The sequence below is a fragment of the Girardinichthys multiradiatus genome, chromosome 1 (genome assembly GCF_021462225.1).
Source record: "Girardinichthys multiradiatus isolate DD_20200921_A chromosome 1, DD_fGirMul_XY1, whole genome shotgun sequence".
In the NCBI taxonomy this organism is placed as follows: Eukaryota; Metazoa; Chordata; class Actinopteri; order Cyprinodontiformes; family Goodeidae; genus Girardinichthys; species Girardinichthys multiradiatus.
Window position 1 is genome coordinate 6284269 of NC_061794.1, and position 129507 is coordinate 6413775.

Below are 129507 nucleotides of genomic sequence, written 5' to 3' on the forward strand. Positions count from 1 at the left end.
TTTCTCTTGTTTTCACTTTTATGTCACACATAAATGTTTTGGATCATCAAATTCGTTTAAATACGAGACTAAGATAGCATTAGTAAATACAGAATGGAGTTTTTAACTGATGATTTCATTTATTAAGGATAAAAGCTACCCAAACCAACCTGGCCCTATGTAAAAAAGTTATTGTCCCCCTTGTTTAATCATGAAATTCCTGTGATAAACCACTTAAAGACAAACTTAAAGACAAATTAACATTTCAGAAAACAATTTAACAAGATGTGAAACATTTTTACAAGCACTGAAACAAATTTACATTTCAGAAAACAAATTAATATTTCAGAAAACAATTTAACAAGGTGCAAAACACTTTTACAAGTACTGAAACAAATTTACATTTGACAAAATCAACCGGAAAGGGAATGTACCAACGCCGAGGCTGACCCGGAAGTTAGCCTCAGGGGCTGCATCCTTCGAAGGACCCAGTCTACGTGGTCTGGGTCCTTCGTCAACTGCTAAAACCAGAAAAAGAAAGGGTCCTTCTATGGCGCTGGCTAAAACCACGGAGGCCGGAAGTGAGCAGCTGCGGATTGGGACGGTTTAGCCTTTGCCAGCTGTTCCTGGCATCACCTCAGTGTAACAGCTGTCGCCTAGCAACCATAACTGTGAGGAGAAAAAAGCAGTTAAAGCAGAATGGAGCCGAACTTCTGGTAGTTTTATTTTTAATTTTTGAGGAACTTCAGCAGTTTTATCGTCGTCGCAGACATCTCCTTTATTTTATCTCCGGCTAAGAGACAATCATGTTCAGGTAAAAAAGATGTTTGATTTAACTTAAAGCTTCTAGCCAATAAACAAAATAAACAAATAGAGAGAAACTTTATGGCTAATGTATGTCAACATATTATATATATATATATATATATATATATATATATATATATATATATATATATATATATATATATATATATATATACTGGTCCTTCTCAAAATATTAGCATATTGTGATAAAGTTCATTATTTTCCATAATGTCAGGATGAAAATTTAACATTCATATATTTTAGATTCATTGCACACTAACGGAAATATTTCAGGTCTTTTATTGTCTTAATACAGATGATTTTGGCATACAGCTCATGAAAACCCAAAATTCCTATCTCACAAAATTAGCATATTTCATCCGACCAATAAAAGAAAAGTGTTTTTAATACAAAAAACATCAACCTTCAAATAATCATGTACAGTTATGCACTCAATACTTGGTCGGGAATCCTTTGGCAGAAATGACTGCTTCAATGCAGCGTGGCATGGAGGCAATCAGCCTGTGGCACTGCTGAGGTCTTATGGAGGCCCAGGATGCTTCGATAGCGGCCTTTAGCTCATCCAGAGTGTTGGGTCTTGAGTCTCTCAACGTTCTCTTCACAATATCCCACAGATTCGCTATGGGGTTCAGGTCAGGAGAGTTGGCAGGCCAATTGAGCACAGTGATACCATGGTCAGTAAACCATTTACCAGTGGTTTTGGCACTATGAGCAGGTGCCAGGTTGTGCTGAAAAATGAAATCTTCATCTCCATAAAGCTTTTCAGCAGATGGAAGCATGAAGTGCTCCAAAATCTCCTGATAGCTAGCTGCATTGACCCTGCCCTTGATAAAACACAGTGGACCAACACCAGCAGCTGACACGGCACCCCAGACCATCACTGACTGTGGGTACTTGACACTGGACGTCTGGCATTTTGGCATTTCCTTCTCCCCAGTCTTCCTCCAGACTCTGGCACCTTGATTTCCGAATGACATGCAGAATTTGCTTTCATCCAAAAAAAGTACTTTGGACCACTGAGCAACAGTCCAGTGCTGCTTCTCTGTAGCCCAGGTCAGGCGCTTCTGCCGCTGTTTCTGGTTCAAAAGTGGCTTGACCTGGGGAATGCGGCACCTGTAGCCCATTTCCTGCACACGCTTGTGCACGGTGGCTCTGGATGTTTCTACTCCAGACTCAGTCCACTGCTTCCGCAGGTCATCAAAGGTCTGGAATCGGCCCTTCTCCACAATCTTCCTCAGGGCTCTTCTCGTTGTGCAGCGTTTTCTGCCACACTTTTTCCTTCCCACAGACTTTCCACTGAGGTGCCTTGATACAGCACTCTGGGAACAGCCTATTCGTTCAGAAATGTCTTTCTGTGTCTTACCCTCTTGCTTGAGGGTGTCAATAGTGGCCTTCTGGACAGCAGTCAGGTCGGCAGTCTTACCCATGATTGGGGTTTTGAGTGATGAACCAGGCTGGGAGTTTTAAAGGCCTCAGGAATCTTTTGCAGGTGTTTAGAGTTAACTCGTTGATTCAGATGATTAGGTTCATAGCTCGTTTAGAGATCCTTTTAATGATATGCTAATTTTGTGAGATAGGAATTTTGGGTTTTCATGAGCTGTATGCCACAATCATCCGTATTAAGACAATAAAAGACCTGAAATATTTCAGTTAGTGTGCAATGAATCTAAAATATATAAATGTTAAATTTTCATCATGACATTATGGAAAATAATGAACTTTATCACAATATGCTAATATTTTGAGAAGGACCTGTATATAGCAACTTTCAATTTTAAGATAGATGGGAATTATAAAGTATTTGATCCCCTCTGGTGTATTAGTATCTACTTGCTTTGATCACTTAAAATATCTAGCAGCATGCCTTAAAAATAATGTGTTTTTCCATCTCCATTCTTCCCTTTTCTAGACCAGACCCCTTTACTGCAGGATCAACCTGAGTGTCCCACTCCTGAAACACTTCGGACGATGCAATGGACAGTAGTAGCGAGGCATCCCAAACACTCTGCAGACCACTCTGTAGGATCTGCCACTTGCCAGCCTATTCTGGTGCAAAAGATTAAGCAGCACTGCCAGAGACTCCTTGCTCAGCCGAATTACAGAGGAGATTGTGGCTATTCGTCAACAGGTCATCTACCTTCTAAAGACCCCTGAGGACTTGAAGGCAGTGTCCCGTGAGTTTGCAGGGCTGACACGCCACAGAGCTTTTCTTAAAGCTGTGGATGCAATTGACGGCTGCCATATCCGCATCAGGTGTCCAAGCAGCCCTGATGGTCAGTGCTACAGGAACAGGAAACTCTTCCCTTCCATAATCCTGCAAGCAGTTTCTGACCATCAGAGCCATTTTAACAGCCATAATTCCAAAAACACGCTCAATTATAGAGTGTGTTTTTGGAATGATGAAGACCAGATTCAGGGTTATCTTCCTGCAAGCGCTGGAGGTGCACCACACCTTTGTACCTCACGTAGGTTTTGACCTAGATCCATTTTATATATACATTATACATAATATATACACATACATATATATGCACCCTCTTTTAAATTGTTTTCAGGTCATAACAGCATGCGCCATCCTCCACAACATCTGCCTTGGTGCTGGGGATGTCATGGCCCCAGAGGATGACCCAGAGGAGGCTGTAGAAGAGGATGAAGGTGAGGTTTGGATTGAGGCAGTCAGCGTTGCTCTCTGGCGGGACCAGCTTTCAGCTGAGGTGTCTGCCCTGGAGGAGGTACCACCAGAACATGACTACTGTGTGCAGCCAAGTATAATATTATAGATGTGATTAATTTTTGAGGGGTATAACTGTTAGGTATTATTTAGTCAACTCAGAGGCAAGAATGATACAGTCAATTTTACTTGCAAGGGTAGCTCTGCAGTGCAGACTACAAAATGTTGGCACCCTTCTCTCTTTATTTATACAAGCTGGTTCACACACAGTTCAACAAACATTCAGGGTGTGTGTGTGTGTGTGTGGGGGGGGGGGGGGGGGTCAGAAAGGTTAGGGTTCATGTGTCTTGATCTTAAACAGAGAGGGAGTGAGGACTTGGTACCAGTCCCTAGATGTTGCTGATAAAAGCATAACTCACTCTTGTCCCCATCTCCCTTCCTGTGGCATGTAAGAGGGAAAGGCACTTAGAGCAGACATGAGTGATAAACAATACAAACGTTTTCAAACCCTAACAATAACTAATTGTAATATTTTGTGAGCACCATCTTCTAATTCTGCATTTTTTCGATTACCTCTTAGTGATGTGGCAGCTGTCAATTCAGCCAGCCCTTTAAACCCACTTGATGGACGATACCGTGGACAGCGGAGAGAGGCATCACAAACATCTACAGACCACCAGTGTGATGCTTCGCTCACCATCCAGAAAGACTGGCCAAAGGTCTCAGTTGCAGCATCCCATCCAAGTCTCTGACCTTGCGAGAGATTTAGCCACACCGCCAGAGACTTTCTGTTCAGAAACACATCTGCCTCTTTGTTCTGTTGAAGAGGTTTTTCCAGGAACAATTCACTCAGGTTGATCCTGCTGTCGCCATTGTAAATACTTGTACATAGTTTTATTTTATGCCTTTTGTCTTGTAATCTTGATCTGTTTGAATGTTTTCTTTCCCCATTCTGTTTAAAGGGCTGTTTGTATTTTTCATAATAAATTCTGTTAATAACTTTAAATGAAGCTGATGTATTGTTAGATCAAATGGAAATAACATTAGTGACAAAAACTATTTTGAAATTTATTATAACACCTTAAAACTTTAAGAAACAATCTGAACAAAACTTAATATTTCTTTTGTAGCACCTTATATTAGTGCCATTCTTTGGAAAACAGTCTGTCCATTCTCTATGCCCTCTTCTCCTCTGCTTCTCTCTGTACCCTCATGTCCTCATATCTTTCCCTCTTTCTTTTCTGACCCCTTGCTGCTGGCTCACTGTCTTCCTTCTCCATCTGGTTGACCACCGCTCCGCTTAGCCCTGGAGTGTCCTCAGGGATGGAGGCAATCAGGACAGGAGGTGTTGTGGAAGTCCTCTGACCCAACACCTCATCCATAAGGACAAACCAGGGCCAAGTAGTAGCAGCAGTAGGCTTTTCACTGACTTCCTCTCCTGATCCTGGATACTTACAATCCTAAAGTTAGATGGAATAAAAAAAAAATTTTAAATTGACTACACAGAGAAACCAACAAGACTTTTAGAAATATTTTTTTTATTTGTGTGTGACATGAGAACTTCTGAACATAATCTAAATTCTTTTTTTTTTTTTCAAATTGTCCCACATTGTTTTGGCCTGCAAAGGGTGTGACCTTCCCCTGTTGGTCCATCTTCTCCAGAATTGTCCTAAACTGAAAGAAGTATGTTAATCACTGGATGGATGTTTATGAAAGTGAGAAAGATAGGAGTTATTGAAACTGGACAGAAACCGACTGCAAAGAATGTTATTGTACCTCCAAGCCATGGTGGCTGAGTTTTTAGCTTCAGTAAAAAGGTGGTGGTTCTCACCCCTGAGCTTAATAAACTGGCCCGTCTGCTCCTTTGTCCCTAAAAAAATATGAAAATACCAAACAAAAAAAAATAAAGCCTTTTTTAATTTCACATTTGTCTTAATTTGAGGAAAATATTAAAAGTATTTCTATGCAAATGCCTAAAACAAGCTCTTTCAAACTTTTAACTTCTTTACTGAGATTCACTTACATTTGGAGGTGTATTCCTCGTCGGGTTTACCTGGTTTCAGAAATTATAATGCTAGCTGAATTATAAATAAACTTTTAAAACATATGGCACATTTCTTCATCAAAAATGAATATTGGAGAGCTTATTTATTCTCAATCACACTCTCCAGCGATACACATAGATTACATAAAACTCCATTTATTCTGGTTAAATCGATTTTCAGTAACAATTAAAATAATAACATAAACTGTTAGAAATCACTTGTGTTAAACGTTCACTGTGATGACTGCCAGCGGGAGCTTAGTGCCGGGAGTCCGGTCAGATCTCTACCGGGCTAGCTCGCCTCACCGCCGGGAAAGCTGGCGAGGCGAGCCAGTTACTACGCTGGGAACGGAAAACTCCGATCACGTCGGAGCACGTTTGAAATTAAGCGATGTCTTGATAAATCAAGCAGATATTTCACGTCTACATAGTTATATTCCCACACTAAAAACATTGTAGAAGTTAATTTGTGTCACAGAAAGTGTAATTTTCCACAATTTACTCACAGCTTTTGCTGCTATGGTGCGTCATGGCTTCCCCTGCTTTACCAATCCGCTTCGACCCGCAATGAATGATGGGAAATGATGGGCCGCGAAGGATACTCATGTTGGACCACTTGTTTGCTGAATATTGGACCATCTGCACCTTGTTGGACGTCACTATGCCTTTCCAACGGCATCGGCCATTTTGTATCCAGGACGGTCCGCTCCTACATATCCCTTTGAACATTGCGACTGATATGACGGGGCGCCCCATGTCTGACGTCACAGGACACTATATATGAAGGCACCCAGTTTGAACATACGCCTTCAGCTGGAGATCGTGACACGGTCACCAACATCTGAAGCATCACCTGGAGAAGAGTCCCGAGTGGATTTCATTTATTCTCTCTCGTTGGCCAGCGAAGAATTCATAAAAGAGGTTTCTGGACTAATAAGGCCAGAAATTTCACTTTGCCGATCGAAGATGTGAGTTTAACATGTAACTAAAAAACCACGGAGTTTCAAGGAGCCACTTTGTTTTGTCCTAGTCGACTTTGATAGTCAGATCATATTTTCCCTTTCGCCAAGGATGCCAGAGGACGAAGATTGACCGCTTTTCCTGAAGTTAACTGTGGACACACATTAGCTTCCAACTTCCCCCTCCATTCGCTCTCAACTCCGCTGAGAAAGAAGGCTTCAACAAGTAAAACCATCCTTTATTTTTATTTATTTCTCAGAAAGTCTGGGCAGGGTACAGGAGGTTTTAGTGCGATGAGATTCACTATTTAATCTAATGTGTCCTGAATGATATGTGCATGTAACCTTTTTATTGAAACTTTGATGTGCCGTGTTTGACGTCTGGAGGCCGCTGCGCTCCCCAGCTTTGTGTGTGTTTTGCGGGGTTGTTGAACACCTGAGAGCAAGCGCAGGCGCGCTGTGAGACTGGACTTTTAAAATAACCTCATGGTGAAATTCCCCATTTTCTTTGTCTTCAACCTCACTGCTTGCTAGCTTGCCGCCAAAAGTTTTATAACTCTTTGTCTGCTCAAGAGTTGGGGGAGGTTTTATGACTGAGTATAACTGAGTTACAGTTGGAGCTGCGCCCCACCCTCCACTCACAACCATATCCTTTTTGTCATATTATCATTTTTGCCATAACTGCTGGTTGATCCCATATGCACCCACTGCTGTTTTGCTTTATTTTTGTTTAGTTAGATATTTTACCCCTTTTTTGTAGAACTTTGCATGTTTGAGTAGGTGAAGATTATTAAATCAGAAGAACGGATTGTATCAGGCTGTGATTTAATAAATATTCACATAGATAAAGAGAAGGCGTTTCTGGGTTTATTTTGTGCAAGAGTGATTCGTCAGTCAAGATAATGTTAAATGTTCCACACGTTTTGGCAGAAACGGTCGATTAAACAGTGACATCTCTGGTAATAGTTATCAATTATTACTCAGTATTTAACGGTTGAAATTATCAGAGGCGTTGAGCCGCAATTACAACACCAGAAGACATCTCTGGTCTTGATTTATTAATGAGGATTTTGGTTAAGAAATAAATTTTGTCAAATTATGATTTTTAATTATAATTATTGATAAGGATTAATCAATCAATAATCATACTTCCAACACTCACAACCCATCTTTCAAATCGGGCAAAAGAAAGACACATTTGTCGGCCGCATTTGAGGGAGTCTCGGAATGATTCATGAATTGGGACAGCCTTCGTTGCCACGCTGTGACGTAATCAGCCGACAAATACGGCCTACGAAGGATGCAGCCCCTGAGGCTGACTTCCAGGTCAGCCTCGGCGTCGGTACATTCCCTTTCCAGTTGATTTTGTCAAATGTAAATTTGTTTCAGTAATTGTAAAAGTGTTTCGCCTCTTGTTAAATTGTTTTCTGAAATATTAATTTGTTTTCTGAAATATTAATTTGTTTTCCGAAATGTAAATTTGTTTCGGTACTTGTAAAAGTGTTTTGCATCTTGTTAAATTGTTTTCTGGAATGTTAATTTGTCTTTAGGTTTGTAAAAGGGTTTTAGATTTTGTAATGTTGGTTTGCAACCCCCTGCCACCGTACACATCTAAACCCGATTTCTACCTAACCTATAAGCTAAAAATCTAACACAACACTGTTCAGTGCATCATCTGAAAATGGAAAGTGTGGCACGACTGCAAACTTACATGGCCTTTCACCTCAACAGTTCAACAGTTCAACTTTCAGCAACAGAATGACCATACAAAGGCTACAATGGAAGGGTTTAGGGCATATATGTGTTAGAATGGCCCAATGTCCAGATCTTAAACCAAGTGAGAATCTGTGGCAAGACCTAAAAAATGCTGCTCACAGATACTCTCCATCCAGTCTGATGGAGTCTGAGCTATTTTGCAGAGAGCAATGGGGAAATATTTTAGTGTCTAGGTGTGCAAAGCTTTTAGAGAGATACAGCTAAAGACTTGCAGCTAGAACTGCACCGAAAAGAGGTTTTACAAAGTATTCACTCAGGGGTGCTGAACACTATGCACCTTAAACATTTTTAGATTTTGTTTCATAAAACATATGGAAACCATGTATCATTTTTCCTCCCCCTCCCAAAATTATACATCTTTGTGATGTTCTATCACATAAACTCCCAATACAATACGCACAATTTGGGCTAACGTGTTAAAATAATATGTGCTACAACAACATTTAATTTACCTTCGGGATGAATAAAGTATTTTTTTATTAAATTCAACTGAACTGAAAATGTAAGTAAAGTTCAAGGGGAATGAATACTTAAGGTCATCAGATAGTTTATGGAGCCATGTGTATAAGTTTAGAGACCAGAAGGATAATGTGTAATGCCTGAGAGCAATTTATGATGTCCCTCTGACATAATCCCTCCAGCATGTCCTGGGCCGTCGCTGGGGCCTCCTCCCCGAGCCACCTCAACTAGCTCCTCTCGATGTGGAGGAGCAGCGGCTCTACTCTGAGCCCTCCCGGATGGCCAAGCTCCTCACCCTATCTCTAAGGGAGTGGCCGGCCACCCTACGGAGGAAACTCATTTCAGCCGCTTCTATCAGGGATCTTGTTCTTTTGGTCATGACCCAAAGTTCATGGCCATAGGTGAGGGTAGGAACGTAGACCGAATGGTAAATCAAGAGCTTCGCTTTTCGGCTCAGCTCTCTCTTCACCACAACGGACTGCCACAGCGCCCCCATTACTGCGGCAGCCGCACCGATTCGTCTGTCGATCTCCCGCTCCAGTCTTCCCTCACTCGTGAACAAGACCCTGAGATACTTGAACTCCTCCAATAGAAGCAGGAACTCCCTCCAACCTGAAGAGGACAAGCCACCCTTTTCCGGTCGAGAACCATGGCCTCGGACTTGGAGGAGCTTAGCTCATCCCAGCTGCTTCACACTCGGCTGCGAACCACCCCAGCGCATGCTGTAGGTCTTGGCTAGAGGGGGCCAGCGGGACCACGTCATCTACAAAAAGAAGAGACGAAATCCACTGGTCGGAGTGAGGCTGAGTGTCGGCGGAGCGCGAAACTTCGGTCTGAAAACGCTGGTCTACTTAAAACCCCACAGTGGTAGAAATTATTTACTTTTGGAAGTGGCGGTAAAAGGCATAAACTGGTATGTGAATGGTTCAGAATGGATAAACAGGAGGACAATATGGACTTTGATGAATGGACGCCAGTAAGTAGAGGGAGAGGACGCGGAAGAGGTAAAGCAGAAGAAGGGAAATTGTTAGACAGCCAAAGGAGTAAAAGAGAGCTGGAAGAAAACAGTTCTGAAGAAGAGAGAGTAGTTAGGAGGAAAATCGGAAGGGAAGAATGTAAAATAATATTAAAGATAAAAAATGAAGAAGAAAAAGAGAACCTGAGTCCTATTTCACTATCTAGAGAAATAAAAAAAAAGATAGGAGATGTTGAAATGGTGAAGGTCTTGAGAGATGGAAATATACTGGTGGTGTGTAAAACCGAAGAACAAAGAAGAAAGGCTTTACAAGTTGAAAACATTTGCAAGAAAACGGTGACAGAGAAGAAGATTATAGGAGAAGATAAAATCATTCGGGGGGTAATTTATGGCATTCCTCTGGAGGAAGATATAGACAAGTTTAAAAAAAAGCATTGTCGGTGCAAAGGTAAAAAATCTCAAAAGACTGACAAAAAATATAAATGGAGAAAGAGTAGGAAGCCTGTCAATTTTAATAGACTTTGAAGAAAAAGTGTTGCCACAAAATGTTAAAATAGGATATCTGAGTTTTTCTGTGAGGCCTTTCATTCCTCCACCACTAAGATGTTTTAAATGTCAGAGATATGGTCATATAGCAGCTGTCTGCAAAGGAAAACAAAGATGTCCAAAGTGTGGAGAAGATCACAGAATTGAAGATTGTGGGGAAGAAGTGCAGGAAAAATTTTGCAATTGTGGAGGGCAACATAGAGTTACATTCGGGGGATGTGAGGTAAGGAAGAAAGCAAAAGAAATTCAACAAATTAAGATGACTAAAAACATAAGCTATGCCGAAGCAGTCAAAAATGTACAGAAAGAAAGATCAAGGGATAAAGGTCAAATTAGGATTCCAGATTATCAACAAAGAAAAGTAGAATCAGAGGCAAATGTTACAATGTCTGTGGAAAAACTGATATTATTCATAGCTTATGTCATTAACTGCACTGAACAGGCTAAACACAAAACAGAAAAGATTAAAATAATAGTCAGAGGAGCAGAAAAGTTCTTAGGGTTTAAAGAAGACATTAATAAAAAGTTGGAAACAGATGGGAGGCAAGGAGGAACCCCAGCTGATAGAAATATATGATAATATTACAGTGGAATGCAAGAAGCTTAATAGCTAATGGACAGGAATTTAAATGGTATATAGATGGAATTGAAGAAAAACCAGAAATTATATGTATACAGGAGACGTGGTTAAAGCCAAACCTAGATTTTGTGTTTAAAGGGTATAATAGTATCAGAAGGGATAGACAAGAAGGAAGTGGAGGAGGATATGGAATATTTATAAAAGAAGGAATACAATATCAGATATTAGGAAAAGGTAAAAATTTAGAATACATAATAGTTGAAATTTACAATAAAAAAGAAAAATGTAAGATAATAAATTTTTATAATCCATGTAAAATATTATCATTTGAGTTGATGGATGAATTAATGGGATACTTAGAAGGAAAAGTAATCTGGTGTGGAGATTTTAATGCTAACAGCACATTATGGGGAAAATGTAATGATAAAAATGGACAAGTTATTGAAGAAATAATGGAAATAAAAAATTTGGTATGTATAAATGATGGAAGAGGAACAAGAATTAATGTAAAAACAGGTACAGAGTCTGTGATTGATTTAACAATAGTATCAAATTGTTTAGCCAATAACTGTGAGTGGGACATTGACAAAGATACAACAGTAGGCAGTGATCATTACCCCATTAAAATCATAACAGGAATATTAATAAATAACAGGAATACAGGATTATATAAAAGATGGAACTTTAATAAGGCTGATTGGGAAAAATTTTAATATTTAAGTCAAAAGAAATTGGAAGAAATAGATGAGTCAATTGATATAAATAGTTTAAATATAAATATCTGTAAAAAAATCTTACAGGCTGCAGAAGAATCAATAAAAAAAGGAGGAAGAAAGAACGATAAACAAATTGTGCCATGGTGGACAAAAGAATGTAGTGAAGTAATAAAATTAAGAAATAAAGCATTTAAAATGTTAAAAAGTAACCCAATTTATCAGAATCTAATTGAGTACAAAAGAAAGCAGGCAAAGATAAGAAAAATTATTAAACATGCAAAAAGAGAATATTGGAGAAACTTTTGTAATACCGTAGGGAGAGAAACAAAAATTGATCAAATTTGGAAAACGATTAAAAGAATGAAGGGTATTAGAAAAGAATATGGATATCCTATATTAAAAATAGATAATACAACTATAACGGAAGATAAAGAAAAAGCAGAAATATTAGCTAAAACATTTAGTAAAATTCATAGTTCAAATAATATTAGTGAAGAGGGGAAGAAAGGTAGGGAAATCACAAAGATGAAATATAAAGAATTAATGCAAAATAATGTAGATACAAATAAATTAATAAATGAACCATTTACACAAGGAGAATTGAACTTTGTAACCAGGAAAACAAAAAATACATCACCTGGAAAAGATCAAATGTACTATATGATGATAGAACATCTTAATGACAAAGCAAAAGACAAAATATTAGAATTATACAATAAAGTCTGGGAGGAGGGAGAGCTGCCACAGAGCTGGAAGGAAGCAATAATTATTCTAATAGCTAAACCAGGAAAAGATAACACAAAACCAGAAAATTATAGACCGATCGCATTAACATCAAATATTTGTAAAATAATGGAAAAAATGATTAATAATAGATTAACATATTATTTAAATATTAATGGATATATATCTAGAAATCAAAATGGGTTTAGAAAAGGGAGAAGCACAAATGACTCTGCATTATGTTTAGAATATGAAATTAGGAGAGCACAAATAAACAAAGAAAATGTAGTAGCTGTATTTTTCGACATAGAAAAAGCTTATGACATGATGTGGGTTGAAGGATTATTAATTAAATAAAATAAAATGGGTATTACTGGAAAAATGTATAACTGGATTAAAGATTTTTTATCAAATAGAACAATACAAGTAAGAATTGGTCAAGAATTGTCAGGTAAATATATAATAGATAATGGTACTCCTCAAGGAAGTATTATAAGTCCGTTATTGTTTTCTATAATGATAAATGATGAATTTAAAAATATTGGTAAGGAAGTCGGTTGCTCACTATTTGCAGATGATGGAGCTATATGGAAAAGGTGGTCGTAATATCAAACTTATTGAAAAGAAAATACATGATGAGATTATTAGAATAGAAAAATGGGCAAATCAATGGGGATTTAAGTTCTCAGTGGAAAAAACAAAAGTAATGGTGTTTACACAGAAAAGGAAAAGAGAAAATATAAAACTAAAATTATACAATCAAGTTTTAGAACAAGTAAAAAATATAAAATTTTTAGGTATATGGTTTGATGAAAAAATTATATGGAAAGTACATATAGAAAGAATCATAGATAAATGCAAAGAAATATTAAATATTATGAGATGTATGGCTGGTATTGATTGGGGAGCAGATCGAACATCATTAAAAAGAATTTATACAGGATTAATTAGATCAAATATTGATTATGGAAGTATAGCAAACACTCACCTTATAAAATTAGACAATATACAACATCAAGCTTTAAGAATTTGTACTGGAGCAATCAGAACCAGTCCAATAGCAGCACTTCAGGTAGATATGGGAGAGATGCCATTAGATTTAAGAAGGAAACAGTTAGCAATAAATTACTGGATAAACTTACAAAGCAATAATCCGGATCATCCCACACGTGATATTTTAAAACCATGCGGGGAAAAAGAAAAAAAACAAGTTAAGAGTTTTGGTTGGATTATCAATAATATAGCAGAAGAATTTCAAATATATGAAAAAGAAATAAGTTCAATATTGCCTTTGCCAGTAGTGCCACCGTGGCTGTTACCAGAAGCAGTGGTGGATATGGCATTGATGAAAAAGAAAAAGGATCCAAAATGTAGATTAGATTCAAGTTTAATACAAGAATATATAAACAATTACTATCATTATGTCCAGATTTACACAGACGCATCAAAAACAGATGAAAAAATAGGAGTAGCATTTGTAATACCAGAATTTAAAATAAAAGTAGGAAAAAGAATTACAGATGGATTATCAGTATATTCAGGAGAATTATTAGCAATATTGTTAGCAGTGCAGTGGGTGGAGGATATAAAACCATTAAAAACAATCATTTGTTCAGACTCAAGTTCAGCATTATTAAGTTTAAAACATAATCATTCAGAGGGTAGACCAGACATTTTGTTGGAAATAAAACATACTTTATTTAGAATACAAAGAATGGGATTAATATTAGTGTTTTTACGGGTACCAGCACATGTAGGAGTTGGAGGGAATGAGATGGCGGACAGGATAGCAAAGAAGGCAACACAAAACAACATTAGCTTTATAATAAATATTAGTAGGTCAGAGGCAAGAAATATAATTAAACAGAGAATCAGGAAAGAGTGGCAAAAAAGGTGGGATGAAGAAAAGAAAGGAAGATGGTTTTACAGAATCAACAAGATAGTAGGAGAAGTAAGAACAGGAAGAAGGAGCAGAAAAGAGGAAAGATTAATTACAAGATTAAGAATAGGACATACAGGACTTAATTCTACATTGTTCAAGATAAAGAAACATAATACAGGAAAATGTGATCATTGTGGAGAGGAGGAAACAATAGAACATGTAATATTGAAGTGTCAGAAATATGAAGAAGAAAGAACAATTTTAAGGAGAGAATTTGTAGGTATTAAAGAAAATTTTATTTTGAGAGATACTTTGCAAAGAAGTTTAGGTAGCAAACATATTCAAATTATAATTAGATTTTTCAAAAGCACTAAATTAATAAATAGAATTTGATTGTTGTAACAGTAAATAAGATTTAAAACCATGAAGAACCACACTCCATACCAGTCGGTGGCGGTAATGCACATCATAAAGTTATTTGCCAACTGCCAAAAAATAACACAGAAGAAGAAGAAGAAGAAGAAATCCACTGGTCCCCAAACCAGACCCTCTCCGGCCCTTGGCTGTGTCTAGAAATCCTGTCCATAAAAGTTATGAACAGGACCGGTGACAAAGGGCAGCCCTGCTGGAGTCCAACATGCAACAGGAACAGGTCCGAGTTAGTGTCGGCAATGCTGCCCAAACTCCTGCTCCACTTGTACAGAGACCGGATGGGCCCTAATAAAGGGCCCCCGATGCCATACTCCTGGAGCACCCCCCACAGGGCATCATGAGGGACACAGTCGAATGCCTTCTCCAGGTCCACAAAACACATGTGGACTGGTTGGGCAAACTCCCATGAACCCTTGAACCCTTGTCTCATCATACAGTGTTGTTTCTACAGGTCCTTCTCAAAATATTAGCATATTGTGATAAAGTTCATTATTTTCCATAATGTCATGATGAAAATGTAACATTCATATATTTTAGATTCATTGCACACTAACTGAAATATTTCAGGTCTTTTATTGTCTTAATACGGATGATTTTGGCATACAGCTCATGAAAACCCAAAATTCCTATCTCACAAAATTAGCATATCATTAAAAGGGTCTCTAAACGAGCTATGAACCTAATCATCTGAATCAACGAGTTAACTCTAAACACCTGCAAAAGATTCCTGGGGCCTTTAAAACTCCCAGCCTGGTTCATCACTCAAAACCCCAATCATGGGTAAGACTGCCGACCTGACTGCTGTCCAGAAGGCCACTATTGACACCCTCAAGCAAGAGGGTAAGACACAGAAAGACATTTCTGAACGAATAGGCTGTTCCCAGAGTGCTGTATCAAGGCACCTCAGTGGGAAGTCTGTGGGAAGGAAAATGTGTGGCAGAAAACGCTGCACAACGAGAAGAGGAATGAGCAGCAGAAGAAAACCAGCAAGTACAGGCCTTTAGACAACATTTGGGAGGCATTTCACTTTTATCCGTCCTTGAACAAATTAGCAGTCAGGGATCAGAACATGTAATTTCTACACCTCAAATGTGTATTCAAAGGAAGGTTTTGACCATTACCATCGGCTTGGTATGACATACAGAGTTTGAAACCAAAAAGGTGAAGGAATTAACAATATAATCATTATCTATTCACACACTTGGCCTGTATGCATGTATTAGCAAATATTATAAACAGCACCATGATTCCTTGTTGGCATACATCAATATTATTTAGACTTACAAAATAATGAAAATGCCTGGCTGCAACATTGCAAAAATTTATGACATATTCAATATCAAACATCTGTGTCTAACTACTGAAGCAGGGGCTCATAGAAGTTTTAACAGCTACTTTCTGTTGCTTTGTTTCTGCAGAAGCTGGCTTTGCTGCAGTGCTACTGTTAGCATAAACAAGTCTTTAAATTAGTTTGAACTGTTTTATTTTTATTTCTGTCCTTAATACCAGTGGTACCACTAACAACATTTGTATTGTTTATGAGAAGTTAAATGTCCTTGCTTTTGTGTTTCTATTATTTAAGTTGCTATAACCTACAGCCAAATCAAAAGGAGTGGCAGCCCCAACAGTCCCCACTTTTCATGTTTACGATGTCATATGGATCAGAGTTGCACTTTTGATTTTTCTCCAACGTTCTATGCTCACTGTGTGTTGGTGTGTGCCTTCATGTGCTTGTGTTTGCCCTTTCTCGTTCCTCCTTCGCTCACAGCTCTACATCTGCGTTTCCTCCATTGTTAGGCTTGTTTTGGGATCTTCGTATGGCACAGAAAGCCTTCTCATTAATTCTGCTGAGAAAGACTCGATTACTGAGCTCAGGACCTCTTACTGCTGAGAACAGCCTTTCACCTCAGCATGCATTGATTTCTCTAACCCTTTCAGCCCTCCCTCTCTGTCCGGACCAGCTCAGCTCAGCACACACACACACACACACACACACACACTGAATCATTTGAATATCATAACACAGTATATGATGAATGCTAACTAGACAGCAGCCCTAGCTTTGATTAATGAAGATATCGTGCTGGTTTACAACAGTGGACCATGCGCCACACAGCCCAAACCATATATAACTGTTCAGTGAGTATTAATCAGGGTTAACCAGACAGCATTTTCTTGCAGAACAAATGAAGCAGCTTAACACAGACTTGGAGATACAATGAGAACACAACACACACACAAACAATCTATATATAATTCATAATTCTCAGCACAACCTTGGTTTTTGAAAAGGGTTTGAGAACACTTTAGTTCAGGTTTATTTAAAGAAAAAGCTGATCTTTCCTTCTAAGGTGGTCTCAAATATAGTTTTTGCTTGTTTTTTTTTTCTCCTTACCTTGCAGCGTGAAGAAAAATATAATAGTAGCCTTTATTGCATCAGTATCTGTATGCTTGTGTGGTTATCTATTTTGCTAGTAAGAAGACAATACAACTTATGCATTTCTTACCAAACAGGGCCATAATTTACAAAAATCTCAAAATACCCACATGAAATAAACATAAAAATTTATTTGATTATTATATTGAAATATGCTGGTTAGTAGCAATTTTGCGATTGTGCACATGGTAAATGTTTCCAGCCTCACCACTATCTCTGAACAAGGGAAATACTTCTTTTTATCTTCCTACATCCATCCCGAGTTTAGAGAAGCCTTGTTGGACAGTGTTTTTAGTTGACTCCTCTCATGTGGAATCAAACTCAGGTGATGTAAAATGGCATCAGGTGCTCTATGCCAATGCCTTAAAATTTGCCATAGCTGACTTTTACAGAAATGTTTTGTTTTCTATTGAGTATTTTTACAGAAATGTATCCATAAACACGACTTTATATTTGTAAGCACAGCATAAAAACTGGTGCAATCACCAAAGGTTGGGATGCAGCCTTTGTAACGTTTAGTGGTTGTCTTGCTTTGTTATTTCTCTTCCTTAAAATGCCTTCAGACTGGACAAAAACAGCCAGAATATAGATGGCCATTGGGGGGGTTTGGCAAGTTCTCTGGCCTAGGTTTAGAACAAACTGAGCTCCTTTTTACAAGTGATACTTTATGAAAGCTCCCCAGCTCTTTATAAGATGCACATAACATTCATATAGAGTTGATGGTGGTTTTCAATTGTTGCTGCATGCTTAGGTTTTGGGTGGGGTGAGGGTATCAGCAGTGGTAGCTGATTCATGACATTGCGCACATCCAACTGGTGTTGCTTGGTCATTGAGACATAAAGACAGACTGGTTGACCCCATCATGGTGGTAGCATCCAGGTCTGTGATGTGATTTTTTACTTCACTGCAGCATCATGACATGGTTCTTGACAACCATATCTGGTTATAGCTCAGAGCATGGAGCAATTCTGGGTGTATATATTAAGACTGCTGTAGGAAAGCAATATTGGGATTCAATTCAATTCAAAAATACCCTAGTAATCCCAAAGGGAAATTAAATGCTGTTGTAGCTGTCATAAAGGAGGGTATTGGAGCAGGACCAGTTGGCAGAGAACGGCGAGGAGATGGCATGGTGAGTTGATCTGAGTTTTAATGGAGTTGACACAAACTTACAGGATGAACGGGATGGAGATCAGGTGTCCAAGTCCAAAGTAACGAAAGACTAGAATTGGGTAGACTCTTGGGGATTGTTGACGAGACAAACCAGTGGGGAACAATGAGAACAAACCAACTAAAATACAGAGGGACGTGAGTGTGGAACAAAGGGAAACTTGAGGCAGGTAATCAGTGGGAATGAGGAACAGGTGTGACTGGTTAGCAGGGAGGCTGAGGGAAAGGTGAAACTAATTTGCAGGGGTAACCAGGAACACAAGGAGCTGGGCAAGATACTAAACTAGATAACAAAACCAGGGGAAAAAAGATCTAAGCAAAACTTTAGGCAAAAAAAATAAATAAACATATGAAGCATAAGAATCTAGAATAATCATTAACTAAAATAAACCGAGAAACTAGAGGGAACAGAAGAAACATCTGGCTGACAAAAGTTAAACACCAAACTAAATAGCACATCATGACAGTAGCTCATATTATATCAAATGGCATGGAGACAGTGCAAAAAAGCAACAAGAGAGGGCAGAAAATAGCAGGGAAAAATGTGCTTTAGTGATTCCTGAGTGGGCTTTTATACCAGGAAAGGCTGCTGAACTTGGGTTTGATTTTTTAACACGAAATGTTATATTTACAAAAAATTAATATTGAGCTCATGAAAGAGGTCAGGCAAAAAATGTGAATAAATAAACCAACTGACTGCACAAACGCACTATAACTGACCTAACAAAGAAATAACTGACCTAACAAAGAAGACAATACACAACGTTTGCTGATCAGACCATTACAACACAATAGGGGGACCAAACAATACAATCACTAACTACAAGAAACGACACAGTACAGTTAATTCTGTTAATTAACTAAACACCCAGAAAGAAAATAAAAAATATTAAACTTAAAATGCAAATCTTTAGTTCAATAAAAAAAAGCTACTTGAAGTAAGAAAATGCAAATTCCCCCAGCAGATGGTGGTGCAGTTTAATTATCTCCTCCAGGTATTTAGTTGCTGTGAGCCCTAGTCACCATCTTTAGTCTGGGCAAACTTTCAGGGATCATGGACGGTAAGAAACTGGTAACTGAAACAAGATATAATAAAAATCACAGACCAAAATTGAGAAATGAGTTGATAAAAATACATAAGTGAACCAAATCTGCGTGCTTACAAATAGAACAAATGTATTTGAACCAATCACATTTTAATTTCATTGTTCTTGGCTGAATAAACAATAATTGAAGATTCATGAGAGTTACTGACTTTACTGCAGTGTCGCCATGGGTTTGGCCATCACAGGTGGCAATATCACAAGAAGCTGTCCAGTACAACCAGCAGGTTTGGCAGCCGAACAAGGTTTTGCAAGGATTTAAAAGTTGTCAAAAAAGATTTGTGTCTGCAAATCCTACACTTCCTCTGCTTGGTTCAGTTCTCTTTGTTTAAAATGTTCATCCCATGGTAATCAAACTGCACCAGGTTTTATCTGCAACAAACCAAGACCCAAGTTTTCAGGAGGTCCAGAGTTTGCTCGGTTGGTCCGCACCAGGGTTCAGATGAACTTTCAAACCTGCCCAAATGAAGTGGACTCTGAGGAGACAAATTCTGGTTGGAGGAAACACTGATTCTGTATAGGTGTAGGTGTTGCTACTGCCAAGACAGCAACATCAGAATTGCCTTGGTTCTGAAGCGGCTTTTCTAGATTTCTGTGATCCATCAATAAAAACATTTTGTATTTAACTGAGCAAATAGCGGGGTCTTAAGTTGTAAAGGCACCTTTATGCAGTCAACAGAATAAGGATTGCAACTATTTGACTGTTTTGAACTGAGCTATGCAAGCTTTTCTTAACCTGGATGTAAAACCAGCAATCATACTATCAAATAGTGAAGAATTGGCTCTTTTATGGTGTTTGAAAGTATTTTATCTAGCAGTTTATAAGATAAACATGTTATAGATAGTTGAATCCACAAGTTAAATAGAACAGTTCAATATTTTTCTAAATAGGCAGCACCAAGATACTATTTTCCCCTTATTTACTAGGTCAGTGTTATATGGTAATAATTTCTTTCATTGTTCCTGGCAGAGAACCATAGAGGTCACTGTAAGCATATGTGGTGACTTGCTGCCCTCTAGTGGCTATCTTTAAAATGGTGCCTAATACTATTTTATTTATTTTCTGAGGCCACTCATAGCAAGCTGGAATTTCTAACCAAATGTCATGAAGCTGTTTTGTGTTCTGAAAGAGTCTTGGGATGAGGCAAACTAGCAATTATTTGAAGCCAAGAACTCTATCAATCTCAGCCTTTTTTTCCAAGTTTCTCCCTTTAACAAAGATACAGTTTCATTATCCTATGTCCTTAACCACCTTGCTTGAAGAACATTGTTTAAAACCTTCAGTCAGGGCTTGCATACAGCACTTTTTATGCAGCTGTGTTGTCTTCATCAAAATGTTTGTTTTTCTTGAAACATAAAAGGTGAGAATAAGTGCACATAGGTTGTGAATACCCAGTATAGGAGAAGAAAGGGGCTAGAAATATTTTCCTGTTGTGACTTTACAGCCATAAGCCATACATTTATTAAATTAGTGATAATCAGTTTAACAATGCACTATCATGGTAACCAATTTATATTCAATATCTGACAAGTGATTCAAGTGTTTTGTTATTGGACTTCTGTGCTAGTCACGGATTGTCCATAATGGACACCATGTTCAAACATAAGAGTGTTCATCAGTGCACTTGGCACCAGGACACCCTAGGCAGGTCAATAATCGACTTTGTTGTTGTATCAACAGACCTTCGGCCGCATGTTTTGGACACTCGGGTGAAGAGAGGGGCGGAGCTACCGGTAAAGACTACCGGTTTGCCTCAAACCGATTCTGGCAAACCGTCTGGCGCCTCAGGTGGGGGAAGAAGTGCTTCGCCAACACTGTTTACAGTGGGGGTGGGAGGCTGCTGACCTCGACTGAGGACATTATTGGGCGGTGGAAGGAGTACTTCGAGGACCTCTTCAATCCTGCCATCACGCATTCCCTGGTGGAAACAGAGGCTCGGGACTCAGGGTTGGACGCTTTCATCACCCAGGCTGAAGTCACCGAGGTGGTTAAAAAGCTCCGCGGTGGCAATATTTCGGGGGTGGATGAGATCCGCCCTGAGTACCTTAAATCTCTGGATGTTGTGGGGCTGTCATGATTGACACGCCTCTTCAACATTGCGTGGCGGTTGGGGACAGTGCCTCTGGACTGGCAGTCTGGGCTGGTGCTCCCCCTTCATAAGAAGGGGGATCGGAGGGTGTGTTCCAACTACAGAAGGATCACACTCCTCAGCACCCCTGGTAAGGCCTACGCCAGGGTATTGGAGAGGAGAGTCCGGCCGATAGTCGAACCTCAGCTTCAGGAGGAGGAGTGTGGTTTTCGTCCTGGCCGTGGAACACTGGACCAGCTCTATACCCTCTACAGGGTACTCGAGGGTTCATGGGAGTTTGCCCAACCGGTTCACATGTGTTTTGTGTACCTGGAGAAGGCATTCGACTGTGTCCCTCATGATGCCCTGTGGGGGGTGCTCCAGGAGTATGGAATCGGGGGCCCTTTATTAGGGGCCATCCGGTCTCTGTACGAGCGGAGCAGGAGTTTGGTCCGCATTGCCGGCACTAAGTCGGACCTGTTCCCAGTGCATGTTGGACTCCGGCAGGGCTGCCCTTTGTCACCGGTCCTGTTCATAACTTTTATGGACAGGATTTCAAGACGCAGCCAAGGGCCGGAGGGGGTCGGGTTTGGGGACCAGTGGATTTCGTCTCTTCTTTTTGCAGATGACGTGGTCCTGCTGGCCCCCTCTAGCCAAGACCTACAGCATGCGCTGTGGCGGTTCGCAGCCGAGTGTGAAGCGGCTGGGATGAGGATCAGCTCCTCCAAGTCCGAGGCCATGGTACTCGACCGGAAAAGGGTGGATTGTCCTCTTCAGGTTGGAGGGGAGTTCCTGCCTCAAGTGGAGGAGTTTAAGTATCTCGGGGTCTTGTTCACGAGTGAGGGAAGAATGGAGCGGGAGATCGACAGACGGATCGGTGCGCCTGCCACAGTAATGGGGCGCTGTGCCGGTCCATTGTAGTGAAGAGAGAGCTGAGCCGAAAAGCAAAGCTCTCAATTTCCTGGTCGGTCTACGTTCCTACCCTCACTTATGGCCATGAACTTTGGGTCATGACCGAAAGAACGAGATCCCGGATACAAGCGGCTGAAATGAGCTTCCTCCGTAGGGTGGCCGGGCACTCCCTTAGAGATAGGGTGAGGAGCTCGGCCATCCGGGAGGGGCTCGGAGTAGAGCTGCTGCTCCTCCACATCGAGAGGAGCCAGTTGAGGTGGCTCGGGCATCTATACCGGATGCCTCCTGGACGCCTTCCTTGGGAGGTGTTCCAGGCACGTCCCACCGGGAGGAGGCCCAGGGGACGGCCCAGGACACGCTGGAGGGACTATGTCTCTCGGCTGGCCTGGGAACGCCTTGGGCTCCCCCTGGAGGAACTGGAGGAGGTGTCTGGAGAGAGGGACGTCTGGGCGTCTCTGTTGAGTCTGCTGCCCCCGCGACCCGGTCCCGGATAAAGCGGAAGACGACGAGTACGAGTACGAGAACTCATGAACATCAGGGCTACTACACCAGAGGAGTTATTTCCGACTTTTCTGCCTACTGCTCTGGAATTTTTGGACATTCTGGTCAAAGGTGCGCTCACTTTTGTTCACGCGGTGAAATGCCGGAAGAGAGGGAAACGGGCTGGGGTGCTGGAACGTCTTCGCCAGCGAGGACTACAAACACCATTACTTGGAATATTTCTCTCTAACGTGCGCTCACTTCCCAACAAAATTGAAGAACTACAACTGCTGTTGTGGAAAATCAGGGACTTTTATTCATCGGCAGTTTTGTGCTTCACGGAGATGTGGCTGTGTGGATTAATACCGGACTCTGCGCTGCAGCTGGCAGGATTCCAGCTCTACAGAGCGGACAGAAACACGGAACTCTCCGGCAAAGCGAAAGGTGGAGGAATCTGTTTTTACCTCAACAGTGGTTGGTGCAACGACGTGACAATGATTCAGCAGCACTGTTCTCCAGACCTGGAAGCCTTCATCATAAACTGTAAGCCTTTCTATTCCCCCCATGAGTTCGCTTCGTTTATCCTGGTCGGTGTTTACATCCCGCCGCAAGCTAACGTGCAGGTCGCACAGCGCATGCTCGCCGACCAGATACTGAGTGTGGAGCAGACCAACCCGGACTCCTTAGTTATTGTTGCTGGCGACTTTAACAAAGGTATTCTCACCCACAAACTCCCCAAATATAGACAGTTTATAAAATGTCCGACCAGAGAGGACAACATTTTGGATCACTGTTACACCACCATCAGAGACGCTTATCACGCCGTCCCACGTGTTGCTCTGGGCCAATCCGACCACATCATGGTCCACCTGATTTCTGCATACAGGCAGAAACTAAAGCTCTGCAAACCTGTTGTGAGGACGACAAGGAAGTGGAGCAGTGAGGCTGTGGAGAATCTCCAGGCGTGTTTAGGCTGTACAGACTGGGATGTGTTCAGGACTACTACCAACAGTCTGGACGAGTACACAGAGGCTGTGACTTCCTACATCAGCTTCTGTGAGGACAGCTGTGTACCATCATGCACCAGGGTGAGTTACAACAATGATAAACCCTGGTTCACAGCCAAACTCAGAAGATTAAGACTGGATAAGGAAGAGGCCTTCAGGAGTGGGGACAAAGACATATACAGAGAGGCGAAGTACAAGTTTGGCAAGGCAGTGAAAGAGGCCAAACGACTGTACTCTGAGAAGCTCCAAAACCAGTTCTCAGCCAACGACTCTGCGTCTGTCTGGAAAGGGCTCAGGCAAATCACCAACTACAAGCCGAAAGCCCCTCACTCCATCAACGACCGACGCCTTGCCAACGACCTGAACGAGTTCTACTGCCGCTTTGAAAGACAAAGGGACAGTCCTGCAATCATCCCCCACGACACCCCCACAACACCTGCAGCCACAATTCACCACCCCCACCTCCCCAACCTCAAGAGGGGCCTTGGCACCTCCAACCCCCACCCTGAAGTCCCCCCCCACCAGCCCCCTACCCACGCCGGGGACGGGAGGGACGTCAACAAACTCTTCAGGAGACCGGATTCTGTCTCACCAGCCAGCCTGAAGCACTGCGCTGATCAGCTGTCTCCAGTCTTCACAGACATTTTTAACACCTCACTCGAGACATGTCATGTGCCAGCCTGCTTCAAGTCCTCCACCATCGTCCCTGTTCCCAAGAAGCCAAGGACCACAGGGCTTAATGACTTCAGACCCGTCGCCCTGACCTCTGTGGTGATGAAGTCCTTTGAGCGCCTAGGTGCTCTCACACCTAAAAGACATCACCGATCCCCTCCTGGACCCCCTGCAGTTTGCCTACAGAGCCAACAGGTCTGTAGATGATATAGTCAACTTAGCCCTTCACTTCATCCTCCGGCACCTGGACTCCACAGGAACCTACGCCAGGATCCTGTTTGTGGATTTCAGCTCTGCCTTCAACACCATCGTCCCAGTTCTGCTACAGGAGAAGTTCTCCCAGCTGAGTGTGCCCGACTCCACCTGCAGGTGGATCACTGACTTCCTGTCTGACAGGAAGCAGCGCGTGAGGCTGGGGAAGCACGTCTCTGACTCCCTGACCATCAGCACCGGTTCCCCCCAAGGCTGTGTTCTCTCTCCTCTGCTCTTCTCCCTGTACACCAACAGCTGCACCTCCAGTCACCAGTCTGTCAAGCTTCTGAAGTTTGCGGACGACACCACTCTGATCGGACTCATCTCTGATGGTGACGAGTCCGCGTACAGATGGGAGGTGGACCATCTGTTGGACTGGTGCAGCCAGAACAACCTTGAGCTCAACGCTCTAAAGACAGTGGAGATGGTTGTGGACGTCAGGCAGAACCCAGCCCCACCTGCCCCCATCACCCTCTGTGACTCCACAATTGACACTGTGGAATCTTTCCGCTTCCTGGGAACCATCATCTCCCAGGATCTCAAGTGGGAGCCAAACATCAGCTCCCTCATCAAGAAAGCCCAGCAGAGGATGTTCTTCCTGCGGCAGCTGAAGAAATTCAACCTGCCAAAGACTATGATGGTGCACTTCTACACAGCCATCATTGAGTCCATCCTCACCTCCTCCATCACCATCTGGTACGCCGCTGCTACAGCCAAGGATAAGGGCAGGCTGCAGCGTGTCATTCGGTCTGCTGAGAAGGTGATTGTCTGCAGTCTACTGTCGCTCCAGGAACTGTACACCTCCAGGACCCTGAAGCGGGCAGGGAAGATTCTGGCTGATCCTTCCCACCCCGGTCACAGACTCTTTGAGACTCTCCCTTCTGGCAGGAGGCTGCGGTCCATCCGGACCAAAACCTCACGCCACAAGAACAGTTTTTTCCCATCTGCCACCAGCCTTGTTAACAAAGCCCGGAAACCACCTTGACATTCTCCCTTTCCCCCACACCACCCCTTTTTTGCTGACAGGACACCTATGACCTGTAACTCTATGCATTACATTAACGCTCAGCTTGGACTCTTGCTTTACTTGCACTGCCATAATTGCACAATGATCATCTGCACTGTTGTATTGCTCTGACATCCAATAATGCTCTATATTTACTCTCACTCACTTAAAACTGTGCACATATATTTATATTATATTGTAGATATGTTTATACTGTTTAATTTGTATTGTATTGCACCGACTACGCCAAAACAAATTCCTTGTATGTCCAAAAACGTACTTGGCAATAAAGCTTTTCTGATTCTGATTCGGGGTTCTTTATCCAATTTTGATAGTGTGTGCAAACTACATTTAGGTAAGTCAGGTCTTTTTTTTTTTTTTTTTTTTGTAAGGGCAACTTCCAAGGATTTCTGCTGGACTGTAGATGATCAGTACCAGCACACTGTCACAGGACTATTATCCGGCTCCCTGTATTTAATCTTAATTTGGGCAGACACTGGTTTGGACACAAAGACAGCACTAACAGAGTGAATGTGTGTCATAGTGTCTGCATCATAGAAGGAGAGATCCTTAGATGAGCAGTTAAAGTAAACCCCAATCTTTCTGGGTCTGTTTTCAAACTGTACCTCTGTGGTTACATTTGGGCCACATGTGGCATATTGTACCCCATCATATTTCAAGAAATTATGTATTATCCCCAGTTCCCAATAGTCTCTGCTCCCAACCTCAACTTCCCAGTAATAATGCCCTGCTCCAAACTCACAGATACTGCATGCAGTTTGTAAGTCCACTGTAGCTTGGTCAAAATGAAAATGTATGTTTGACCGGATGTCCAGAAGTAAAGGATCATCAGACACAACCACATCTGGACTGTTGCTTTTAAGAGTCAGCAGCTCTGCTCGGCGCTGAATCACCTGAAGCATCTCCTTCCACACAAAGAACTGTAGGTGGCTTTCATAGGGCCCAAGTGAGAGTGAAGAATTCACCACTTGAAGCTTATTCACTCTGGGCCTGAATACAGGCTCTGGTGTCCCCGTTTTTTTCCTTTTATCCAGCTTTTTAAAAAGCTCTCAGATTCTGGGATTTTCAGAACCGAGCTGACTTTTTCCTTCAGCGCTGTGCTCTCAGACAAGGCTATGTTTATAGCTTCTAAAGCATTTCTCATTTTCCCAATACCATCTTCCTCCTTAAGTTTCAGCTCACTCTTTATCTCATTTTCTCTCCTTCCCAGAAACTGATGCATCTCCTGAAACTGTTTGCTGACCTGAGTCATCAGCTGCTGAGATCTCACTCTGGTTTTTAACATTTCATCCTTTTCTATTAGCAAGACTTTCTATTAGCAAGACTTTCTATTAGCAAGACTTTCTATAGTATGAATATCATCAGTAGCATATAGTTCAAACACGTCCAACTGTTTTCTGAAGGATGCACCAGCTTCTTTGGCTGGTTTAAACCGGTGTCCTTCGTGCTCCTCACCATCTCTGCATATAATGCAAGCCAGCCGCTGGTTTGTGATGCAGAACAACTTTAGCTTTTCTTCATGTTCAGGGCACAATTCAGCCACCTGAAAAACATGCAGTACAACATTTGAGTGCTTGCTTGTTTATATTTTTGGAAGAGAAATATAAGACGAGGAGGGAAATAATAATAATGATACTAATAATAATATTAATAACAATAAAAATAATAATAAAAAGTCTATACTGGGTTGTAAAGGGTGTGGTTCCTATTTTCAGTGGCCAATTGGGAGGTTAGTAAAATAATTATTGGGCCAAAAAGTAGCTAGAAATATAAACTAGTGTGTCATTAAATGCAACAAAATAATAAAAACAAGAGATTTATTCAATTCCCTGTTAGTATGTGCCCTCTAGTTAGATTGTGTCCGTTCGTGTCAGTCCGTCATTGATTCATGCTTTTATTTTGAAAGCGGGTCCATAAATGTAAATGCCTCTAAGTACTTTGGCAAACTGAAGTATTCTCTTGGTTGGAGTGAACAGGATACAGTCAACTATCCCAACTAACAGCGCTATGTACCAACAAATCCACAACACTCCTGACTTCTTTAGCAACATGACAGAAGTTTCTACTAGGTCCTTATCAGAACCAGGCAGAGGCTCAGCAGCTACTTCTTACAGGCTTGACCTCAGCCAATAGGAGAAAAACAGTGATGCTGTTCCAAAGACCGCCCCTCTGTCTCAGTCCCGCCCCATTCGTATTTACATTTCCAAGAACATGTTGAGGAGGAAAAGACATTACAGAGACACAGTAATGTAAAAAAGAACGAGGAAAATAAACTCCGTTATCCATTGGGTACAAAAATACACCTGCCCCGCCATTGCTGGCTAAACGGACAGTAAAATAATTTGAAAAATAATATATTTTCTGCAAAAAAAAATCATTTTAAACAACTTTGAGTGGTAATAAATATGAAAGAAATAAAAGAGATAGGAAAAATAAAACAGCAAGAAATTAACTTGTATTAAATAAACAAAGGAAAAATGTACAGTTCAAGAAAAACGAAATAAAATAATAATAAAAATAGTGGATTAAAATAGAAATATATATATTTATATTTGATAAATTGATCAGTCATTGATTACATCTCTTCCTTTTATTATTTTATTGCATTTAATGGCACACCAATTTATATTTCTAGCTACTTGTTGGTTCATAATTATGTTATTGAGTCATTTATTTATTTATTCTTAATTATAGCAGGATTGGTCCTCCACATTTCGCAACCCTAACCAGGGTGTAACGTCTCACCAAATGGCCACATGATAAAGCATGGCTTATTAGCCAGCTTAAATTGCCTAGGGCAATTATTTCGGAGCTCTGCATGGAGCTGGCCTCAGTTTTACAGTGGGAAACCAGGAAGAACCATGCCGGTGCCAGCTCAGTAACCTCGATAGCATATTAAAGTCCTCTGTTTGAATGGTTGAATTCAAATTTCACAACACAAACTGCATCCCACATCCAGACGGTTCCTATAAGCCTTTTAATTAGGCTTGAATAAAGTTTTATCTATGTTTATTAAGAAGCTCTAACATCTCGCTGTCTCTCCACTGTGCTGTTCTATTCTAGCCCCTCGTCTGTTGTGCTAACTGCTACTGTTTCCTGCTGGGCGGCGCAAAGTTTTGATGAATGTGATGGAAAGTGACGTCAAAGTCACATCTGATCTGCCTTGGTCGTTCCCACTGGAGTCACATTACAAAAGATCAGATACGAGTCAGGTTCAGGTCCACACATGAATGTCACTCAAATGTGACATGAAGAAGTCAGATACAGGCCAGATCTGAGCGGGACTCACTTGCCTTAAGCAGTCTGACCTGATCACTTGACCCAAAAAAATCTGATTTGGGCCACATTTGCCTGTAGTGTGAACAGGACCTTAGATGCACCCAGGCACAAATGAAACCCACAGAGGGTTTGTTCCAAGGACACGAGTTTCCTCCTTGTTTTTCAGTCGACTGCAACGGTTCCTCATATTTTCCCCATTTTGGACAGATGAGAAGTTTACCATTTTTGAGTTGATCGCAAACGCGTGACAGTCTGGTTCCCCACTTTTTTCTTCAGACCCACGACCCATCCTTAAGCCGATGAAGAGAAGAAATCGACATCAAAGTAATGTTGTTCGTTTTATATTAAATCAAATAAGTGTATTTAGAGATCTGGGCAGTGTGAGGCATAGTTGAGGTGAATTAGAATCACCATGTTAATCCAAGTATTAGCTTGTTGCATGCAATATTGATTGAAGTGTTTCATGCTGAACTGTTTTTATTTACTGTCTGAATACTGTGGAAGCGCAATGAGCGGTTGCTATCAAGTTTGGATGCGTTCGTCCAGCTGTTTGCCAATCAGCCAGGAGTTAAAGCTGAACTTTGGAGGTTTTTCATTTGTTTAGACTGCAGTCTGGACCTCGTGGAGTGGCCACTTGTTTGCTGAGTATTGGATTATCTGCACGTTGTTGGACGTCACTGTGCCCCTCCAATGGCATCGGCCATTTTGTACCCAGCCCGCTCCTACATATCCCATCGAGCATTGCGACTGATATGACTGGGCGTCCCCAGTCTGACGTCACAGGATGCTATATAGGAGGTGCTCATGTTTGAAAACACGCCTTCCGCTGGAAACCGATCTGGTGATTGAAGCGCACTACTTTAAGAGAAGAACTCTGTGAAGAGTTTCATTCATTCTCTCTCGTTGGACAACGAACCATTCATAACTGAAGTCTTTGGAATAAGAAGGCCAGAGATTTCACTTTGCAGATCGAAGACGTGAGTTAACACGTAACTGGAGACACGGAGCTTCAGAGAGACGGACCGCTACCGTGTTTCATTTTCAAGTCGACTTTGATGGTCAGATCATATTTTTCCTTTTTGTCAAGAAGACCAAAGGACAAAGACTGACCGTTCCCCTGAAGTTAATTGTGGACGCACAATTAACTCAACCCCACGTTTCCTCGCTCAAATTCCCTCACGCGGAAGAAGACGACACAAGTAAAACCCATTTCTTTTTTTTATTTCTTTATTAGAAGGCCTGGGCAGGGTCAGAGGTTGTAGAAGCGATCAGAATCGCTGGTTAGGATCTCATGTGTTCTGAATAATATGTGCATGTAACCTTGCTTGTTGAAACTTTGATGTGTTATGTAATATCGGGATCCGCCGTGTTCCCCAGAGCTGTCTGTGTTTACTATCTGAACGCGGGTGCGTTGCAAGACTGGACTGTTAAAACGACCTCATGGTAAAATTCTCCATTTTACCTTTGTCTTCAATCTCACTGTGCTAACTTGCCGCCAAAAGTTATCAACCCTTTGTGGTCAGGAGTAAGGGGGGAAGTTTTATGATCAGAAGATCATAAAAGACACTCTAAGCTGCACTCCAACCCCCCACCAGTCATCACCACACCCCCCTTTCATATCCTCTCCCTTCATTTGTTGTGCCATAAACTGCTGGTTGACTCAATACATACCCACTACCGTTTGTTGATTTTGCTTATTTAGATGTGTTACCCCTGTGTTTGTAGAATTTTGCATGTTGAGTAGGTGAAAATTAATAAATATTCACATAGATAAAGAGAGAGCGTTTGGTGTTTCATTGTGTGCAAAAAGTGATGTGTCAGTCAAAATAAGGTTCAAGTTCCACACGTTTCGGCAGAAACGGTCAATTAAACAGTGACATCTCCGGCAATAGTTATTAACTATTCCGGAGTATTCAACGGTTGTAATTGTCAGAGGCGTTGAGCCACAATTACAACACCAGAAATATCTCTGGTCTCGATTTGTAAATGAGGATTTATGGTTAAGAAATTGATTTTGTCAGATTATGATTTGTAATTATAATTATTTATCAAGATTATTCAATCAATAATCATACTCCCAACAAAATTATCCAGCTGCTCATGCAGGACTTCTGATCAGTTCAGTCTGTATTATCCTATCTTAAATTTGATTTGCAACAAAACTAGAGCGATTCAGTTTCTTTATCTTCTCTCTACCAACAGGTAGGGTTACTGTTAGGTGCAGGTTGTGAACAAAAGAGGAAAACTAACCTATTCTGTTTCTAGACATGTTTTTGTTTTTCTAAATTTCAAGTTTTCAAAAGTTATTTTGTATAATTAAATGGAAAAATATATATATATATTTTTTTTTTACTTTATGTACTTAAGTACTTGCTAAGTATATTGCAGAACCTGTACCTTTTTACTTTTACTTAAGTGAAAGAGTTCAATCAGTACTTTTACTTTTACCAGAGTATTTTTTACACTTGTATCTGTACTTCTACTTAAGTAACGAATGTGAGTACTTTTGCCATCTCTGAAAAGTAGTATCCAGATCTAAAATCTAAATATTATTACTGAAGACAAAATAGAACAATTAAAGCCTGGACAAGCCTGGACTGTCGAACCATTTTAATAACCTTTGACTCTTTACTCTTAGTGCACTGACCCTGATCTGTTCCATTGTTCGTTTTCTTATTATCACAGACCAAGGCAGCAACATAATTTCTACCTCCTCACAAATTAATGGTCTTGTTCATAGTGTTACTACTTTACTGGGTGTTGCAATACACAACATAACCCCCTTGAAAAAGAAGGCAATCATAGGAGGCCAGATCACTTTCATTCCCTCAGTTTTCAGCCGTTATAACTTCATGCAGTTTTTTAGAAATAAAATTGATTCTATTGAAAATAGCATTATTTGCTATCTTTCTGAACATGTAACTAGATCTTCAGTAAGCGAAGAATCTTTACAAACTTGATCTATATGGCTGCTGGCAGGGCCTGTAGGCTCGTCAGTGCAGCTCCCTGGGGCTTCTGAACTATGGCTACTGTGGTTCTCCTGGGTCGCTCCTCTGCTCTTCTCTGGGGGGTTGCGGTACTTCCGAGGATACTGTGCTCTGGGGGCCTTAGGATATCTGTGGCTCAAATATCCTCCGTGTCTGTCTTGGGTCCTAGGGGCAGGTCTGTGGCTCCTCACACCCGATATTGAAAATTTTTATGGACAAACCTTCTATACACAAGGGCGCTCACACATACATCTACAGGTGTTTGGATTCAGGTGTTAACAGATTGACAGATATACTCTATATTGAGCTGTGGTTGCCACTAAATACATCTTGCATTCAGTAGCCTTGTGTACTTTTCAGGGTGTACGTTGTTGTCATATATGTGTTTCTCCAGGTGTAGAAGCAGTCTTCTAGTTTGTTATCTTGTATTATCCTTATCCTTCTTTCTCTCCTCTATTCTTTTTCCCCTTTTGTTTCCATCTCCATGTCCACTGTATTTGAAATAATCCCAAAGCAGTTTCTGATAAAGTTTTTTGTATATATCGAGCAGAGCATTGTAGCATTAGCAGTAATGCTCCACTTGTGAAAGTAAATCTGTTGGGCTTTGTCTTGGCACTCAGACAACAATTCTGAGCACTACTCTGCCAGACAGGACACGGTAAAAAAGAAAAAAACTACAAGAAGGAAGTATGCTTTAAGTTGAACCCTTGACACACTTTAAAGATTAGGCAGGTGTAGAAGATGGACGTTGTAGTATGTATGCCGGGCCGATTGGTGGCGCTGTGGCCCTGCTACAGAAACACACCGAAAACAGTTGACAAAAAGACCAGGCTTGCGCAGATAACTCAAGCCACATAAACACAGTAACATGGCAGCAAATAAGAACAATCGAGTTTCAAAAGAGAGCTTTATCTGGACTGATGATGAAGTGATGGCTGTAGAAGAGGAACAGTAGATTGTGCTGTTACTGCCATAATAAAGCCATAATTCGGCTAAGTATGAACGCAACACTGAGCGCACCATGCTTGTTGTTTTTGGGAGAGTGACGGGATGCGAGTTACAGAGAGGAGAGGAGCTATGACGTCATCATTTCAGATAAGACGCGTTTTTCATGTACACACAGAAACACAAAAGCTCAGTTTAAAAATATTTCCAATCTGGTCTCCCAAAATGCTGGATCTGCATGGTCGCAATGCCTAAATGACAAAATACCTTTGCGGATACACCTATGCTCGTCTCCATGTGGACGGTTATCTAGCTGCCTGACCCCTTTGATATTTCTAAAAGACAATTTACATTTTAAGTTCCTTATTTGCTTTTATGACTCAAATGATCCCCTTGAGCTCTTGAATACAATATTAAATTTAACGTTATTATAATTCTATAATTCTATATTATTCTTTATTCTATAAAGACATTCTATTTTTAAAATGTCTATATTTTAATGACTCAAAAGCCAGTATTTTATGACAAAACTTTTAATTCGGAAACATACTGTTAATGCTCTCTATGCATCTTGAGAATAAATGAATAATATCTGTGTAAAAATTACCATTAGGTTGGATATTGTGAAATAATTTGTTTTCTTATAGGGATCAAGTAAGAATGGCGATTCAGCGATCCTTATATAATTAATCTTTTTGACCTATATTTACGGTTAGTTTCTTAAACTGTGCTCATTCGTGGTACAACTGCATAAATATTTCCTTTTTTACCGCTGTGTAAGAATTACTATTACAAGATTCAGGGTGTTATTTTCTATTTAAATCAAATATACCAGAGTTTACCCGTTGCACTGAATTTATCATGAATGTATTATCATACCTCTGCTGTCAGATTTCTTCCCTGTTTCAGCTTCTCTTCTTTGGCCTTCTCTACAAGGCTTTTCAAAATGAGACTCGTCGAGAGACTCATTGCTTCTTGTGCAACAAGCTTCCCGGCACTCTGGACAGTAGTGCTGTGTGTTCAGCACTTCTGTAATACACTTTCTGCAGGAGTGTCCACAGGGAAGGTTCACTGGATCAGTGAAGATGGTCAGAGAGACAGAACAAGTAAGATCCTCCAAGTATGAAACAGACGCCATGGCTGCTGCTTTTCTCTTAGCCTGTTCTGCCAGGGAGAGGCTTGGCAAAATTTTTGATCTGTCAGGTTTGCTCTTGAACACCACATGCAGCACTACCTGCAACAATTCTTTTTTAGGATTAATTTAGGAAGTCAACTATTTCATACTCAAAAAATATTTCATCAAAATATTATTTTTCTTTGAACTTAGATTTGTTGCAGAGTATTTGGGTACCTCAAATGTGAAAGAATAAATGACTGAAGACATCACTTTCACAGAGGTTTTAACATTATAGGACAGAAACAGGTGATTTTTATTTTATTTATTCATTTCACTCATTGTTTACAGAGTTACAGTGAAATAATTTTAAGTCCTAATATTACATAAGCATTTTAATTTGACTAGGAATGTAAAGCTTTGCTTCAGTTTTTAACAAATATTAAAGGGCTAGTACTTTTTTTAACAGCAGCTCATAAAATAACAAAGATGAATAGAAAATGAAAGAGATAAAAACAAGTAAATTACAATAAAAGCAAATTATGTTTCTGCTTGCACAGTTTTCAACCTATGGTGCTGTGAAAAAGTATTTCTACCTTAATAATTCCTTAGGTTTTCCTTTTTGTCACACTGAAGTGTTTCAGAACATCAAACAAACGTTAATAGACAGAGATAACCTTAGTAAAAACCAAATGTATTGCAATTATGATTTCATTACAAGGAAAACTATCTATGTAAATAAATCACATTTCTTTGTCAGAAAAAAGTTTACATCAGTTTGGCCCACTCTTCTGTATGTCTTCTATTTTAGCCCCTTTCAAGTTTGTTTAGCTGGATTAACCTGTGGTGCATACATAATAGTGGAGGCCATTGTGTAAAACTGTTTCATGTTGTCTGCATCAAAGAAGCAGAGCTCCTTAAAGTTGCTGTTTAAATAAAGGCCAATCGTTTTAGGTTTGCTTGCAAACTTTAAATTTTCAGATCTCTTTCCATTAGATGTAGTGTATGTGTTATCTTTATATGCCAGGGAATGATTTTGTATCTCTACTGTCCAACAGTTCTTCCCTTCAACATCTATCTCCCAATAATGTGACCCTGGAATGATCTGATTTAAACTAAGTGCATACGTATTTTGAAGTCTGTAGTATTTCTGCCATTGGGACAATAATGTACTATATTGATTACTACAATTACATGAAACAGGTCTATACAAAGGACGAGGGAAACCAAGATCATCCGAGTATGCTACACTGCGAGCACATGTGACACCTGACCACTTTGACCAGACAGGTGGATCTTGGCTCTTAAATGAAAGCTTTTCTGCCTGAGGCTGGATCTCCTGAAGCATCTCTTTCCACACAAAGAACTGCAGGTGGCTTTCATAAGGTCCCAGTGAGAGAGATGAATCCACCACTTGGAGATTTGATCCTTTGGTGTTAGATGGGGGTTCTGGTGTCAACGTGCTCTTGTTCTCTGACCAGCTCTTTAAGAAACTCTCAGGATCTGTAATGTCTAGAGCAGATTTAATTTTATCCTCAAATTCTCTACCTTCAGATAAAGCTTTTTCAATAACATTTAAACATTCTCTCATCTTTTCAAGCTCATCATTCTCCTTCTCTTTCACCTCGTTCATTATTTCATCTTCTCTCTTTTTCAGGAACTGGTGCATCTCCTGAAACTGGCTGCCAATCTGGATCCTCAGCTGCTCAGCCTTCTCTTTGGATTTTCTTATTTCGTCATTTTGTGACTTGGCAAGATGTTCTACTGCACTAATATCACAGGAATCCTTTTCCAAAAGAGCCTCTAGCTCTTTTCTGAGTGATGCAGCAGCTTCTTTAACTGGTTTAAACCTGTGTCCTTCATGTCTTTCACAATCCCTGCATATAATGCAAGTTAACTGCTGATCGGTGACACAGAACAACTTCAGCTTTTCGTCGTGTTCAGGGCAAAACCCCACAGCAGCCTTTGAAATCAATAAAACAATAGAAAATGTCACAACCACTGGCTTTTTCCCCCTGGTTCTATATTATGTGTGCATAAAATGTATCAATAAAGTCAAAATCTTACCTCAGAATACTTCATTTTTTGAGTTTCTTTTGCCTTTTCAGCAAGACTTTTCAGAATGTGATTAGTTGTGAAATCCATCCTGTCTGTAGGAACAGTCGCCCGACACTGTGGACACTGATTTGATGATTTCAGAGAAAGTGTGATGCATTCCCTGCAGAAAGAGTGTCCACAGAAGAGGATTACTGGATCAGTGAAAATAATTAGACATACTGAACAAGTCAGATCGTCAGACAATGAGGAAGAAGACGCCATGGTTCTCTCTGCTCTGCTGTATTTCTGTGCTTTCAGGAAATAACTTGCAGTTTCGTGGAAAAGCCCCACCCGTGCTCCATGCAAACGTTTGACAGACCTTAGGTTTCGTTTCTGCTCAGTACTCCTAGCTGCTGAGGACTGTTGCCGCCCTTAGTGACGGAAAACCATAAAGGAAACTTATGGAGCTAAATTGGGGCCATAAAGTTTGTTCAAACGAAAAAAAGTTTAACCTGCAATATAAAAGTTTGTTCAAAAGAAAAAAATTGGAACCTGAAAAATTATTTTGAACCTCCCCAAAAAAATTGGGAAAACTGTAAGAAAAAGTTTTGCAATTGAAAAAAAAAAAACATGTGAAACTGGAAAAAAAGTTCCAAACTACTTTTCAGATTCAAGTTTTTTTTTTTTCAAACTTGCAGATCTTTTTTTTTCAAACTTTTGGCCCTGTTTTGGCGTGGGGCCTCAGATCACGGGGATGCGGAATCATGACTGACAGCTCAACACTGGATGAACAACATATTCCCAGCTGTTGCATTCAGGGACCGTGGGAACTGGAATTATCTGTAACACATCATCGATATTCTATATGTATGTGATTGGTTTTTGAAGATAACATGCTTCACCGATAGAATCACCTTATGTGAATACATGACGTGCATCTCAGAGGAGAAAATAAAATCCTGACAGATTTGCAGAGCATTTTAAGTTCGTGTTGGAGATTCCCATGTTCTCAAAGTAAAGCAAAAGAACCGCCAGTCTAGTCGCCATGGCCTCGTCTTCATCTGTGGGCGCTAGCAGTGATCAGGTGTCGAGGTAGGAAAACTTCCCTGGCCGTCCGTTAACTCTTACATAACTCCTCACCTCTCATCGACTGTTTTATTTGGCACCCCAAAGCCCAATCCTCAGTCAGAGATCAGTTGTAGTTTCCACAAGTTTATTAAAACCAACCTGAATTCAGAGAGGGAGACATCACACTTACACTGCTACCTGGAAACGTCTGTGTGTTGTCTCCCTGGGGCTGCTCTCCACTCCGTCATATACCCCACGTTGCTGTGCAGCACCTTTTTTTTAGTTACATACACAATCATTCTATCTGTGGATGTCTCCCCAGCAACAGTATCAAAGGAACGGAGATACATTTCATTATTTAATTAAAGAATTGTTTCCCACACGTACAACACCTGCAAGCCTTATCCTTGAATAATGAACACTCGTGTTATATAGAGGCTAATGTTAAGGTTTTTTTTCTAACTATCAACTATCAAAACTATCTAACTATCAAAAGCATAACTAAAACTCCTAATTAAAATCAATCTATAAGCAGCAGAGTCCCAAATATATCTTAGTCTTAGCTACTAATAATAAGGCATTTATATTTCCACACAGGTTATAGTAAAAAGGCATATATATATATATATATATATATATACAGACAGACACACACACTGTTGATACCTGAGCAGTTTACAGACTGTATTACTGCGGCCGCCATATTGGAAGTCTACCTTACAGATCAATGAAACCAGATGCAAAACGGGTGGATTTTCTGAAAAAAACTACGATGGACGTTTACATTTAACTTCATGTTTTAGATGGTCCCATTCCCATTGCAATATTTACAGATGCATTTGAACCAAGAAAATGCTGATTTCATGAATACCAAATGGGGTCATAGTTGTTTAATAGAATATGTGTCATGACATGACATCTCGGTGTTTGAAGCTATACCAGAGGGCTGTTACACAAAACCAGGATAGTTGATTAAACCGGTATTTTCCGAATATCCTTACATAATTGAGCCTGGACTCGGGTTTCGGTTTCTGTCTATCAATCTATGAGTAGTTTTATCTTTCACTATCTTGCAAACTTTAATAACTTTATCAAAATTAAATTTAGCCTTTTATCACAGTGTTTTTAGTGAGCTGTTGCTTTGTTTGCCTTTTTTTAATTGTCTGTGTGTTAATTTATATGCTTTTGACCTTTGCATGAATACAGTTTTTACTTTGGACTGCTGTTACATACAAATGACCTTAGAGCATTTAGCATTATGTGTTCTTCGAAGTTTATATAGCTTTTTTTTGTTTGCTATATTTTATATGGCCTTTTTTGCTGTTCCATCACATGCAAACCAGATATGGTATAAATAAGGCACTTTTTTATTTATTGTCTGTGCCACCTATTAAATAAGTTTAGTTTTTTCAAATTGTACAACACTACATTGTCATCTTAAATGCTAGAAATGAATGTCTTTTAAAAAAAATTAATACAAGGGACAAGGAAGTGAGCCGCACGTGCACTGGAGATTATATACGCAGCAACAAAAAGCATTTTATAATTACTCACATTCACAAGAACAAATTAAATTTTTTACATGCAATTATGCTGCCATTAACATTCTTTACCTCTATTGATTGTCTTTTTCCATTTTAACATAAGTTCTCTCTCATTTGAAATTATATAATTTTTGGTTTACTCAATTCAATTCAGTTTTATTAATATAGTGCGAATTCACAACACATGTTGTCTCAAGGCACTTCACAACAGTCAAGTACATACATTCCAATTAATCGTAACCATTGAACATTGCAGTCAAAGTTAGTTATTTATTCAAATTGGATAAAAAGTTTTTCACTCCTCCCGGATGAGCATGTAGAGACAGTGGATAGTCACTGGCGTTGACTTTGCAGCAATCCCTCATACTGAGCATGCATGTAGTGACAGTGGAGAGGAAAAACTCCCTTTTAACAGGAATAAACCTCCAGCAGAACCAGAACCAGGCTCAGTGTGAGTGGCCATCTGCCACGACCAACTGGGGGTTTGAGAGAACAGAGCAGAGACACAAAGAGAACAAAGAAGCACTGATCCAGGAGTATGTTCCATGGGAAGGAAAAGTAAATGTTAATGGATGTAGCTCCTTTAGTCATTTCACCTAGAAAGAAAGAACAGATAAACTCTGAACCAGTTTTCAAGGTTAGAGTGTGAAAGAGAGCACATTAAGTTAGTTACAGTTAAGCTCAGTCAATTGTCATTTCTAGGAGAGAGAAAGGGTTAAACACTAAAAGACAGGGCCATGTGGATCATTGGTAGAGGGTGAGCATTAAGTTGTTGCCAGCAGAAGCTCGGACGATTCCCCTCTCCAGAAAGGTGTCACAGGTAGGCACAGAGCCAGGCCAGGTGTAGCTTCAAGGAAGAGAAAGGAGAGAACAAAGTTAAAATCTGAAATAACAGCAAATAATGCAAAATTGGAGAGTAGTGTGAGAATGTAGCGAAGAGGGTGAAAGTGGTCATTATGTCCTCCAGCAGCCTAAGCCTATAGCAGCATAACTACACAGAAAGTTTCAAGTTAAACGGCGCTTATTTACAACAATGTCGTCTCAAGGCACCCCACAAAGGGTCCCACTGATGTTCATTGTTATACTAAAAACCACAAGGATTGGGATACCTCCTTCTGTCAGATTGATTATAACCATTGGAAAAGAGAAGGGGTCATACAGGTAGCAGAAATGGAGGATGTGTTTGCACCTCAACCATAACTGAGCCGGTTTAGGCTAAACCTGACACCCCCTTACTCCAACCAACAGGGAAGGAGGAAGGCTCCCTCCCTGATAACCTAAGCCACTCTAAATATAAGCTTTATCAAAAAGGAAAGTTTTAAGCCTAGCCTTAAAAGTAGACAGGGTGTCTGCCTCACAGACTAAAGCTGGGAGCTGGTTCCACAAGAGAGGAGCCTGATAACTTAAGGATCTGCCTCCCATTCTACTTCTACAGACTCTAGGAACCACCAGTAAACCTGCAATCTGAGAACGAAGTGCCCTGTTAGGAACATATAACAATCAGATCTCTAATGTATGATGGAGCTAGATCATTAAGGGTGTTGGACCACTTGTTTGCTGAGTATTGGACTATCTGCACGTTGTTGGACGTCACTGTGCCCCTCCTATGGCATCGGCCATTTTGTACCCAGGACAGCCCGCTCCTACATATCCCATCGAGCATTGCGACTGATATGACTGGGCGTCCCAAGTCTGACGTCACAGGACGCTATATAGGAAGGCGCTCATGTTTGAAAACTTGCCTTCCGCTAGAAACCGGTCTAGTGACTGAAGCGCACCTCTTTAAGAGAAGAGCTCTTTGCAGAGTTTCATTCATTCTCTCTCGTTGGACAACGAACAATTCATAACTGAGGTTTTTGGACTAAGAAGGCTAGAGATTTCACTTTGCCGATCGAAGATGTGAGTTAAACACGTAACTGAGAACACGGAGTTTCGGAGAGACGAACCGCTACCGTGTTTCATTTCCAAGTCGACTTTGATGGTCAGATTATATTTTTCCTTTTTGTCAAGAAGACCAAAGGACGAAGACTGACCGCTTCCCCTGAAGTTGATTGAGGACGCACAATTAACTTACCCCCCACTTTTCCTCGCTCGAATTCCCTCGCTCAGAAAGAAGACGACACCAAGTAAAACCAATTTTTTATTGTATCTTTTATTTCTTTATTAGAAGGCCTGGGCAGGGTCAGAGGTTGTAGAAGCGATCAGAATAGCTGGTTAGGATCTCATGTGTTCTGAATAATATGTGCATGTAACCTTGCTTATTGAACTTTGATGTGTTATGTTGATGTCGGGATCCGCCGCGTTCCCAGAGCTGTTTGTGTTTACTATCTGAACGCGGTTGCGTTGCAAGACTGGACTGTTAAAACGACCTCATGGTAAAATCCTCTATTTCCCTTTGTCTTCAATCTCACTGTGCTAGCTTGCCACCAAAAGTTAGAATCCTTTGTGCTCAGGAGTTAGGGGGAAGTTTTATGATCAGAAGATCATAAAGGACAATCGAAGCTGCGCTCCAACCCCCCACCAGTCGCCACCACACCCCCTTTCATATCCTCATTGTCCTTCGTCTGTATTGCCATAAACTGCTGGTTGACTCAATACATACCCACTACCGTTTGTTGATTTTTGCTTATTTAGATGTGTTACCCCTGTGTTTGTAGAATTTTGCATGTTGAGTAGGTGAAAATTAATAAATATTCGCATAGATAAAGAGAGAGCGTTTTGTGTTTTATTGTGTGCAAAAAGTGATGTGTCAGTCAAAATAAGGTTCAAGTTCCACACGTTTCGGCAGAAACGGTCGATTAAACAGTGACATCTCCGGCAATAGTTATTAATTATTACGCAGTATTCAACGGTTGTAATTGTCAGAGGCGTTGAGCCACAATTACAACACCAGAAACATCTCTGGTCTCGATTTATAAATGAGGATTTTTGGTTAAGAAATTGATTTTGTCAGATTATGATTTGTAATTATAATTATTGATCAAGATTAATCAATCAATAATCATAAACCTAACATATGGCGTCCCTGGGTGGGCCTTAAAAAGACAGACATCAAATCACTGTTGCACAGAATGAACAGTTATGATCTCCGTTAACTAGACGTTTATTGGGAGACTTGAGTTTCGCACAGAACGTTTGTGAATTAGGGGATTTTGATTAGGTTGTGCTCAGTTCTACTGCAAAGGATAACATTATCTTTCAGAGGTGTTTGTTGTGGATGCAAGGTGAAAGTTGGTTTAACTTGTGGAAAAGTTAAAGTTAGTTTCCAGTCGCCAGCCTGCTGCTGCAGCTGTAAAAACCAGCGCTGATAAGGAGCAGACCTGCCCCAGTGTCCGCTGGGTGTAATTATAGTTGTGACCAACATTCTCCCAGTCAGTTAGAGAACAACACCTACATCTGGTGGCCATTTAATAGATTACAGATTGCAGCTGGATTTCCCAAACCGCAGACCTGCACTCAGTACCATCTGGTGGTCACTAGTACGAATTGCATTTCCTACGTTGCTTTTTTTTTTTTAAATCACTCAATTCATTAACACAGGCAGATTACTCCATCACCTATGATCAAAAGGGCATAACTTAAAGTTGAAAGTTGAAGTTACAGATCAGTCATTACCACTTTTGGATAAAATGTAAGCATTTTTGCTGGGTTTTATTGTGTGAAGAATGTTTTGATCTGACTCATAAAACTAACTTAGTTGTCTAACAGTAAGGTAGGTGATTCATATTAGAGAAAACTAACACTTATTTGAAGCTAAGAACAGCATTGAATGTTAAGTTTTGTTTTCCCATTTTTAAAATTTTATTTTGAACTTGGTTTCTGGGTTATTTCAAAATTATTTCCCTTCTTCCCCTTTTTTGCGTGTTTGCTTGATTAACCCCATTAAAGCATAGACTTGGGTAAGCCACAGTTTGAACGGTCAAACCTGTGTGCCCATTTTAAGCAAACCCATACACCTGGAAGATACAGGTATGAATCAGAAAGCTAGCTGAATAGCTTAGCCTGTTGTGTGCAGCTAATTAAGTTTAGCAATCCTTAATCACTGAACAGCTTAGCCTGTTGTGTGCAGCTAATTAAGTTTAGCAATCCTTAATCACTGAACAGCTTAGCCTGTTGTGTGCAGCTAATTAAGTTTAGCAATCCTTAATCACTGAACAGCTTAGCCTGTTGTGTGCAGCTAATTAAGTTTAGCAATCCTTAATCACTGAACAGCTTAGCCTGTTGTGTGCAGCTAATTAAGTTTAGCAATCCTTAATCACTGAACAGCTTAGCCTGTTTGTGTGCAGCTAATTAAGTTTAGCAATCCTTAATCACTTGAACAGCTTAGCCTGTTTGTGTGCAGCTAATTAATTTTAGCAATCGTTAATCACTGAATAGCTTAGCCTGTTTGTGTGCAGCTAATTAATTTAGCAATCGTTAATCACTGAATAGCTTAGCCTGTTTGTGTGCAGCTAATTAATTTAGCAATCGTTAATCACTGAATAGCTTAGCCTGTTGAATTGCTGCTAATTTCTTTAGTGGTGGTTCATAAATAAACAGTTTGTGTGTGTGCATGGTGCATTTTGGGCCAAAGATGGAGGGAACATCCCAGACTGCAGCTGGAGATGTGTGTATGGTGGAGGACCCCATAGGAATGCAGGCACAAGAGGTGATTGGGTCATTAATTCTGTTGTCCCCCGAGGAGCGTAAAGGCCTCAATGATTATGGCATTGAGCAATGTGAGGCCAGGATTCAGGAGTTGCTCCAAGTCATTAAAAACCCACCGAAGGACAGACGGGTCTCAGATGTGTTAGGACAGCTCACTCTGTTGTATTAGCGAAGGTTAATGTTGGAAGTTGACCAGCGCGTTAAACTGCAGTTCGAGCTGAATGATACTTTGCAGATGGTGGATGTCCTTCGAGGTGAAATAACAGAAGTGGGAAATAGATTGGAAGCAATAGAAGGTAACCATGCCACCCCTCCCCCCCTGGAAGAATGGGGGGACGAACCAAAACCCACCTCACAGGTTGAAACCTTTGGAGGTGAGCCACACCTGCGAAACCCGGAGAGAACCTGCAGGTCAGATCTGGAGGATGTAGAAGCTGCTCTCCAGAGATTACCTTTCCAGGCTCATAGGGTTCCCCATACATCCACCGAGGCAAGAACAGGGGTAAGTAGTCAGAATAGGTTCAGTGGTGCGGTGCCCCACCCCACTGCAATCAGCAGCCATGAACGGTACCCAGCTGGGGACCCAGCAGGTGTAAATAGTTCACGGTTCAGATGCGAGCAGCCATCAAACGTGACTCACAGTACGGTCCTCTATGATCCCTCACCTCCGCCAAGGCGACAGGAGTGCCGCCCCTGGGATTCAGGTGGCTCCTACCGCCCTCAACCGCTGCCCAGGACCCAAGTCCGGGAAGCACAGGGCCCACAGTTATACCGGGAGCAGCCTCCACTACCTCCTCCGAGGATGAGGCGTGATGCACCGACACCCCCTGAGTGCAGCCGGAGTGAACTCTCCGATGATGACTCAGATGGGCCGGGACCAATCCCTGAGAGTGGATTACGCACCTGCCAGCTTGAGTCCCTTGCCAAAGACATAGAGCGTTTCGACCCTAATAATGCAGAATCAAACATTGATGATTATCTTAGGGAAGTTGAACGCTGACTTCTAGATCTGTACTGCCCATCAGCACGGGAGAAACTGAAGCTCATCTGGAAGACAACGTCCAGGAGCGTCCATGTTTTCATGGAGAGCCTGACACCAGCAGTCCGAGACTGTTATTCAACCCTTTGCGAAGCTTTAAGGGAAGAATATTCTGTGTACACGGACCGGGCCTCCGCCACACTTGGTGCTTTCACGATCCAGCAAAAGAAAAGTAAAGCACCCAGGGAGTATTACCGGCGCTTGAGAGCCGTTTACTTCCAAGGACGCAATGCGCCCGGCATTGAGGAGGAACATGCTTTTAAATCCCTGTTCCTCCACAACCTTCATGAAAGTGTGCGATATGATGTTACTATGTATTGCAGAACCAAGGCCATGAGCATGCAAGAGATCCGCAAATATGCTCAGATGGCGTGGGAAACACGTGCTCGCCCGACCAAGGGATCGGAGAGCGAGGCTAGAGTTTTACAGGTCCAGACTGAAAGAACCAGCCATGCGTTAGAAGGTCAGGAAAGGCCTTCAACCAGAACCCATGTGAAGAACAGGTTCAGGGAACAACATAGGTTTGGTCAGCTGGACTGGGGGGGTGGTACTGAATACCAACCACAGTCAAAGTTGCCGGACCACTTCCGGTCGAACAGACGACTTGACCATCACGTGAAGCCTAAAGGTAAACCTGATGGAAAAGGGTGGAACCGACACGCAGAAGGGATTATGGGGAAAGAGATGAAGGAGGCCTTGCGTAAGATGGTGACGGAAGCGGTGCGTCAGGCCACCATGCCCCCACAACCCTTGAAACAGGAAGCCGACCCTCCAGTTAAACCGGACCCAAACTTCCCGTCAGCATAACTAGGCGTGGACCCAGTCTCCACAGCCATCAGAGTCTACCTGATCGGATGGGGAGACAAACTTGGGAAACTCCAAGAACCCCTTGGGACTTCTCCAGGAGAAACACCACAAACCATTGCTCCAAGGTTCTTAGGTAAACTGAACCATAATGAACATATAGGTTACCTATACTATCTCACCAGTATAGGAGGACATGCCAAACTGAGGTTCCATTTTAAAACAGGATCAGAGATCAGCCTGATGTTCTCGGTCTCGTTTGAGGAGGTGGGTAGAGCCATGCTCTCCCTCAGTAAACCACTTCAGGCTGAAGTTCGTGATGTAAGTATCACCAGCCGCACCCAAAACCGATCATGCATCACTAATTGGGTGGAGTTGGACATTACACCCGAAGACATGGCTCTGGTGCACCCCATCTATATGTGCACATTAAACAAAGACCTTTTTCTTGGTGGCCAGGACCTGCTGGACAGGCTGGCCCCACTCATTGACTGCCACCAGGACCAACTCTGGGTCCAGGCGGAGGTGCAAAACCCACTGGGTTTAAGCAGCAAACCACTCTTTGTGGCCAACCAGATCAACAGTTTAGAGGAGCCCGAAGAACCTCTCAGGCCCTCATCAGAGCCGGTCATGTGCACCTCTGAGACACAGCTGCACCCAGCCATCCAGGAAACTCCTGCCAGATGCAGTCATGCATTGCTTGGCTCTTTAAAGAACCCAGGTGTGGACACTTACAACCCCAAAGTGGTGGAAGGTGTACACCTGGAAACCATGTTCATACCAAAAGTGCTAATAGCATTCTGGCTGGGACATCCATCAACCATTAGAGAGCTGTATGACCGTTTGTGCCAAAAAGACCCCTTTGTAACTGAGGCACAACACAGCCACACACTCCTTTTAGTAGACCGGCTCCGCCCTCTCCTCAAGACAGCCAGTGTGCAGATTGGCATCAAACAGCTCTCCCATGCTGTGGACATTGTTCCAACAGACCAAAGGGGGGTCACGTTATCCGACGCCCATTACTGTCCTGTAGGGTGCCATAGGAGCTACAAAGCCACACTCCACACCCTCCAGCAGATGGCGCACTGGCCTCCAAGGTCTCACGACACCCAGGTCTACATCAAAGGATGTTTAACCTGCCGCCAGTTTCAGCAATCCCAGCCAACCAGTCAACCTCCGCTTCAGCGAAGGGGGGTTACATTACCTTGGTTCCACCTTCAGACCAACTGGGTCGAACCAGCTCCAAAATTAACAGGAGGTAACAAATTCCTCCTAACTCTGACATGCAGCTTCATCAAGTGGGTTGGATGCTTGTCAGAAAAGGTTGACACCATCATCCCAGCTGCTGCACTTTGGCTGAACCAGATGAAGTCCTACATCAAACTCTCCTCCCCAAGAACAGAGCTTGTCTCAATGTCCGGGAAAGGAGAGACCAGTGCGTAGGACTAGTTAAATAGGTGAATGTTTCATGAACTCACACTAACATGCACTAATCACTAACAACTTTCTTCAACAGAAACAGTTAAACATATAACTACCTTCTAGGACACAGTCTTAAACCGTAAGCTGGCACGATAATTTTCCATAACACTCTGCATGCACAGCAGACCTCACAAAAGTGATTAAGAATGATGTAATGGACACACGCTGCATGACATCTCATGCAAAATCTTGTTAAAGGAGGTTGGTTCATCTGTAGACAGTCCCACGGAGGCACAGATACCCATTGACCTAGTTCTGCTGAATTTGGTAGAGAAATCCTAAGTCCACCACAGCAGACACCTTGCAACCTCCACAAACACACATGGCTTATAGCCTAAGTACGGCAATTCATTTATTCTTTTCTCCCTCTTTCCACATCTAGATAGTTTAGAGACAGAAGTCATATTAAAACCCATCATCATCCGGAAGAGCTAATGGTTTAAGCCTAAACCTGTTTTAACCATTCGTTTTTTTTTAAGATTACACACCGCATACAGGCAGTTAAGCGTTTACAGGTCAGGATTGATTCCCTCACATCCATTCCCCCACGGTTCATAGCACCGCCTTTGCCAACGACACAGCCAGGGTCCAGTGCCTAATAGAAGTTGGACGAATAAGCTATGAACCATGATTTTGTTTTGTTTTTTTATTTTTATATATACATATATATGTACGATATCTTTTATTGTTTCATTTTGTCTCAGGATTACCAAAGCTGATGACCAAGGAATGTAATGATGACATGAATGTATTGTCCTGTATTTTTCTCATTGAACAATGTAGAAAGGCATGAGTTTAGTCAGAGTTTAGTCCTGCCCAGGCTAACCTCTATCCTGCCCAGTTGTAGGTTTTGAGGAACACAGAGACAGTTTTGTTTTGTTCTGCTTCGCCACGGATCACTGATTGTTCAGCAAAGGACAGAATGGTCCCAGTAGCTTCAAAGACTGCGATTCATCTCACCCTTTGAACCTAGGGGGGAATGTTGGACCACTTGTTTGCTGAGTATTGGACTATCTGCACGTTGTTGGACGTCACTGTGCCCCTCCTATGGCATCGGCCATTTTGTACCCAGGACAGCCCCCTCCTACATATCCCATCGAGCATTGCGACTGATATGACTGGGCGTCCCAAGTCTGACGTCACAGGACGCTATATAGGAAGGCGCTCATGTTTGAAAACTTGCCTTCTGCTAGAAACCGGTCTAGTGACTGAAGGGCACCACTTTAAGAGAAGAGCTCTTTGCAGAGTTTCATTCATTCTCTCTCGTTGGACAATGAACAATTCATAACTGAGGTTTGTGGACTAAGAAGGCCAGAGATTTCACTTTGCCGATCGAAGACGTGAGTTAAACACGTAACTGAGAACACGGAGTTTCGGAGAGACGAACCGCTACCGTGTTTCATTTCCAAGTCGACTTTGATGGTCAGATTATATTTTTCCTTTTTGTCAAGAAGACCAAAGGACGAAGACTGACCGCTTCCCCTGAAGTTGATTGAGGACGCACAATTAACTTACCCCCCACTTTTCCTCGCTCGAATTCCCTCGCTCAGAAAGAAGACGACACCAAGTAAAACCAATTTTTTATTGTATCTTTTATTTCTTTATTAGAAGGCCTGGGCAGGGTCAGAGGTTGTAGAAGCGATCAGAATAGCTGGTTAGGATCTCATGTGTTCTGAATAATATGTGCATGTAACCTTGCTTATTGAACTTTGATGTGTTATGTTGATGTCGGGATCCGCCGCGTTCCCAGAGCTGTTTGTGTTTACTATCTGAACGCGGATGCGTTGCAAGACTGGACTGTTAAAACGACCTCATGGTAAAATCCTCTATTTCCCTTTGTCTTCAATCTCACTGTGCTAGCTTGCCACCAAAAGTTAGAATCCTTTGTGCTCAGGAGTTAGGGGGAAGTTTTATGATCAGAAGATCATAAAGGACAATCGAAGCTGCGCTCCAACCCCCCACCAGTCGCCACCACACCCCCTTTCATATCCTCATTGTCCTTCGTCTGTAGTGCCATAAACTGCTGGTTGACTCAATACATACCCACTACCGTTTGTTGATTTTTGCTTATTTAGATGTGTTACCCCTGTGTTTGTAGAATTTTGCATGTTGAGTAGGTGAAAAATAATAAATATTCACATAGATAAAGAGAGAGCGTTTTGTGTTTCATTGTGTGCAAAAAGTGATGTGTCAGTCAAAATAAGGTTCAAGTTCCACACGTTTCGGCAGAAACGGTCGATTAAACAGTGACATCTCCGGCAATAGTTATTAATTATTACGGAGTATTCAACGGTTGTAATTGTCAGAGGCGTTGAGCCACAATTACAACACCAGAAACATCTCTGGTCTCGATTCATAAATGAGGAATTTTGGTTAAGAAATTGATTTTGTCAGATTATGATTTGTTATTATAATTATTGATCAAGATTAATCAATCAATAATCATAAACCTAACAAGGGCTTTATATGTGAGGAAGATAATTTTAAATTCTATTCTGGATTTAACAGGGAGCCAATGAAGGGAAGCTAAAATAGGAGAAATATGATCTCTCTTTTTAATTTTCATCAGAACTCTTGCTGCAGCATTTTGAATCAGCTGAAGGCTTTTAACTGCATTTTGTGGACATCCTGATAGTAAAGAGTTACAATAGTCCAGCCTTGAAGTAACAAATGCATGGACTAGTTTTTCAGCGTCACTCCTGGATAGGATATTTCTAATTTTGGCAATGTTCCGGAGGTGAAAGAAGGAAATCCTAGAAACCTGTTTAATATGGGATTTAAATGACATGTCCTGGTCAAAAGTAACACCAAGGTTTTTTACTTTATTACTGGAGGTCAATTTAATGCCATCCAGGTTAAGTGATTGACTAAGCAGTTTCTTTTTTAAAGACTCCAGTCCAAAGATGACAACTTCTGTCCTGTCTGAATTTAGAAGCAAAAAATGTAAAGTCATCCAAGTTTTTATATCTTCAAGACATGCTTGTAGTCTATCTAACTAGTTGGGTTCATCAAGATTTATGGATAAGTAAAGCTGAGTATCATCAGCATAACAGTGCAAATGTATCCTATGCTGCCTGATAATTTGACCTATTGGAAGCATATATATAGTAAAGAGAATTGGCCCAAGTACTGAACCCTGTGTACTCCACAATTAACTCTGGAGTTTAAAGATGATTTATCATTTACATGAACAAACTGGAATCTGTCAGACAGATAAGATTTAAACCAGCCTAGTGCTGTTCTCCTGATCCCTACAGCATATTCCAGCCTTTTTAAGAGAATATTATGGTCAGCTGTATCAAATGAAGCACTGAGATCTAACAGAACCAGTACAGACACAAGTTGGAGGGCAAACCGTGCTGGTGCGCTGGTAAAGCTCCGCAAAAGAGGACTTCGCACACCACTGCCTTCAATCCACCTGGCAAATGTCCACTCTCTAAGCAACAAGATGGACGAGCTGCTTCTTCTCACCAGCAAAAATATGGACCTCCGCGGATCAGCGGTTCTCTGCTTCACCAAGACATGGCTGAGTGAAAACATCCCGCACCGCGCACTGCTGTTGCCGGACTTCCAGCTGTTCAGAGCGAATCGCAGCGCGGAGCTATCAGGGAAGAGGCGAGGAGGCGGAATCTGCTTTTATATAAATGAAGGTTGGTGCAGAGACGTAAAAGTCCTGGGGAAAACATGTAGTCCGGATCTGGAGTAATTTTCCATAATCTGTAAACCGTTTTATTCACCGAGAGAGTTTTCCTCGTTAATAATAATCGGTTCATATTTTCCACCGCATGGCTGCACTTCTGCCGTGGAAAAACATCTTGCTGAGCTGATTACAGACGTGGAGAAAAAATACACGGACTCTTTCATCATAATACCGGGAGATTTTAACAGTGCAACCCTCTCCAATGAACTCCCCAAATACAGACAGCATATTAAGTGTCCCACCAGAGACAAAAACACACTGGACCATTGTTACACAACTTTAAAGGACTCATATCATGCTGTTACCAGGGCTGCTCTGGGTTTTTCGGATCATTATCTAATCCACCTCATCAGACATCATACAGACAGAGACTAAGAGCTTTCAAACCCAAGGTTCACACTGTTGAAAAGTGGACTGAGGAATCAAAGCAGGTGCTACAGGCCTGCTTTGAATGCACAGACTGGACTGTTTTTGAAACCTCAGCCACTGACCTAAACCAACTACCTGATGTGGTGACATCATACATCAGTTTCTGTGAGGACATGTGTGCAGACCAAGACCTTCTGCACCTTTGGGAATAACAAGCCATGGTTTATTCCACACCTCAGGAGTCTGCGCAGGGAAAAGGAAGAAGCTCACAGCAGTGGTAATTGTACAGGCAGGCCAGGAACAAACTAACAAAGGAGATCAAAACAGCCAAGAGAAGCTACAGTGAGAAGCTTAAGTGGTGACACTTCAGCTGTATGGACCGGTCTGAGAAACCTGACTGCCTATAGGAGCCCCCCCACCCTTCCTGAACAGAGTAGTCTCCTGGCCAACCGTCTGAATGGCTTCTACTGCAGACATGACAAGAAGCCATTCACACCTCAAACCATCTCCTCCACATCCCATTCAGAAACAAATTCCTCCCATAAAGTAACCAACCCCCTACCTTCAGATCCTCTGCCTGCACTAAAGATCTCCGAGGAAGATGTAAATAGGCTCTTTCAGCGCATGAAAACAAAGAAAGCTGGAGGACCCAATAACGTCTCCCCATCATGCCTGAAAGCCTGTGCAAATCAACTCGCTCCGATCTTCATAAGGATCTTCAACAAATCACTGGAGAAGTGTGAGGTCCCCTCCTGCCTCAAATGATCCACCATCATCCCGGTGCCCAAGAAACCCACCATCCTAGGATTAAATGACTACAGGCCTGTAGCCCTGACGTCTGTGGTCATGAAATCTTTTGAGCGGCTGGTGTTGAAGCACCTGAAAGACATCACAGGACCCCTGCTTACCGAGCAAACAAGTCAGCAGATGATGCTGTTAACCTAGGTCTACACTTCATCCTGCAACACCTCGACCACCCAGGGACGTACGCCAGGATCCTGTTTATAGACTTCAGCTCGGCCTTCAACCCCATCATACCAGACATCCTCCACCAGAAGTTCACCCAGCTCAACGTCCCAGCCTCCACCTGTCAGTGGATCAACAGCTTCCTGACAGACCGACAGCAGCAGGTGAGACTGGGGAGCATCTTCTCCCGATCCAGATCAATAAGTACTGGTGCCCCCCAGGGATGTGTTCTATCCCCACTCCTCTTCTCTCTGTACACAAATGACTGCACCTCACCGGACTCGTCCGTGAAACTCCTTAAGTTTGCAGATGACACCACTGTCATTGGACTGATCCAGGACGGTGATGAGTCTGCATACAGACAGCAGGTGGATCGGCTGGTACCCTGGTGCGGTCAGAACCACCTTGAACTCAACCCACTCAAGACTGTGGAAATGGTGGTGCACTTTCGGAGAACACCACCCCCATACACCCCACTCACCATCCTCAACAACACTGTATCGGCCGTGGACCACTTCAGGTTCTTAGGAACCACCATCTCTGAGGACCTGAGATGGTCTTCACACATAGACACTGTTCGAAAGAATGCCCAACAGAGACTGTACTTCCTGAGGCAACTCAAGAAGTTCAACCTTCCACAGGAGCTGCTGGTCATCTTCCACGCTGCCATCATTCAATCTGTCCTGTCTTCATCCATCTCAGTGTGGTTTGGCTCATCCACAAAACAGGACAGGTGCAGACTGCAACAAATAATCAGGAATGCAGAGAGAATAATCAGGGCTGACTTTCCCTCCATCCAGGACTTATACAAGTCTAGGGTCAGGAAAAGAGCTGCTAAAATCTCTGCAGACCCCACACACCCTGCATATAAACTGTTCAGAGCTTTACCTTCAGGCCGCCGCTACAGAGCACTGTTCGCTAAAACCAGCCGCCACAGAGACAGTTTCTTCCCCCAGGCTGTTTCTCTGTTGAACATTCAATAGAGTACAAAACAACAGCATACAGATGTTGCAAATGCACCTTTTTATTTATATATGTGTATATTGTACATTGTAAATATGTATAATCTGTAATGCAAAAACAAAACCAAAGAGCAAAGTGTACCAGAGTCAAATTCCTTGTTTGTATGTACGAACTTGGCAATAAAGCTGATTCTGATTCTGATTCTGATTATCTGAGGCCATAAGAATACCATTAGTGACTTTCAGCAGAGTTGTTTCAGTGCTATGATGAGCTCTGAAGCCTGACTGAAACTCTCTTCAAACAGGTCATTACTGTGTAAATGCTCACAAATTTGATTAGCAACTATTTTCTCAAGAATTTTAGATAAGAATGGAAGATTGGATATAGGTCTGTAATTTTCCAAGTCATCTCGATCAAGCGAAGGTTTAGTAAGTAAAGGTTTAATTACAGCTAGCTTAAAAGCCTGTGGTACATATCCATTTACTAAAGATAGATTAATCATATCTAAAATGGGGCTGGTAATCAGAAGGAACACTTCCTTAAATAATTTGGTTGGGATTGGGTCTAACATACAAGTTGAAGGTTTAGATGAAGTTAATATTTCTGATAACTCAGGAAGCTTCACAGGATCAAAACAGTCCAAACACAAATCAGGTTCTGCAGTTATTTCCAATGTTGTCTCACTTGCTGAGGATGAAGTAATCATCTTCAGGAGTATGTCAAAGATTTTATTTTTAATGGAATCAATTTTATTTTGGAAGAATCCCATAAAGTCATGACTGCTGAGAGCTAAGGGAATGGATGGCTCAACAGAGCTATGACTCTGTGTAAGTTTAGCAACTGTACTAAAGAGAAACCTAGGATTATTCTTGTTTTCTTCTATTAATGATGAGAAATAAGCTGTTTTGGCTTGGCGAAGTGTCTTTTTATACAACAGTAGGCTATTTTTCCAGATTAAGTAGGAATCCTTTAGGTGTGTGTCAGGCATTTGACTATGGTCGCCGGTGTCTCTAGTGCCATGTTTCTGACTATGGAGCTGCCAATTACCAGAGTTGGCTTCTCAGCGGGTGTGTTGCTGAGCGGGGAAAATCTGTTTGAAACGCAGACGGGTTGGTGGTGACCTGTGGGCTGGGATCTAGGACTATGCTTTCTACGTACTGTCAACCAGCTAGCCTGAGGCCCCGGCTGCGCGGGCTCTGCTGAAAGACTGCTACGGGGAGCTACCCTCGGTGGCTCCGCGCTGGCTAAGGGGCCTCGGCTATCTGCTGGTTTTTCAACAGCGCGGAGCCGGGCCTCCAATTCCTACTCACTCGCCTCCAAAGCTACAAAAATGCTACATTTATTACACTTACCATTATCACTAAAGGAGGCAGAGGAGTGACTGAACATCTGACAGAGAGCAGGAGAGAGGAGGAGACTCAGAGAGAGAAACAGCAGAACAGGTAGCCATGGTGGAGCTAAAGCTAACGCTAAGCTAGCGTCCCCTTACCACTACTAGAAAACCCGTGTAAGACACGGAGAGTCCCAAACGTTAAATACAGCAACAGAAAGTATGTGTTTTAACGTGCTTATGTATTATGACAAGTAAGAGATATCACAGTAGAGAGAAATCAGTTCAAACAAGAGAGCCTTCACACACCAAACAATTCACCAAGTGAAACAGCGAAAACAGGAAGTCACATTACCCAGAGCTCCAGACGACTCTAGAGGATTCATTTTAACTGTTCCTCCATGACAGGAACAGTTAAAATGGGGCTTCCTGCTTCAACTTCTTCACAAATTGACAGAGGTCATGCAGAGACAACCTCTAGATGTGGACTATCTTCGGTTTGATGTAAACCACGAGATCCTTTTCTTTAGATCACTTCTGAATCATGTTCAGATGCCTCCTGACGTACTTCATGGACTTACTGTGCTAACAACTCTTGTTAATGAGGAAAATGCACAGGATTTCAACCCTTCCCAGCTACCACTCTCACAGGGAGAACTTGGGTGGCCAAAGTATGTGGTACCTTCTCAGCAACTTCAGACATTTACAAAAATGTCCATTTCAGTGTCAAAAATTGCAGCCATTCTGGGTATATGTCTAAGGACAGTGAAACGGCGTCTGCAGTGTTATAGCCAAAGGACTGATGAAGAGCTGGACACTTTAGTCAGGTCCATTAAAGCAAAAACTCCTAATATTGGGTACCGGATGACAAAAGGGATTCTCCAATCCATGAGCCATCGTGTACAGTGGAACAGAGTTTCTGCATCAGTGCATCGTGTTGACTCTGTTGGTGTGGTTAAAAGAATGGCATGACTTGGTTGTGTTGCCAGAAGAACTTATTCAGTTCCAGGTCCTCTTCACTTGGTTCATATAGACACTAACCACTAAGCTCATAAGGTATAGTAAACTTTTCTTGTCATCATGATGTTAATCATTTAATACATGATGTGTAAAGTAATATTCTTTATCACCTTTTTAAAATTGATTATCCTTTCTTGTGGTTTCTTGTTTTCTCTTTACAGATATGGTCTGGTGATATTTGGAGGAAGAAAAGTATGTTTTTTTCCCTTTTACTGACAGCTTTTACATATTTAGTGAGGGCATACTACACAGGTCAGACTTTTTTATCCTAGACTACATGTGTTTAGTGTTATACATTTCCTATTACAGGTTTTCTTATTAACTTTAGTGCATTTCTCAGAATAGAATACAAATTCTCAAAACTACTGGTCCAAACTTCAAATAATTGCATCACTATAATTATCCTGCACAGTTATGCAGGAAAAAGGTTTTTTTTTTATTTGCGCTCTGCAGTGTTTTCTTCCTGTTTGTATCAAAACAACATCATTTGTCAACAAATTACAGTAATAGCATAACTGTAAAACTTTCCAAGTCTCTTGCCATTGATCTTCCACAATTACGCTTTACAATACGTGTCATAGAAACTTCAGCCATGGTTTACAACACAACATCCCTCTAGAGTCACTGTTATATTGACAACATGACTTAGCAGTTTGACTGTCTTATCTATACACAATGCAACAAGGAATTCGTATTCTGAGTCTCTGACATTTTCACTGACACAGATATTTACTTTTTCAAGATGAACTACGGATTTTGAGAAAGAGACAGGATTTTGCAGTTAATCCATGGTGTTTTGCTCTTTATACGAATTGTTTTGAGAAATTAACTTACTGTTTTGCAAATGCCAAAGATGAATCAAGAAATGCACCACAATCGTAGATAAAACCTGCAAAATTATATACATGAGTAACAAACTCAGGTTGCAGATCAGAATTTCTTTAACCATTTAAAAAAAACACCTAGTGTTTCATGGGGTAAAATGTTACGGCTACAAATATTGAAAACTTACTGGACTTCATCTAACTGTCATTCATCAATCTTTTTAAAGACAGTTTTTGCTCTTTTAATGTGAGAAAAGACAAAAAGGTTGATGCCTCTTAAATGGACAGATATTCTGGTTTCATTTCTTTCAGATGTACCTAACCAGGCACATTTCTAATTTCTACTGTTTTATCGATACTCTTGTTAGTCTGTATTCATATAACATATTTCAAATCCAATTCCTGTTCTGCAGATAATGTACTTGGGTGCTGCAGCCAACAACAAAGCGTCCACTGCTCTTGGTTTCTTCCTGTAGTCTACACAAAAGTACGGCTTTCCGTTAAGGTGAGATCGCTATGCAAAAAGGAATTTTTGCATAGCGATTTCCTTTGATAATGTATTTTTTTCAGAGCTTTGTAGTAATGTTCATACAATGGTCCTCTACCAGGCAGTTGCATATTTCATCTCTGCTCATTTGAAAATAGATAACTCATTTCTATTCAAATACTGTACAAGGTTGTTTTGGCAACTCCTTACATTTGGGTGCATGCAAGTGTTAACTTTCTTCCTCTAAAATATTGCAATTGTGGCTGAGAAATGGCACGTAGGGTTAACTTTGTTCAGAATATATTTGTAAACCTTACAAATACTAAAATTCATATAGGACAACTGCTGAATCCTTTCATTGTGGAAGACAAATGTTTACTTGTCTGGAACCATTGCAATCACAAATGTTCATTATGTTGTGGTAGTTTGAAAATTGTTCACTGTAATGCTTACTGACGTAGAGATTTAAAAAAAATTATTAGTAACTTCAACATGGACTAGAAGTCTTTGCGCTTTAAATAGTTAGATTACAAAATACTTATGAAATACTCCAATATTAACACAAGAAAATCATTAGTAAATTTTCATACGCCATCAAAGAATTGTTTTTCTCAGAAATACAAAAAAACGTTGTATGTACATGCATTGTATCTATTGCAAAAGTAATATACATCAAGGCATCTGTCCCTCTATACTGATAGTTTGTTTACATTTCAGAGTCCGAGGAGACCATGGAGTCGAAAATGTTGGCATCGCAAGATGCATGTTTACTGTCAGGGGCTGTGGAAACGGACGTTTCCTATCGGGGAAACGTTTTCACAAACAAAGGTATTTTAATCTTTCACATTGTGCATTTCCTGATAAAATTTTTTTACTTTTCCTATGCATGCGTCTCTTCCACAGAGTGGCGTTTCAGGTGTTTACTATGAAACCCTTCACAGCCTAGAAGAGGAAAGACTTCTAGATCCTTGTGACACCATCCAGATGTTTGGTGCTCAACATGTTTTTCTTCCACATCTGCAAGCAGATTTGGATGTCTTCAAGTTAAGCTGGGATAACCATCCTTTTAGGACAGAACAAAATCTCTCTCCACAAAATCTTTGGACAGCGGGACTTCTCCAGAAAGTAGTTGCTGATCCCGAACAAGCAGAGGTACAAAATGGCAATGTTACCTTTAAGCAGACACATTCTTCATATCAAGATAAACGATTTGCGGAGTTATTTACCTAGTAAAGCTAAATGTTATACTTTCACAATCTACATACTGAGATCACATAAGTCACAATGAGCATTACATTTCTGATTTGATTGTAGTCACAGCTTTATCAGTTTATGTTTAAGTCCTTTCCCTTCCAGGTTTTTTTGTATTTACTCCTCCTCACTTCTGATGTGCTTACAGGAGATACAGGAACTGGATGGTGACATCACTGTCCATGAGCCAGACATGACAGGAATAGTTGTTCCATCAGTGGAATGCCCTCTGTCAGAGCAGAACATCAACAGGCTTTGGGCCACCATTGATGTCACTGGACCTTCACAATCATATGGCTGTGACATCTATTTAAACGTATTACACTTTGTGCAGCCCTGCGATGGACTGGCGACCTGTCCAGGGTGTACCCTGCCTCTCGCCCATAGACTGCTGGAGATAGACACCAGCCCCCCCGTGACCCACTATGGAATAAGCGGTAGAAAATGACTGACTGACTGACTGACACTTTGTGCATAATCACATGTCATAATTGTTGGAAATTTAAAATTCCAAACAGCTTAAGCAATGTTTTGTGACATTAATTTTACTGCATGATGTTTAAGTGTTTCTGTAGCAAAGGGCTCTTTTCTAGAGGTCTGTTTGGTCTTTGAGCAATAAAATACTTTTGAATGTCAGAATTTATGTACATAACATGTAAATGTTTGATCAAATGTGCATTTTCTGTCCTTTGCCTGACACCACAGATGGCAGGGCTATAAAAAGAATAGTGGCTGTGTATGACAAATAAAATGCCAAATTATCTGAACTCTTATTGTCTGTCAAGTTAATCCAACAAATCTGACAGGTTTGAATGGTTTACTATCTCCATGCAACTGGAGTGCACTCTACAACGAATCAAGCGCACCCATCCCTGTCATTGCTCTATCTCAGCAGGCAAATCTATAAGGTAATCCTGTTCTCCTGTGCTCAGATTGAGAACGCGGCCCCGACTTCTCAACAGTGGAGACGGTTGATTGGTGAGGTGGTCGGCGGTGTTGTTGGTTGAACCCGGAAAAGGATTGGTTGGAGGCAGGATCTTGGCGCGAAACTTCGATCTGAAAACGTTGGTCTACTAAGAACCCCACAGTGGTAGAAATTATTTACTTTTGGAAGTGGCAGTAAAAGGCATAAACTGGTATGTGAATGGTTCAGAATGGATACACAGGAGGATAATATGGACTTTGATGAATGGACGCCAGTAAGTAGAGGGAGAGGACGCGGAAGAGGTAAAGCAGAAGAAGGAAAAATGTTAGACAGCCAAAGGAATAAAAGAGAGTTGGAAGAAAACAGTTCTGAAGAAGAGAGAGTAGTTAGGAAGAAAATCGGAAGGGAAGAATGTAAAATAATATTAAAGATAAAAAATGAAGAAGAAAAAGAGAACCTGAGTCCTATTTCACTATCTAGAGAAATTAAAAAAAAGATAGGAGATGTTGAAATGGTGAAGGTCTTGAGAGATGGAAATATACTGGTGGTGTGTAAAACTGAAGAACAAAGAAGAAAGGCTTTACAAGTGGAAAACATTTGCAAGAAAACAGTGACAGAGAGGAAGATTATAGGAGAAGATAAAATCATTCGGGGGGTAATTTATGGCATTCCTATGGAGGAAGATATAGACAAGTTAAAAAAAAGCATTGTTGGTGCAAAGGTAAAAAATCTCAAAAGACTGACAAAAAATGTAAATGGTGAAAGAGTAGGAAGCCTGTCAATTTTAATAGATTTTGAAGAAAAGGTGTTGCCACAAAATGTTAAAATAGGATATCTGAGTTTTTCTGTGAGGCCTTTCATTCCTCCACCACTAAGATGTTTTAAATGTCAGAGATATGGTCATATAGCAGCTGTCTGTAAAGGAAAACAAAGATGTCCAAAGTGTGGAGAAGATCACAGAATTGAAGATTGTGGGGAAGAAGTGCAGGAAAAATGTTGCAATTGTGGAGGGCAACATAGAGTTACATTCGGGGGTTGTGAGGTAAGGAAGAAAGCAAAAGAAATCCAACAAATTAAAATGACTAAAAACATAAGCTATGCCGAAGCAGTCAAAAATGTACAGAAAGAAAGATCAAAGGATGAAGGTCAAGTTAGGATTCCAGATTATCAACAAAGGAAAGTAGAATCAGAGGAAAATGTTACAATGTCTGTGGAAAAACTGATATTATTCATAGCTTATGTCATTAACTGCACTGAACAGGCTAAACACAAAACAGAAAAGATTAAAATAATAGTCAGAGGAGCAGAAAAGTTCTTAGGGTTTAAAGAAGGATCTTGGGAAAACATTAATAAAAAGTTGGAAACAGATGGAAGGCAAGGAGGAACCCCAGCTGATAGAAATATATGATAATATTACAGTGGAATGCAAGAAGTTTAATCGCTAATGGACAGGAATTTAAATGGTATATAGATGGAATTGAAGAAAAACCAGAAATTATATGTATACAGGAGACATGGTTAAAGCCAAACCTAGATTTTGTGTTTAAAGGGTATAATAGTATCAGAAGGGATAGACAAGAAGGAAGTGGAGGAGGATGTGGAATATTTATAAAAGAAGGGATACAATATCAGATATTAGGAAAAGGCAAAGAGTTAGAATATATAGTAGTTGAAATTTACAATAAAAAGGAAAAGTGTAAAATAATAAATTTTTATAATCCATGTAAAATATTATCATTTGAGTTGATGGATGAATTAATGGGATACTTAGAAGGAAAAGTAATCTGGTGTGGAGATTTTAATGCTAACAGCACATTATGGGGAAAATGTAATGATAAAAATGGACAAGTTATTGAAGAAATAATGGAAATAAAAAATTTGGTATGTATAAATGATGGAAAAGGAACAAGAATTAATGTAAAAACAGATACAGAATCTGTGATTGATTTAACAATAGTATCAAATTGTTTAGCCAATAACTGTGAGTGGGACATTGACAAAGATACAACAGTAGGCAGTGATCATTACCCCATTAAAATCATAACAGGAATATTAATAAATAACAGGAATACAGGATTATATAAAAGATGGAACTTTAATAAGGCTGATTGGGAAACATTTAAATATTTAAGTCAAAAGAAATTGGAAGAAATAGATGAGTCAATTGATATAAATAGTTTAAATATAAATATCTGTAAAAAAAATATTACAGGCTGCAGAAGAATCAATAAAAAAAGGAGGAAGAAAGAACGATAAAAAAATTGTGCCATGGTGGACAAAAGATTGTAGTGAAGTAATAAAATTAAGAAATAAAGCATTTAAAATGTTAAAAAGTAACCCAATTTATCAGAATTTAATTGAGTACAAAAGAAAGCAGGCAAAGGTAAGAAAGATCATTAAACATACAAAAAGAGAATATTGGAGAAACTTTTGTAATACCGTAGGGAGAGAAACAAAAATTGATCAAATTTGGAAAACGATTAAAAGAATGAAGGGTATTAGAAAAGAATATGGATATCCTATATTAAAAATAGATAATATAACTATAACGGAAGATAAAGAAAAAGCAGAAATATTAGCTAAAACATTTAGTAAAATTCATAGTTCAAATAATATTAGTGAAGAGGGAAAGAAAGGTAGGGAAATCACAAAGATGAAATATAAAGAATTAATGCAAAATAATGTAGATACAAATAAATTAATAAATGAACCATTTACAAAAGGAGAATTGAACTTTGTAACCAGGAAAACAAAAAATACATCACCTGGAAAAGATCAAATTTACTATACAATGATAGAACATCTTAATGACAAAGCAAAAGAAAAAATATTAGAATTATACAATAAAGTCTGGGAGAAGGGAGAGCTGCCACAGAGCTGGAAGGAAGCAATAATTATTCTAATAGCTAAACCAGGAAAAGATAACACAAAACCAGAAAATTATAGACCGATCGCATTAACATCAAATATTTGTCAAATAATGGAAAAAATGATTAATAATAGATTAACATATTATTTAAATATTAATGGATATATATCTAGAAATCAAAATGGGTTTAGAAAAGGGAGAAGCACAAATGACTCTGCATTATGTTTAGAATATGAAATAAGGAGAGCACAAATAAACAAAGAAAATGTAGTAGCTGTATTTTTCGACATAGAAAAAGCTTATGACATGATGTGGGTTGAAGGATTATTAATTAAATAAAATAAAATGGGTATTACTGGAAAAATGTATAACTGGATTAAAGATTTTTTATCAAATAGAACAATACAAGTAAGAATTGGTCAAGAATTGTCAGGTAAATATATAATAGATAATGGTACTCCTCAAGGAAGTATTATAAGTCCGTTATTGTTTTCTATAATGATAAATGATGAATTTAAAAATATTGGTAAGGAAGTCGGTTGCTCACTATTTGCAGATGATGGAGCTATATGGAAAAGGTGGTCGTAATATCAAACTTATTGAAAAGAAAATACATGATGAGATTATTAGAATAGAAAAATGGGCAAATCAATGGGGATTTAAGTTCTCAGTGGAAAAAACAAAAGTAATGGTGTTTACACAGAAAAGGAAAAGAGAAAATATAAAACTAAAATTATACAATCAAGTTTTAGAACAAGTAAAAAATATAAAATTTTTAGGTATATGGTTTGATGAAAAAATTATATGGAAAGTACTAAATTAATAAATAAAATTTGATTGTTGTAATAGTAAATAAGATTTAAAACCATGAAGAACCACACTCCATACCAGTTGGTGGCGGTAATGCACATCATAAAGTTATTTGTCAACTGCCAAAAAACAACACAGAAGAAGAAGAAGAAGAAGTGCTCAGATTGAATTCTATTCAGAGAAAGAACTTCAGCTGAAAGCTTCTCCAAAGACACCACTGGTAGGAACTGGACAATATTATTTGAAGTACATAATACATATTTAATTTGAAAAACTAAAACTGGACTGAAATTTGCTGATTGTTTGTGATTGGATACATATTAGTATGCACGCTTTGCAACATAGTTAGTTTACCTTTTTCATTCAATGTTAAGTTAAAAGTAAATTATTAAAAGCATTAATTAAGAAACTAGTTGAATATGAAAAGTCAAAGTGAACATTGTTGTTTCTGATGTTTAATGTTTATCTCATCTGTTTGTAGGTTATCAACCTACTTATGTCCTACGAATGTTGCACTGCTGTTAAGATCCATCTAAAAAGAAAGGATGAATAAACAAACGTGACTGAGTTGAGTTGTTCCTGCGTCTCTTTGGAGGAAGCAAGCCTTTTCAAGTTTGGGAAAATGCTGAAGTGACTTCAGATGGAGAAAAAACTTGACATTGTCTGTTCTTACCGCATGGCGGTTGCAAAGTTATGTCACCAATTAAAATGTTGTACAATAACAACATAAGTTGACTGCTAAAAACAATTTATTGTTGAATTAATGCAACTGTGCTTCTAACAGTTTTAACAAACTTTTGTTTTGAATAACATAACCACAGTTTTGCAATAGTTTGTCCCTAACACTTGACACAAGTGTGTCACAAGACAAATACCCTAACACAAGACAAATACCTTTTTTTTAAAACTGCAAAACAGGAACGTTAATTTGAGACTGGCATTTATTTCATGTGTCATACGATGTCATATGTTTGACAGCGAGCATTATGATCTCTGAACATGCAGATACAACTGGATAGCAAATGCTATGAATTCCAAATTCGGCCACAACAAACTCCTTTTCAGATGGGAGTAAGGGTACATGACCTGGCCTGTCAGCTATTGCAGAAATGTTGAAGGTGTGACTGTACTTTGAAATCCGTCTTCTGGATTTTCTGTAAAGAAATGAACAAATAACAATGAAAATAAATTCCTTCTTATTCTGGCCCTTATCCTCTTTCGGGGATGCTGGTAAGCTGGAGTTTATCCCAGCTGCCATCAAGTAAAGAAAGGGTACACCCTGGATTGGTCACCAGAACATCACTGGCCACAGACACTTGTGTCCAGAGAAGTACCCGTGCACACCCACACAATCCTATGCACATTCTTTAGTAGCATTACACAAACATTGTGATGGAGGGATCCCATTGGTCTTCAACTTTGACAGCAGGGATAAATGCTCACTAACAAATTAAGGATTTTACATAACATCAAACAAAATATGGACGACCTCGACCATCCTCTTCATGACACTGTCATACATAAACAGAGTGTCTTCAATCAGAGGCTTCTTCAAATTCGTAGTTATACAGACCGCTACAGGAGATCTTTCCTGCCCACAGCTATCACCATCTACCATAACTACTTAAATTAGTTACATGTAATTTGCCTTTTGGATCAATAAAGTATTTTTGAATTTGAAATTATCTGTAAAATGAACCTGGACATGCCTGTGTTTTAATTTTAAGAAAAAACCAAAGTACCAAGAGGAATCCCACTCAAGACACAGGGAGAAAAGTGAAAATTCTTCACAAAAATGACAGAAATGAATCCCAACCTTCTTGCTGTGAGGTGGCAGTGCAAACTAACAAACCTCTGTGATGCCATGGATAACAAACTTTGCTGTAGATATATATAATTATTTTAAAAAGTTGTTAATACAGCTCATTCAGAGCATATTTTTGATGTGAATGTTGTGTCTGAAGTTGTTCAATTGTTTTTTTTCTTGAAGTTTATTTAGCACAATTTACCTTCAACTTTATACAAGAAGTCTTGAAGGAAGTTCACCACCTTCACCCCAACCTGATATTTGCTCGTTCCCTTTTCACTTAGTTCAGGGGAAATGGCAGACATAAACTCTGCATTTGCCTGTGGTGATAAAAGGTAACAGTATTTCATCCTTTTACAATTTCTGAAATGTACAATTATAAACAAAGTGCAATTAATTACTCATACTGACTTACTTCAATATCTTGCCCTGCTACAAACAGGGGCCTGCAGATCTCATGGTACTGATTCAGCAGCTCAGCAAGGCCATACAGCTGTAAGCCTTCCTTAAGCTGATCCAACATTGGAAGCAACCTAAGCCCTCCATGGAGAGTGATGGCACTAAAAGCAATGATAGTAGAGACAAAGCAGATCTTTGAAGCCTTTTTTTTACTCAGTAAAACGTGTTTTACACACCAGACAACTTCTTTGGTGGGGAAGGAAAGTTTTACAAGTATTTGAATACATACCGGAGTATCCGCTCCTTATTGGTCACAGATATTGCTCCACTGAAGCCACCGTTTAATAACATCAGAAAGGCCCAAAATTGAAACTTCAATTGAGGATTCGACCCATAAATACATCAAAAAAGGTAGTGATGTGGAAAGGTTTTTTTAAAAGAGAAAGAAAGGTTTCAGTACACTTCCATAGTGCCTTTAACAAGCTTTTTTTTAAATGTCATTGCCAGTACAATACCTGCTCAATTTAAGGACTGCAACTGCAAATCAGCCACCATATCACTCCTTAGACTTGCAGGGTGTCCATTGCAGGTATAACTGTAGGCCCACGGACTTAAAAATGAAGGTGCAGGGCCACGTTGAGCCAAGCTAAATGCGAAAATTTCACCAACAGTACTAGGGAAAAACAGAGTAACTGTTGTTTTTGGAACATTTTCTGGAAAAAAAGGTGTTTACATAAATAAAAGCAAACCTGAGGACACCACTGTCAAAGTCGGTAACAGAGTATCGAGGGCACTTCTGATTCTTGGGCCCCTCAAAGAAGCGGCCTTCTAGCTCTGCCATCATTTCTGAAATTAGAGGTATGTTATGTGAACAATGTGACTGAATGGGCCTACGAAGAAAGCAAATTTCGATTGATGTATTTATATTCATGTGCCAAAATGTCATTTGAACTTGAGTACAACAGAATAAGGAAGCAATTTTCAATTGATAATTTATTGTACAGTTAAATGTTTAAAACATAGCAGCAAGGTCACACACTTCTGATAAGTTTATAAGTTGAGTTATGAATTATGTACAAAAAGGCTATATTTTACATTTATATACTGGAAAAGGGTCTACTTGATGAATAAGTTATGGCTCAAATTGCGTAAATGCTAAAGATTTGTGCGGATCTGTTAGATATATTCTTCGATTTTACCTGTCAGAAATTCTTTACGCAGAGCTCCTGTGTCAACTCCAGCTTCTCCAAAGAATGACACATAAAGCTGCAGTTGGAGAACTTTTTATGCTGCTGCCACTGGAGAATCCCTCTCTCCAGTAGGTTCTCTAGAGACCTGTATTCTGAACTGGTTTTCTCTGTCAACCCTCTGTGAGATTATTTCCATTATGTCTTCAGTACTGCAGAAAAAGCATAAGAAAAAGTTGTGTAATCAAAATACCAACATTTAACATGATGACAATTGATGACGCAAAAGCAATTGTTTTTTCTATCCAATGCTTTTACCAGAAACAACACAACAAACAAGATGTATTTCCCAGTGTCGCTCACGGTCCGCACCTGGGACCCTGTGTACCCATTTGAGTCAGGAGGAACCACGTTCAATTTCCTTCTACCCTGATCACCTGTGAAAAGCACAAAAGAGATATTTTCTTATAATTCTTGACAATACTGTAGCAATAAATTAAGTGAATATGTTCTCTGTACCTGTAGCCTTGCAAAGGAGCCATCCTCCTGTTAGACCTCTCATTTTGGGGTATTCATTTTGAAGAAGTTCAGAGAACCGCAATGAAATTAAAAGCTTATAATGCATATACATTTAAATTAATTATGATATAGAAGACTTTCATATTACTTATATCCCACCTCTTCATGGGTCATGTCCCTAGACATTGTAAGGCTTTTACTGAGCCCTGCCTGGGTAAGCTCAAACTCCTTGGATTAGGATGGAGTTACCTCTGGATTTTTGTTGAGCACCAAAACATACAAATTGAAAGGTTTCCATTTTTTGGGTGGCGAATGGCTGAAAGTCTTTTGACACTGCCTTTTTCTTTTTCCAAGGTAACTCTTCCTCTGATAAATACCTGGGAAAGATCTAGAGGGTTTAAGAAAAACATGTTTAACTTACAGTTCAGTAACAAATGACAACAACTTGGAATTACTTTTACAAAATTGAGTTATCTGACATATCTAAACCTTGTCATCTCCTGAACTATTGAGGGAGGTCCCTGTTCCGGCCTCTCACCTTGAGTGGCCTTGTGCTGTCCCTGGGCAATGTCCTGAGTGAGCACTGTTATAAGATTCTGTGCAGCTGCTGCCACTCTTACACTGAGACTTTCATTCTGACAAACAAAAATAAAAAAGATAGTTCACAAGGAGAATAAAGCAAATTCATGGGAAAATGAAACCATAAAGTACAAATGCAACACAACGCCATTTAAATACAAACATTTATAAAGGTTTCAGATAAGCTGTAATCTATGCCAAAGTCCTCTAGCACCACATGAATGCCTTTTTCCCAAAATATTTACATATCACTTTCTAGATCAGTGGTTCTCAACAAAGGGCTGTTTCACTAAAGCAGGATTCAGAAATAAAGGATAAGACAAAAAGCTAGGCTTGACATGGTACCATCAGTTCATTCTGGCTTCATCCGTTTCACAAAGGTTAAACCAGGCTCAGGAGGTGTGGTTCTGTCAAGCCGGGCTTAATTAATCCAGGTAAATGCACGTCTACAGCTTTCTTCTACAGACCATGAGATTGATCACAGATTTACTGATGGTAAATGGATAAATTGCGTGCGCAATACCTCACACCAAACGAGCAACATCTGTTGATGGAGAATTACGAGGAATTGAAACCCATATGCTCAATAAAGAAAACCTCAAATAATAGCGGATGGATTCTAATATGTGCGGCCCTAATGAAAACTGTATTCATCCAAAGGTCAAAAGAATATTAATTAACACACAGACAATTAAAAAAAGGCAAACAAAGCAAGAGCTCACTAAAAACACTGTGATAAATGGCTAAATTTAATTTTGATAACATTATTACAGTTTGCAAGATAGTGAAAGATAAAACTACTCATAGATTGATTGACAGAAACCAAAACCCATCTTGTTTTTTTCAGAAAATCCACTCGTTTTGCATCTGGTTTCTGATCTGTAAGGCAGACTTCCAATATGGCAACCTAACCAACGTATCACGGTAATACGGTCCATGTCAGGCTGTTTCTGTAAACTGCTCAGGTATCAACAGTGAATGTGTCTGTATGTATATATGTATATATATACAGGGGTTGGACAATGAAACTAAAACACCTGGTTTTAGACCACAATAATTTATTAGAATGGTGTAGGGCCTCCTTTTGCAGCCAATACAGCGTCAATTCATCTTGGGAATGACATATACAAGTCCTGCACAGTGGTCAGAGAGATTTTAAGCCATTCTTCTTGCAGGATAGTGGCCAGGTCACTTTGTGATACTGGTGGAGGAAAACGTTTCCTGATTCGCTCCTCCAAATCACCCCAAAGTGGCTCAATAATATTTAGATCTGGTGACTGTGCAGGCCATGGAAGATGTTCAACTTCACTTTCATGTTCATCAAACCAATCTTTCACCAGTCTTGCTGTGTGTATTGGTGCATTATCATCCTGATACACGGCACCACCTGCAGGATACAATGTTTGAACCATTGGATGCACATGGTCCTCAAGAACGGTTCGGTAGTCTCTGGCAGTGACGCGCCCATCTAGCACAAGTATTGGGCCAAGGGAATGCCATGATATGGCAGCCCAAACCATCACTGATCCACCCCCATGCTTCACTCTGGGCATGCAACAGTCTGGGTGGTACGCTTCTTTGGGGCTTCTCCACACCGTAACTCTCCCGGATGTGGGGAAAACAGTAAAGGTGGACTCATCAGAGAACAATACATGTTTCACATTGTCCACAGCCCAAGATTTGCGCTCCTTGCACCATTGAAACCGACGTTTGGCATTGGCATGAGTGACCAAAGGTTTGGCTATAGCAGCCCGGCCGTGTATATTGACCCTGTGGAGCTCCCGACGGACAGTTCTGGTGGAAACAGGAGAGTTGAGATGCACATTTAATTCTGCAGTGATTTGGGCAGCCGTGGTTTTATGTTTTTTGGATACAATCCGGGTTAGCACCCGAACATCCCTTTCAGACAGCTTCCTCTTGCGTCCACAGTTAATCCTGTTGGATGTGGTTCGTCCTTCTTGGTGGTATGCTGACATTACCCTGGATACCGTGGCTCTTGATACATCACAAAGACTTGCTGTCTGGTCACAGATGCACCAGCAAGACGTGCACCAACAATTTGTCCTCTTTTGAACTTTGGTATGTCACCCATAATGTTGTGTGCATTTCAATATTTTGAGAAAAACTGTGCTCTTACCCTGCTAATTACTCTGCTCTTACTGGTGCAATGTGCAATCAATGAAGATTGGCTACCAGGCTGGTCCAATTTAGCCATGAAACCTCCCACACTAAAATGACAGGTGTTTCAGTTTCATTGTCCAACCCCTGTATATAGAGCTCCGGTCGAATACTCCCCCCGGTCAGTCTGGCGGTACTTCTGCTTTACTTTGAGAACATTGGAATCTCCAACACAAACTTAAAATGCTGTTCAAATCTGTCAGGAACATATTTTCTCCTCTGAGATGCACGTCATGTATTCACGTAAGCGGCTTCTATTGGTGAAGCATGTTATCTTTCAAAACCAATCACATACATATAGAATATCGATGAATTACAGATAATTCCAGTTCCCACGGTCCCTGAATGCAACAGCTGGGAATATGTTGTTCAGCCGCTGTGTTGAGCTGTCGGTCATGATTCCGCACCCCGTGATCTGAGGCCCCGCCCCACCATGCCAAAACAGGGCCAGATGTTTGAAGCCGAAAAAGTTTGAAAAGAAAACTTGAATCTGAAAAGTAGCTTTGAATATTTTTTTTCCAGTTTCACATCTGGGTTTTTTCAGTTGCAAAACTTTTTTTTCCAGTTTCCAGTTTTTTTGGGGAGGTTCAAAATAATTTTTCAGGTTCAAATTTTTTTCTTTTGAGCAAACCTTTATTTTGCAGGTTCAGATGTTTTTCTTTTGCATCTCGTTAGCTTGTGCGTGTGCCCATTCAGCTTCATCTAAGGCACCATCAAAAGCTTACTCCAGACACTCATCCTCTGCAAAGTCCAAAATGGCCGAAGCAGCCGACATGGCCAGAGCATCAGCAGAAGCGACACTAGCCAAAACGTTGTACATCAAAAAACAATTAGAAATCAAACAACAACAAGCAGCACTCAAAGCACATTTGGAAATATTTGAAATGGAAAAGGAAGCAGCAGCTGCTTCAGAGAGAGCCGAATTCTCGGAAGCAGCCGGAGAACAGGACGACGTGGTCAGCTCAAGGAGCCAAGTCCTACCACAACTCGTGCAGCAAAGAACCAAAGAGTATGTCCAACATCAAAATCAGCTAAGTACTCCAGCTCAACCACCACAAGATAAGACATTTTATGACAAAAATCCCCCACCAAAGTTCACACCAGTGAGACCTGTTCAAAGCCTTTCTCCCTCAGTCTACAATAAGGTACGAACAATAAATCAACCTTTAAGCAAACAAACAGATCACGTAAGCCCATACAGTCTCAGCCCTTCTGCCCCATGATCCTAATGACTATGGTAGACTTTGCTAAGTTTCTTGCATGCAGAAAGTTAATTACCACAGGGCTCTTTAAGTTTGATGACACCCCAGAGAACTTTAGAACATGGCAGTCATCCTTTGTAAATGCAACTGAAAATGTGGGGCTCACATGCAGTGAGGAGTTAGATCTCCTTGTCAAGTAGCTCGGCAAAGAGTCTTTTGACTATGTTAAAAGAATTAGAGCTGTTTACACCACTGACCCCAAAGCTGCCATAGAAATGTCATGGGACAGGCTCCAAGAGTGCTGTGCTACTCCAGAAATAGTTGAAAATCCCCTCTTCATAAGGCTAGACACCTTCCCTCGCCTTACTAACAGAGACAATGTAAAACTCAGGGAGATTTGCTTATGGAGCTGCTAATTGCTAAAAATGAGGGCTATTTTCCAGGTCTACCTTACCTTGACACCCTGCGTGGCATTAGGCCTATAGTTGAAAAACTGCCCCCAAGCTTACAAGAAAGGCGGGTCCATACAGGCTCAAAATACAAGCACAATTACGAAATGACATTCCTCCCTTCTCTTTCTTTGTAACATTTGTTCAAGAGCAGGCCAAAGCCAAGAACAACCCAAGTTTTGCACTAACATACAGCAGCCAGTCCTACAACAAAGGTGAGAGAGCCCCATTCAAACAAAACAGTTACAAAACGCCAATTTTTGTCCACAAGACTGACATTAACGCAACTGCCACAAATAGCAAAGACGAAGATCTAACATGTTACTGCCCAGTTCACAAGAAAACGCACCCCTTAGCCAAATGCAGAGCTTTTCGGATGAAACCGCTACAAGAAAGACCTAACATTCTCAAAGAACACAAACACTGCTTCAAATGTTGCTCTCCTAATCTCACTGTAAGAGACTGTCAGATAACACTGAAATGTGACAAGTGTCAAAGTTAAAAACACTGCTCTGCTATGCATCCTGACATAGCCCAACAACCTCAGTCACCATTCACACCTGAGCCAAAGACAAAACCACTTGACATCTCTCCTCCCGTGATAACATCAAGGTGCACTGAGATTTGCAGTGAAGGCAGCCCTCCACGTTCTTACTCCAAAGTATGCCTAGTCAAAGTCTTCCCCAAAGGCCAACCCAAACGCTCTGTCAAGATGTATGTGATCCTTGACGATCGGAGTTATTGCTCGTTAGCTCGCCCAGAATTCTTTGAGCCCTTTGGAATAATAGGCAGCCTATTAGCATACACTATGAAAACATGTGCCGGTCTAACAGAAATGCTTGGCAGATAGGCAGTGGGTTCCAAATCCAGCCAATCAATGGAGGCTTATGCCTGGACCTTCCTCCCCTCATTGAATGTAATGAAATAATGTTTAACAGAGACAAATACCAACTCCTGAAGTTGCCCTCGCACATGCCTACATAAAACATATCGCTCCTCACATTCCCAAACATGACCCCGAAGCCCAGATAGCAGCCCTACTGGGTAGAGACATTATTTGAGTCCACAAAGTGCGGCAACAAGTCAACGGACCCCATAATGTTCCTTTTGCGCAGAGGTTGGACTTGGTGGGTAATCGTGGGCGAAGTGTGTCTCAATGCTCATAAGCCAACCGTCAATGTGTATAAAACTCACATGCTTCCCAATGGACGTCCGTCTCTCCTCACTCCTTGCCTTAACAGTATCAACGTCAACCAGAGACCATGCTACAGTGGGGAGCACAGGTTTAACCTCTCTAAACATGTCTTAAAGCCTGCCATTAAAGTGTGCCATGTCCTTTGAGGATGAGACCTTTCTTAAAATAATGGAGAAAGAGGTCCATCAGGATGAAAACAGTAACTGGGTTGCGCCCTTGCCATTCAGGTCTCCTCGGTTGCCACTCCCAAACAATAGGGACCAAGCAATGTCCAGACTCAGCTCTCTTAGACACAACCTAACAAAAAAACCTCAAATGCAACAACAGTTCTCAGATTTTATGAAAAAGCTGTTCGAAAACAAGCATGCAGAAATCGCACCATCCATCAATGACGATACTGAATGCTGGTACCTGCCCATTTTCGGGGTATATCACCCCCAGAAACCCAGTCAGATATGGGTCGTCTTTGATTCAAGTGCTGAACAATTTGGTGTCTCCCTCAACTCAGTGCTGCTAACAGGCCCAGACCTCAGTAACACCTTGCTCGGCGTACTGATCCGGTTTGGGAAGGAAAATGTCGCAGTCATTGCCGACATCCAGCAAATATTTTATGGATTCCTCATCAAACCTGATCACATAGAATATATCAGGTTCTTATGGCACAAGGACAATGACTTACTAAAGGAGGTACAGGAGTACCACATGCGTGTACACGTTTTCGGAAACAGCCCATCGCCAGCAGTAGCTATCTATTGCCTATCGAGAGCTATCCAGAAAGGCGAGCCAAAGTTTGGAACTGACACAAGGCACTTTGTCGAGAGACCCTTCTATGTGGACGACGGGTTGATTTCGCTTCCCATATAGTCTGCAGCAACAGACCTACTCAAACGCACATGTGCATCACTAGCTGAGTCTAATGTCAAGCTGCACAAAATCGTTTCAACAGCGTTTCAGTCATGCAAGCCTTTTACACCCAGTAATCTAGCCACAGGTATCAAAAGCCTAAGCCTAGACAATGACACTCTACCAGCACAAAGAAGCCTAGGCCTATGCTGGGACATTAACGTGGACACTTTTACATTCAATCCAGCTGTTACTTACAAACTCTATACCCACCGCGGTGTGCTCTCAGTGATCAACAGTATCTTTGACCCCTTGGGGTTAGCAGCACCAGTGACAATAAAAGGCAGACTGCTGCTACGTGAACTTGTACATGGAGTCCAAGAGTGGGACTCTCCTCTCCCAGAGGACAAAATGAACACATGGGAAACATGGAAAATGTCACTCCAAGATCTATGCAGCCTTAAAAATCCCACGCTGCTATGTGCCAGCTTCCCTCTCAAAGTCCGCTTACACAGAACTCTGTATCTTTTCCGATGCATCGAGCTGGGCCATTGCAGCAGTAGCGTGCTTAAGAACTGTCAATGAATGTGGACAATGTGAGGTCAGATTTGTACTCAGAAAACAAAACTGTCGCCACAACCAGAGCACACAATACCTCACCTTGAACTGTGCGGAGCTGTTCTAGCGGTCGAGATGGCTGAGATCATCCTGGATGAACTGGATCACAAACCGAAAGCTGTCAAGTTCTATTGTGATAGCAGGGTGGTCCTTGGATACATCTGCAATGACTTAAAACGCTTTTACGTGTACGTCCATAATCGTGTCCACCGTATACGTCAGACCACAACCTCTGAACAGTGGCACAATGTCGTATCAGAGCAAAACCCTGCTGATCTAGCAACCAGATCAGTTCCTGCATAACAACTTATGGAAGGTATGTGGTTCAAAGGGCCTGACTTCCTCTACAAACCCCCAGAATCAGACATTTGAGCCCTTTGATCTAATCCATCCTGAAAGAGACATTGAAATCAGACAAGTCACTACTCTCGAAACAAACATTCAAAAAAAGGGCCTCACGTCAGAACGCTTCCACTGCTTTTTCACATGGAACTTGCTAGTATGAGCTAATGCCTTCCTGATTCATCAAGCTCATTCTCACACAACTTATATCATCACTCGTGCAAAGGCTGGCATCAGTGTAACAAGCCACGCACACCTGAGGAACTGGAAGCAGCCAAAACGTTCATTCTCCGATCTGTTCAAAGAAATGCTTATCCTGAGGAGTACCCTGCTCTCCAAACCAAGCAAGCCGTTCCTAGCTCAAGTACCATCTTACCACTTGACCCCTACATGAGTGAAGGCCTCATCAGAATCAGGGTCTGTCTTAGACACCCCTCGCTGGAGACAGAGGTAAAAAAAACCTATTATTCTCCCAAATAAGCAGCATGTAACTAAGCTACTGGTAAAACACTATCACATAAAGGTAATGCACAAAGGAAGGCAGTTCACAGAGGGAGCCATTAAGCAAGCAGGACTCTGGGCTGTAGCTGGTCAAAGGCTAGTCTCATCCAAAAACTTAGGGGAAAACTAGAGACTCAAAAAACAGCAGATCTTCCCCTCGAAAGACTTGACACATCCCCACCTTTCTCCTATGTTGGACTGAACGTATTTGGCCCATGGACAGGAGTCACATGACGTATACGAAGTAGTGCGGCTGAAAGCAAAAGGTGGGCCATACTATTTACGTGCATGCATACTAGAGGTGTACACATTGAAATCATAGTCTATGGATGCCAACAGTTGCATTAACACACTGCGTAGATTCTTGCAATCAGAGGGCCAGCTAAGAGACTCCGATCTGATAGGGGCACAAACTTCATCACAGCCAGTGTTGAACTGGGCATGGCGCAAAAAAAATGACAACCAACCAGACATCCTCAACTATCTCAATACCAATGGCTGCACGTGGGAGTTTTACCCTCCTCATGCCTCCCACATGGGAGGCGTTTGGGAAAGGATTATCGGGGTGACACGTAAAATAATGGACTCTATGCTCTTGCAGAACAAACATACCCGCCTGACACATGAATTGCTTTGTACCTTAATGGCCAAGGTATCCTCCATAATCAGTGCTGGACCCTTAATTCCCATCTCAATCCCTCATCTCAATTTCTGCTTTGCCCTGCAATGCTCTTGACCCAAAAGCAACATGTGCCTACTCCACCAGGAGATTTCACTGCCAAAGATCTGCTTAAAAACCTGTGGAAGCAGGTGCAGCCACTTGCAAATGTATTCTGGAGCCGCTGGAGGAACGAACACCTTAATACCCTTCAGTCCAGGCGCAAGTGGCACAAAACACAGCGCAACCTCCAAACAGGTGACATCTTGCTGCTGAAACAAAGTCAGGCACCCAGGAATGAATGGACAATGGCCATTATCTCATCTACCTTCCTGAGTAGTGATGAGAAGGTCAGAAAAGTTGAAGTGAGGACATCTTCTTCTCAAGGTGTTTCAAAGACTTATCTGCGTCCCATCACAGATATTATTGTTCTCTTAGAAAATGAACAAACAGAGACTGATTAAAAGTAGTGGCATCAGTAATGCCAGGCAGGGAGTGTTCTGCCCTCTGTGAATTGGGTTTAATAAATAAGGTAAAAAACTTTCATAAATAAGTAAAAGATATTTCATGATTAATTGTTTGCAATTCATAGGAAAAGTATCAGCTAAAAATGTTATGCAGCTTGTATTTGTTTACCTGTGTTTTATTATGAACCATAAATTATAGTCTCAATGCATTGTGGGTAAGAAAAGCTCAGTCTGATAAAAACGTGTAGCCAGTGCCTTGTCCACTCATGTCTAATTGCTGTGTATTAAATGTTATCCGAGCCTTAAGAAGCAATGGCTGTAAGTTTATAAGTATTTAGAAGCTAATGCTACAAGAATGAATGACTTTTGTATGTTTTGCAAGCTCAGTTGGGGATTGTTTCTTTAAGTGTTTGTTACCAGGAAATAGACTAGGCAATTGCATCTCGTTAGCTTGTGGTACGGAATTAACATCAATGCACCTATTCACGTATTTTAGCGATCTAATTAGCATAACAATGGATCGATTTAACTATTGATACCTCCTGTACCTTTGGGATTGCACTTTTAGTTAACTTTAATGCATTATTCTGGCAATGCTGTTTCCTGACGTATTTATTTTACTAATTGCAAACTGATTTATATTTTTTCTATTTCTGTTTGTATATTTCAGTTTCACTTGACCTTTTAGAGCCACGATATCACATTGTAAGCTGTCTTAAGAAGACTGTTAATAAAGGGAGCAAGACGGTCTGATCCTGGCTCATTAAAACGAGTCTGGCTTGCTGTTCATCTGCGTTCACATACAGAGTATTAACACGTAGTGGTAACAGTACAATTTTTCCATGTTTTATATGATGGCAGTCCATATAGAGAAGTATGTGTATATAAAATACACAAAAAAATGTTCTGGTGGAAAACTGTGTAAAACTTGATTGTCACTGTTTAACCAGAACTACTGGCATACAGCTTGTTTAACTGATACAAGCACTGTTTGATTTCTGTGTTGTTTGATTCAGCTTATTAATTTTCGCTAATGTTTTTTTCAGCTAAGTTTCCAAGTGTCCATTTGGATGTTCGTCCTTTGTTATATTAGGTGTGAATTGTTGTGCACCTGGTTGTTTGTCCTGTGTGTCTCTGCGTTGCCCTGTGATGGGCTGGCCAGCTGTCCAGGGTGTATTCTGCCTCTGTCCTGTAGACCGCTAGAGGCACCAGATCCCCCCCGTGTACTGTTTACAGTGTAAATAAACAGACTCTTACATAAATAACCTTCCACTCCTGAAAGTGGCATGTCGGGGGAATATGAATTGCTTATAACTTCCTAAAAAAGATGACACTTTGAACTTATACTGCTGAATTTATGTCCAGCTGGTGAATAATTTAACTTTAGGACATGTTTTATGTGGAAATTTTAATATTTAGCAATAAAGATACTGCAAGATTGTTTTGTGATTCAGTATCTTATCAGCTGGTGTTAACAAGCATTGTGTGGGCTTCAGTGACATCAGAGGTCAAAGTTGCAGAGCAATTACAAGAAAACACTAGAAATCCTAGATCGTTGTTAACATTTTTTCACATCACCTCTGTCTCCTTTACGGTAAGTTATAAATTCACAATGTCTTCTCTTGAGCGATATATTCTTTTCATAAACAATTTGTTCTTGGCATTAACTACACAAGGAGTTATTTGTGGTAACATAGATAGTCTATTGTTGCTACTTAAGAAAGACTTCATTTTATTTGGTAGTCAGTTAATTGCTGTGCATTTAAACATTTAACAAAAACCCTAATGCTAACCTTTACAAATATTTTTGGATCAATGTTGTTTTGCATAATCAAAGTCCACTTTAAGTTTTAATAAACATAACACATTTTTTTTTTATCTATGTTAAAACTGTACGGGCTGCACGGTGGCGCAGTTTGTAGCTTTGTTGCCTTGCAGCAAGAAGGTGCTGGGTTCGACTCCCGGCGGGCGTCTTTCTTCATGGGGTTTGCATGTCCTCCCCGTGGGTTCGAGTGTATATATATATATATATATATATATATATATATATATATATATATTGTCATTCCGATCCACGCTACAGTCCTGACCACCGAGAACCATGCCCACTCATCAGTCAAAGTGAAATGGTGCTGCTTCAGCTCGTCTCCTCTGTCCGCTCAGCGATTGGTCCAGAGCTGATAGCACCACAGAGCTTAACATCAGCCTCCTTACGAAGTGCTTATAACCGCTCCTTACAGAGAGACAGTCGCTGAGCGCCGGTGTTGTTGCTAATGGAGCACATCTGTTGCGTTTGTTTTCCTCGTGGACAGATTTCTGTGAGGAGAAGCGAGGCTGATGAAGGTCGATATCAAGGTAACCATTTATTTCCACGGTGTGAAGGATGCGCTATTTGGTGCATCAGCAGCATCCACAAATCCCGACCTGCAATGATGGCAGGGAATGCATTCAGTCCGAAACATGATCAGCTCTTAATCATTCGTGGCAGCTTTTATAAAGCTTGTGGTCATATTATGAGCATGAATCTTACTTATCTGTCGCGTGTGGCCACAGTAATTGCTCTTTCTGTAATCCTTCAGCGTGATCTGAGAGCGGGCTTGCTGTCATTCATAGAGCAGCATTCGGCGTTGATTAGACAACCATGCTTTTGCAATATATTTGCCTCTTTTGTGCTTGAAATTCCGTTTTTATTAACATATTCTGTTCATTCAAGGAATACTCGCAATTCTTAAAGCCGCTGAAGGAGACGGGATCATTCCTCCCAGCATGCGTGGCAGTGGAGGATAACTACCATCACGTGTTTTCTGTTCAGTTAAATCTTGTTTGTTGTATGAGACAGTGCACATACCTTGATCGGCCCCGTAATACTTATGATTCTTGGAAACATGCGGAAACCGCCGCAGAATACCAGCATATTTACAACATCCTACGTGTCTAAAGGCAGCGCCGTCTGCGCTTTGTTTCATTTGCGGTCTGCAGAACCTGCTGTAGCCAGACGGCCTAACCCGACTGTGCATGCATCAGGCAGCACAGAGTAACGGAGGGATTTCCCTCACTGTGCTGAAGCTGAGACAATATTTCTGCCGTAAATGATTAAAGAGCCGAAAATAGACATAAAAAAGGGAACCTCGCGTTCAGTTGGCTAGTTAGACAGGCTACAAGGCTTTATGGCATCAAATGGACTGGATAGTTATTTATAGATATCCGGAATAGTTTAGTCTGGACCCTTTACCAACTCCCCTCTCCTAGTATATAATTCAAATTGTTTTTATGTAAATCTATGCGATATTTGTTCTCTAATAACTGGTATTTATCTCGAATCTCATTTTAAATATTTTTTTTATTTTAGTTTGTTAAAAAGAAGTCTTTGCTATGTTATTTTGATAAAATAATTATCTGTGTTTAATGCCAGTTCATCTGTGAAGGATAACCAATAGCAACAGAGGTGTTTTAAGTATGTATGAGGCCCTGAGCAGTATTTGGTTGGGGGCTGACCTCCAGGAAAATCCTCCATCTACCACAGCACAACTAACCGCCCTTTATTCTGTCCAATATTTTCCTTTCAACATTCTGAAGGAGGGGTCAAATTTGACGTTGTGCTCACAAACACAATCTTTGACACCCTAATTCATTTACAAACATTGAATGGGTTCCTAAAAGGTTTTTCCAGCTCAGGCATCAGTAGCAAAGTTATGCTAGTTTCAGATTTAGAATTTTGATGTTGCTTTCAGACTTTAAATGTTTGCTTTATTATGTTCATAACTACTGCATTTGCCTACATGTCCTGTGGGCAAATCTGATGACTCCTTGGGGCCCCAGAGAGTAGGGAGGCCTAAGCAGTCACAAAATTAGCTTTTATTCTGGACCAGCTCCGGTAGCAAGGTAGGATGAGAACGAACTAAGGTGAGCCAGTATGTTTTCTTTTCAGTTTCTTTCTTTACAAGAGCAAAAACTGAAACAATAAGAGCTCATTTTTGTTGCTTGTTGGCAATTGAGTAGAAGAGATTTCAACGAAGAGATTTAAAGATTAATTAAAGCATAGTTTAGAAGGCATATATCACAATTCAACATTTCTTTTTTTTTAGTTCCCAGGCTTGTAAAATCACAAAAGTTATACAGTATTTATTTGAATGTTTGACATAAAAAAAATGTCAAGAAGTGAAAAAGAAATTATAGGAGCACACAGCCAAAGGTTGCATCAATGCATAACAATGCATGTTCATATAATGTTGTGGTAAAAAGTCAGAATTAAAAAAACTAAACTTTTGGCACCCTTCTGGTAGGTGTAACCATCAGTGTTGATCCGATGCAAACATTTCTTACACTAACTACACTCACCGGCCACTTTATTAGGTACACCTTGCTAGTACTGGGTTGGACCCCCTTTTGCCTTCAGAACTGCCTTAATCCTTCGTGGCATAGATTCAGCAAGGTACTGGAAACATTCCTCCGAGAGTTTGGTCCATATTGACATGATAGCATCACACATATGCTGCAGATTTGTCGGCTGCACATCCATGAAGCGAATCTCCCGTTCCACCACATTCCAAAGGTGCTCTATTGGATTGAGATCTGGTGACTGTGGACGCCATTTGAATACAGTGAACTCATTGTCATGTTCAAGAAACCAGTCTGAGATGATTCATGCTTTATGACATGGCGCGTTATCCTGCTGGAAGTAACCATCAGAAAATGGGTACAATGTGGTCATAAAGGGATGGACATGGTCAACAACAATACTCAGGTAGGTTGTGACGTTGACACCATGCTCAATTGGTACTAAGGGGCCCGAAGTGTGCCAAGAAAATATCTCCCACACCATTACACCACCAGCCTGAACCGTTGATACAAGGCAGGATGGATCCATGCTTTCATGATGTTGACTCCAAATTCTGACCCTACCATCTGAATGTCGCAGCAGAAATTGAGACTCATCAGACCAAGCAACGTTTTTCCAATCTTCTGTTGTCCAATTTTGGTGAACCTGTGCGAATTGTAGCCTCAGTTTCCTGTTCTTAGCTGACAGGAGTGGCACCCGGTGTGGTCTGCTGCCGCTGTAGCCCATCCGCCTCAAGGTTCGACATGTTGGGCGTTCAGAGATGCTCTTCTGCATGCCTTGGTTGTAACGAGTGGTTATTTGAGTTACTGTTGACTGTCTATCTGCTCGAACCAGTCTGGCCATTCTCCTCTGACCTCTGGCATCAACAAGGCATTTGTCCCTACAGAACTCCTGCTCACTGGATATTTTCTCTTTTTCAGACCATTCTCTGTAAACCCTAGAGATGGTAGTGCATGAAAATCCCAGTAGATCAGCAGTTTCTGAAATACTCAGACCAGCCCGTCTGGAACCAACAACCATGCCACGTTTAAAGTCTCTTAAATCACCTTTCTTCCCCATTCTGATGCTCGGTTTGAACTGCAGCAGATCGTCTTGACCATGTCTACATGCCTAAATGCATTGAGTTGCTGCCATGTGATTGGCTGATTAGAAATGTGTGTTAACGAGCAGTTGGACAGGTGTACCTAATAAAGTGGCCGGTGAGTGTATGTTACCAGAATACCTTAAATAAAAGCTCTGTGCAATTGTGAGGCTTTGGCAGCACAATAGTACTATAATTTACTAAACATTATTCCAAGCCCAAAAGGTTCTCTTTATGCTAATGGTACACATGAGGTGGATGGAATTAAATTGATTTGGATCAGACACTAAGAAAAAAAAACTAATAGGTGCAGCTGTTTGTTGTTTTTTAAAATATATCAATCCTTGGATGTCAGCAAACTTGTTTACAGGGAGAGGACACAAACAGTGCTATAAAATGAATTTGTCCCTCTTGATATCTAATCAGTTTTTGCTTTTATTTCACACTTAAATGTTTCAGATTATAAAACTATTTTTTAATATCAGACAAAGACAACCTGAGTAAATACAGAAAGCATTTTTCAAGTCATGGTTTTATTTATTTACAGAATAAAATATGTCCAATCTCACCTGGCCCTATGTGTTTCAGTCTCTATAAAGGAATCTTGTTTGCAAATTTTTTTAAATTTAGCCTCAATGGAGGGATTTCAAGGATGAAAGGCCTGTTAAAGGTCACACCGCAGAATCTCAGTCGGATTTTAATCTGGACTTTGACTAGCCTACTTTAAGATTCACTAATTTATTTTTCTTTGACCCATTCTGAGTTTGGCCTGCTTGTGAGCTTCAATTACTGTCTTGCTGCATAACCCAGGTGCATTTGAGGTTAAGGTCACAAACTGATGGCTGGACATTTTCCTTCAGGATTCTCTGGTAGAGAGTAGAATGTTTCATTAGCTGCATCACATGGTCCAGGTCCTGCAATGGCAAAGCCTACCCAAACCATCACATTACCTTTATTAATTTTGAATTGCTTGTATGATTTTCTTTCTCTAAAGTGTTAGCTTTACACGATGTTGAACAGGATACTTATCTCCTGAAACATTCCACTTTTCATTCATCGATCTACAGAATAATTTATTTGGGACAATCAAGATGTTTTTTTGCAAATTTGTGATTGCTTTTGAGATTTTTTGTCTACTTTATTTTGTCCAACAACTGCATGGTGGAGCAGCTGGTATTACTGTTGCCTTGGAGCAAGAAAGTTGTGGGTTGAAATCCTGCTCTGGGGTCTTTCTGCATGGAGTTTGCATGGTTTGCATGGTCTCCAGTACATGTGTGCGTTCTCTCTGGTTACTACCAAAGTCCAAAAACATGACTGCAATATCAATCGGTCTTGCTAAATTGTCCTTAGTTATGCACAGTTTATCCTGCATGTCAGTGTGTTGATCTATGATGGGTTGGTGACCTGTGACCTGTCCAGGGTGTACACCCTCTCTCCTCCTAATGACAGCTGGAAATAGGCAGCAACCTGTTCCCCCACAATCCTGCAAGGACAAGCGGGTGTAGACGATAGATGGATGTTGTCAGGGAGATTCTATTTCTGAATCTGCAGGTCTTGCGGTAATCAGGCCTGGGTAGAGCCAATGAAAATGAACAAAGAAAAACCTGGGTTAACTCGTGAATTTAAAGGGGGAAAGTACCTTTTTACATAGGACCAGGTTGGCTTAGATTGCTTTTTCCCATGATAAATGTAATCACCATTTGAAAACTGAAATCAACTCGAATCGTGTTTGATGATCTAAAACATGTAAGTGTGACACATTCAATAAAAATCTGTAAAGGGCCAGATGCTTTTTCTCAGTGCTGTGCATTTTCTTTTCCTTCATTTGTGTAATTAAGTTTTACCAAGTCAACTTTAAAAATTGCTGTTTAACATGCCCGTTCAAGGTGGGGCTGTTGCATGGTGATATTGTTTGCAGTCTTTGAAGATTTGGCCAAGTTTTTGCTCAGTTAAACTGGCACTTGAGGTAGTTGCTACCTAATGTGGAGAAAGATTCAGCAAGATGGATCTTCTCAGCAGACCCAGATAAAAGGTTCCCCTAGGTTCACTCCAAGTAAAAACATGACTGTAGAGATAATGAACCACAGTGAACCTGTGACGGGGGAGGGACTATAACAGTATACAGGTCCTTCTCAAAATATTAGCATATTGTGATAAAGTTCATTATTTTCCATAATGTCATGATGAAAATTTAACATTCATATATTTTAGATTCATTGCACACTAACTGAAATATTTCAGGTCTTTTATTGTCTTAATACGGATGATTTTGGCATACAGCTCATGAAAACCCAAAATTCCTATCTCACAAAATTAGCATATCATTAAAAGGGTCTCTAAACGAGCTATGAACCTAATCATCTGAATCAACGAGTTAACTCTAAACACCTGCAAAAGATTCCTGAGGCCTTTAAAACTCCCAGCCTGGTTCATCACTCAAAACCCCAATCATGGGTAAGACTGACGACCTGACTGCTGTCCAGAAGGCCACTATTGACACCCTCAAGCAAGAGGGTAAGACACAGAAAGAAATTTCTGAACGAATAGGCTGTTCCCAGAGTGCTGTATCAAGGCACCTCAGTGGGAAGTCTGTGGGAAGGAAAAAGTGTGGCAGAAAACGCTGCACAACAAGAAGAGGTGACCGGACCCTGAGGAAGATTGTGGAGAAGGGCCGATTCCAGACCTTGGGGGACCTGCGGAAGCAGTGGACTGAGTCTGGAGTAGAAACATCCAGAGCCACCGTGCACAGGAGTGTGCAGGAAATGGGCTACAGGTGCCGCATTCCCCAGACCTGGGCTACAGAGAAGCAGCACTGGACTGTTGCTCAGTGGTCCAAAGTACTTTTTTCGGATGAAAGCAAATTCTGCATGTCATTCGGAAATCAAGGTGCCAGAGTCTGGAGGAAGACTGGGGAGAAGGAAATGCCAAAATGCCACAAGTCCAGTGTCAAGTACCCACAGTCTGTGATGGTCTGGGGTGCCGTGTCAGCTGCTGGTGTTTGTCCACTGTGTTTTATCAAGGGCAGGGTCAATGCAGCTAGCTATCAGGAGATTTTGGAGCAATTCATGCTTCCATCTGCTGAAAAGCTTTATGGAGATGAAGATTTCATTTTTCAGCACGAGCTGGCATCTGCTCACAGTGCCAAAACCACTGGTAAATGGTTTACTGACCATGGTATCACTGTGCTCAATTGGCCTGCCAACTCTCCTGACCTGAACCCCATAGAGAATCTGTGGGATATTGTGAAGAGAACGTTGAGAGACTCAAGACCCAACACTCTGGATGAGCTAAAGGCCGCTATCGAAGCATCCCGGGCCTCCATAAGACCTCAGCAGAGGAGTGGTCTCTGGAAATTGTATCAAGAGAAAAATAAAATAAAGTTGTTGACCAAACATGCAACTGTGACTTTATACAGTTGTAAACTATAGAAAATTTACATTTTTGATCAAAATCCTTCCAAACTATGTTTTCATATTTACATGTTTGCAAACATTGAACTAACAGTAGTAATTTTTTAACCAAAGCTAAGTCTCACTGTCCACATTTGTGATCCCTTAAGTTAAGCAGGATAGTGGAGCAAATTTGAATGCCATAATACATTTACACAATTATGCATAACAGAAAAAGACAACAGATTTGTTGCCTTGAAGATGTTTTTCTTGGGTATGACTTTGACGTGTTTATTGCCATCCTGAAATGAGTCTGTAAGGCGTTTTTGTGTTATGCCACCTCCAGTAAATGTCCGTCATTCTGTACAACAGGTTTCAGTTGTACTAAATTAAGTATTATAGTGTTGGTAACCAAAAATGTGATGTCCATTTATGTGGACACCAGGTCGTAGTTAATAAATGCTTTATGTTTTCTATTGGTGGTAAGCTATAGGCTAGTTTCTAGTTTTCTTCTAGTGAACCCAATATTGTAGACTGTCTATACCAAGAGGCTTTAGGTAAAGTTATGCGCCTAACAGGTATATTGGAACTGGATAATATGACTGCAAGCTTTGAACTTTGAACATTTTATTAGTCAATTCTCATGCTTTAGGCAATTGATTTTTTTTTTTTACTTTCTGAAATTATGAAGTGCATGACATTTGTTAAAGAAATGGCAGAGCTACATGTCATTTGTGCAAATAATGTTAAGCTAATTGAATCATCTTGTCCTCCTGTATGGTTCTTCTCACCAGTGATGTCACACTGTGTATATCTGCATGTGGGCTTTTAGAGAACTGACTCAATATTTCCTGCAAAGCTTACAAAACACCTTTTATCAAAGGACCTCCCCCACATTGCTTACTCCAGTGTATTTAAGATCACATAATCATTACCACCAGAATGTTGCGATGTGCACAATAACAGGGACTATTTTCATGTGGAACATTACATTTTTTTATTGATACCACTGTGGTTTCCCCTTGAGTTCTGCTCCTGGAGTGGTGAGTAGAAGTAAAGTGGTTTAATTTGAATAGACTGTCTGACCCATTTCACAGAAACACATAGGGCCAGATCAGGGGGAATGACTCAAAGCTAATGCTCTATGTGCAGTAGACCTGGACACAACCTAAAAACTTTTAAGGATTAATCTGTAAAAAAAAATAAAATCTTGAAACCTTTTTTCAGTGGTTTTATCATCAGTCAAGTCTTGTTAAAATGTCAAATTTGAATGTGTGAGACTATATGTGGTTTGCATGGTGTGAGGTCTCAACAGGACCAATTTTGAAGCTTTGTTTATTTAAAAAAAATAGGTCATTTGGGAAACAACTGTGTTTAACAGAAATCCAGTTCATGGAAGGTGCACAGTGATCTGATTTGTTACTCTATACTTTAAGCCTTTCAAGGTCAGGTGTCGAAGTGCATAACATAGTAAGTGCATCAGGGGAATAACATGCAAAGTAGTTCCCAAGCTCGCATATCTACGAGTGCATTGGTTGAGCAGTCATGATTAGATCGTGTTTTTGAATTAAATCATGATGCGTTGGTCTTTAAAGGTTTTGGATAAACAACAGTTGTGAAGGCATAGGTAAAATCCCATCTGTGCATTAACGCCAATAGGGCGCTTCTTATGCTGTCATCACTGGTGTGGAAGGGGTAATTCCTCAGTAGTGCCTCCTACAGGAGAACTGCAGAGAGTGTCAAAATGAACACTGAAACAGTTTTTAGAATTTCATTATTCAAATACATTCACTATAATGTGAGCAACCAATATTTGTAAAGAATGGCCATAATATTTGTCATGTAGGTTAAATATAGTGCTGACAAGGGCCATATATACCAACTAGTCTGTTTTGCCACCAGCTGTTTTGCGCTTATTATAGGATTATTTTACTGTTTTTTAGAATTCTCACCACAGCTAAGCTAATTTCTATTATCATGATTGTAATTATTTTAAAAAAGAGACTTTTTCTGATATATGTGCCGTTTTAGAGACCCATCTGTGAAACGTTGCCTTATTTTTTTTAAAGTTATTTTTAGGCTTTAGGCTATTTTAGTACCGGGTTGGACCCCCTTTTGCCTTCAGAACTGACTTAATCATTCATGGCCTAGATTCAACAAGGTACTGGAAACATTCCTCAGGGAGCCCGTCTGGCATGAACAACCATGCCACGTTTAAAGTCACGTAAATCACCTTTCTTCCCCATTCTGATGCTCGGTTTGAACTGCAGCAGATCATCTTGACCATGTCTACATGCCTAAATGCATTGAGTTGCTGCCATGTGATTGGCTGATTAGAAATTTGCGTTAACATGCATTTTTTATTTTTTTTTGTGTTGTTCCAATTTTTTCCAAATTTATTCTTTACATCCATATAAATATTTACAGTCTGTGAATATTTAAATAGTTCTGTACTGTATTGTTTCTAATTTTGTTTACTTTTTATTTATGATTATTTATTATTGTTTCTATAATTTATTTATCCTTCCTAATATTACTACCTTACTTGATGTGCTCCTTTAATCTGTCCTGTCGCCTAAACTATTTACTTTCGCCCTAGGTGGATCATAAACTTTATCATATCTCTATATTAATAATTGTTATATAAGTTTATGTGCTCATTTACTCGACTGTTAAGGGGGTGGATCCCTGTGTTATCCAGTCGGTAACATTTTATTAATTTACTGTTGTCCATTGTTAGAAAGATATCTCTCCTTTCTCTTGATCTCACCACCATATTGCCTGCTCTCTTAATCTCTTAATCTCACTGAAAGTCCTCCTCACTACTTTAACATTTCACTTTAGGAGCTCTCTTAAGGCCTAAGATTATTCGTGAATAACTTTTGTCTTACCGAGGGAAAATTCTTAGGAAAATCTTGAATTTGAATTTAAGATTTTTCTTTGAATGACGTCACTAGGAGCTACTTTTAGCCTTAGGATTCTTTGTGAATATGGGCCTTTGATTCCTACAAAGTTCTGGTTGTTCCTGTCTTGTTTTGTTTTTGCTGTTTGTAGCCTTTGCAGAATGATAAATACGAACACAGAAAGAGGAAGGTAACGAATGTCAGAGGGAACAGTTGGAACGTTTCATTTAGAGACAAACGAGCAGGGATGTCTGTTGCCTGCGGGGATGGTTGGCATTTACTCTCCAAGCTGCAGCCAAGCAGAAGAACATTATTGGGTCAGTGCCTACTGAAATCCCACTGTCACTACAAAGACCTCTGACTGCTGCAACTACTTTATACTGGGGGTACTGGAAGCAAACAGAAAAGGAGAACTTTAAATTTAATGTTACAACTACAAACATCAATGTATTTTATCAGTATTTTATGTCATAGACCAACACAAATTAGCTCACGCAAATGCAGAAAAGGCTGAAGTTCCTGAGCAGTTTTCAGCTTTTATGAGCAAACTTCATACAGACTGTTTTGACAACATCTGTGTCACAAATTAGCACACAGCTGTGAAGGGCAATAAAAATCATGCATGGGTGTTCCAATTATTCACAAATAACAATCTAACAATCTTTGACATGTATTCGTATTCAGCCTCCAGTACTCTGATACCCCTAAATAAAAACCAGTGCAACCCCCACCCAAAATTCAGATGAAAATCCTTACTGCTTTTAGGCATGTTGCAATGAAAGGTGGTTATATATATATATATATATATATATATGAATAAAACTCAGGGGTCTGAATATTAACAGATGCCAAACGTTTTCGATTTTTATTAGAAGAAAATGATCAACTTTCTTGTACTTCACTAATTTGCCCCACTCTGTGTTGGTGTGTCAAATATAATCCTAACAAAATGCATTGATGATTCTGGTTGCAACATACAGTTAACTCAATAAACTGTCAAACATATTTTGTCATTACAAGATCTGTGGTTGTATATGTGCACATCACAAGGTCTAGACTTTAACAAGTCATGTTAATTGCTAAAACATTTTAAGATGATGGAAGGATTAGAAATACAGCTTCAGAATTTGAGTAACTTTATCATTTGCATCCTGAAGCATAACCAGCTGTTTGCGTGAAAGATATAGCCTTCAAAGGCTATATTTATACCTTATATATATTTATATATTTATACCGTCATACATTTACATATGCAGAGCGTGTTAGACTCTACCGTGACTTTAAAAGGTACCACATGCTTTGTTCAGATTAGACTCAGATTTAGTTTTTGGCCATTACAACTCTGAGTGGGTTTAGTGTGAAACAAAGGATGAATTTGTGGGAAAGCACCCCTCTTCTACTACTATATCTGAAAACTGTAATTAACCCACATTTTGTGACTCTTTTTCATTCTTTACCATTGCACTATTTCTCCAAAAGACAAATGGTCTATGATAGTTTATTTTATAGTTCCTATTAATAGTACAACATCACAGCTTTTTTCAGTCAGTTGTTGGTTTTGATTTTTATGTGCCACCCCAAGATTTTTTAAGGCCCCACAAACCCCCCAAGAGAAATGTCTGGGGTGCTGTTAATTGTAGGCTTTCAATTAAATATAGCACAGAATTGTCTGCATAATCCAAGAAAAATATGGATTTCTGTCTATTAATGAAACATCTTTGTGCACAAAATCAATAACAGCACTCAACCAAACTGTCTTTATATAGTACGCATACAGAAAATACAAAAGCAGTATTACAGCTTTTAGATTATTCAACTCAAATTTACATTACATTTGCTTCAGAACAAGTGCAGGGTCAACAGGGACACAGACACAATACACACAGACACAATACATGTTGACTCATTTGAGAATGCATGCTGTTCTAATTTTAGAATAAAAGAGCTGGTTCCTGGAATTAAATAATCAAACATGGCAAGTTGTTCTCAGAGTCAAACCTGCATTCCTGTTTTACAAGATTAATATTCCAGGGGAATATATATTCAGTTTTAGTGACATCTCACTGCAGATTCAAATAAAATTATCTCTGAGTTAGACTGGCAGTTAAAGCCTGGTCTTAGCTTAATGTATTATTACATGGGAGGCTTTATCTTGTCATACTTCAAAAGCCTTTGTGTACCACAGAGGAAAAACCCAATTTCAAAGCAAATAACTTTCCTGTGAGAAGATAAAGGAGCTGGTGGGAAGGACAGAACCCGATGGTTATTAATATTAGAACACTCTACTCTGATCTCAGCAAGATGGAGATTTGGACCCAAATAAAGCCTGTGAAAACGTTTCTATCGCTGGCTTCAGAACAACAAACAGTGACAGGAAGGTACTCCTCATAGTTGTGCATTGTCGGGGCCATGACCTGGTTCCACTTTCAGAACACTCCCACTTTTAATCATGCCATCATCAACTGACAATAATTCACTCCCTGATGCCCTCCCTTCCAATCACAACCTTCAGCTTAATACATTTCTGAATTAGCTTTGAGGGATCTTCCTCATATATGCTGACATACCACCAAGAACTGGAAACAAGGTTTAATTGTATCTGTCAACCTGTTAATGAAATACAATCAATTTAATTGGATTAGAGACATTGCTGACCATTCAAAACTTTCTATACCTGGTGATTACAGGGGATTAGCTGAAGAGACAGTGGAGGCGTAGGCAACGTGTCTGATGCATCTGGTGTTGTTTTGTAAACAGCTTTGCTGTAGTTGGGAAGCCCTCTGCCAATCATTTATAGGATGGCCTGCAAAATGGTAAATGGCCTGCACTTATATAATGCTTTATCAAGTCCAAGGACACAAAAGGGTTTTACACCACAATCAGTCATCCATCTACCCTTTCATACACACATTCCCATAGTGGTGGGCAGTGACAATTGAAGGCTACATTGTAGCTGCAGCTGTCCTAGGGCACAGTGACAGGAGTAGAGCTGCCATACATACAAACGGCACCACCTCTGACCACCATTGGCATACTTTATCATTTTGGTACAAAAGTCTCATACAATAAAGGGAACTTAATAGAAATATTTTAGATTGCATATGTTGTGATTTTATGCATTTAAAAAAATCTTATTAGATGGTTAACTATAGAGAAATTACATCCTATTTACTCTTTGCTTAGTCTCCTAAATAGAAACCTTCTCCTTTGGTTTTATGTATCTCAATGTGGAGCCGGTGTTTCTCATATCCAGGTAGGTGTTGCTGGCTCTTCAGTAGGCTTGGCAGAACTAAATGGTAATGGTAAATGGACTGAGCTTATATAGCACCTTTCCAGTCATACCGACTCAAATCGCTTTACACAAGAGCAACATTTACCCAATCGCACTCAGAAATGCAAACACATTCATTCACCAAGAAGCAGAATGGGGAACATCAACATGTGGAAGGAGGAAGCTCGAATCGGTGTGCAGCAGGTTTCAGAGTGGAGCCTGTTTGCACTGCTGTGGAGCCAACTTTCAATCAGAAAAAAACTCTCCTACATTGTTTTGTGTTGTTGCAGCAGTAATTTATCTATTAACTTATTAATCTAAATTCCTATGAAAAGGTTTAGGTACAGTTAATGCAGAGCTCGGTCAGTGGCACATCTCCCGATCAGCTGAGTTTGCCCTGACCATAGTCCATTCATGTACTTTTTACACCTGTTGGCATACCTAGATCTCTGTTGATCAATGGGAAGGAGGTGGGGTACACCATAAATAGGTTCCCAATACCTGCCAATAAGGCTCACACAGATGCAAGGAAAGATTGATGCACATATTTAAACCTATGGTTGACCCAAGAATCTAAAAATAAACCTAACATGAATGCTTTTGTACTTTAAAAAAAACAGAGCACCTGTAGAAAACCCTTGCAATCATGGGAAGAAAGTGTACAATACCCACAGAAAAGCCCCAGCAGGGATCAAACCCTGTTGACACTTTCATGTAGTCTTTCCCTAAAATACAGTAAAATGTTTGAATTATTCATACATTTTAGTTGACTATACAGCAATGCTCCAAAATAGTTTTTATGCACCTAATTCCTAACTATTGTTTTGTAATTTTGCACAAAGCGTAGCATCATAAATTTATGAGCATCATTTTACTCATGTCATGACCTACTATGTTCAACTAAACAAGACGCAGGTTTTTATGTGAATGCCTTTATTCATCCCATCTCATAGTGTTTAGAGCCATTAGCATCTACTTCGCATGGCTCATTAATTTCCTCATTTTGCGAGTGAAGGGGAACAATACTCCCGTTGGGTACCAACAACATGGCATGAAGTTAATTTAGTACGCCTGCTTGTTTTTGTCCACGTCAGTACATTAGTTGGTGTCGTATAGCTGTAGTTTTCTGGCTTACAGAACCAAGGCTAACTGTCCAGCACAGGTGAGCTGTTTTTATTTTCTCCAGTGGATTATATAGACCAGGAGAACTCCTCCCACCCTGTGGGACTGTTCAGTGGGAAGGGACATTGAGGCTAGTTTACTGATGTGCTACCTCAGCGTTAGACTTATAAGAGGCTTTGAGAGAGGCTTAGCACCAGACATGGAGGCCTTTTTCAATTTTCCCTTTCTCCTTGTCTCTCCACCTAGATTATTCTATTTATTGAACAGCACCAGATCTGTTTATCTCAGAAAAAATTAAAGGATTAAAGGAAGGAGACAAGGAGTACGATTTTATTTGTACTGCCCTTGGAAGTCTGTGTGAAACGTGTTGTTTTCTACCTAAAACCTTTATTGTGCAGGTTGGTATCAGGTGTAGTTTACAGAAATATTTTTACATTTAAATTTGAATTATAATGCATTTAATCATTTTAGCTACACAGTTTTTCAAAATAAAAAAAAAATTGGTTAATTAGGAAAATTGTTTTTTTTATTTCTGTTTCCTGTTTTTGTTTTGGCATTGTAACAACTCATTATCATCTACCAATTAAATGTTCTGAATTTCCAGGTCACTGATCAATATGATTTAACAAAGCAAGTTTTTTATTGTATTGTCCTGTTGATTTGAAAGTATGGCCATTTGGTTTAGCAATAGGCTAAGGTTTTTAATTTTACCTTTATTTTATAGATTCTGGAACACTTGATCAAGGTGGATTACTTGCTGTAAATGCATGCTCAGTATGAGGGTTTGCTGCAGAGTCAATGCAAGCGACTGCGCACCGTCGCTACATACTCATCTAGGAGGAGTGAATGCAAGTCACTGACTCAATGCAATCTGCTGGGTTCACTTAGATATAAATGCTTTTTAACCAATTTGAATAATAAACTGAATTTAACTGCTCGCACTCGTATTCGTCGTCTTCCGCTTTATCCGGGACCGGGTCGCTGGGGCAGCAGACTCAGCAGAGACGCCCAGACGTCCCTCTCCCCAGACACCTCCTCCAGCTCCTCCGGGGGGAGCCCAAGGTGTTCCCAGGCCAGCCGAGAGACATAGTCCCTCCAGCGTGTCCTGGGCCGTCCCCCGGGCCTCCTCCCGGTGGGACGTGCCTGGAACACCTCCCAAGGAAGGCGTCCAGGAGGCATCCGGTATAGATGCCCGAGCCACCTCAACTGGCTCCTCTCGATGTGGAGAAGCAGCGGCTCTACTCCGAGCCCCTCCCGGAAGGCTGGGCTCCTCACCCCATCTCTAAGGGAGTGCCCGGCCACCCTACGGAGGAAGCTCATTTTAGTCGCTTGTATCCGGGATCTCGTTCTTTCGGTCATGACCCAAAGTTCATGGCCATAGGTGAGGGTGGGAACGTAGACCGACCGGTAAATCAAGAGCTTCGCTTTTCGGCTCAGCTTACTCTTCACCACAAAGGACCGGCACAGCGCCCCCATTACTGTGGCAGCCGCACCGATTCGTCTGTCGATCTCCCGCTCCATTCTTCCATCACTCGTGAACAAGACCCCGAGATACTTAAACTCCTAAACTTGAGGCAGGAACTCCCCTCCAACTGCATTTTTTTATAATTAAGATCAGTTGGGATGTATGTGCCTAACAAATCTGATTGACTGAATTGACTTCGTAAAGTGCCTTGAGACAACATGTGCTGTGAGCCCCCGCTGTATAAATAAAATGAATTGCGTGGAATAGAATTTCCACCCATTTATCCTTAGTGGTGGACAAAGTTGAGTTAAATATTCTTTCCTAGTTCTTGAATTCTAGAAAAGTTACATTTCTCAGTTTAAACATATTAGTAACCTTATTGATTTGTTAGTTAACTTGTTAGTTTTGGTTTAATTTTTCCTCTTTTCTCTTAACAGGATGCAATTTTTCTGCCCATTGACCTGGCTTTTTTTTCCATCTCATCCCACCCAACATGGATAAACCCTTGAAGAGTCTTTGCAATACAGCCTCTAAAGCACCGCCATTTAGTTCTGTGGATGCATGAGTTGTGCAGCAGAGGAGATAAATACCTGGAGAAGATAAATCAGAGATGAACCCAACTGAGGATTGACCATATTTCTGCCCAGTCAAATTTACAATGCTTTTGTCTCAGGGCTCCTAAACATAAAAACTATCTCTTTCCGCTCATCGACCTTCACAGGACACAGTACCCCTCAAAGGGCTGATGCCAGTCTTACTAAATGCCGACGGCTCTTTCAGCTCCAGGCAGGAGCTCCTGGACCTGCAGGACTGTCCCTTCAATGGGGGTCCTTCTTTGGACACCCCTAGTCCCGTGGATTCTCAGACAGGAAGCCCTATAGGGTCTGGTCCTAGAAGCCCTGGCGGACCAGGACCTGATGGCCTCAACGGAGCCCTTATTTTTACAAGGGCATCAACGCTGCCAGGGCAGTTATATGGAGAGGGCAATCAGCCTGATACAGAGGTTCCTTTGGAGTTAACGCCAAAGTCCAGTAACTCTGATCAACTATGCGGTTGGGGTGCTCTAAAGCCTAAAGTCATCCAAGTGTTCAACACCCCTCGCTGGGTGCTGTTTTTCCTTTGTGTGGCCTCTTTTCTCCAGGGAATGATAGTCAATGGCTTTATTAACACTGTGGTCACCTCCATCGAGCGGCGCTTTGACCTACCCAGCTACCAGGCCGGTCTGATTGCCAGCTCCTACGACATTGCTGCCTGCATTTGTCTGGCCTTCGTGAGCTACTTTGGTGGTACTGGGCACAAGCCCCGCTGGCTGGGATGGGGGGTATTCATCATGGCGCTAGGTTCTGTTGTGTTCGCCTTGCCTCATTTCACCGCTCCTCCCTACTTGGTCAGTTTGCAGGAGCAAATAGGAATGTGTTCTGCCAACAGTACCAGCCTGTGCCAGAACAAAGAGGGAGGAGGACTTTCAAGTTATCGCTTTGTGTTCATGCTGGGCCAGTTTCTGCACGGTATTGGGGCCACGCCTCTGTACACGTTAGGGGTCACATACCTGGATGAGAATGTCAGCTCCAACTATGGACCTGTTTACATAGGTAAGTGTTATGTACAGCCGTGTTCTGTTTCTGTGTTCAACAAATTAGCAGTATACATTTATTAAAACTGTTTAAAAAACAGTAATGCAGATTTATTTACGTAAATCGATAATTCAAATTCATTTATGTCCTAAAAACTATGTATTTTTGCAGTCAAACTGTCTGTAATAACAGAAATACAATAGAGTATAATAAACAAACATTGAACAATGAATATTTACTGTCAAGACTTATCCCATACATATGCCATTATGTGCATTTAACAACCTTATAGCAGACGAGTAAAGTTTACCCAGCAGATGTATTTGCTCGCATTGCAGTGTTGTTAGTGATAAACCAAAATAAATACGCTTTATAATTTTAAGAAAGCTGTACTTTAGAAAAAGGAAGTGCTTTCATTCTTTTTGCATTTACATTTAGAGAAGTGACGTTTTCTATTTGGTTACAGCATCGAAAATTGAGTTTCTGTCCAAAGTATTAATTACAGTTTTTGGCTTACTAACAGTTAAATACACACAACTAAAAATCAAAAAAATTTTGATGCTATTTTTTGGATTGTGAATCCTATTTATGGGTTCTAAACCCAAGCTTATTGAACTGGGTTCAATCAACAGAGTTTCTGTAACAGTATCTTGTTTGTGCTGCCCAAGCACTAAAGCTCAGGAAAGGCCCTAAAATATTCAAAACCTGCCTTTCAGGGTACTTGCATGTGCCAAGCCCAGCACATTCCAAACTCTTTTTCCTCTACAAATACTTTGAATAAGTTCTTGGAACTATCCAAAGCATCATGCCAGGACCTTTTAAAAAAAAAAAAATGATTTAATAGTATTTATTCACCATTTATTTAATCATTTGTTACTAAAACTGCTTTTATCCATTTCAGTGTTTTCCTGTTTTGTTACCTGTATTTATTTATTTATAAATGTATATATTTATTCATTCATTGTTATTGCAGCAGTCTTATAGAAGGTGATCACTGAACTGCATTAAATAGCTTATTGGGATGAAAAGGTTCAAAATTGTTTTCTTTCTTAAAAAAGTATTTTGCTTCAGAGCTCATAAGCAGAACAATGGGGCCTTTTTAAACTACAGGACATGAAGTGAGTAGGAAACTGGAAGTAGTTGTACTGACACACCCTGACTGTGTCTTTGGTCTCTCTCTCACCAGGGATCTTCTACACAGCAGCTGTTGTGGGGCCTGCTGCAGGCTACCTGCTGGGAGGTTACTTCCTCAACATCTACACAGAGACTCATCTGACGTGAGTCTACTTTGAATGACGAACAATATAACAGGATTAACATGAGGAGAAAAAAAATAAAGTATACTCTTCCTGGAATTTTACTGACTGTTTAGCATAGGATGCTGTCTTCAACTGAATTTACCCTATTACAATAGCCAAATGTAATTGGGACTTGAGAAAGATTGAAAAAGAAATAGTCTCTTATGCAGTATATTAGTAACTATTATAAAGGGTATATTTTTCATGTTTTACTTCTCAGTTGCATTTAGGCATGTAGCTAACAATAGTTATATCTGTGACAACAAAGTCTTCAAGTTCAATTTGAGTTTTAAGACAAAGATGTTTAAAGCAGTTTCTCCAGTGAGCAGAAGGAAGTTATGACAAATGTTGCCTGTGAGCAATAGCTTGGAGATCTTATAGACAAGCACTCTACCAAGGGATTATAACGCTCAATGGTGAGCCCACTCTCCCTCTTATTCCCCACTGTGGTGAGAAGCTTGTGAAAAAAAATGTAAGTCAAAAACTCTGGCAGTATTTAGTAGATGCTGTAAATTCTGCTATGTTTCACACCAGGAATGCTGCTCTGCACACAGGCCTTTGTGAGAATTTCTTCAAACAACAGTTTGAACTGTGTGACTTTAAACCAGCAAGGTGTGTTTGTATAAAACCAACCATCAGTGAAGGGAGGCAGCTGAAAGTCTCTGTTCGTTTATATAAAATAACTCCTGAATTTATCTGCAACTCTGCTAACGTTAATGGCGCAACAAACATGGAGCCGTCAAACCATTGTTTTAAGAACACTGTCAATCACGAAACTCAAACTCTAAAAGTTCATCCACATGAAGTCACTTTAGGCAAATGTTACACAACCTCTGCAACATCTGCAAGAGGCCAGCTGCAATTTATTTATTTTACAAACTTTCAATATTCAAGGTGTTCTGTCTCCAAGATAAGGATGACATTTGCTCTTTAAATGAAATTATATTGAATTTTATTGAAGTGAATTCTATTTTATAAATTCATTCATTGTAAAACACACAAAAAAAATGTATTCAAAATGTATACTTTAAAACTATCAAATATGTTAACCTGAAATAAACAAATCTGATCAGAGATTGGAATGCTGCTTTAGTTATTGAACTAAGTATGATATGTAATATAATAGTGTTGTGTAAAATAATATTTATACAAGTGAACTTGATGTTAGCCAGAGAACAGGATAAATCAGAGATGAAGTTAAACATCGTACTATAAATTTAGGATTTGGATAATGCTAACAGTGTCATTTTAATTTTTGTCATTGTTGCATTTTATTGAGGGAAGTAAATGACATGAGCACGTAGCAGTTAGCATGGTCAAATATCAACTGGTTCCGGTAACATTTTATTTGTGTGTGTTACAGAACAGAGATGACTCCAGAACACCCTCACTGGGTTGGGGCTTGGTGGATTGGCTTCCTAGCAGGAGGAGCAGCAGCTTTACTGGTAGCTTTCCCCATCCTGGGCTACCCACAAAAGCTGCCAGGTAACACCCGCAACCGCTGCTCCACCAGGCATACTGTAGAATAAGAATCTTAGAAGGAATTTAGATTTTAATGAATGTCTCACACAGTATTAGGGCACTGTTTGGGGAAGAAATATCATTCAAAACCTAAAATGCCTTGTTCTGATTTCATACAGGCTCACAGGAGCATGTGCCCAGGCGAGTCTCTGAGGCCCACCAGCTGAAGGATGGAAGCCACACTACAGCCTCAGACCCTCAGTTTGGAAAATCGGTTAAAGACATGCCAAGGTAGGGCTCTGATTAATACAGGGCTCTGACTTGGATCAGCTGAGTTTTTTGGAATCATCTTCGAAATGCCTGTGGGAACTCACCAAGCTTTTTCACCTGCCATAGCCTTAAACCTTTTTACACATAGAGTCCAAGATTGTTTTTCATTAAAACATACATTAATTGAAAATTTTTTGGTTTTGGGTAAGTCATACATATGACACAATTAAGGGACACAAGATAAACAATGACTTCTGTTGATTGATGTTATCTCTCTTTCTGTTATGCCAGTGGTAGTCAACAATATGAATTTTAATTAATGTGTTACATGTGTTAAAACTATTGTCCCAAAGGGATATTGACTTAAGGAAGAACATAATTTGCTTAACAGGCTTTTGGTGTTTGGGATCATTGTCATTGTTATGTGACAGATAGACATACATTTGACTGTAGAATATGTTGGCATGCAGAGTAATTTATGATCAACTCACTGAAAGGAGCCCAGGGAGTGTGGGTACAAAAAAACTCCGAAACCCTGATACTTCCACCACCTGCTGGACGGTTTGCATAAAGTGTTTGTGTTAATATGCTGTTCGGTTTCCTCCAAACATGGTGCTGTGTATTTGGTGAAACCTACTACGGTCTTATCTGATCAAAAGACATTGTTCCAGACGTCTCGCACTTTACTCACATGAAACTTTACAAACCTATGTCCTGCTGCCATTTTTACTTTAGTGAGACAAATGTGCTGGTTTTGTTCAGTCTTTTCTAAATGTCATGAACTTTAACATCTAACATGTTAACTGGAGCCTGTAGTTTAAGATGGATATATGTTTATGTTTAAAAATAAGAAGAGTTTTGGATCTGTCATGTATTGTTGTACACTTGAGGGTTGAGATACTTCCATTACCTTGTAAATAACACATTTCATTGTTCTAGCCTGATGCATAAAACCCTAGACCGTCCACATACTGTTGAAAATATTCCGACTGGTTTAAACCTCTGTATCCCAGACATGAGAGCAAAGTGTGGCACCTAAGTGACACTTCTAACCCTTTAGGGTTACAACTGTGCTTACTATAAGCCCGCAGAGTGAGGTCATTCCTTACTGAGTCTCTTTCGGGATTTGCTCAGGATTACCCAAAACATGACGTAACGTGGTTGTTTATCTTTAGGTCTAGTGTAGAGATTATATGTACCATTTTAAGAACGTCTCCACTCCGGTGAGATTACAGCAGGCTACTTTAATTAAAAAAGAAGCCTGAGTTTATTTGCTCAAGGTCAGCACACACTCCACACTGACAGACCCTTCTCCGTCTTGTTTCAGATCAGTGCTGCTTCTCCTAAAGAACCCGACTTTCCTCTTCTTGTGCTTGGCGGGAGCCACTGAGGCCACGCTCATTGCAGGCATGTCCACCTTCGGTCCAAAGTTCTTGGAGTCCCAGTTTAGTCTCAGTGCATCTGAAGCTGCCACCATGTTTGGTATGTCACAAAACAAGACTTACAGACATGAACTATGATTAATGGCACAGTTTTCCACAGGGACAGGCGGAGACCTTTAAAGAATCCAATGCTCAAAGTTTACATAGGAACATAGCAACGTTTTAAGAGACAACATGTTGATGTAATATACAATGAAAATAAAAATTCCCTGATATATGCCAGGTTTTTGTCATGTAAAATAAAAAAGCCATGATAAATTATTTTCCAAAATATTTCACATTCAGTGACATATATCTGGTATTATTATTGTTATTCCTTGTTACATTAATATCAGGAAAATACGTAATTGTGATGCTATTTTAAAAAATTTTGAATGATGACATCAGGTACAATTAAACACTTTCCTCGCACCTTTTTCTTATTGTCATTACACAACATCCCTAGCGCTCTCAGTTAGCTTTATCTTACCAAAAATTGCATCCAAGCAATCCTTTACAATTGCAATATTGCACACACTGATATTGTGATAACGACTGCAATTGCGATTGAGTTTCCCCTACCATTATCCAAGGGATGGTCCCCTCTGCCATCAGGGTATCCATTTGCAAACCAAATGTTATTACAGTTTTTGTTCATATGGAAGTACTTTTAAAGTAAGTCCACATTCATTCATTAATTTTGCACCTAACGGTGAAATTAATCCTAATTAGGAATTTCAGTAGTTGCCCAGCACCAATATAGTGGTGGGAAACTATACAGATAGATAAAGATAGACAGACAGAGATAAATAGATGAGGAGAGATGGAGAGAAAGAGATGAATATGGCAAGTGTTGCCGACACTGCATGTGTTGCCATCAGCTCAGTTGTTGCTAAGCTACAGACACAAAACCCCAATGCTTTTGTGACAATTTCTGGTGATTTTAACCATGCTTCACTCTCTGCTACACTTCCAACGTTTCAACAGTTTGTCGGCTGCTCTACCAGAGAAAACAAAACATTGGATTTGTTTTATGCAAATGTCAAGGACTCATACATCTCTACAGCAAGACCTCCTCTTGGCAAATCAGATCACAATCTTGTTTTTCTCTGCTCGAAATATAAGCCCCTTGTTCAGAGGCAACCTGTAATAAAGAGGACTGTGAGAAAATGGTTACAGGAAGCTGAAGAAGCTCTGCAAGGTTGCTTTGAGGCTACAGACTGGGACGCACTGTGCCAGCCACATGGAGAGGACATCAATGCCATGACTGAGTGTGTAACCGACTATATAAACTTCTGTGTGGATAACACCATCCCCACCAGAACCGTGAGATGCTTCCCCAATAAAAAACCTTGGATCACCACTGACCTGAATGACCTGCTTAACAAGAAAAAAAGAGCCTTCAGAGAGGGAGACAGAGAATTATTGAGGAGTTTACAGAAGCAACTTAAAGTCAAGATAAGAGACAGCAAGGAGGTGTACAAGAAGAAGCTGGAGAGCAAGCTCCAGCAAAACAATATCAGAGATGTGTGGTCAGGGATGAAGAAGATCACAGGCTTCAAGCATAAGGATGATCAGACCAATGAAGGTATGGACAGAGCCAATGAACTGAACACATTCTTCAATAGGTTCAGTTCAGAAACAAGCTTCGCATCCTCCTCTCCTGCTCACAGCCAGACATTCCACCCTCCTTTGACCCGCAGGACCCACAGCTGTCCAGTAACACCTCAAACCTTTTATCTTCCACCTCAGCCCTAGACCCTTCTGCTTCTACATGTTTGCCTTCAACCATATCAGAAGATGCTGATGCTTCCTTTACTTCCCCCTTCCACCTGTGTGTCTCAAGAAGTCAAGTGAAGATGCAACTGGAGAGACTGAATCGGAATAAGGCTGCAGGTCCAGATCATGTCAGCCCTAGAGTCCTGAAGGGCTGTGCAGAGCAGCTCTGTGGGATTCTGCAGCACCTCTTCAACCTTAGCCTGGCCCAGAAGAAGGTTCCGGTGTTGTGGAAGACCTCCTGTCTTGTTCTGGTACCAAAGAAAACTCACCCATCAGTCCTCAATGACTATAGACCTGTTGCCCTGTTGCCCCACATCATGAAGGTCCTAGAGAGACTCCTGTTGGCCCACCTGAGTAAGCAAACAGTGAACCATCAGGACCTCCTTCAGTTTGCTTATTGCTGTGGAGTTGGATTTGAAGATGCTATAATACACTTGCTTCAACAAACCCACTGTCATCTGGACAAAGCCAGCAGCACTGTGAGGATCATGTTCTTTGATTTCTCCAGTGCATTTAATACAATCCAACCTGATTTGCTTTGTCAGAAACTCCAGAAGACTCAGGTGGAGGCCTCAACAATCTCCTGGATCAAAGACTACCTGACAAACAGACCACAGTTTGTGAGACTGAAGGATTATGAGTCTAACCAGGTAGTCAGCAGCACAGGAGCACCACAGGGTGTACTCTCACCATTCCTTTTCACTCTGTACACCTCAGACTTCCAGTACAAGACAGACTCCTGTCATCTGCAGAAATACTCGGATGATTCTGCAGTCGTGGGGTGGATCACAAATGGACAAGAAGCTGAGTACAGGAAGGTGGTGGACCTCTTTGTGGCATGGTGTGGAAACAATCATCTCATTTTGAATGTGACTAAAACAAAGGAGATGATTTTAGATTTTAAGAGAAACAGGAATAAGTCAAAAACTATTTATATCATGGGAGAAGAAGTGGAGGTGGTGGAGGAGTATAAATACCTTGGTGTTCACCTGGACAACAGATTAGAGAGGAGATGCAACTGTGAAGCCATCTACAAGAAGGGACAGAGCAGACTGTACTTCTTGAGGAAGCTTAGGTCCTTTGATGTTTGCAGCAAGATGCTGCATATCTTCTATATGTCTGTTGTGGAAAGTGTGATCTCTTCTGCCATCATCTGCTGGGGAAGCAGCATCAGAGCCAGGGACTTAAAAAAGCTCAACAAGCTGATAAAGAAGGCTGGCTGTGTTCTGGGGACTCCTCTGGAACCTCTGGAGATCATTGTGGAAAGACGGATTCTTCATAAATTGAAGAACATTATGGAGAACCCTGAGCATCCTCTTCATGAGACTGTCCTACAACAACAGAGTGTCTTCAGTCAGAGGCTTCTTCAGATCTGCTGTAAGACGGAGCGCTACAGGAGATCCTTCCTGCCCACAGCCATCAGCATCTACAACGGCTCTTTGAAGAAACCTTCATAATGAGCTACAACAACATTTAATTTCCCTTTGGGATTAATAAAGTATTTTTGAACTGAATTGTATTGAATAAAATCCAAAGCATTATTGATAAATCTGGTTAGTACTGGTTGTGTTTTACATGACACAACAGTCTTCTGTATATTTCTGTGTCTGGTTAGAAGATGTAGGGTTGAAATAAATTACCCTTTGTTAGGGAAAGAAAATCCTGGACTGATTAAAATCTCCTACTAAATGTTTGGAGAATGCATTATGGTCCAATTCAACAAAACCTGAACCTTTGGCCACAATTCCAAAAAATGTGTTCGGCCAAAAACAACACTATATTACCAAGGTATTACCAAAAAAATATCACATCCACACCATCACGTTCCGTTGCTTCTTTTCTTCAGATGGAGACCACATTGTTCAGAATCAGAATCAGAATCAGAAAAGCTTTATTGCCAAGTACGTTTTTGGACATACAAGGAATTTGTTTTGGCGTAGTCGGTGCAATACAATACAAATTAAACAGTATAAACATATCTACAATATAATATAAATATATGTGCACAGTTTTAAGTGAGTGGGAGTAAGTATAGAGCAGTATAAGATGCAAGAGCAATACAACAGTGCAGGTGATCATTGTGCAAGTATGGCATTGCAAGTAAAGCAGGAGTCCATGCTGAACGTTAATGTAACGCATAGAGTTGCAGGTTACGGGTGTCCTGTCAGCAAAAACGGGGGGGTGTGGGGGAAAGGGAGAGTGTCAGGGTGGTTTCCGGGCTTTGTTAACCAGGCTGGTGGCAGATGGGAAAAAACTGTTCTTGTGGCGTGAGGTTTTGGTCCGGATGGACCGCAGCCTCCTGCCAGAGGGGAGAGTCTCAAAGAGTCTGTGACCAGGGTGGGAGGGATCACCCATAATCTTCCCTGCCCGCTTCAGGGTCCTGGAGGTGTACAGTTGTAAAGTTTGATAAAATTATGAACAGTTCTATATATTAGTCACTTCTGACCCAAAACCTTCAGGTATCTTTAAGAAAGGTTTAGTTTTCTGAACTTAAAGATGGAACTGAAACAAAAGGTATTGCTATAAAATATTTAAAGGTGTGCACAGTTATGCAATCAGGATATTGCATCTTTCCCTTTTTCTCGTCTATCAGATTTGCTTGTTTTTATGCTGAATCTTACAAGATAAATGACCCTTTCATGAGTGTTAAATTTTTTTCAATTGACCTGTATAAACGCAGTTTAAAGCTAACTGCATCAAGCAACTATTGCTTAGCCAATGAAAAATAGGAATTACATTTCCTATTGTGTTCCTGTCCATTGTTCTAACCAGGTCAAAAGTGGTGTTCAATGTTTTTTTCCAGTTTTGTTTCTTTCTTTTGCTCCATCCTTTGTCTCTGTTCCCAGTCCTGGTTTAACGTACACCCTCAGGAGGCTCTGCTTCAATGTCTTCTTCTATTTCCAAGTTTCTCATCTTCTCATCTTACCTATTATTTTCTACCCAATCCACCTGTAACTGGGGCACAAGCTAACTATAGTTACTGTAATACCCATCAAATATGTTTTCAACAATATTCAATATTAAAAAAATTCCTGTAGCCTAAAACTGAAATATTTGTCATGCAGTGGGTCAGGACTGTTTTATACTTGTGTTAAATTTTGTCTCTGAGGGCATTTTAAGCTGCAGTACAAAGTATTCTTAGCCATGTATCAGTTTACCAAAGCTGTACAAAGAATGTACAAACAATTACAAGTTATGTGTGTTTGCATTGTGGCGCATTTTATAATACAGAAGGTAAAGTTCATAAATAAAATGCTAATTCATTATATACTGAATCAGCATCAAAGTATTCATACAGTGGGTCTCAAAATAATACATACCCCTGATACAAAGCATTCTACACCATGCCAGAGTGAAATCAGTTACTATTATTGGAGAAAATACAGACCAACGGTAACATTACAAAACCTGGATGTTTCTACATATTAAATAAAAAGACAAGATGTAAACCTGGCAGGGAGACTGCCCAGAAGCTGCACTGTAAGTGCAGGTAAAAGTGCAGGAAGCGGTGTTCAGTTTTTTATGTGGTCTGCTACAAAGGGCAACAGTTTAAAGTCTTGTTTAGTCTTAGAACATTCTGAGGAGCTCAGGCTGATCAAATGTAAAGTGTGTTCTCTTGTTGACTGCATGCATGTTAGAGCTTAAACTTGATATTAAAAACAAGCTTGAAAGTAACCAACCCGATGCAAACATCTTGGTTTCAGAAAAATGGTCTGAAGTCACAGTCTCACTGACAGCAACCACATGGATATAGCTTTATTTCATGTTTTATATTCATCAAAACTGTTAATAAACTTTGGACAGAGTAGGCCTTGGAAATAAAATAAATAATAATAATAAACAAACAATTAAAAAACCTTTTTGAAAGGGACACTTTGGGGATTATTAGTAGGAGCAGGTGCCCCTCCACACATCTAAGGTGACCCAGACTTTTTAGCTTCTGAAAAAACAAAACAACTGTGGCCTGATCCTCTTTAGACTCATGGCTCTCACCGTTGCTGGTTGAGGTTTACAAGCATTTGCTGCTAACCTACAGAACAAGGTCTTAATAAAAACATAAAAGCCATTTTTTGTCATTTCTCTTAATGCTTCTTCTATTTGCCTCTTAAGGATTCATGGTGGTACCAGCAGGAGGCGGTGGTACTTTATTGGGAAGCTACATCGTGAAGAGGTTGAACTTGCGCTGTCGAGGCATCATACGCTTTTGCATGATGTGTGCGTTGGTCAGTCTCCTCGCCATCTTCATCTTCCTCGTCCACTGTCCCAATGTGCCCATGGCTGGTGTGACGGCCCCTTATCAGTCTGGGCTGATGGGGAAGCACCAACTGGACCAGTACAAACACCTATATGACAAACCCAGCAAATCACGACTCAGAAACAGGTAGGCATTACTCCCTTAACACCTGTAGATGAAAAGCAGTGTGACTTTAATTTGTTACTTTGATAAAATACTTTGAATAGTTCCAGTCGTTCAGATTGGGCTGAAATAAGTTCTGCATGGCCCTACAGCTTAGCCATACCTGTAACCTTAGCATCTTTACATCAAGGTACTGCTGTTCCAGTTGTTTTTGTAGAGGAAGGGAAAAAGGAACAGGCAGATCTTTTTATTTTTTTATGAGCAGAACATTCAGCAAAGACAAACAGAGAAAACTTCTAAATGTATTCTCAGACCATCCTGCACGTAAGTAACTAATGTATGTCTAACTTAGCTACTTAGACAAACTAATATCTCAGCTAATATGCTTAAACAGAATCAGTAACTCTTTTTAAGAGAAACATATGGGCATTTTAACTAATTCATGACAGAAAATTATAAATAAACCACTTACATTTATTTTGAGTTTGGGTGTAGAATACTTAAAAGTGAACACAATTACTAAAATAGTCTAAAGTGAATTCATACTTACAGTCAAAATATTTTCCTTTATGATGAAAATATTTAAATATGTGAATGAGAGCAGCCTTTTGGAAATTCAGTGATTATTAAAAAAGTGTAAAAGACAACGGGGAGAATAAAACACATGCAAGGCAAAGGCATAATTGATTTGCTAATTTGTGAAGAAGCGCATGACCTTCATCAAATTTTAAGCTTTCTTTAAGACAAAATATGATAAATGAACACAAACTGGTTCACGTTAGAACTAAAAACCTAGTTCAGAATACTTATGGTGTTGAACTATGAACATGATGAAATGAATTCAGAACTAGGTATTGTTTAGGATGATCTGGTACACTGCATAAAACAAACATAGTCACCTGGCTTTGGTTTGTGGTCACCGGGGGTGCTAACAAACACATTTAATTGAAAAACAAAAGTAGTTGAAAACTTGCTAGCCATCTAATCTGTATTTTCAAGCTAGAATTCATGATCACAAGCAGTCAAGACTTTAATTCATCACTTCAAACCAGTGTATCAAAGTAAGTATGTTTATGTCGACTTAAGGATATTAAATTATAGTTAGAACTGATTTATATCATGACAAAAACATTTAAAAGAAAATGGCTAACCTGATTTGTATTTTATTTTATTTTGCTGAACACATGCCAGTGAAATCAGTGGTGTACAAAAGAATCCTTATTTGGTGTCCTCTGTGCTTCAAACATAGCAGTCATACAAAATGGCAACATTGCAACCCCGAGTAATGACATATGGGGAGATCTCTGCAAAGAACTCGGTGAAACCACTATTTATCAGAACTGATTACTTGAATGTAGTGTCTGTCAAACAGAGAGACCTTTTGCAGTTGTTGAATATTCTATCGACTTTTCAATCTTACTGTTAATTAGAACAATGAAATAGTCTTTTTAGCTCCAATAGTAAAATCTGAATCCACTTTCCCGAATCATTTCTTAGTCCTGGAAAAGTCCAAACACTTGTGAGCAAAACTATGGTTTATCAAATAGATTCTTCAAACAGAACAAAAAACCCTTTAGCAGCACAGATGTAGCACAATTGTTTGACACCAGTTTTATTTGATTTGAAGAAAGTGTGGGGGCTGGTTGACCTTTATTAATATCTTTAAAATGAAAGTGGCACAAATGAATATTTTTTCTGCACAAGCCAGCACAAATGTTTATTAAATATTGTTGCTGCAAGTGGTTGAAAAGGACAGACATCAAGGTACTGTATTCTCCAAAATAAAAACTGAATTCCAACAGGCTGAACAAGAACTAAAACAGATTGACAAGAATTCTAAAACCAGACACTAAAGGTGTTTTCACACGAGGATAGTCCATGGGAAGCAATTTGACTTTTTCAGTGGTGGATGCTGAAAAATGTTACACCTTAATTGTTTTTGGTTAGATTTTACAAACTGGACAATGTCCAGTTACAACAGCCACTGTTTTGTGACACTATTACACAGAGCCTAAGTTTTCCGAATTCGGTTGTTTGGTCAGAGTTTGGATGGGCTTCCAAACTTACCCAACTGAACTTGTTCTGAGAAACAAAATCTGGTTTATTTAAAGAAAACCAAACATCTCTGGTGTGAAAGAGCTCTAAAGCTCTATCCAACTCCATCTGGTTGCCACGACAGAGATTTTCCTAACCCTCCCATCCATACACAAACGGAGGCTATCTTCAGACTTGGTATTACAGTGTAGTTTGGCTGATTAGGAGATGCAGTGAGCAAACCAGCTTATCGACTGGCCATTAAAATCCATCCTGTGTGATTTGAAATCAGTTAGATCTAAATAAACATTCAGACACTTAGATTAAGTATTCATCTTAAACACGCTGAATTTCACCTGAGTCACTGTTTTGTGGATTTATCTCAGCTATAAAAAGAGTGATCTCTCTCTGTTATCTATCAAGATAACAGAGAAGAAATTATGTTTCTTCTCAGCTTTCTCTATGTATAATTAATTTTATGCTTTAATTATATGCTTTATTGCTTAAAACATTATCATTTATGTTACAGATAGTAGAATTTTACTGACATTTATAGGACTTTGGATTCTTTTGATATTTTTTGTTTGTGATCTGACAGCTACAGGTCTCCTATCAGCCTTCTGTAGCCTAGATAATGTTAAATACTCCTATCCCTAACTGTCCCACTTCTCTTTAAACCACTTGAAGAAGCACTTATTAACTCAGAAACATCAAATGCAAGACACAGGTCTGTTGGAACCTTCTGTAAAGCCACCTGTCCCTCTTGGACAGACCGTCACCTGTTGGTGATCCTACCTTCTTCTTCTCCGCCTTGTCTGAATGTTTCAAATTAATTCCCCATGCTCGCTGGTAAACAGGCAGAGGAGCAGGCTAATAATTCAACAGTAAATCTCTATTCTTTTTCTTTAAATCTTTTACCTTGAATAAACTTAGTATCAGGGAGAATTTGGAGAATTTTATTTATTACTCAAGCATGGCAACAGGTTAGTAATTTTATGTATTTCAATCTAATATATCCTCTGAATTGCTTGCTTTACTGCCACTTTGCACCAGTAAGATTGTGCTGGTCTTGTTGATGTAATATGTTAGATAATGGTTCATTTACTACTTTTGAATATCAGCTCTTCAAAGTAGGTTTGTAAAAAGCAGTTTACTGTGTTGTCATTTATCGACCCCCTGGTTCAGTCGGCCCTTTTCTGTCTGAAGTCACTGTCTCTTTAGCTACAAATGTTAAATGGGAAAAGGTTTTAATTTTTGCAGATTTTATCCTTAACATTGACGACCCTGCCTGTAATGCAGCTGCAGATTTTGTATCTATCAAACAACATTTTTATGGAGCCAGTCATAAAATAGGTCACACAATGGATCTTGTTTTAACCATTTTCATGTTCAAGAGATTTATGTGAGTGATCACAATTGCATATTCTTTAAGTTCCAATCTCATATTGACCCTGTTCCTCTCAAATTAAAGTCAAAAGATGGGTTAATAATCAGTCAGCAGTTGTTTTTCTGCATTATTTGTCAGAAAGGTAGTTGATGGCAAGGCTTCTAACTCTCTCATTCTATCCTTTGATTAGTGGTGCGGTGGTGTAGATAGAGTGGCGGCAGTTAACACAGTTTGGTTTATCAGAAAAGGAACAGTTCTTAGAGAAGTGATGATATTGTAAGTTTCTGAAGAACATTTAATTAAGCTGTTCAAAAGTTGCACATTAAGGACATTGTAAAATCTTTGAATGATATATTAAATAAACTCCAGAACTGTATAATTCAAAATATTTTTAGGCTTTTTGTGGCAATAGTGAGCTTTACCAAACACTAATTTGACATGAAGGAGGGTGAAGAGAGAAGGGGAAGACAGTAGAACAGAGCATTGCATAATTAGAACAGAGCGTTTTGTAGTTCTAAAGTCTCAGTTATAGTTGCTCTTCAGAGTGTCGCCAAGGACCCTCCTCTAACGGTACGTGAACCTGAATAAACGTTATAGGCATCTATTTGTGAGGCTGATGTTGGTGCAGTATTCAGGCAGCAGTACTCTACATAACCAGTGGAAATGCAGTAAAAAAGACAAGAAACACACCAAAACTGGCTGCACACGGTACCACAAACATACATATAGAAGAACTGTTGTGTTTATGCTTATGTAGCATTAGCAAAAATATATGAGGAGCTGAGCCCAAAACCTATGCTCTGCATCTGATGACAGCTGACTTTTTTCTTCTGACCCTGCTTTGTCTGTCTCTGATAGTGGCTGAAATATATCTAAAGAAACCTTACATTCTTTGATACTGTCTGTGTTGTTAGCCATTGCAGCAGTGGTCAGTTTACTTGCTGGAGTTTCCCTTTCATGTCATAAAAGAGTGCAACAAAATCGCAGAGTAGTCAGTGTCTTTTTAGTGATATTTATAACCATATATCTCAACAACTGTTCATTTTAACAGCATGCATTTACTTTTTAAATTATGGAATCAATGCTACCTTTTCCTAAATTTAATTGGATTTATCATAAAAATTCAGTGTCACAGGCACTAATATTTGAGACAAACCCAATCACCCCCCACCCCCACCCCATACGAAAGAACAACCTGATAAGAAGTAACCAGAGTCCTTACAAATTCAAAGGAAAGCAAGGTCAGAGCCAGTGAACCAGCAAAAAGTCCTTTGTTATGGTTCCATCAAAGGGAATTAGATGACTGCAATAAGTAAGGGGGAGTCAGAGTGTGCCGTCTTTAAAGCAAAGCTGAGGAATAGCTGTAGAACAATGATTCTCAATGGAATGCAGAAAATAAACACAACTTTAAAATCAGATTTCAGATCCTTTTTACAAAAACAGTGCTTGAAACAAGCACTTAACATTGTACTATTAAAGAGGAAATTAAAGGAAAGAATCTACATTAGGTAAATTATAAGTTTATTATTTATAGGTTTTTTGGCCCCACTTGAGGAAATCTATTTATTTAGTGGTGCGTACCTTTATTGACCTGTTGTAGTTAATACAACTAGTATGTTGGGTGAGAAGAGTCTTTAAAAAATTATTTTTTTTGGTATCTAACAAGTGTTTTGGTTGCTCTCTATGTGGCTCTCTGTCTATAAATTGTAAATAACATCATCACATCTCTTTGCATAATTGGCCATGTGCATATTATCGTAATGGATTAAATGGAAGAGAAGAATAACATTTTGGGAGAGACAAAAATTCTAAATAAAAAACAAAAACACCTTAATTGTTTACAATTACAAGTCAACATTCTTCTATTGATTCTTGATTTTTGTTTACTTTAATGTCACACTTCCAGCCCTCCTCTTATTTCTTGGCTTTGAAGTGGCAAAAGTGATCCAAATGATAATGAAAACAACAGAGGTTTTTTTTTTAGGTTTCATGGGTTGGTGTTGTTTCTAACCTTATGTCCTACTAGTAGTCACATATTAGAAAATGAAAATTTTACATTTACAGTTATGACCCAGTGGTGGCTTTGTGCGTGCGTTATTTGCAGTCCTAACATGGAGGAAGGAACATCTGCTCTTACTGCAGGTGGGAAGGACTACTGTATGAGGACTGTAATGGCTAAGAATGTTTTAGGATTGACGTAGGGGTTTCTGCTACAACATGTGGTTTTACTTTCGAGTCTGCAAAAGTGTCTAATAACACCACGGAAGTCACAAGATTTGTTTGCCTTTTGCTTTTCTGGAAAAGGGTCACTAGAGGTGTCTGAATATTCACTGAACAAAATGTTCAAGTTGCTAAGTTGGCATCACTGCTCGCTCCGACTCTCAGACCTGTCTTGGGATTGTTGTGATTGTAAACGTGAAAAACAGGAATGATGTTATTTTAAAAGCTGCACAAACTGCAGCTGCAAGATTCACTGGCTGTGAGTCTGACATTAAATCTCAGACAATACGCAAACAATAGGTGTCAATATTGAGTTTATTCAGGATCTCATTTATGTTCCTTTTATTGGATATTCTCCAGAACACTTCCATTAGCCATGGTGACTCTTAAAATATATCACATATAAGGATGGTACTAGCCAAATTTAAACTGACAAAATTCCTTCTTTGCTCCCTTTTCCCCATCTGTTTCTGCCTGTCTGTCACTTTTTGCCTTTTCGCCCCTGTTGGCGTCTGCAGCTCTTCCACGGAACTGAACCTTACAGTGAGTTGTAATGCAGCTTGTAACTGTGCCAGAGAAGTGTACAACCCAGTGTGTGGGGCAGACGGGGTGATGTATTACTCCCCCTGCCACGCCGGCTGCACCTCCATCAACCACACAGAACCTTCCACAGGCAAACAGGTACGGCACACTCTGAGCTCATTTTATCTCAGTCAGACTAGAAAAAATACACCAGCAATAATTACAGTCTGAGGCAGTTCAGAATTACCAACAGGCTTGGTAAGCTGTAACTTATACTTCCCCTATTGTGTAAAAAACATTCAAGTGTGAGCCATGTGAAGGGGTGTTGTGTTGTATTTTTACAAGAAAAAGTAGTCACATCCGCTTGTGTACAAGATATGCTCTTGAAATAGAACACAACGCTCTGACACTAAATCTACTTTTACAGAAGTTCAAATGTTCCATATTGTTTTCAGTAAATGTGCTGATCTGAGTTAATGTTTTCATTTTTAACTTTATAGGTTGATCTGGTGTGTTTCTAATTATAGGTGAGAGCATCTAGATGATTCCCTATTTATATTTTATTTGCTTATTTCTCACATTTAGTTTTCAAATCTTACTCCACAGTTACATATCTCTGACAAAATTACACATAATCAAAATTTGAAAACGGAACAAGAAGAATAAGGTAGCTTTTATAACCTGCTTATTTGTAAAATACATAAGCAATCCTTATTTTAAAATTCAGATTTTTTCACAGGTCAAACCAAAAGCATGACATCAGCAGCAAATACTATAATGAACCTTACCTGTTCCCGTGTTCCAGGTGTACTCTGGATGTGGCTGTGTGGTGGGGAACGTATCCTGGGTTGAGGAGGGCTCTGCTCTGACAGGGAAGTGCAGCAGCTCCTGCCACCACATGCCAGTCTTCCTCTCCTTGTTCTTCGTCACCATCTGTTTCACCTTCCTCTCTAGCATCCCAGCTGTCACTGCCACTCTCAGGTAAACAGTCAGAATGAGTGCATAACTAGTTAAAGTGAACTGCAGTTAATATTTGGGAAGGTAGTTGGCATCACGATCTTTGTGCCAATGTACAATTACAGAAAAATAGTTAAAATGTTGACCAAAGTTTGTAATTCTAAGTTCTAATACTTAAGTGAATAGGATCGATTAGGTTAATGTGTGAGCAATATGGCAAAAGCATTTACAGCAACTGGATACAATAACAAGAAATCAATAAGGTAGCCTTACATCTCTCTGTATTTTATAAATGAAACTCTGTTTTAATTTACCTTTTATTTTGTTAAAAATGTTATTGTCACCACCCTGCTGAAATTGGTCATAGCAATTTCAATTTTAAGAACCATTCATGTGTGCCTCTTTTCTATTCATGGTTTCAACAACGCATGACTCCACTCATCTCTACCTCGCTTTACTAAGCACAAAATCTGTAGTGTTTCCATTGGTTTCAAGCCCCACCTCCAGCTCTCAGCGTTATGTGCTGTGCAAACCAAAATAAACTCACCATCGCACATGTACTCTTAACACAGTGAGGTTGCGGAGTCAAGACCACCTATGACATTTAACCACTGCCATGGCATTCAGTTTGACCCGCTCTGGGCATTGTGGTCCTTAGTATTTTTGTCGTCGTTCTTGAGTTTTTGAGCTTTTCCCAGCACTGTGGTGTGCGTTAAAATCTGTGGCTTGTCAATCTCTTCATTACCTTGGCAAACACTTTCTCATGCCGCTGACATGCGGTTGACCACGCTAATGGCCAATCAGGGAACAGCAGTCTGTTCACATCACATTTCGACCCTGCTCAGCCCAGATGGGACCTGCTGATGAGCAGGTATCAAGTAAGCCAGTACCGGGCCGGGAAAGCCAGTAATGGAAACAGTCACAAAATGGGCAGATGCTGCCAGTGCTGGGTTCAACTCCCGGCCGGGGGTTTTTCTGCATGGAGTTTGCATGTTCTCCCCATGCATGCGTGGGTTCTCTCTGGGTACTCCAGATTCCTCCCACATTTAAAAGACATGCCTGTTAGGTTAATTGGTCTCTCTGAATTGGCCTTTGGTGTGTGAATGAGTGTGTGGTTGGTTGTTTGTGTGTTGCCCTGCAATGAACTGGAGACCTGTCCAGGGTGTACCCCGGTTCCCACCATAGACTGCTGGAGATAGGCACCAGCTCCCCCGCGACCCACTATGAAAGAAGCAATATAGAAAATGACTGACTGACTGGTTTGCTTAGATATAGCACATACAATATTTAGAAATGTAGGTCTTTAGTATGCAAATTAGCAAAATTACACATAGTAACTGGCATAAATAATGGCAAAACTCTGACCACTAGATGGCCTTCCAAATAAATTTTTGGTCTGTGTGGAATATGCATCTATCAGCATTACAGAACACTTAAACCTGAATTGTTTTGGGTTAAATCACGACAACATTCTACAAGTCTTGGATTTGTATTTCCAAAAAGCAGGACTTTTACTCAAACAACTACAGGTCCTTCTCAAAATATTAGCATATTGTGATAAAGTTCATTATTTTCCATAATGTAATGATGAAAATTTAACATTCATATATTTTAGATTCATTGCACACTAACTGAAATATTTCAGGTCTTTTATTGTCTTAATATGGATGATTTTGGCATACAGCTCATGAAAACCCAAAATTCCTATCTCACAAAATTAGCATATCATTAAAAGGGTCTCTAAACGAGCTATGAACCTAATCATCTGAATCAACAAGTTAACTCTAAACACCTGCAAAAGATTCCTGAGGCCTTTAAAACTCCCAGCCTGGTTCATCACTCAAAACCCCAATCATGGGTAAGACTGCCGACCTGACTGCTGTCCAGAAGGCCACTATTGACACCCTCAAGCAAGAGGGTAAGACACAGAAAGAAATTTCTGAACGAATAGGCTGTTCCCAGAGTGCTGTATCAAGGCACCTCAGTGGGAAGGAAAAAGTGTGGCAGAAAACGCTGCACAACGAGAAGAGGTGACCGGACCCTGAGGAAGATAGTGGAGAAGTGCCGATTCCAGACCTTGGGGGACCTGCGGAAGCAGTAGACTGAGTCTGGAGTAGAAACATCCAGAGCCACCGTGCACAGGCGTGTGCAGGAAATGGACTACAGGTGCCGCATTCCCCAGGTCAAGCCACTTTTGAACCAGAAACAGCGGCAGAAGCGCCTGACCTGGGCTACAGAGAAGCAGCACTGGACTGTTGCTCAGTGGTCCAAAGTACTTTTTTCGGATGAAAGCAAATTCTGCATGTCATTCGGAAATCAAGGTGCCAGAGTCTGGAGGAAGACTGGGGAGAAGGAAATGCCAAAATGCCAGAAGTCCAGTGTCAAGTACCCACAGTCAGTGATGGTCTGGGGTGCCGTGTCAGCTGCTGGTGTTGGTCCACTGTGTTTTATCAAGGGCAGGGTCAATGTAGCTAGCTATCAGGAGATTTTGGAGCACTTCATGCTTCCATCTGCTGAAAAGCTTTATGGAGATGAAGATTTCATTTTTCAGCACGACCTGGCACCTGCTCTCAGTGCCAAAACCACTGGTAAATGGTTTACTGACCATGGTATCACTGTGCTCAATTGGCCTGCCAACTCTCCTGACCTGAACCCCATAGAGAATCTGTGGGATATTGTGAAGAGAACGTTGAGAGACTCAAGACCCAACACTCTGGATGAGCTAAAGGCCGCTATCGAAGCATCCTGGGCCTCCATAAGACCTCAGCAGTGCCAGTGCCACAGGCTGATTGCCTCCATGCCACGCCGCATTGAAGCAGTCATTTCTGCAAAAGGATTCCTGACCAAGTATTGAGTGCATAACTGTACATTATTATTTGAAGGTTGACGTTTTTTGTATTAAAAACACTTTTCTTTTATTGGTCGGATGAAATATGCTAATTTTGTGAGATAGGAATTTTGGGTTTTCATGAGCTGTATGCCAAAATCATACGTATTAAGACAATAAAAGACCTGAAATATTTCAGTTAGTGTGCAATGAATCTAAAATATATGAATGTTAAATTTTCATCATGACATTATGGAAAATAATGAACTTTATCACAATATGCTAATATTTTGAGAAGGACCTGTACAGGCTAAACTTTTGAATGAACTCAGGCTTCAGATCTGTCCAACAATGTCTTGTACAGGTGTGTACCAGACAGTCAGAGATCCTTTGGACTTGGCATCCAGTGGATAGTAGTGCGCGCACTTGGTAGGCCCAACTCTTTTTTTTAAGTCTACTTTAAACCTCAGAATCACAACCAAAAGACATGTAACTTTTCTTCTGCTCTGTACCACTGTTTTCCATATAGGCAGTGTACCAGGACCAATAGCATTTGGGTCAGTGATTGATATTTCCTGCATATTGTGGCAAGACCAGTGTGGTGATCAAGGATCCTGCTACATCTATCACAACTCAGCTATGAGTCAGTACACACTTGCCGCTGGAATCATCTTCAAGGTAATGCTAACAACTGTGATAGTTAATTTATCATCATAATATTCTTTTTTTTTTAATGGGTCCTAGTCAGGCAACATTCCTCTTAGAAGATGTTAAAAAGGAAAGAAAGTGGCACGGAACAAATAGTTTCCAACCATGGATCTGACATCGTACTTCCCATGGTACTGTGGTTTTAAAATTCCAGCACCAGCTCACAGTTCTGAGTATCAGCCATCATAGTCCAGGTGAACATCTGCGAGGAAGGGGAGTGGCTGTCTGTTTGTCTGCAATACCTCTGTGTGAAGTTGTGTTCTAACTTAGGAAGATGAGCAGCTTAGTTTATTTCAGTTTTGACATAACTGAAAATGTTTGCTTTTTTTTTTAAATAATCTATTTAGTAATGATTATAGTGAAATATCAATTATTTGGAAAAACATCTTGGAAATAAATAAGAAATTATAGTCATGCGAGTGGTACTTTTAGGATACGTTCACACTGCAGGCAAACACAGCACAAATACAACTTTTTTGCCTATATGCCATCCGTATCCTACTTTTTCATGGCAGTCAGAACGGCCCAATTCCAATCTTGTCACCTCCCAAAAATCGGAATTGTGCTAATTTCTTATTTGGTACTAAATCTGATACATGTCCGGTAGTTTTTGTCCGCAGTCTGAACAGTCATGTCATGTTGCATTTCATCCCGCTTTTACATCACTATCCTAGCTCCGACTACGCATCCACACAGACTTATTTGCAGAAGTAGCAGTCACTGCTCCACTACAGGCCATTGTAAGAGTTTTGCTCTCTTTTTTTCTTATCTTTCTTTGTCTTGTTATGATATGGTCACAATATTGTCATCTCCCATTGCTCAACAACCTAATAAAAACACAGAGACGCTGATATTCATTATTATTTCCGCAAACAGTGCTCTGCTGTCTGACATCAATATTCTACTCCTGCGCACGCGGGTGCTTTGGGGTCATGAACTGTTCAGACTGAAGTCTGATGGTGGTCGCATTTAATTAGTAGTTTGAACGACCATGCAGAAAAAAACGGATTTCAGTAAAACACCGGAATTGAGCATCAAGACCTGCAGTGTGAACATAGCTTTATAGATAGCACCCAGAATATACCCAGATGTGGCAGGAGATTAATCTGCCAAATGCTGCAAGTATATTTTCTAATTTTGTGCATGACATTGTTTTGCTGAACATCTATATTTAACAGCAGTCATCTTTTCAGCTTTTGGGGACCATCTTTTTCCTGGTAGCCAGCGTCCTGTACCAGCCGCCTCCTGAGTCTCCCCAAAGCAGCTGCGAGACCACAGACCAGGGAACAGAACACATGAGCGACCTGCCAATCAAAGATCTGCCAGATGATGGCGTCATTGTAAACGTGCATGCCAGGTTATGACATCATACACCCCCCAACCCAAAAAGTCTTTGTTTTTGTATTTATAAGAAATACCTAGAATGCCTTCATGGACAAATGCACATAAACACACACACACACACACACAAGTGTGTGTAGCACTTCTAACATGCTGCTCCCTTAGAATGAAATTCTGCTTTGACTGCATGTGTTTCGGGTGTGTGTGTTTGATTGACTCAGCATAGCCTCACAAAGTTATTTCTCCTAACTTTTCATGTCTAAAGTTGACTCAAGTTTGATCAGTTAAATTACTAAGTCTGGGTGCGGTGATATGAGTTTCATCTCGTGGATATTTCCTGCTTGAATCCATCTTTCAAAAGCCAACAAGAATCTTGACAGACACATTTTATAGTTATTGTATGAAGTCCTAAAGATGTGAAAAAGAATATCTTATACTTATGTTGTTTTCCAAAGACTGACAGGTAGATACAGTCCGTTCTTCTCTAAGAACAGATGAAGCCATGTTTCAATAAGCCGTATAAAATCTCAAGGCCAGTGGAAATGTAGTCACATTTTCTTCATATCACGTCCTTTTAAAAGCAGGGTATGTAAAGACCCTAATATGAGATGTTCAGACATTACCAGGTTTTGAAGACGTTAATGTAAAATTCATATTGCTACAATTTTTCCAGTTAGCTTACACCAAATGTCCATTTTTAAAAGCTGCTAGACAGTTTCTTTTCTAAAAGATCGTTATCCTGCTGTGTCTAATCTTGGAAATGTCTCTGAAAACTGTGCACATCTGGATTTTGACAACTGATTCCAGTCTTTCTGGCAGGTTACACCAAACTCTGATGGAGTTGGTCTGTAACCTTCCATTCTTAAGTCTTTTGACAGTTGTTCTATTGAGTTTAACAATGAACTTGTAATGGACTCTTACTACTCAGGGGTATTCTTGGACATGCCTTGTCTCCAGCTTTGTCTTGAGTGCTACACTGTAATGTCTCTTGTCCCCTTGTAAGTATTCATAAGCTGAAGTAGTTTATCTTTAAGAACCTTTGCAAATGTTCATGATAATTCTACCCTCTGGTATGAACTCAATGTCAAAAAGGAACCCCAGAGCAATCTTCTGCCACCACCATGCTTCATTGTTGAGATGGTATTAACATTAGATATTTGTTGGATATCAAAAGGGACTGATATTGGGACAAGTCAAGGGTCTCAGCATTCCACGTTCTTAGGGTATCTTCAAAGAGATTACAACATTTCTAAGATGTGAAAATTCAGCCAGATCTTGCATGGTCTCTCTTAGCAAGATCTTCTGGAGGTAACACAGTGGGCTCCCTATTACACAGGTTTCTGAACGTTTTGAGGATGCCTGAAACATATGAATTAATAGGACCTGGGTGTTGGAGCACAGTTGTGGCAGCACTACCATGTTAGTTTCATATTAAGGCTCCAACGTCATTTTAGGGGTAGTGCTGTGTCAGCATCATCTTGTAGCACATAGGTGAATGTTGACTATGTATATATATAAATATATATATTCGTGGGAAGGATCTGACGATATTAATCACACAGGAGTGGTCCTGGAGGGTGTCTCTCAGACATGGAAAATAACTGTGACTGTAGGACATTTTTCAAATTTGCTTTGATTCAGCTACATTCTAACGGGCTGTGTAGGTCTTGGAGAGCATAACTGGGTCTTCATCTAGTGTGAAGGTGTCTTGAAGCGTCCAAACAGGCTGCCATGTGCCTTTTTATCCAGTGTGGCTTCAGTAGAACATTTCTTCCAATCAGTCTTGTAAAAGAAATTCAGCTGGTGTATTTTGGGTTTTTCTTTCTCACTCTTTACACTTGCACCTTTAGAAATATTTTCCTTATATTATTATGGAATTAAAATTATCTGGTAGTTTTTTAATTTGATGGATTGTTTTTTATCCTGATATGCTGTAGTGGTTTTGAAACCATTCCTGCATGCCAGGTTTCAAGGTTCTTTGCTTTTGTTGATCTGAAAAATTTGCCGATGAAGTCTGAATGCTTTCAACAGCAAACATATGTGTTAATTTGCACATCAATTATCATCATAGATGAGTAGCACAAATGCACGTTCATCTTGAGAAGCACATGAATATTTATGAAAGCAACTGGGCAACATGCACAAGAAATTTTGGATTCACAACTAGTGATATTTGGAAGGGTAAAAGTTAAAATGTGTCTCATATACACAAATAAAAAGGACTGACGAATAATGCCTGGTTCACACTTCATGATTTTTATGCCAATATTTGCCCTAATTTTCCCCTTCCGACATGCCCCGATCATTGGGGTGGTGCTTAAAATAATCTTAAGAGATAATCCTGTCATGTGTGGTGTATTAAGAGTGGTCTAGTCTGCTCAGAAGGATGTTGCGATCGCTCCGACTTAAAATCGGAGATATTCAAGATGTTGGATTGTGTTGGCCCGATATCCTACCGTATAGGGTGTTCCCCGAGGACAACGAGCACGCAGCCTGTTGAATGTAAAGTGTAGCCACACAGAAAGCGACCTGACAAAAACACGGAAGGGAATTACACTAAACTGACATTTGATCTCGAGAGGTTTTGCAAGATTCTGTCTGACATCTGAATGTTCGTGAGTGAAATCTGTTCATGTGTGCTGTGTTGTGCTCGCCGTGTGGCTGTACACCACACACTGTAGGAGTGAACCTGTTATACTTACGATTTTTTTATCGTCACGTGTGGGGTCTCTCAGGTTTTAAAAATCAGCTGACAATTTGAAAATCCTGCCGTGTGAACCGGCCATTAGTTGCCCTATTTACCAGCTGACAGTTCTATTTGGTCTAATGACACTTTAAAACGATCATACAAGTGTGTGTTGACAAAAAAACATTTAACATAAACAATAAAAAAATACAGAATGTTAACCAAAGTTTACCAGAAATGTAAGAATTAATCTGTGACATCAAATCAACATTTTTCTGCAAAAAGTAATAACCAACCACAGTGATAAAATATGTGATGTAGCTTTACAACATCCATAATAAGGCTCAATGGAATTACCTAAATGGGGATTTACTTATGGTTCATTCTTCAGCTTGCCAATGTCTGGAATTGCCCATGGCCTGATTATTCTTGCATAATTCAATGACTTTAAACACACTATATGTGTTTATGTGAAGTGGGCTGTTTTTAGCAGTAAATGTCTGTGTGATAAATTCAGTCTGACAGTGTTCCACTAGATGTCACCAAATACTCTAACATTTCTTCAAGGCTCTGAAAACAATGGCAGATGAATGTCTGGGCTTAAAAGAAGAAACAAAAATATAATAAAAATATGAACATGCTGATCAATATAATTTAAAATAAAATAAAATAATGCATATTTTTAAAAAAGTTTATATTTTTCATTGTTACCATTGATGGACTTTAGCTAAATTAAAATTATTTAGACATACAAACTTAAAAATAATGGGTATCATTAACATATTATTTTTTCCCCAGTGAGTGCACCATTAGTCTAGCCTTAGCTTCTGTGGCAAGACAAACGTTTTTTGGCAACAAAGTAAATATAAATACAAATGGTTCTGAACCCAAATTAGTAAAAATCCTGATCTTTATGACTTGTTAATTGAATGAGTTTAGCCAAACATAACACAATATCTGGTAGTAAATCATCGTCACTATAATTCAAACTCCAACCCCAACATTCCGCATGGTGAAGCTGCTAACAGTGAATCTAAAAGTTATCTTCAGCAAAATGCTGTGCCAGCATGAAACATTTGCACTTATGTACCTAACCCCACTGAGTAGAACAAAATGAACGATGTGATTTTGCTTCAGTGTTTGGCTGTTGAGTTATTTAGTATGACAGAGCCTTGCTCATGAAAAACTCAACCGGACTCACCGATTGCTGTTCATTTATAGGTTAAGTGAAATCAAAGTCAATTTGAATACTAAATACCCAAAGGAAGACAGGTAGACACATGAAAGTCCACTGTAACTTCAAATAATGCCAAAATTTCCATTCTTAGTCTTAATCTCAAAAGGGAAAATGTGCACTGCATCTTATATGAATAATGTGTTAGACCTAAAAAAGACAAGGCACATAGGTAAGACATACAGTATATACATTCTACATTGAATTGACATTTGTATCTAATTATTTCAGTACTGTAATACTCCAAATGTGCCAAAGCAGCTTTGGAAATTAACTCTTGTGCTTTATTTTTTATTAACATATTTATGCAAATAATGTATTTATTTAATTGGTGGTGTAATTTAGAAAGTAAGGATACTCTTTGCTTGTTTGTCCATAAGGAGTACCCAACTATCATTCCTTTATTTCATTGTGATTGGAAATGCCACCGACAGTAATTCCCTGTATTGTTATTGATGTTGTGCTCGATCTTCATGTTATGAGTGACCTTAACACCCTGCAACTGATGGGGAAAAAGTTTTTCCGTATATATCTGTAAATCCTTCTACATGTGCTTTTCTGTCTCTGAGCTCATAAAATTAAATGTATAAACCATTTTTTTTCAAAATTACATTATTTTGTTTTAGTGAAGTATGTTGTTTTTTTAATGGAAGCTGTGAACTTTAAATCTGTTTTTTATTGAATGAATCAAAAATGTGACCTCTTTTGTAATTACAAAATTTGAAAAGCGCAAAACTGCGCCTGAAATGTTTTGTTATTTCTTCAGGACCTTTTCTCGTATAATCACTTACCTTCCAAGAACAAGTGCCCTTATTGGGACTAAATCTCAGTCCTAATGGAGCACTAGGGTTTATTTATATATATATATATATATATATATATATATATATATATATATATATATATATATATATATAAATATATATATATATATACATCAAAACTATGAATTAACACATGTGGAATTATAAACTGAACAAAAAAGTGTGAAACAACGGAAAATATGTCTTCTATTCTAGGTTCCTCTTGACATTCTGTTGATGAGCTTCAAGAGGTAGTCACCTGAAATGGTTTTCACTTCACAGGTGTGCCCTGACAGGTTTAACAAGTGGGATTTCAAGCCTTATAAATGGGGTTGAGACCATCAGTTGTGTTGTGCAGGAGGTGGATACAGTACACAGCTGATAGTCCTACTGAATAGACTGTTAGAATTTGTATTATGGCAAGACAAAAGTAAGTAAAGAAAAACAAGTGGCCATCATTACTTTAAGAAATGAATGTCAGTCTGTCTGAACAACTGGGAAAACTTTGAAAGTGTCCCCAAGTGCAGTTGCAAAAACCATCAAGCGCTACAAAAAACTGGCTCACATGAGGACCGCCCCAGGAAAGGAAGACCAAGAGTCACCTCTGCTACGGATGATAAGTTCATCCGAGTCACCAGCCTCAGAAATCGTAGGGTAACAGCAGCTCAGATTAGAGAAGAGGTCAATGCCACACAGAGTTCTAGCTGCAGACACATCTCTAGAACAACTGTTAAGAGGTGACTGCGTGAATTAGGCCTTCATGCTAAAATAGCTGCTAGGAAACCACTGCTGAGGACAGGCAACAAGCAGAAGAGACTTGTTTGGGCTAAAGAACACAAGGAATGGACATTAGACCAGTGGAAATCTGTGCTTTGGTCTGATAAGTTCAAGTTTGAGATCTTTGGTTCCAACCACCGTGTCTTTGTGCGGCGCAGAAGAGGTGAACGGATGGACTCTACATGCCTGGTTCCCACCGTGAAGCATGGAGGAGGAGGTGTGATGGTGTGGGGGTGCTTTGCTGGTGACACTGTTGGGGATTTATTCAAAATTGAAGGCATACTGAACCAGCATGGCTACCACAGCATCTTGCAGCAGCATGCTATTCCATCTGGTTTGCGTTTAGTTGGACCATCATGTATTTTTCAACAGGACAATGACCCCAAACACACCTCCAGGCTGTGTAAGGGCTATTTGACCAAGAAGGAGAGTGATGGGGTGCTGCGCCAGATGACCTGACCTCCACAGTCACCAGACCTGAACCCAATCGAGATGGTTTGGGGTGAGCTGGACCGCAGAGTGAAGGCAAAAGGGCCAACAAGTGCTAAGCACCTCTGGGAACTCCTTCAAGACTGTTTTGGTCTGTAGTGTATATATATTAATATACATTCCGCTCATTTGAACCACTGTCATTTTAAAAGTTGCAGATAAACTGCATTTAGAATAATTTAGTTTGCCGAAAGGAACATCAACTCCACTCTTCAATAATCAGAGTTCTGGAGTTGGTTTGTTTTTGCAGTAGTGCTTCCCACATCCAAACAAATCTTTTTTAAATGTAATTATGTAATTAATCTTTTTTTAACATTGTGGAGTGACGAAAATACAGAAGAACTCCTAACACATTTACTAATTCAGCCCCATGACTGCACTTTGACCATCATCTTCATCCTTAGTAAACTGAGTAGAGATGATGGACGGGTTAATTTGTGATATCACAGAAGACAAACTGACCATCAGGGACAAGCAGCTGTGGCTGTGTGCTTCCGTTCCTTCCTCACTGCAGTGTACCTGTGATGTGGAAACTCATTGCTCACTGACAACACAGCACTCATGACAATATCGAATGCCAGTAGAAAACGTTGCCTGAAGATTGATATATGCCTCCATGTGTGATGGACCCAGAGCTTACAGTGTAGCCTCAGATGCACTTTTCTAACGTTGTGATGGAAACCACCGCGTAAGTCTTTTTTTTTAGTTTTCATTTCTACAGCTCTGCCAGTTAAGTATCGACAGTCTATTCATGTTCATGCACGGCTTCTCAGGTTCCTTATGAGCTACAGAAGCTCATATAGTTTATAGATCTATCCCAAATGTTTAAAAGGAAGTATAATAGGTCAACTTTAAAAATAAAAACTTTTTTTTTTCAAAAAATGTTTGGATTGGCTCACCAGAGTTCAGAACTAAGTTCAACAGAAAACAAAAAGATGTCCTCAGAATCTGATAGACGTGGAGAACTGCGGTAGAGTTGACATAAAAACTCCTTCCGAAGACAACTAAATTCAGACATTGAATTAAAAAGTGCTTTGAGGATAGGTTAGTTTGCATATTTATGCAACTGGTATCTAGCTTTTTGTGACAGATTTGTGTTTTTTAGTTAAATTGTACAGGATGATTCTTACATTAAAGATATAGAACATCAATAATTGATCATGCTTTTTTTTCTCATTTTAACACAGGTGTAAAGACTTTTTCTAACTGCTGAAGGTATTAAATCCATTGGAAATGACTTATCACTCCTCTTTTTGTCTTCTACCTGTTGATTTATCTGACTGCTTAAAAACCAAGTCTGTGCCAGGAAATAAATCCATTAAAATAAACTCCACCAATTCTACCAAGAAGAGTGCTCAAATAACCACGCAGAACTATGCCAGAAGATTGATGTGATAAGACAAACCATGCAGATGAAGTGCAACTTTTAAGGGGCATTTATCCAACTTTTAGTAGGGTGGTATGTTTAATGATGTGAAAAAGTATTTGCCTCCTTGCTGATTTTTTTTATTTTTGGGGTCAAAATATAGTTTTCAAATGATGATTAATTTATTAAGGGGAAATAGCTGTTCAAACCAACCAGGCCCTCTGCGAATAAATAATTGTCCAATCGGGATAAAGTAAAATTAATAATTTACATGTTGCTGCATAACAGTAGCAGTGACAGACTGACCCTTTTATGCAGCAACAGTAAAGTAACTAGAAAATAAGACTCATGCTTTCAGAACTTGTTTTGATTGTTGATGGTCCTAATAAATCATCTCTGGTTTAGGTCAAAAAGTAAACAGGTGGTGTCTCATTGTCCTTGCATTGTTGATAAAGCCCTCCTGGAAGCTTTAGTTCCCAGACATCAGGCAGTTGTTCTACTGTGCTAAGGCTTTTCCAATTAGCTTAATTTTAAAAAGAGCAGTCTGCTGAAATCACTTTTGTGTAGACCACACTTCCCCTTCCAATCAAAAAGGGAAGACTGATCAGTGCTTTACTTTAACCTACAGCTTACCATGATTTAAAGCAATACAAAACGTGTCTTGGGTCAACAATGTTTTAGCTAATTAAAAAAACAAAATCATTTCAAACTTTCATTTAAATTAATTTATTTTCTACTGGTTGTACTGACTGTCAACACAATCTGCGGTGCAGTGTGGTGGTGCCTAGTCAGTTTATAAATTCTTGTAAGGTTGTCTTGTATGTCGGTGAGCCAAAGCCAGTTTTTCACTTTAGCGGACAATAAAGTATTATTCTATTCTATTCTATTCTATTCTATTCTATTGTTTCTTCTCAGCATCCAGTTCTAAAAGTAATAACTACATAATTACATATCAGCACAAAAACACTGTTCAAGGTCAGAATATACTTGCTTTGAATATGGTTATTTCCTGAGAAATAAACAACAAAGAGATAAAAAAGAGATAAAATAAAATTATAGTCCCTCAATGAGTGCCTCCCTAAATCCTCGAGGAATCATGTTCAAATTGCTGTAAATTAAAAACTTGTTTAAAAAATTTGCTTTAATGCACAGCTGCAGACGATAAAAGACAGCAGAATGATTCATTCAGTGAATTCAAAGAATAAAAATTATGATTAAAGTTTTAAATTTATGAGATGTATACAGTAATTACATGTAGTAATACAGTTATGTACATTATTATGTAAATTGTGATCAGCTGTATACTTTAAATATACCAAATTCTGCATGTTCAGGTAAATGCAAAAACAGTTTACTGGTTTAACTTGCTGGGTGATGGCTACATGTTTTCTTCTAGCAACATCAAGTCTTCTGTTGCCGTCGGCATTACATCTTACCTGTGTTTTCGAACAAAGATGAATATTACTTACCAGATTCATTTATTTCAGTTCGGCCCATTAACCTCTCCATTTTGAAGCTCTGTCTCAATAGCAACTCATTTTACTGGAAACAAAGCTGAGTAATAACTTCTGTGAAATGTTAGACCTCTTTTTGAAAACCAGCACCACAGCAAGTAGCCTTTTGGTTTCTTTTGAATTAAAGTTGACACCAACGTCAAGGACAAAGGAATTTTTTATTTTTTTTGCTTTTTGTTATAAAGCTGTCTAGTCCTGTCCTGCAGAGTAGCACTTAGAATTGTTGTCTGAGTGCGTGGATGAAGCCCAACAGATTTACTTTCCCAAGTGGAGTATTACAACTTTTGCTAGTATGCTCCGCTTGAGAAAGAAAGAAAGAAAGAAAGAAAGAAAGAAAGAAAGATGGGGCAAAAATGGAAAGAAGGAGAGAAGGAGAGAAGGAGATATGAATAGAGGAGTGAAAGATGGATAGGGAGAATACAAGATAACACCCTAGAAGTCTGTTCCTATGCCAGCGGAATGACACCTGAATCTAAACACCTGTGGGCGTATGTGAGCGCGCTTGTGTATATAAGTCACAGACCTGTCCCCTAGGACCTGAGGCAGACAAGGAGGAGATTTGAGCCACAGACATCCAAAGGCCCCCCAGAGTAGGGGAACCCAGTGAGGACCATCGCCGGGATGCTTTTTACACTGGCTGTAATTTACATAAATATACATCAGTCTAGGCAGATTTACCACCAAATTCTTTTGTAGGACCTAATTTCAGGATGAACAAACTGAACTGCTAAAAGGGGATAAAATGGTGAAAATTGCACATTTTAATGCAGAATGTCATGTATTGAGTAAATAATTAGCACCAGTGTGGATTTTACTAGTTATCAGTATAATAATAAACAACAATCAAGAGGTCTGTAATTACAAAATTAATGCCATGTTCATGTTTTCTCTAATTACATGAAGATAGTTACTATGCATTAAGGTAAAAGAAGTCAAATAGGAGAGAAAAAGTAAAATGGAATAGAAAAAAATGATGTCACTAAACTTATGAATAATATGTGATCAACATATAAACAATTGCACTGCTACTAATGAAAAGATTGGTTGTTTGAAGTGATATTGTTACTTGCTGCTTCATCTCTTTATATGCTTTTCAGTGCTAATGGATTCAAACTGACTCCCAACAAAATCTCATTTACAATTGTCAATTTTATGTCATTAACAATGTAAAAGCCTCTGCTTAGTTCAATGGAATTATCAAACAATAAAATATTTGCTTTGAGATAATGGAAGAAGCAACTCTAATAGATTTGACATTATTACAATTATCTCAACAATGAGATGTCTTGTCACAGTATGTTACTATTATAAACTGACTTTATGAAAGATTATGTTTCCTGGGTTGATCTGTCAGTGATCTGCCTCTCCAGTGTAGATAATGATTAGGTAAAAGGATAACCTCTCACTTAAGCTTTAACACAATGTGTCAGGATGTTTTATAATCAAATCAGTCACATTAATAAAATACTTAGTTACTTTCAACAGTCATAAATCTTTTAAATCTATCTGAAGGGAAATACAGGAATATTACCATGAAAATATTTGTTTCCTAGAATTCCAGTAAATTAAATTAAATTAAATCATAATATTGCACCTAGGCACTAAATAATATAATTATCACCTAGCAGTAATCACACTAACATAATAATTAATTAATTAAGAGGGCATAAACAAAAACCCATTAAATCTAACTACTTGAAGATTATTCTTAAAGGGTTGGAGAAAAAACATTGAGTTTTTCTTTAGCTGAAAAAGGTTTTATTAAATGTTCTCTCTCTCTGAAAGGGTGAACTCACGCTTTACACGTGATTTGGATTTCTGAGAGGCCTGGAGGTCCGGAGTCTGAAATTAAGTTTATGAGAACTCTTACTCAGGTTTGGGGGCTGTGTCCCGCAGTCAATGGGCAAGAGGTGGGCCCACCCTGGACAGGTCACCAGTCTATCAAAGGACCACACAGAGACACAGGTTACACAACCATGCACAGAGACTAACTTCTAAGGCCAATCTAGATAGACCAGTTAACCTTACAGCCACCACATGCATGTGTTGCTATATAAAGAGAACATGCTAACTCCATGCAGAAAGAGCCATGGCTGGAATTTGAACATGTGACTAATAATTTAGAGTCCTTGGCACAAAAATGTTCTTAGCAGAGCCTAAGGTCATTACTTTAAAGACCATTACTTTCAACACATAGTCAAGTGAATTTAAAGTTCACAAAATGTTTAAAATCTTGTAACACAACAATAACTTGGCATTTTGGACAATCTCAAGAGCACAGTCTGGAACAGAAGATTATTTAGTTCAATAGTCACCTAAAGACTTTTTCAACATTCTCAGTCAGATTAGTGAAGGGTTGGCATGTGTGTATATAGAAATAAATATGTTCACGGACATTTTTTGTGTGTCTCTTAATGCTACACCAGTAAATTAGTTTGTTAATGTTTGTCTAATAAACATTTGATCTGAAGTAAAAAATCTTTGGGTGGAAAATTGTAAGGTACACTCTGCTGTACTGGACCATATCACTTCTCTCTCTGATAAGCCTTTTCTTCTCAGACTGTCCAGATAGCGAACAGGTGAGATTAATTTTTATGAAGAGGGGGCCGAACTCATAATCTTCCAAGCCGAAAGCCATAATTTAGAGTACACACATCACCAGAAATTATTAGGTTGGTAAAAATGATTCACAGTCCTGGTGAATCAGGGTGGTTTAGTAGGCCTTCATAAAGGTGAACGTCATAAATATTTCTTCTTAAAGCCAAAGGGTTAAAATAATTCTCAATAAACTGCCTTTTTGGAAGCATCTATTGTCTATTCAGACCAGTATCAGCAACCTTTACAACCCTGATAGCAATTTTTACCTTCAGTCCAGATACACGAAATATGTTTAGAGCAACAAAAATAAAATGACTCTTCGAAACGATATAGCTTGTTTTATAATATCTGATATATTTATTTAGATATTTATTTATTTTTAAATTATAGAACAAATATTTTATTTTTGTTTTTGGGTTTAATACATTTTCTACACCTGCGATGGACTGGCGACCTATCCAGGGTGTACCGCTTATAGACTGCTGGAGATAGGCACGCTGGAGATAGGCACCAGCTTTCCCGTGACCCATGTGGAAAAAGTGGTAGAAAATGAAAAGGCCAAGAAAAACTGCTAAAGTGAGTATTTTAATTACTTTTACATTTTAAAACAATGATCAAATATTTAGTATTTTTAGGCCAGAGTTATTAGGAGCCACAGTGGAGGGTCCAAAGAGCTACATGCAGCCCTAGAGCTGCAGGCATTAAAGCCCTGATTTAGACATTCTTCTCAGGTCCAAACAGATTAACATCAAATCTCACTGAATTGGGACCATGTCCAGTCAAAGATCTTACATCATCATTCCTCCTGAGTATGCAGAACAATTTTCAACCTAATTTAAGTCAGCTCTGAATTCAACATGAGCTTATTTACACGCTGAACAATCTTGAGCTTTGTGCTGCTCTAACCATGAGACAGTCACAGTAATGGAGTGCAGAATGAAAAGACCCTAACCTTAAATCTGTTTGATCTGAAATAGGTTACTTACAAAAAACCGTCAAGAACACATTGTTCCTCGAAATAGCTAAGAGGCGTTTTAAGTCAAAAGCAGCTAAAAAATAAATGTTTGACTGCATCGCATCTGAAAATTAACATTTCCCTCTGTGAAGTTATAATAAATTTGTACATATTCATTTGAATCGTATTTGAATAATGGATACAAAGCCGGTGAGAGAAAAGACTGAAGCCTTTGGCTGTTAATGTTCTGTATAA

The 129507-nt window shown here is 39.9% G+C and overlaps 2 protein-coding genes, 2 long non-coding RNA genes and 1 pseudogene across 5 annotated transcripts; 2 read left to right on the forward strand and 3 right to left on the reverse strand.

Moving 5' to 3' along the window:
• Positions 1–26016: 26016 nt before the first annotated feature.
• LOC124865942 lies at positions 26017–34049 on the reverse strand (annotated as a pseudogene).
• A 286-nt stretch (positions 34050–34335) lies between these two features.
• Positions 34336–36440, reverse strand: LOC124872597 (nuclear factor 7, brain-like). Of its 2 annotated transcripts, XM_047372791.1 has the most exons (3): positions 36093–36440; positions 35650–35988; positions 35378–35537 (listed from the first exon to the last, which is right to left on the reverse strand). In XM_047372791.1, exons 1-3 carry the CDS (start codon positions 36342–36344, stop codon positions 35511–35513), a joined length of 618 nt encoding a protein of 205 aa, XP_047228747.1. In that variant the 5' UTR covers positions 36345–36440; the 3' UTR covers positions 35378–35510. The 2 variants fall into 2 exon arrangements, with proteins under 2 accessions (XP_047228746.1, XP_047228747.1); XM_047372790.1 differs by having other exon boundaries at positions 34336–35988; positions 36093–36437.
• Positions 36441–62341: 25901 nt separating this feature from the next.
• Positions 62342–62890, forward strand: LOC124877207. The gene is made up of 2 exons (XR_007040468.1): positions 62342–62380; positions 62642–62890. It is a non-coding gene; the product is annotated as an uncharacterized LOC124877207 (long non-coding RNA).
• Positions 62891–64165: 1275 nt separating this feature from the next.
• On the reverse strand, positions 64166–66709 carry LOC124872916. Its single transcript, XR_007039404.1, has 10 exons — positions 66611–66709; positions 66232–66460; positions 66073–66108; positions 65872–65990; positions 65566–65765; positions 65116–65212; positions 64882–65039; positions 64656–64738; positions 64383–64527; positions 64166–64287 (listed from the first exon to the last, which is right to left on the reverse strand). It is a non-coding gene; the product is annotated as an uncharacterized LOC124872916 (long non-coding RNA).
• A 10446-nt stretch (positions 66710–77155) lies between these two features.
• Positions 77156–121346, forward strand: slco4a1 (solute carrier organic anion transporter family, member 4A1). Its single transcript, XM_047379216.1, has 12 exons — positions 77156–77459; positions 93112–94266; positions 95435–95525; positions 96910–97031; positions 97187–97298; positions 98605–98759; positions 104588–104858; positions 110994–111156; positions 111803–111978; positions 115146–115210; positions 115311–115459; positions 116683–121346. Exons 2-12 carry the CDS (start codon positions 93420–93422, stop codon positions 116851–116853), a joined length of 2322 nt encoding a protein of 773 aa, XP_047235172.1. The 5' UTR covers positions 77156–77459; positions 93112–93419; the 3' UTR covers positions 116854–121346.
• The last annotated feature ends 8161 nt before the right edge of the window (positions 121347–129507 follow it).

Excerpts from the sequence above, each read along its gene's own strand:
- LOC124872597 (XM_047372790.1), bottom strand. The coding sequence starts at position 36,344 with ATGGCGTCTTCTTCCTCATTGTCTGACGATCTGACTTGTTCAGTATGT. Across the intron at positions 35,989-36,092 it reads AAAAAATGAAGTATTCTGAG|GCTGCTGTGGGGTTTTGCCC; the intron begins GTAAGATTTTGA and ends TTGATTTCAAAG.
- slco4a1 (XM_047379216.1), top strand. The coding sequence starts at position 93,420 with ATGCCAGTCTTACTAAATGCCGACGGCTCTTTCAGCTCCAGGCAGGAG. Across the intron at positions 98,760-104,587 it reads TGAAGCTGCCACCATGTTTG|GATTCATGGTGGTACCAGCA; the intron begins GTATGTCACAAA and ends TTGCCTCTTAAG. Across the intron at positions 115,460-116,682 it reads CCGCTGGAATCATCTTCAAG|CTTTTGGGGACCATCTTTTT; the intron begins GTAATGCTAACA and ends TCATCTTTTCAG.